We start from the raw sequence: 144179 nt of genomic DNA, 5'->3' as shown, positions 1-144179 counted from the left end.
CTGCCTTGATATTTTCTTTCCCTTTGTGGGGGTGGTGGTGGAGGGTGGTTTGCTGTATAGCCCAGGCTTGGTCTCAGAGTCTCAGTAATTAGCTTCTGATTTTCTTTTTCCATCTCAAAGCAAGCAACAGGAAGATAAGACTTCTGCTTTGCATGTGAAGAAATCACCCCTGTTCTCCGTAAGCAAGGGGGCAAATGCAGGAAGTTGGGCCCGGTAGCCTGCCCAATTTACAAGGCAGACTGCACCTCAGCTCTAGGGATCCCCACGGTTTGGCGTTGGGGAAAGCACCCAACTTCCCCATTTCTGTGGACAGCACTTGAATACACAGAGAGTGGCTGGGTCACTCAAGCCCGACTCCAGAGTCTGGAGCCAAATACCGAAGTAGGTCAATTCCTTCTGCCGCCTCAACAGGGGAAGGCATCTCACAGGCTGGGCTCTTCACCGCCCAGGTCCTCAGCTTATGCATCTGTAAAATGGAGACGATAATAGTAGGGGAGCTGTGCTAAAGAATAGTCCACATGAACCTTTGAGAAACAGCCTGGCTATTCTGTTGTGGCGGTTTGAATAAAAATGACCGCCCCCCCCCCCCCATAGGTTAGTTCTCAGGGATTGGCACTATCCGGAGTTACGTCTTTATTGGGCTAGGTGTGGTCTTGTTGGAGGAAGTGTGTCCCTGGGGGTGGGTTTTGAGGTTTCAAAGGCCCAAGCTGGACAGGCCCAGTGTCTCTCCTTCCTGCTGCTGTGGATCAGAATGTAGAACTCTCAGCTCCTCCGGCACCATGTCTGCCTGCGTGGCACCCTGCTCCCTGCCATGCTGACAGTGGACTGCACCTCTGAAACTGTAAGTCAACCCCAGTTAAGTGCTTCCCTTTATAGGAGTTGCTGTGGTCACGATGCCTCCTCACAGCAATAGAACACTGACTAAGACACCAGCAAATATCCATGTTGAGCCATTGTTCGTTGCCAGCATTAAAACGATGGTTGGAGTGAAAGGGTCATATGCTGGATAGTAGCGTGATTACTGACTTGAAGCTCAATAGTAGAGTCTACCTTTCAATGTTAAAAGCGGATGGGACCATAGGAGATAACGAATCAGCAGACAGCAGAGTTATGTCTCCTTTGCCCAGCATGACTGGAACCATACATGTTTTAAGTCTGGGGTAGTGTGGGAAATATTTGCATCGACAAATGAGCGCTCTGGGGAGGGCGCCTACATCTAAACAGAAATTGCATTTATTTTTCTCCACAGCTCTACCCTCAGCCCAAGGGTGACACATGCGGTGTCCTTCCTGTGCTGCGAGTTAGACTGTGTTCAGTCACACAGGCCTGGGTGGGATTTCCCATTTGTCACTGGTGTCATGTTAGGAAGTTTCAGATTTTGGATTCAGGGACTACAGATTCTCAACCTTTACAATAATAGACACAAGAAACTCAGCTTGCACCTGCCTCTGACTATAAGGGGTTGGTTGCAAGGGGCTTAATTATCATTAGAGGCTTTGCAAATGCCAGTTGTCCTCGTAATCAAGAAAGCCTAATTAGTTTGGAAAAGAGAAACTGGAACATGACCCCTCACAGTGCTCCTGGGTGCTCGCGGTCCCTACTGCCCTCTACTGCCCTCTACTGACCGCTGAGCTCTAGAGCAGCACACTAATAGCTAGTTTTTAAAGGCTGATAGAGACATTTTTTTACCTTCTAGTTTCTAGAGTAGACGTTATGGGTAACTGTTTTTAAATATCACATTTCTTGGGCTGAAGATCTCAGAGGTTAAGGGAGTTTGCTGCTATACCAGAGGACCCGTATCTGCAGCTCACAGCCACCTATAATACAAGCTCCCGAGCGTCTGGCGCCCTCTTCTGGCTTCCAAGGGACCTACACACACCTGGCATAAGCACAGATGCATAACCGATTTAGAAAATCATTTGTTAGATTAAGTTGTTTGCTGTCCCGTTGAGTGTTGCTTTTTCTGTAGCTCTGAAAGTAACTCTAGAAAGTTCTGGCTGAGAGTCTCCTTCAGCGGTCTTGTACTAACTGAAAATCTTTTCGGGTCAGCACAGGGGCCATTCTCAGGTCCTGGAAACACTTTGGAATATCTCCGTTTCTCTGGTTTGGGCAGTTCGCATCCCAGCCAGAGGCCTTTCGTTTTCTTTTTTCAGTTTAGAGGCTCTGCTGCCCTCTGGTGTCTCTGTGAGGCTCTGCAGGTTCTTCTCTTACTAGAGGTATCCAGGGAATGCCAAGATGACTGCACCACAAGTAAAATGGCAAATACCAGTCCTTTGAGAGCCCCTGCAAGTCAGAATGTGTTCTGATTTGAAGTTTGCGCTATACTGAGTGTTTTATCAAAAGAAACCTTAGCGGCCAGAGAGAGAGAGAGAGAGAGAGAGAGAGAGAGAGAGAAATTAACAAGTACCATCAGAATGTGTTCCCCTCCTTCTACTCCCCGAGAAGAAAGGACCAGACTCCTCTCATTTGCCCCAAGCTGAGTTGGCCTCCTTGGTGTGGAGTCTCTCTGGGCCGCCGCAGACTGCCCCACTCTCCTTTGCTCTCTGTAGCTTCCCACAGCTGACCGGTGCCAGGTGCGAGCTGCGGTCCACACCCTAAGGAGAGGTGAGCCCCGGCGACAGAAAAGGATTCTTAAGCTTTCCGTGCGGCTATGTGGAGCCTGAGCTCACCGTGAGCACTGTGTGACTGGTTTCTGGGCTTTCAAAAATTCCATGCACTTTTGCCCATGTCTTCTTTTTAAACCCGAGTCTCCGCAGAGAATGAGGAGCAGAGTTCTGGGAGTTCATCTGCACACTGTTACGGAGAAATTCAATGTAATTGCCATTCTTTTTTGAGTAAGCTTGTGGGCTTCCTTAAATCTGAGCTGACTTAGTCAACGGATGGACTGCTCACATCAGCAATCCAATCACCCATGCCTTACAAGGTTATTCACTACATAGCTCACTGCCAGGCATCTGCTTATGTGTGTAACCTAATCCAGACAACCCCTCACAGGGGAGCCCAGAGGCTACTGTAATCCAGACAACCCCTCACAGGGGAGCCCAGAGGCTACTGTAATCCAGACAACCCCTCACAGGGGAGCCCAGAGGCTACTGTAATCCAGACAACCCCTCACAGGGGTGCCCAGAGGTTGGCATCATGGGGGATTTTAGGTACTTTCCATTTAAATACAAACCATTGCAGGTAACTTCCAAGCATCATACTAGAAAGAACAGGAGCGTCTGCAGGCTTGTGAGAGAATACAGCTTAGCTAAAACAGAAATCTCTGAATGTACGAGAAATTTCCAAGTTGCTACTAGATGAAAGAGGGGAAGGGATGAAATCTGAGCAGAATAGTGAAGAGTTCAGGCAACCAGACAACTGTAACCTGTGTGTGGCAGTGGGAGGAAAAGGAGGGGGGAGCGGGGGGCATGACAGTGTGGCAACAATGACTCAGAATCTCCTCCATACTGAGGTTGGGCCACAGACAGCAGTCATGGACATAAGAGGGTCCCCGCGCAGGATCAATGTCAGAAATGGCATCTAGGGATGTTGTATTAAAGCTTCCCAAAAGTAATGATTACAAACGTAAGAAGATAATTAGGTTGGAGTCATATGACTGGAGAGCACAGGGACTATTGCTAATGCTGGGTCTTGGGTGACAGACGGTAAAATCCTTGGGCACAAGAAGGAAGAGTGGAGCTGAGACCCAAGACTCATGGGAAATGTCAGGTCCGTGATGTGTAACCACAGCATGGGGTGTGCCACACGTAGATCTGGGGACCCATCTGCCACAAACTGTAGCCAGAATGGTGTCCAGCAGGCAGTGCTGCTCTGAAGGGTGTGAGCCCTTCTGTATTTAGTGATGGTGGCGCTGCACAGCTGCAGGTCATGGCCACAGGCTCAGAGCCACACTGCTTCAAGCTAAGCTCTGTGTTCCCGGCCACCATACAATAAACAGTGGCCGACACACACACACACACACACACACAGGGAAGAGCCTGAGCCACGCTGTGCTGTGTCCTCCGTACAACCATGGAGGGTGTCTCCACAGAGGGAAAGCTCAGACCTACTTTAAGTTGTTTGCTGTCAGTCAACAGATCCCAGTGATGGGGTCCGTAACTAGTTTAAGGAAGAATGTAGATACTTGGTCTGTGCCATTGGGCAGAGGGGAGAGCAAGGACTCCTAGGCAGGTGACATTCTGGAAGTCGCTATGGCAACAGATACATGCAATTAAGTGATGATGAAAATCCACACAGATTCTGATGCCAATCATGAGCTCCACAGTGAGTCACAGACACTGGGGGACAATATCAAGTCATTGTGTGTTCCTTGCTGGTAACAGCTGTCTCACTCTGCTATGGATACTAATGTAAGAGATATTGTGTGGGACTATATGAAAATACTATGACGACGTCTTCTCAATGTTACTGCAAATTGCAAAATGTTTGAAAAATAACGTTTAGTAACAACAACAAAACATTGTAATGCTTTTACTCACTATCTGGATGCAAAGACCAGCCATATTGTTAGGGATAGTCCAGGGCATGAAAGCTCCCTGGAGAATCGTGTGCATGGATTCTGTATCATATGGAATGAAGAAGCTGGATTCTAAATCAGTACCCTATGACAGCAACGTCAATAGACACTCCACTCAGGGAAACGGGAAGACAGGAAGACAGTTGCTGTTCTTTCTTTGGTCCTCTTTGTATCTGAGCCTCCTCTTATGCTACCAAGAATAAGGATAGGTCCCCCCCTTAAATAATGCCATCCATGAAACTTCCTAACAGACATGCACAGAAGCATGTCTTCTGGGAAATTCTGAGTCTTGCCAATCAGCAATCAAGGTCATCCATTGTAAGCTCACCCTTTTCACGGGCACACAGGCGCATCTCATTCTCACGTTTAATTTCCAAATAAAGAGTATGAGGAGGGTCAGGTGGTGATGCACGCACTTTCAGTCCCAGCCGTCGGGAGGCAGAGGCAGGCAGATCTCTGTGAGTTCAAGGCCAGCCTGGTCTACAGAGTGAATTCCAGGACAATCAGAGCTACACAGTGAAACCCTGTTTTAAAAAACAAACAAGCAAAAAGCATATAGAAAGGTCATAATTCTGACTAACATGCTATAACTAACCTATATGCAACTAAAGAAAATGCCAACATCCAGCCATTTCGAGATTCATGTCTCACAAAAAGGGATGGAGCAAAATATGAAACCCACTGATGGTGAGGCTCACAGGCCATGGTCCCATGCCAAGCGGAAGACTGAGCTATAATTCTAGGACAACAGTGATTCTGAACCCATAAGCATATCTTACTAGTAAATATCAATAAGTTTTATTTGTTAATAAATGTTAGTAAATTTTATACATTAATACATAAAATTGCTTTTACTTTTAATAAAATTATTTATTGAATATTAAAAAATATTATTTGATACAATGTATTTTGTATCAATATCATGTCTATACATCCAACAACAATAATGAAATGTAATAGATTGGTAGGATGAAAAAAAGGAAAAATAAAAAATATCAATTTGAAGAAACAATATGAACAAGGGTAAGAACCACCACGGTGGCAAAGTATATATTATCACAAAGAGATACGACACAAACCCAACCAAATAAACAAGATATGACTATGTTGTGCAGCTTGGAAAGTGACCACGCGTACTGCACGCGTACCTGTTCGCCATTATGAAAGTGGAGACGTATCACCAGCTGAGCCTGGAGGCAGTGAAGGAAAAAACCACCCAAAACATTGAATGCAGGAGTTATGGGTTTGTGGAGGCAGCTAACACCCTGATGCTATGGTTGGGGCCTGAAGAGACTTGACTAGACTCTATGTGGAGTTGGCTGTTCCGGGGAAAATCCTATCCAGATAGGGTAGCCTGGGCTCTCAGAAGGCAGAGAAGTCACACTCCATGAGGGCGCCTCCGCTGCCCGGCATCTAGTGACATGTGCTGGATGTATGTCTTTTTAGACTCAATCACAGCGTTATACCTCTGATAAGATGTGTGTGTTAGCATATTCCCTATTATTCAGTCCTCTGTGTGAATCCTTTAGCAGACTCTCTTTCTTTTTGAAATATGTATCGATTGCCCAGCAGGAGCTAGGCACTCTCTTCCATTCCAGGGGTTCAACGGAGCAGATGCTCCCTGTCCTCTGAACTACTTCTACCTGGGAGGCTTCTACACGCTCGCCCTTCGTTGATACATTCTGTCGGGGTAATGGGCAGGGTGTGCCTCAGGTTCTCCTTCAGCATCAGTTTGCTGGAAATGCTATTTGATCTTGGCATCTCCACATCGTGAGCCTGGGTTCACCAGAAAACAATCGGCTGGGAAATTCAGTCCAGGTCCAAATTATTCAGCACATACCTTGCTTCTTCCTGCAGACTTCCTTCTCACCTTGCATTTTTGTCTCATTTCTCAGTGAGCCCACATGGCCGTGATACCATCGTCTATGGGTGGGGAATTGATCTTCACAAGCAGCGTGTGGGAGAGGAAGCCACCACTGCACTAAACACACAAAGCATAGACTCCGCAAAGACATAAATATTTCATTTGTAATAAGACGTAAAGAGCCTTTTTGGGCTACCACTTGGCAGGAGCCTGACATTGGCCAAGGACAAGGAAATGGGCTTCGGGCAGGAATCTGACCTTAGGCCATGGTAAGCTAAGGAAGGAATCTGACATTAGGGCATGACAGGGAAGTTAAGTTCAGGCAGGAATCTGAACTAGTTAGGTTATAATAGGGAAGTAGATTAAGGCAGAAATTTTAATCTTCGGGTGGGCAAGATTTTGGACTTGGACAATGAAGTGGGCTCAGGTATTTTGGTCATTCTGAGGAGCCCTTGGAAACAACTATCACAGGACTTTGCTTATTGCCTTTACTATTTGTGTTTATTATCTTGCTTGTTCCTCATGTACTACTCTTACCCTTGATACTTGCATGTAGTTACAGTGGTATAAAAGCAGATTGGAAAAAAATTAAACCTGCCTTCAGTCTCAGAAGACTGGGGTCATGCTGCAGCGTTGTCTAATTGTCTTTTTCTTTTCAATCCTCTCTCCTGTGCTGGAGAACCTGTTGACTGACTGAACAAGCACAAGTGTGCTTCTAGCAGGCTGAGGCTTTGCAGAAGAGCCTGGCTGGTATACACAGACTTGTAGTGAGAGTTTTGGTTTCTTTAAAAACCCAGTTATGTTCTATGAATATGTTTTTGTTTTAATCCCAGGTGTGGGATAAGAGTAGGTGATTATGGTTTGCCTCGTGCACTGGCAGGGCTGTGATTTTTGCCAACTGAAGATAGTTCATGCTTAGAATTCTGGGAATTCTTGAGAGGGTATAAATGAGAGAGCCCTGAGAGGGCCTGGGGTACTGCTTGCTAGTTCCTGTTGTTGAGGTTTGTCAAATGGTCATGATCAAAATTGATAGAAGAGGAAGTTGGGGATATCCTGACAAGGAAGACTGAACTTTCCCCGAGGAACCTAACGCCCCTAATCAGCAGGAAGTAGGGTAATGAGGTCTATGCCCCTTTTCTCTTCTAACCTTCTTTCTCTCCTACCTAGTGTTGGGGATTGGAAGGGATTAGGGTAGAATAAAGGTTGGAAGGGAGGTAGATATAAGAACCCAATAAATATATATATGCCAATATATATGCCAAATAAATAAATATATATATGCCAACACAGACCAAGTTGCTATATTCTCACCAATTGTTTACATTCAATTCTCAGTTGATCTTCTAGGACCTAGAATCTAGGTAAGCATCCAGATGGGACAAGCATGTAGGAATGCTTCCCCAAACTGCCTTGTCATCCATATTTCCAGTTGTTTCCCTCCTGGTAGCCTAACAATCCAGGCAAGCCATGTTCAAGTAGCATATAAACTGGGGTTTATTTGTCTATCCTTTGACTATTCCTCAAGGAAAAATGGACAGATGGTATCTTTCCTTCCACTCACTGTGACAAAATAACCTGATAAAAGTAACCTAGAGGAGAAAGGGTCATTTAGCTCCCAGTTCCAGGTTATAGTTCATCATCTCAGGAAGTCAAGGTGGGAAAGCCCTGACACAGTTAAGTCACAGCATCTCCAATGGTAAAGCACAGAGAGGATGAGCTCGTGACGCTGTGCTGAGCCCATCCTCTCCTCTCCCACAGAGCTGAGGATGCCCCTGCCAAGGGAATGGTGTCACCAACAGTGTTAACTCATACAGAGTTAATGTAATATAATTAACTAACTCACGATAATCACTCATAGACATGCTCACAGGTCAACTTGATCTAGACAATAACTCATTAAAACTCCCTTCCCTGGAATTCTGAATTCTGTGTCACTGACAATTATAATTATCCAGCACAGACTGTTGCTTTCCACTAAGGTTTTCATCTCTGTCTTTCAAAGCTGTGTGACGGCAGAGAAGAATTGCTATGATTATCCACTGCTGGAGCTGAGTATTATACGGAGCCATCAGTAAAACTTAGTTTTTGATTTCCTTACTAAGCTAATGGCAGATGAATATGTGTTGGAAGGAAAAAGAAGAGGCAAAATATTGAGTAAATTCCCTGGACATTTCCTCATACAAGCCTCAAGCATCATGGTCTGAGAGCAATCTCACATTAAACCATTTCCATTTATGGAGGGAACCCAGTTGTTGGCCATTGTGAGTCAGACAATACACAGACAGTGATGCATAATTCTGGTTACATGGTGTGCAAACGACAGAAAGCCTCACCTAAAACCCACTCACAAGCCAAAAAACTTAAGGCTTGTCAACAGAGAAGAATTAGCTGTAGAGAAAAATCATCTGGTTTACTATTCTGGGGAATCTCTGCTTCTGTGCAGTCATGAAGTCATATTACACACTAGAAAACTATGTGTGTAAACAATAAAAAGAATCCTGGAAAGACTTCAAGACATTCCTAAGAATGCTTATCATCTTATCAAACTAGGTTCATCACAAGTGAAATGTTTTTCTTTTCTGTATCTTTTTACTAGCTTTTTCTCATATATTAGGTTTTGAACATATTATTTGCCCTCCCCCAATTCATTCTTGATCTCCTCTCCCTGGCTTCATGTGGTTTCTCTCAAAAGAAAAAAACAAAACAAACAAATATATAGTTTGCTTTATGTTGGCCAACTACTCCTGTCTGTGGGTGATATACCTAGGAACACTCCATTGGAGAAAACTACACCAGTATATCCTGCAGGCCAGCCACCATTGCAGGTCTCAGGATTCATAGCCGGGTCATTTTGATGATTACCTTTCCCCCCAGTAAGGCACAGAGTACCTTGCAGTATCATGGACTCTACGAGTCAGTAGGGGTGAAGGTTCTGCTTGGACACCAGCTACGTTTCTCTGAGTTCAATAATATAAGCTGTGTCTCCAGCAACAGGGCCTTACTGACAGTTTGGGAGAACAACCAATAGCATTAGCAATAGCCTATAATGTTGGGACCTGTGTGTGAGATCCCTTTGGCCAATGACTCGACAAAATGTAACTCATTTCCGCTACTGGGGCTTTAATTGGTAGCATAAAGTGTCTAATTGGGGCATTGTCTCCCTCATTATTTGGTAACTCCATTTAAATTCCTTTCATATAAGTATATGTTTTAGGAAGTTCTATAGTAGTAGGTTTCCGTATGGCTTTTCAAAAAGCTTTTAGTGGTGGTTATCCCCCCATTCCCCTCTGACTTAATACTCCTATTCCAATTTCCCCTTATTTCTTTATAACATTATATTCTCTTCATCCTTCTTTGGACAATCCTCCTTCCTGGTCCCTTACTATCTACCTAACCTCTGTGGCTATTTATAATTGAAACACACATATCTACAGTTTAAAAGCTGACAACCATATAGAAAAAAACACATATAATGTTTGAGTCTTTCTAGGTCTATCATTTTCCTGTAAATTTCATAATTTTATTTTTTAGCAGTTGAATAATATTTGGTTGTGTAAACGTGCTACACTTCCATTACTGATTCATCAGTTGATGGACATCTGGTACCACGGAACCTAGTCCCCCGAGAGGGAGTATTTGGAGCAGTTCACTGAATTTTTAAAAACCACATCTTTGGGCTGAATATCTAAAATACTTGGCTAGCTTTCAGATGGCTCCAGGTTCGATCACCAGATGCCAAGAAAGAAAGAAAGAAAGAAAGAAAGAAAGAAAGAAAGAAAGAAAGAAAGAAGAGAAGAGAAGAGAAGAGAAGAGAAGAGAAGAGAAGAGAAGAGAAGAGAAGAGAAGAGAAGAGAAGAGAAGAGAAGAGAAGAGAGAAATAGCTTCCTTCTTTTATGTCACCGGAGGATCCATGGGACCAGTAGACTAATAAGTGAATGAGTCAGGAAACATGGTGAGAACAGAGTGGAGGTTTGTATTCCCTGGATCACCTTCCAGTAGCACACAGTCCATGCCTTGCTAGGGAGCCTGGCAGCACATTTCTAGCCAGGATCTAAATCAGATGCAGCCTTGTCAATGTGTGCAGTGCACACCAAGTATGGCGTGCAGAACATTCAGCAGCATAGCGATGCACCCCACCTCCCACTGTTAGGAGCCCCCCACCCCAAACACCAAGCTAGCAACCATAACATAACACAGAGGACCTGGCGCAGACTGCGCAGATCCACGCAGGCCCACACAGACCCACGCAGGCCCACGCAGACCCACGCAGACCCACGCAGGCCCACGCAGACCCACGCAGGCCCTGTGCTTGCCGCTTCAGCCTCTGTGAGCCCACATGCACCCTGCTTGATTAATTCAGTGGGCCATGTTCTCCTGGTTCCTCCATCCCCTCTGACTCCTGCAATCTCTCCTCCCCCTCTTCTGCAGGATTTTCCGATCTCCTAGAGAAGGAACCCAATGGAAATCTTAAAAATAGATTCTCTCTCCATATGATGCCTGGCTGCAGGTCTCTACAACCACTCCCATCTGCAGCCAGAGGAAACCTCTCTGATGACAACTGGACACAGCGCTGGTCTATGATTATAGCAGAATATTGTTAGAAGTAATTTCCTTTCATGTATTTTATTTTATTTTTGCCATTTGTGTTTAGTTCTACCCTAAGTCTCTGTGTTAGCCAGTGCCCAGTCCTTGGCCACAGAGGCAGTGTGGGCATAGATTCTGTCTCATGGTGTGTGCTTCAAGTTAAACCAAGCATTGGTTGGCCACTCCCACACAAGTTCTGTGAGTGGCACACACTTTTAACCCAGCACTCAGGAGGGAGAAGCAGGTAGTCTGTGTGAGTTCAAGATTAGCCTGGTCTATATAGTACATTCCAAGCCATCCGGAGACCTTATATAGAACTCTCTAGAGGACCTTCATAGGAATACCTCCCATTTGATTTTTTTAAAATTTGATCATGATGCTACTCCAGGAACAAACACCTGAGACACAGCTTCATACATACATGTGCACACACATATGTATATACACATATACAGCTAGATATATACTGTTAACATAGGCCAAAGGCCAATGGTTTTAGAAAACAGCATTGCCTTGTATAAAGAAAAAGTAACATGGGCCTGGTGGTGGTAGGTGGTACACATCCTTAATCCCAGCTCTCAGATCTGTGTGTTTGAGGCCAACCTAGTCTACAGAGTGAGGTCCAGGACAGCTAAGGTTGAAAAAAAAACAAACAAACAAAAAACAGAGAGAGAAAGAAAGAGAGAATGAAAGAAAGAAAGAAAGAAAGATAGAAAGAAAGAAAGATAGAAAGAAAGACAGAAAGAAAGACAGAAAGATAGAAAGATAGATAGATAGAAAGATAGAAAGAAGGAAAGAAAGAAAGAAGAAAGAAAGAAAGAAAGAAAGAAAGAAAGAAAGAAAGAAAGAAAGAAAGAAAGAAAACGATAGAAAGAAAGATAGAAAGATAGATAGAAAGATAGATAGGAAGAAAGATAGAAAGAAAGAAAGAGAGAAAGTGAGCAAGGGAGGGAGAGAGAGAGAGAGAGAGAGAGAGAGAGAGAAAACACTTGACACAGGTAGAAAGGAGGATATAGTGTTGGGGTCTGGAAATCATCACACAAACCACTCAGACACCAATCTCAGTCAAACAGGGCTGATTTATTGAATGCACTCCCTAAGACTGATTGATCAGGGATGCAGTCCAGACTTGGAAGCTGAATTGTAAAGTCCAGCTAGAATCCTATAGAGCTTTTTAAGCCTGAAATTCACAAACATCTGTGCCAAGTTATTTCGTCCATCAGGATTTAGGATATGGGATTGCCTTAGGAGCATGTCTCTGTTGTACACTTAGCCTGTTCTCATTGGTTGGGGTATTCAACTGCGGCAGGAGACTTGCCTGCCTAACATTCCTGTCTTAACTTGCCAACCAGGATGCATGTCTCTTTCTGTGGGGCAGGATGTCAGTTCCCATGGAGTTCTTGGAAGCATAAACTTTATTTGACCCCCACTCAAAATGGAAGTTTTAGTCCAAACGGCTTCTTATATTGGAGCAAGTGTCTCTCTTATGTTGGGGTCTACACCAGGGGTAAATTATAAAGGCAAGAAACCATAGCTGCTGGCTGTTGGTTCAGGTCCAAGCTTCCTGTGGCTAACTATCCAAAGCAGTTCTAACTGACCTTGATTGTGACTGGTTTCCAAGAACACCAAAGCACAGAACATAACAGAATATGCAATCAACTCAGGCATGAGAAAGTTTCCTAATGACAGCACATGAGAAATTTTCTTTATAACATTAGTAACAGCACAAAAGGTCTGGCTAGACAGGCAACAATTGCCTAGGCCTTAACATGCAGCAATAATGTTTTCAACCTAATACCTTTCCTGCTTTCTTCTTACAAAGAGTAGCATTGTACTACTTATTCAGATACCAAGAGACCGAAGCAATGTTCTTAGAAAACATGAACATAGCCAAGATAAGAGAAGGTATTTCTTGCTCTGGCCAGCAAGATAATGGTGACAAAATATGTGAACACACACACAGTGACAGGAGAAGACAGCCACCATTATTCCTCCTTTTAACTTTTCTCGGGGGTAGATAATTTGCTTTGTGTAAGGACACACCATCTAATGATCGGAAACATGCAAAGATGGATTCCCTCATGAACCTGGGCTGGAGGCCAACCTGGAATGTAGCACCACATTCCACTGAGCTGCTCCACACGCACAACAGAGCACGCTTGTGGCTTCAGACTCCACATGCCCATTCTGATGACGTGATAAAGAAGAAAGGGCTAACAGAACACCTAACAAAAAGGAGCTGAGATTAGCAGCTGATAGGGGCGTAACCATAGCAACCATTATAGACAACATTCTCTCCACTGTCTCCTGTCACTGCTAAAAACCAACAGCAACTCCATGGTGTCACAGAACTGGGCACTAAAGGGTCTAACCTATAACAGAAGGTGGGGAGCACTAAGCAATATCTAAAATCAAAGCAGGAATGGTGCAGCAACACCCTATGTGCCGAAGTTCTAAGCAACAGGTAGCGTTCATTTCCTCTGCTTCAGAACTGCAACCCTGTAATCTATCTGATGAAGTAATTCTTTAATTTAGCTTCTTTGGGTTTTTTTTGGGGTGGGGGTGGGGGGGTTGGGGGGGATGGGGGTTAGGGGGGGTGGGGGGGTGGGGGAGTGGGACGTTTTGTTTTGTTGGATGTTGTAGACTTCAGGAATAAATCACATTACTGGATGGAATTTTCTGGTGGAAATGAACAGATGTGTCTTCACCTCGGGGTACCAACACAGGCCAAGTAACAATTCCATCTGAGTATGGCTGGATGCACCAGAGTTTATTTATCTTATAGATGCATGCATAATGAATCACTAACAGGTGAATGGGCCCAAAAGATCAGTGTGACCACAAGTCTCACCTCAGCATGGATGGAGACTTCCCAATAGAGGCACCGCTGGAGTCCACCTTTTAGTCAACCTTCTATATGTGGTATATGTGTTGGTTTGAGCTTTATGGCTGTGAAGAGACACCATGACCAAGGCAATGCTTATAAAGGTAAACATTTAATTGAGGCTGGCTTACAGTTTCAGAGGTTCAGTCCATCATCACCATGACGGGTAGCATGGCAGCATCCAGGTAGACAGGCCTGGTGCTGGAGAAGTCGAGAGTTCTACGTTCTGATTTGAAGACAGCCAGGAGGAGGAGGAGGAGGCTCTCTCTTCCATACTGGGCAGAGCTTTGGCACTAAGAGCCCTCAATGTCCTCCTGTACAGTGATGTACTTCCCCCAACAAGGCCACACCTCCTGATAGTGGCACTTCCCATGGGCCAAGCATATTCAAACAGTATACTCTCACATTGCTCTGGCCATGAACAGCTGGAACAGAAATCAGGAGGCATAGGACACCATGGTTAGAATCACAAGTGAGGGCCTAATGGGTCTCCTCACCCCCTAGTATAAAGGAATGTCAACAGGTCCCATTCCGAAGGAGACTTGTAGGTGACCACAGCTGCTCAGATTAAGAATATAACCACTATTGAACTCAGAGGACAGTGGTCCACACACTCCTTGAGAGTATAATTATGAAGACATTACACTGTTTTTACTGGAGACTGAAGTAAAATCACATAATTTTCAATACAATCTTAAATGAAAAAAAAATCAGAACCCAAGAGTGTATATATACTCTGATTTCAACCATGGGGAACATAGCTATAATTAGCCTGGGCTGCAATTGGCAAACAGGTTGTTAAATAAGCACCCAGCTGAATGTGAGATGGAGGATGTTGTGGATTCACAGAGTTGCTCAGGAAGAAGGCAAAGAAAGAAAAGACCACGGTGATAGCTGTGACTGCTTGGCATGGCTCTCCACCAAGATCATCAGATGGATTTCAAAATGGCGGAGGCAGCCAAGAGCAGAGCTGAATGTGCCCAGAGCTTCAAAGGTGTAGGCTGTCTCCCTACTCCACACAGTAGGTACCCAGAGCAGTAGCCCAAACCAGACCGAAGCCAGCAATTTAAGGAGCAGTAAAGGGAGGAGAACACTGCAGCTTCCAGGTGCTGCTGGCTTGATAAATATTTCTTCCAGAGTGTTCGCTGCAGATATGTGACTTCTGTAAAAGCTGGGTTTGTGGTCAGTGCTAGAAAGCAGGAACGAGAGAGCAGCTACATCCCACTGAGGCTAACCACCTAGGAAGCCTGCAGAAGGGCACTCACAAATGCACGTTTACAAGCATGAAAGGACCCATGAGATGGCGTGACATGAAAAGGAGCTTGGTCCTGAGTCTGATGACTTGGATTCAAGCCCCAGAATCCGCATGCCCCACCCATAAATAAATATTTAGAATTTTTTAAACAGCATATGAAAATAAATACATAGGTATTGTTACGCACTGTAAATGTAGGGAGATTTTCTTTGCACTTTCTGTCACTGTCTGTGTCCTGTAGTGGACTTAACTGTTCTATCTTCATTCAGCAATCTTCTTTATTTTTTGAAACAAGGTCTCTAGCTAGTAACCCCGTCAATCCGTGTTCACTATGCAGCCAAGGGTGACTTTGAACTTCTGGTTTTCTTGCCTCCACCTCCCAAATATTCGATAATGACTTGTTACCGTGCAGATTATGAGCCATGCTTTTTCTTTTTTTTTTTCTTCTTTTTTTTTTTTCTGGATTTGGTGTTTTTGAGACAGGGTTTCTCTGTGTAGTCTTGGTGTCCTGGAACTCATTCTGTAGACCAGGATGGCCTCGAACTCAGAAATCCGCCTGCCTCTGCCTCCCAAGTGCTGTGATTAAAGGTGTGTGCCACCACTGCCCTGCTGCCACACTTTTCTGTGAAAGTCGTACTATCTGATTTCTCTGCCACCATGCTCACGCTGACACCCATCCTGTACCCACAGGATACAAGCACAAAGTAGCATGTTTTACAAAGGAATACATCCATGTCCTACCTTGAAGAAGCAGCCCACTCACTCAGGACAGGTCACCTCAGATGACTTCTGAATCAAGGTCCCCTCCCCCCATCTTCCTTCAACTTCAGACCCCTCGTGACTGACCTCCATCTGGCCGTGTTCATCTCTAACACGGGGCCTTAAAATGAAGGGATGCCTCTTCGTTTTTTTTATGTAACATATTGTACAGTAACCATTTTGAAAATCTAAGAATGGAATTGTAAATAACACTGTGTCGAGGAAACCCCTTCCTTGGGAATGGTAGCATGTACCCTCCTCCTTTGGGTCCCAGTAATTAACCACAGAACAATTCCTCCAGTGTTCACTGGGAACCAGGAGGGATTCAGGTCAAAGGGGGATGCTATAGACAGGGGCATAGGTGACCTTAACCAGCCACCCTAGAAGGTCTGCACCCAGGAGGGATGGTCACTTCCCAACAGCTGAGTAGATGGAGCCTCCTCCCCGCATCCGTCCCAATCTACATCCTCTAGCTCATCCTGAAAGACCCCAAGGCCATATGCAATTAGGGAAGAATTGCACACAGGTGGTTGAGGATATGTGTGCCGGACCCTCCCTTCTCCTGTGAAGAAAGGTAAACAGCCCACAGGCCCAACTGTATGAGCTTTCACCCCTGTAAAAGCTGGGCACAGGGTCTCACCTGTAATCCCAGCACTGGAGGGCAGAGGATCCCAGTCTAGACCGATGAATGACCTCCATGGGGGTGTCTTAGGGAAAGAGCCTCTCCCTCTGCAGAGGAAAAGGTTGAGGTCCAGGTATGCAGATATACACAGGGCTGTGAGGAACACTGAGAGACCCTGTCTCAGGAAATATGGTGGAGAATAACTGAAGACAATGCCTGAAACGGACCTACAGTCTCCATGTGCATGCACGTGTACATGCATGTGAATATGCACACACAAACATGTTCACATACCACATGCACATGTGCACACACAGTAGAAGGCTTACATAACTATATGAAACCATCTTAGGCTGCAAAGGAAAATAACAAGGGTCGTGCTATTCCAAAATTAAATAGTTGTTGGACAGACATCTCTGTAGAACCAGTGTGTGAGAATATGCACGTGAATGTTTGTGTGCATGTGTGTGTGTGTGTGTGTGTGTACAGTTGTGTTTCTAGCAGTCTTTTATAAATACTCTCAGCCATGCCTGCATGAGATCTGCTCCTTTATGTACTTATTAATTATTGATTAATTTATTATTTCCTCCTTTTTTGTTTGGGCTTGACAAGTCACTCCATTTTAATTCTGACAAGCTTTACAGTAAATCAAAAAACCTCCAGGCACCAGAAAACCACTGCTGCCTGTGCTGAATGGCCTGGGTTTCAGAATTCCCCGGGAGATCACAGACGTCAAGGAAAGCAACAGAAAGCAGCTGAGGGTGGCACAGCTCTGCACTTGTGAAGGCCACTGAGGGTGGCAGTTCATGAGAGCTGGCACTGGGCAGGGCTCCACTAACAACCCGAGAGCTGAGATGTCTTGAGGCACAGCCTCAGTGTAGGAGGATATCTGCCCCAACCACTAGAGAGAAAAGGAAGCAAAACCAGGTCAGATTGCAACAGCCAATACACTTCCTTCATGCTCTGCTCTCGGAACATGGCGACCAGCAGAAAGAAGCTTCACTGTGGAGAGGTGCCCTCGCGGGGGAGGCCTACCACAGTGCAGGCATGCCACAGAGGTAACTAACTCTTGTTCTCTTTCCCGTGGCACGAGTGAATGGGGCTCCTTACAGTGGTATTTGATGCATACTCCTAAGAGTGCTATGGTCCTCCTCCTGCCTCCCCAACTTTCTCCTAAGTTGTAGACAGTTCTTAGGTGATGTGGAAAACTTCTGAATCAGCAATGGTTGTCAGTTGGAGAGACCACTGTGCGGGTGGGTCCTGGGAGGAACTCCAAGTGGTCTGCACTCTGTGGAATGCAGTGTGCTGCCACTTCTGAGTTTAGACTCCAGAACAAAAGAGGAGGGTCAGAGGACACCAACTGTGCAGAATTGAAAAACGCCTGTCTGCAGGTTCTATTGGTCAGGGTTCCTGCAGCTCCGTTAGGCTATTTCTTAACTACTTAGGAAGGACGGGGAGTTCTGTATCTCCAGGCCATCCTGCGCCAGAGGTCAGTCAGCTGCTGGTGACTCACACTCCCTCACTTCCTGGACCTTTCAATGGTCTGACCTGGGTCTGAAACCCTTCCCTAAAATGACTTCTTCTGTTCTAGGGTAGGAGCTCAGGGGACGCATGGGTTTGCATGTCTTCAGAGAAGAATAGCTGCTGTGCGCCCCCAGCCTATCTGCAGAAGGACTCATCAGGGGCCATCATGGGCTCTGTGAATTCCAGAGGTCACAAGGCAGAGGCCCAGGTGGTAATGATGGGCCTCGACTCCGCTGGCAAGACTACAATCCTGTACAAACTGAAAGGGAACCAGCTGGTAGACACACTACCCACTGTTGGTTTTAATGTAGAGCCTCTTGAGGCTCCTGGACATGTGTCACTGACTCTCTGGGACATTGGGGGACAGAGCCAACTCAGGGCTACCTGGAAGGACTACCTGGAAGGCACCGACCTCCTTGTGTACGTGCTGGACAGCACAGATGAAGCCCGCTTGCCTGAGGCAGTGGCTGAGCTCAAGGAAGTCCTGGAAAACCCCAACATGGCCGGCGTCCCTTTCTTGGTACTGGCCAACAAACAGGAGGCTCCTGATGCTCTGCCGTTGCTTGAAATCAGAAACAGGCTGGGCCTGGAAAGGTTCCAAGACCGTTGCTGGGAGCTGCGGGCTTGCAGCGCTCTCACGGGGCAGGGGCTGCAGGAAGCCCTCCAGAGCCTGCTGCACTTGCTGAAGTCCTGCTGAAATGCGGTAACCTTTGCCTCCAGGCTGGAGCAGGACAGGGAGGGAGCAGGGTCAGCCGGACGCCCTGGGCAGGCAGAGCAGCTTATCCTTGCTTCTGTGAACAGCAGGAGCCAGCTAATCAGTGAGTAAGTGAAGCTCGGTTTGCCACATGAGAAACCACAATTGTCTCGGACAGGATATTTACTTCTCAGGACTTATTCTCAGTGGCAGTTTATGCTGAAAATCAATGGTCCGTCAAGTAACAACAGTCAGAGGGAATATAAAATCCTTAGAATTCCCCGTGTAACAGCTCAGTACCAAGTGTCAACTCGTAACAAAGTTGGTGACATAATAATTGATGTCCAAGTTCACAAATGAAAAGAGGTTTCAAAACTGCATCTGAGTGTCACTGGACCTATGGCTGTCATCAGGAGTGACTCTTCCTGTTCACCTCTAGCTGTGTTAACAGCAGTGAGGGGCAGGTTTGCTCCCACAGTACTGCTCCCATGGGGCCCTTGATCCTCCCAGAATTCCCCCTGCTCTCCAACTCTGACTAACTCTTCTCTGTCCTACATCCTCTGTTGTAAAAGGTAAAATAAAACTCCACTTATACTCTCCTTTTCTTCTTTTGTAGCACATATCTGTCCTTAAAGATTAGGAAGTCAGGGACTGGAACATGGCTTAGCAGGTAACGGCACTTGCTGCTGAGTCTAATGACCTGGGTTTGATCTCCAGAGGAAACTGATCCCTACAAATTGTCCCTTGTGCTGCTGCTGCTGCTGCTGCTGCTGCTGCTGCTGTGTGTGTGTGTGTGTGTGTGTGTGTTAGTGCAATAGCAAGTGTGTGTCTTCCACCCCCAAATGAATAAATATTTTAAAAAATGTTTTCAATCAGACCAAGCCTGGGATGTAGGCCAGGGCTTTGAATGCATGTACAAAGTTTTGGGTTTGATCTCTATCACTGAGTTGGGGGTGCAAGAAGTGTAAAGATCAGCAGTGCCTGCCTGTAATTCCAGCCTTTGGAAGTCAGAGATGTGAGGAGTTGCACAAGATAAAACAACCGCAATACTGAAGTAGATCAGGTGAGTTGGTTTTAATGTGTAGAGAGTGAGAACACTTAATTTGTAGCAAACCAAAGACAGAGACCTGGTGTGGTGGAGGAGGCGACTGAAGCTCTGAGATCAGACCAGCCTGGTCTAGATAGTGAGACCTGGAGAGAAAAAGAGAAAAAGTGAGACAGAGACAGAGAGAGGCGGAAGAAAGAAGGAAAGAGAGAAGAAGGAAGGAAGGAAGGAAGGAAGGAAGGAAGGAAGGAAGGAAGGAAGGAAGGAAGGAAAGAAGGAAAGAAGGAAAGAAAGAAGGAAAGAAGGAAAGAAGGAAAGAAGGAAAGAAGGAAAGAAGGAAAGAAGGAAAGAAGGAAAGAAGGAAAGAAGGAAAGAAGGAAAGAAGGAAAGAAGGAAAGAAGGAAAGAAGGAAAGAAAGAAAGAAAGAAAGAAAGAAAGAAAGAAAGAAAGAAAGAAAGGCTAAAGAGATGGCTCAATGGTTAAGACCTGGGTTCAATTCCCAGCACCCATATGACAGCTCTCAACTCTCTGTAACTCCAGTTCCAGGGGATCTGACACTATCATACAGACATACATGCAGGCAAAACACCAATGCATATTAAATAAACAAACAAACAATTTTTGTGAGGGACAGGAGAGGCGAGAAGAGGAGAGGGAGAGGAGAGGAGAGGAGAGGAGAGGAGAGGAGAGGAGAGGAGAGGAGAGGAGAGGAGAGGAGAGAAAAAGAAAGGATTGATGAAGGAAACAAAACCCAACCAGCAAACCACTGTCCCCTGGGGACCAGGACTCATGGGTGAGCTGTGACCTGATGATCCTGACAGCAACAGTTCCCTTTCACTACAACACAGGGAGGGACAGGAGGGACACGCAGGGTGCTGCTGTGATGTGTATCATAAAGACATATTTGGGCTCCATATTGTGAAAGGTGCTCTGCATGTGTGTGTTATCAAGAGCTTGGCGTCTACATGTTAGAAATGGTTTCTTGTTCTGAATAACCCCTCCCAGCCCAGATGCTCCCGGAGGAGTACAGCCAGATACTGGCAGAAAAGAACTAGACTTAGCATTAAGAAGTGTGGGCCCAGACATCCACAGAATGAAGGAATACCGAAGCTCAAAGAAAAACACGACCTCTTTAGGGGGCGGAGAGCATTCCTGGCTGCCTTGACTCTCACCCTCTAACATATTCACCAAAGAGTGCTCCGAAGCAACAGACTGTGGAGTTTAAGGCTCTCCCTGATGGCTGGGCAGGCAGTGGAGAGGACCCACAGCCTGGAGGACCAGGTTTGCTGTTCCACGCTCAACATTGGCAGGCGCCCACTCACCGGTAACTTCAGCTCCAAGCGGCCGACGCCCTCTCTGGTCTCTGCCAGGCACCAGGCACACATGTGATCCATACATACATGCAGACAGACACTCATATACATAAAACAAAAACAAATATGTCTTTAAACAAAAAGAAACTCTTTTAAATTATGCCCATATCTCAAGCTAACAAACCCTCCCATCTCCCAGCCTGGGCACATAGACATTTCTGTGGCCCATTCCAGTCATGAAATTGTAAACCCAAACAAACCCGGTCTCATAGAAGCACTTTCATTGTTCAAATAAAAGCAGGCTTTGTGGTTATAAATGGCTTCTTATTTATTAAGTGGACAAGGCGCGCACTGCTGCCCTTTGCAGGTTTTTACGTTTTTGTTTTTGTAGTTTTTTGCAGTTTTTACAGGTCCTTTCTTGGGATTTTACAACCTTTAGTGCCAGCTGCTGTGTTGCTGACTTAACTGAGGGCAGGTGTGAGTGACAGAAAGAAATTAAGTAGCAATGTTTGTGTTCTGTGAAAATTCTAGAAGGAAGCTACAACCCACCTTACATCAGTGCTGCCTAAATGCAGTTAAGTGTGCTGCTCTGGGCCTGAAGTCCATTCGAACTGACCCACAGCACCTCTGTTCCCACCGACTAGGTACCCCAGGCAGAGTGCCTGACCCACTTCACACGATCCTCTGTTATAGCCCAGGCTACCCTTCAGATTATGTTCTGTAAGCCTTAGTCTCCTGAAAATATGCACTACAATCTCTCTACCTCTGCTCCTCCTGTTGCCCTCCCCTCTTCCTCCTCCCTCTTCCTCCTCTTCCCCACCCCCTCTCCACAGGCTGAAATCCCTCTTTAATCATATAAACTCACCTAGCAAGTGTTACTCTGCCTCATCCTGAAATCCCCACCTGGGATTACAGGCCCAGACAACTGTGTTTGGAAAGTCATGTATACGTTAATGCCAATTATCCGTCCCGCGGGACCTAGTTATTCGGGGAGCCGAGGGGAGCCCAAGCCTGAAAGAGAAATGGGCGGGAAAAGAGAGTGAGAACAAGCAAAAGGGGTGTCTTGTCAAGGCCTCTTTAATGAAAGGCAAAATGCCTGGTTTTGAATGCACCTGAGAGGAAGTAGGGAGGGGCTGAGGGGAATGCTACAGGCACAGAAAGAGGAAAGGTCATGGGGCAGATGCTGTCTGTGGCATCCAGCAGCTTTTCTGGAATACTGGACAACCTAGACAACCCCAGGTGTTCGGCCAGGATAAAAACCAGTTGATCAGCCTTGTGTGAAGAAGGGGGTGGTTCAGCTGTAAGCCGCAAGGTCAGTGGACTCTCAAGGTGAGAGCTGTTGAGAGTCTGGTTTTCCACAGTTTGGTCTCCCACAGCCAATGAATCTTCAAGATGCTGTGGGAAGGAACTTTAGGTAGTCAAAGCTCTTAAGTTCAGAAGAGACAAAGTGTGGGTACAAGGTACCAGAGGGAGGGACCCTTGTGGGGAGATGATGAATCTGAGTTATCATCCATGGGGGATGGAGGTGTCACATCCCGGGCTTATGGATGGGCCGAGAACAAACTGAAGAAGTCACACAGACTGACTGGCTGGCTCCAAGCACCTCTTCAGGCTGGGATTTCATGGGGGTCTACTAGCCCCGCCTCTCTCCAGTTCACAGCTCTGCAGAGTCTCTCCATTAGTGACTGGCCTCCTGGGACCCAGCTTTTGAGAAAGATCAGGCTTGGGTAGGATAAGGCTTAGGAAAGATTCAGCACGAATGCAAAGATAAATGGGAGCGCGCTGGTGCCTGGGCAGCCAGAAGGAGCTATGCCCTTCAGTGAGGAAGCCATGCTTCCCTGACTACACCCTAGACATGCAGAGTAGCTCCTCTCAGGGGCAACACCTTTGCCAGCAACAGATTAGGGACATTTTAGCCCTAGGTAAGCAGAGGGTATTTTGCTTTGTTTTTAAGAGTCTCATGTAGCTCAGGCTGGCCTCAAACTTGATATGCAGCCAGCATTTGTCATTTTAGCATCGTTGCTTGGGGTGTCTTTAGGGAATGAATGACACATTGTCTCTGAAGGCAATTTCTGCTTTATCAGTTGAGTAGAAGTTTCTAGACTTTCAGTCGACCTGAAAGAGAGTCTGCCTTCTCAGACCCTCTTTATTTCCCTGTTCTTTCTGTCTTCCTCCTATGTCCCAGGCAGAAGAATGAGCACACCACTGACCCTTCCTATTAGGCAAGATGGGGTCAAACTCTCCGGGGCAGTCAGGTGATGCCGGCTGGAGGGAGTCTGAGGTTGGTTGTTCGGCCTCAGCTGCGTCACAAGGCTCTTACACAAGTGTGTGGCCTCAGCTTAGGCCCGGCTTCCTTTAAGCCAGGATGAGTCAGCAGCTCTGGGATGACCTCAGGGACACTCTCCTGCAGGTCCACCTCTGGACCCTTGCAATCGGCATATAGATAACACCAGAAACAAGGCCAGACCTGATTCCAGCTGTGGTGCCTCTGGGAAGTCAAGCACATCGTTATTAATGTGTAGCCCCTAATTTGGGGTGGGGGTAGGGTGTCTACAGGGAAGTCAAGGAGAGAAAATTATTGAGTTATTAACCTAAATAGAAACATGCATACTCACATTTGATTGTACTCTACCCCAAAACCTCATCAGACAGGCAATAAGGGAATTCAAAGAAGGAAAGCAAAAGAATGGAAAAGAAACAACATTTCATAAAAGCAAAAAATAAATAAAAAAGCAGAAGAGAGAATTGCAGTTTTGAGATGAGCAATGAAATCATAGCATGTGAAAACAGCTCACAGAACAAAAAGCCTCCATATGGACACTGTCCATCTGGGCAGCTCAGGGGACTCCCTCTCTGCCACATACAGGTGTAAGGAGAGGCTGCATTAACCCATCTGATGTGCCCCAATGCAGAAAGTTTCTAGCCTGGTTTTGGAGAAAACGCACAGAGACATTCAGCAACATGAGTGAGTCGCATACAGCATTTGAGTGTTAGAGACACATCTCCAGAGACCACACTCTCCAATGACACAGAGGTTAGGCTCCAGAATTTGGAGCCCTCAGGACATGCCACAGGAAGGGCCACAGTGTGGTCAAAACAGAACTGGTAGACAGTCTAGAGGGAGCACGACCCGCAGGCCATCCTCTCACTTCATCCTAGGCACAGCCACCCCCCCACCCCCCCCACCCCCCCACCCCCGTCACTGAGCAGAACGCACTGGTTTCTTCTCTGGTGGCCACGCTCAGAGGGAGCAGAGAGGAAGCCTCACAGAGAAACTGGAGAAGTGAGAGAAAGACCATGAACCGATCAGAGGCTGTTGGAACCTTCTCTGCTTAGCTCTCATGTCTGACAGAAAGTACCTGTGCCCCTCACAGGACCTAGATCCTGACCAGCTGAAGGTCAGCACTGGCATTTAAAGGCCCCCAAATGACAAGCCTTGTTCATGTCCACAGGATCTCCCATTCCCTCCTTCATTTTTAATAAAGAAAAATATGTAACTATCAAAATGACATCAAACTTCTTAATGACAATAACACAGAACTCCAAAGGAGTTCTTATAACAATAAGATAGGAGTTATTATATCAATAAGGAGTTATTATATCAATAAGAAGGCCTTCAGAAGTCTATGGACAATGTAAACAGTAAGCCTGTATTATAATCCATAAGATACAGACAGATTCCAAGTCTATGCTGGTATGTCAATAATTGAATGGGTAAGTTTGAAGAGAAAGGGGTGGCTCTACCTTACAAGAGGATGCCAATCATAAAGTGTAAAAGGGATGAGGGAAACAGAAAATCACCCTAGAATATTGTAGTAATAACTGTTGCAGGTAAGATTTATCCATGGAATACCTGAAATTATGTGGTGAAAGTTTTAAATAAATTGAGTATTTGTGTAATCTCAAAGTTTGCTCAGCAACACCTACTGTTGGCAGAAATAATTTAAGCCGGGTATAACAGTACACACCTACAGTCTCACCATCGGGGCAGAGGGGTCTGAAGTTGAGGAGTTCAGGACCATCCTTGGCTACATAGCAGGTTCAAAGCTAGCTTGGGCTATATGAGGCCTTGTCTAAAAAACAAACAAATAAAACAACAACAACCAAAAATGTGGTTATGGGAAATCCACCAAGCATGGCCATGTAGATGCAGTCTATACCCATAGCTGCTGGACAACGTGCAGGTAATCAGAACCTAAGTGTACTCCTGGGTTCAGAGTAAAGGGTTTTTTTGGGTTTTTTTTTTTGTTTTGTTTTGGTTTGGTTTGGTTTTTTGGATTTGGTTTTTTTGAGACAGGTTTCACTGTATAGCCCTGGCTGTCCTGGAACTCACTCTGTAGACCAGGCTGGCCTCAAACTCAGAAATCTGCCTGCCTCTGCCTCCCAGAGTGCTGGGATTACAGGCATGTGCCACCACCGCCCTGCAGAGTAAAGGGTTTATAAAGGCAAAAACCACACCCTGGTATCTCATTCTACAGCTGCAGGGGGCCATTTTGCTCAAGCCGGCAGTAATAGATTTCTCTATCAAGGAAATAACATCTACTTAAAACCTAAAGTTTCCTCAGCAAAAATAAAAAATGAAAAAACCTCCTCACTGTCTTGCCCTGTCACATGTTTATAGTGGGAAAATGCAGAAGCCACTTTAGCCATGGGATTAAGTGTGGGTCCCCGGAAAGCTGAACAGTCCACCCTATGCTGCCCAAAGTGCCTCCTCCCTCAGACCAAGGTTTCCGTTTTAATAGAGTTTGGAGTTGGAGTTACATTATTGATAAATAGGTAGAAAACTAAACAGAAAAGAGAGAGAGAAAAGTATAACCCCGGGGGGGGGGGGGGGTTGCACTAAAAAGAAATGTAACCCCAGTACCCTAAATAGCTCAGTTGTAAACAACATTTGCATAGTCCTAAGAATGTAAACACTAAGTACTCATTTAACCAGATGCCTATTTTGGGAGAAGAGAAAAACAGGAAGTGTCTGTTACAGGAGGGATGAGAGTTAACTCTTGTTCTTCCAAGTAACAAGTAAGGAGCCACCGTGCGGGGTGGGAGTTGGGGGGATCCTCAGCTGTAGGCTGGGCAGGGCCTCAGGTGTGCCTCTGTGGACTGACAGTGATGATGGCTGTAAATGTGAACATTTAAGGGACTCTTGATTCCCTGCAGCCATGGCAAACCAGTGGGGACGGAATAGCAGCCCAGCCGGTGTGGGGGTACAGGCTGAGCAGATGGGCCAGACTGGGCTGGCTGGGGAAGAGCCGGGGCTCAAGTTCCAGGTAGGCAGGAGTCAGTCCAACTCCATGCCACTGGGGTAGAGTGCAGCCACAAGCCAAAGCAGGTGACACCATCATGAGGTGGCCGTGCCCTGGTTCTGTGAAACCTGTAAAGGTGGAAATGATGCAGAGCTGAGCTGCCCACGAGACTCCGAGACTCCGTAGAGAACGGAACGCTGCACCAGAGGACTGACGACACTCTCCGGTTGAGGGCTGAGACATGGTGCCCGGCACTAGCAGAAAAGGAATCAGCATTCTGTTCTGGTTTGTTCCGGTGTTGAGCAAGGGCTCTGCCAGGCGCGGAGCTGCATCCCCAGATCTGTATTCTGATGCCTTCACCACCAATCACGAACACTTTCTCCAGCAACAGACAGATGTTGTGAGGTTTGAGACAAGGTGAGAAAAATCACAGCCAGCCAGCCAGCAGGGAGGCAGGAGCCAGGGACCTCACAGAACTGTGGTGCTCCCAGGTCCATACAAAACCAAGATTAAACCCACAGAGCCCTCCGCCAGCCTGGAAATGATGGGGGCAGCTGTAAAAGAGACTGGTGTGAAGTGCGGGGTGACTGCCTGTCTCCCACTTCCTCTCTTCAGGGCTTTTCCAGATTCTATGGGCTTCTGGTGGGGTTTCCTGGGACTGACACTTCTCCATCCAGCTGGGGAAATCCCACTTGCCGGACTCCTCAGAGAAGCTAAGAAAGGAGGCTGGCAAGGTGGTTCAGTGGGTAGTGCCTGTCCCAGAAGCATGAGAACCTGTGCATGGGTCCCCAGGATGCACAGAAGAGCAGCATGTTTAACTGAAACCGCGTGTGCTCCCAGTGGCCGAGCATCTCTCCAGCCCGACACACAGACTTCCCTGTTCACATTTTCTGCTCTCTAACGTGGCCCTCTCTGGAGCGCTGGCTCTCCATCAGTGGGTTCTAGCAACTCCTGTCCTAGCCCTGGGAAAGCAGCATGCTTTCATTCCGTGTTACTAAAATGCATTGTCCTACTGATTATCCCACAATTAAAACCTTATCTTCATCCCTTATATTTTCTCTCAACCTTAGCTTCCTACACTGGCCTAAGAACCCAAGATGCTTGTCCATTGGCTATTTTGGAGTGTATCCATTGGATAGAAATGTAGAATCCACCCAGGTATTGTATTTTGTGAAGAATACTGAGTGGGCAAGGTAGTCAGTGAGACCCTTCAGGGCCTTCAGCACATGATCACAGACTAGCTCTTCCTCCCTATGGTCTGAACAGGAAGAAGTAAACTCTTCCAGGATAAGGCCCAGTGTTTCATAAGCGCTACCTATACTATGAGGCATTTTGGCAACAGGTTGCTATCAGCCAGGATAAGTTGGCTGTCATCTGGAATTTCTTTGAGAGATGCCCTTGTCTTTAGCCCTGGGCTCATCCAATTTTTCTGGGAGGGAGGAAGGGAAGGAAGAGAGGGAGGAAGACTGTTAAAAAAGGTGTCTGTAACCTGCAGGGCTTTCTGGAGTCCCTCTCAATTACCACTGAGTCCTGGGTTTCAATTCTCAACTTGACAAATATGTCCGGCCCATCTGTGTTGGGCTCCTGGTTCTGCATAGCCATCTTTGAGTTCCTCAGTCTTGCTGGTGTCTGTCTGAACTTCAGGGCTACACGGCAGGAATGGGAGATGCCTGCCTAGGCCCAGTTCCTGCCTCTTGGTGCCCACAGAAGTGATGATGAAGGTGACTCCTCTGGGCCAGAGCATCATAAATTCTCTGAGAGAAGGGTCCCCCCATCTTGATCCCATCACCACCAGTTTCCATGAATGATGTCACCTGCGGTTGTTCTTCAGGTATAGTTATGTTGGGGGACCCAGGGCCAGGCAAGGGGGCTCCCACAGTTCAGGATTGTCTCTCCTGGATTTAGGTCCTCTCCTGGCGGGAACAAAGAGCCTCTGACTCCTCACCCCTTTATGGTTGATCTGAGATTTCCCCCTCTCATGAGGGCAGCAATAACGGAGTACACTCACGGCCTGTTCCATGAGCTGACTGACTGACAGCAATAACTGCTTGAGCTGTAGCAGCAAGGCCAGGGCAGCGAGGGTTTCTAACGTGCTCATCCTCACAGGAGCACATGCGAGGCACTGTACCAACGTTCCGGAGGAGGCTATGAGGCGGGGAAGCACGCCTCTTGCAGGGTCTCCTTGGCACAGCGGTTCCAACCCAGGCCTGCAGAGCACACAGTTAGGCTCTAGCTCTGTGGCAGTGAAGCCACAGCTCCTCCCTCCGTACCCAGGGCACCAGGCAGGCCTCTTAGCTTTCCTTGCCAAGTTCTTTGGTAGAATAAGCTAATCATCCTTAGGCTTCATGGGATTAATGAGGGCTGGACAATACAGCGAACAGAAGTGCTTTGAAGAGGGACAGATCTGGGCTGGGTACACAACAGTCAGGCTTTCCTGGGACGAATGCCAACACGGCATCCCAAATCCACCCCTTTCCCGCCTTCATTTACTAACTGCCTAAAAAAAAATGGAAAAGGCAAATGAACGGCTGAGTGTATGGCTTTCACAGTGGGCCCCCTACACCCAAACCCAAGAGTGTTAGGGGAAAGGCCCACTGTCTGGAGATGTTTGAACTCAGACCTTGAAAGAACCGATGTCCTCAGATCTCACTGTTCTACCCCTCCCCCAGCCTTGCCCTAAAAACTCCAGCTGCTAAAAATACCCTGGCCACCTGCTGCCCAGGGAGACAGTAAATCATGGGCCTTCTAGCACTAGAATCCCAGCCAGGCCTGGTTCAAGGTGGTCCCAGGCACAAACCCATGAGGCTATGTTCAGGTTTCCCCACCCAGGCTGCTACCAGCAGCTTTCCCTAGCGTCCAGGAGGCTAGAGGCAGAAGGGCAATGCCCAGAGCCAGCAAGGCCAACTTGAACCTTCTGGCATCAACGCGCCCCGTGGGTGTAGGGCAGTTTGGGAAAGAGCTGCTGGGGAAGCAGGCTCCGGGGAAAGGCAGCTGATAGGTCACAGAAGCAACTGCTTCACTGTATTAGAATAAGGTCTGCACAACCACCAATTGCGACTCTGCACTGTCTTGTTATCCAGAAGCCACCAGATGTCGCTGTTAACAAGGAACACATGTATCGGTGGTGCTATTCCCTGGATGGGAAGAGAATTGCTGGAGACAGGTCTTGCCTGACCTGGGCACTCAGCGGCACTTGGGAGAAATTTGCTAACTGCTTCCAGTTCTAATTAAATCTCTCTCTCTCTCTCTCTCTCTGTCTGTCTCTCTCTCTCTCTCTCTCTCTCTCTCTCTCTCTCTCTCTCTCTCTCTCTCTCACACACACACACACACACACCTCTAAACCAAAACACAGGCAAGAAATGTCAAAGGTCAATTCACTTTCATTCTTTTTTTTTTCTTTTTTTTTTTTTTTTTTTTTTTGGATTTGGGTTTTTCGAGACAGGGTTTCTCTGTATAGCCCTGGCTGTCCTGAAACTCACTCTGTAGACCAGGCTGGTCTCGAACTCAGACATCTGACTGCCTCTGCCTCCCAGAGTGCTGGAATTACAGGCGTGCACCACCACCACCTGGCTCACTTTCATTCTTAACACAGGACCACAAGCAATAAATGAAAGGCAAATTAAATTTTAATGGACTTTTCAGCAAAAGGCTCCATCAACAAAGACAAGTGCAGAATTATATTAGAAAATGTGGGGATCCCTGAGAGTGTTCTAGAAAGCCATGCTGTCACAGGTAACTGCTATCACACCAGTGGGTGGTGGCATTAATCCCAGCATTCTGAATGCAGAAACAGGCAGATACCTGAGTTCAAGGCCAATCTGGTCTATAGTGGGTTCCAGGATAGGTGGAACTATTTGGGAAGGATTAGGAATGTGGCCTTGTTGGAGGAGGTCTGCCTTTTAGGTTTCAAAAGTCTTGGTGTGTTCATTCTTCTCTCTGCCTCTTGTGGATTACTGTGCAAGCTCTCAGCTACTGCTCAGGGACCAACCTACCTGCCTGCCTGCCTGCCTCCCGCCATGATGATGGTGAACCATGAGCCTCCAATTAGATGCTTCCTTTTATAAGTTGCCTTGGCCATGGTGTTCTGTCATGGCAGGAGAAAAGTAACTAAGAAACACGGGTTAATTTTGTTGTTGTTGTTTTAGTGGGTAACTTGCCTTCAACTGAGTGATTTTTCAGACCTTTTATGTTCTTGGGAATGCATCTAATATTCTGTGTTGCTGTGTCTTGCCGTTGGAGTAGAAAGACCATGTTTTTGTTGCCATTCCTGTTTGGAGGCACAGTCCTGTTATGTAGCCCATTTGCCTCTGAACTGGAACTTTTTCTACCTCAGCCTTAATTACCACCTTGTTGGGAGGCACACTGTTTTGTTTACGTATGTGTTTCAGACACATCAGAAGAGGGCATCAGATCCCATTGCATGTGGTTGCTGGGAATTGAACTCAGGACCTCTAGAAGAGCAGTCAGTGCTGTTAACTGCTGAGCCATCTCTCCGGCCCCAGAGGCACACTTTTAAGTGGACTTTGGCCTAATTCATGGGTGCTCTTACCCTTGTGTCCCTCAAATTCCTTGTGGGTAAACAGGACTTTTAAAGATCCCTTTAAGCAACACAAATCTAGAATTCCATGTGTGCCCTTGAAAGCTCTTGTGTAGCTGGAAAGGTGGCTGGACAAACATTACCACTGATGCCATACAAGGCCATTTAAGCGACAGAGACACAGGCTCCAAGAAGTGGACAAGGTATGGCTTTAGGGAGAGAAGGGATTGAACCAGGACGGAACTGTAGCAGTCTGACCACACTGCAGCCTCTCTTCCAGACTTGGAAAGAGGCCATCTAAATACTTTCAACTAACAGTCTCTTTCCTCCAATCACATAAGCATCTCAGGAAACTGGCTTCACAAGCCAAGGATGATTGCTACCAACTGTTGGGCTGAGTCCTGCCTCACTGCTGAGATGCCCAGAGCAGATGGCATGGCACTTAGGGGAGGCAAACAAGTCTGCAGTCAGGGGTCCATGTATCCCTGGGTGGGAAACAGCAGAGTCTGGGACGATTCCTGTGGTTGGTTCCTGGTCTCCTGTGTACACAGGCACCACTGCTGAACCACTGGGAGTCTGGAATGGGGTCCTCTGGTCCATGCTTCCCCTCAGGACCTCCATGAATCAAGCAGGAAGGGGAAGGCGGGGCTTTGTTTGAATGTGGTTTGGATCCAGTGAGTGCCCAGAGTATGGAGGGGCTGGGAGAGAAAAGAAGGCCTTCTTTGGGAGATTTAGGCAGTGCTCTTTATGCTAAAGGCCTCCACCCATGGTGATCCTTGATGAAAAACACAGTCCTCGCTTGTTCAAACTGCTTCATTTGATGGAGAATGTGAAGCATACCCCTTACTCAGGTGAACCAGAGGTTAAATACCTTCTGTGGGAAGGAATGCCCAGGAAGGGAAGCTCATTGGCTGAACACTAGGGGCCTATCTAGACACCTCATTAGCATGGAGAACTCCAAGTTTTTATGCTACAAGATTGATGGCCATCATCCTCTCAGTGGGATTCACGGTTCTGTGTTCCAAAGCAGGTAGAGTTTGGCAGGCTCTGCCCCCACTCCTGCCATTCTCAATTCTGAGTTTCACAGGGTTTGGGCTCACTCAACCTTAACAGTTCTTCTGACTGGTAGCAAGGTCCACTTGCCCCACAACTAACCAGCTTCTGCTATGAGCACGAGTTCCTCAAAAGTGAAGGCCTCTTTATAGTACCCACAGTTATATTGTGTGGAGCATGGAGAGCTGTGGCTTGCAAAATGGAAACTAATGACAAAGGAGAGAGAATTGTCAAGTCCCCAAAGTCAATACACATGAAGGAAAATGTTTAGGAAGCTGAAAGCAAGTGTGTCATTCGGGCCCTCTCTGACCAGCTGAGCCTCCCCACAGCCCCTCCACTTCTTCCTTTCATTGAGACAGGGTCTTACCATGTTATCCAACTCGGCTCAAACTACTGGGCTCAAGCAATCCTGCTGTCTCAGCCTCAAGAGTGACTGAAACCCCAGACATGGGTCACCAACACCCAGATTGTTTTCTTCTTACTCTTCCAGTTTCCTCTCAGCATCACACTTTTATCTATTTTCATTTGGGGTTAGGGCTGGATCCAGGGTTTCAGGCACGCTAGGGCAGCGCCTTACCACTGCAGTCAAGCCCTTCAAATAAGGCCAATTTTGAAGGAAATTCATCAGCGAAACATAATATATCAGACCAGCTCGACTATTAACTTCTAAGGATTACCCAATGGATGCATATGGTTGTGTCCTACAGGGGAAGCAGAAGATTCTGGGAAATGGATTGAGTCTGGGGTCTGTAGGGATGTCCAGGTGAAATGCAGAGTCTCCACAGAAGAGTGAGCGAGAGAGGCTAGTGCCCTCTTCTCCCTGTGCCTGGCAGGCTCTGCCTAGTACTTCAGGGCATTTAACGTTAGGGAAGTGCGGCAGTTAACATGCTTATTAGAGGATTTGCCCAATTATTTTCTTTATTTGTTATTTCTCATTAGAGACAAATTTGAGCTTTTATTTAAAAAAAAAAAAACAAAGCAGACACATGTATTTTAATGATAATTTTGTTGATGGTTTTAAAACTATTTTCTACACTGTAGCACAGGCTGATCTGAAACTTCTGGAGATACTCCTGTATGCTTCCAGGCATGTGCCACTATGCCACAGTTATAAGTATAAGTTATAAGAAAAAACATGGGGTTATTTTTCAAGCCTTGTATTAGTCAGGGCTTTCTAGAGGAAACAAATCAACTGGGCAAATCAATCAGTAAATCTGTTCATCGATCATTTACATGAATTAAATAATTTAGTAAATCAGCTAGTGTTATGATCGTGATACTCAGTCCCTGAGGCTGGGTGCCTTGGCAGATCCAACCTGGTCCAGAAAACCTACAGGATTCCCAGAGAGCCACTGGTGCTTAGTCAGTGACAGAAGCTGGGAACAGCTAGTTCTGATATCAGTGAGGAATCAGCAACAGCAGCAGGGTCAATGAGCCAGCACACTCTGAAGGCCAAGCCAGAGAGGCCAGTGGCCTTCCCTGTTCCAGGAAGCGATGCCCATATTTAGAGATGGGCCGTCCCATATCAATAAGGCAACCAGGATGGTTCCCTACTCAGGTGACTCTAACCTGTGACATTCAACCAATTATCAGAAACCTTTTGTTTGCATTTGGGTCTCTCAGCAAGGTTTTATAATGTTTACATCTCAACATGCAGACTGCCTTTACAGTCCAGGTATTAATAATTACCACTGAGGATTAGTGGAGCCAAGACAGATACAAGGACACCGTACTACCCAGACTCTTCTCAGACAAACATGAAGACATCTGCTCAACGCTTTCTGGAAGCAAAGAGTTTACAAGAGAAGTTTAGAGTCGTGTCGGTAATAGCAGGTGGGGCTGGACAAGCCAGGCCACTGCTTCCTCCTTCCAGTCTTGGGAATCCCAGGCTGGCCCCAAACTGTCTATGCAGCTGAGACTGACTTTCTGATCTTCCCGCTTCAACCACCGGAGAGCTGAGACTGCAGGTGTGCAATAGTGAGGATTGAATCCAGGACTTTGTATGTGCTAGGGGAAACACCACGGGCAAAAGCAAGTGGGGAGGAAAGAGTGTCTTTGGCTTACACTTCCACATCATAGTTCATCACCAAAGGAAGTCAGGCCAGCAACTCACGCAAGCCAGGAGTCCGGAGGCAGCTGACACAGAAGCCACGGAGGGGAGCTGCTCCATGTGGTTTGCTCAGCCTGCTTTCTTATACAGCCCTGACCTCCAGCCCCAGGGTGGCACCACCCACAACGTTCTGGGCCCTCCTCCATCACTTACTAATCGAGAAAATACGCTACAAGCTTGCCTATAGCCCCTCCCCCATCTTATGGAGGTATTTTTCTCAATTGAGGTTTCTTGCTCTCGAATGACTTAGGCTTGTGTCAAGTTAACATAAAACTAGCCCCATACTAGGTGACCACTTGATCAATTTAGCTACATCTCCAGCCCAGGATTTCTTTGTTGTTAAATACACACACACACACACACACACACTCACTTGTTTGTCCTCCTCCCTGCTGCTCCTCTTCCCCTCCCCCCTCCAGGGGCCCTCCTGCCTTCATGTCACATGTATTCTAATTACCAACCTCCAACCTTGTTACAACCTTAAGATTGCTTCTGCTGATCTCATGGTTCCTAGTTTCTTTGGCGTCCATACAACAGATACGCTAGGAAGAAGTCAGGGCAATTGATTCCTAAGGTTCCAAGCAAAATTTAGACTTAAAATATTTATTTTATGTGTATGCATGTTTAAAGGCTGCACGCATGTCTGTAACATGTGTGTGTCAGAAGAGGGCACTGGGTTTCCCTGAGAATGTGGTTGCAGACATTTGTGAGCTACTGTGTAGTAATGGGAATCAAACCCCGGTCGTCTGCAAGAGTAGGTGTTCTTAATCACTGAGTCAACTCTCCAGCCTTAGATTTTATTTTTATTTTTGTATATACACAAACATGTTCACAAGTACACATGCAAGTACACAGATGTGTGCAAGCCAAAGGTTGCTGTTTAGTGTCTTCTTCAATTGCTCTCCACCATGTTTTGTTTTCTTTTTTGACATAGGGTGTGATGGTTTGTATATGCCTGGCGCAGGGAGTGGCACTATTTGGACTGTAGCCTTGTTGGAGTAGGTGTGTCACTGTGGGTGTGGGCTTAAGATCCTCACCGTAGCAACCTGGAAGTCAGTCTTCCATTAGCAGCCTTCAGATGAAGATGTAGAACTCTCAGCTCCTTCTGAACTATGCCTGCCTGGATGCTGCCATGCTCCAGCCTTGATAATGGACTGAACCTCTGAACCTGTAAGCCAGCTCCAATTAAATGTTGTCCTTATAAGAGTTGCCTTGGTCATGGTGTCTGTTCACAGCAGTGAAACCCTAAGACATCTCGCTAAACCCCGGTGCTCACCAATTCCACTAGTCTGGCTACCCAGCAAATCCCCGTTTCTGTTATTCCACCCCTAGGCCTACAAAGCACACTGCCATGTCTGGATTTTACACACTTGCTGGGGATCAGGACTTGAGCCCCCATGCTTGCACAGCAGACACTTCCAATTGAGCCACCTCCGTGGCCCAATTTAGATTCTTGAGATGACGAGACCATGGTAGAGGAGCATTTTTAAGGGCTTGACCCACATTGATGCTAAGAAGCCAGCAGAGTATGTACTGAACTTCCAAAGAAGCTGCATGTCCCCACCCCCCACACCTGCTAGCTCTCTGCTGTCCTGTCAGAGATCTGGTAGGTCAAGACACCAAGTCACTTTTGTGAAAACTAGAGTCCCCCACACCTGGCAGAGGGATGTGTCTGTCCTCGGATATCAGTGGAAGCCTGAGCCCCCATTTCCCTTCCATTCAACTTTCAGCAATCGCCCATCAAGGGAGAAGAGCCCACTACTCCAGGCACTGCAGCCTGTCCTGTGTGCTGCAGACCAGCCCAGGGTTATATACCATGAGACCCTAAGTTAAAAGACAAATTAGAAGATCAAATCAGCTTTTCTAATTTTACTAGGACACATGTACTGAGAAGTGCAGAATTCCTAAGTGTACATCCCACAGGACTGTCACACTGTAATGAGCACTCATGTTTCTGCATCACAGATGCTCCTAGCGGCTCTCCCCAAAGGCAGCTCCACTGGATTCCAGACACCATCCATCAGTTCAATCTGAGTACCCTTACTGTAACAGCCCCACGGTGGTTCATCCTGGACTTTCAGATTAGGATGTGCACTGTGCAGCCCATGGGTTTTTTTTGTTTTGTTTTGGGTCCCCCCCCCCCAAGACAGGGTTTCTCTGTGTAGCCCTGGCTGTCTTGGAACTCACTCTGTAGACCAGGCTAGCCTTGAACTCAAAAATCTGCCTGCCTCTGCCTCCCAAGTGCTGGGATTTTTTTTTTAAAGATTTATTTTATTTTATTTTTATGAGTACATTGTAGCTGTCTTCAGACACCAGAAAAGGGTATCAGATCCTACTATAGATGGTTGTGAGCCACCATGTGATTGCTGGGAATTGAACTCAGAACCTTTGGAAGAGCAGTTAGTGGTCTTAACCGCTGAGCCATCTCTCCAGCCCCCAAGTGCTGGGATTAAAGGCATGCGGCACCACCACCCGGCTCGTACAGCCCATGTAACCGCACACATATACAACAGTCAAGAAACAGTTCTGCCCCTAAGCATTCCGGTCAGGGATACTCAACTTACATGTTTGTGAAATTTACAAATTTTTAAGGGATTGTACCACATTGATGCTAAGAAGCCACAAAATTTACAGACACAAAATCATACAGCCTGCATTCTCGAGGCATGGTCAGTTCTCCTTTTGTGATGTTATTAGTAGCAGGTTCAGTTTGTTTTAATTCAGCATTAGTGTGAACATTTGTTTCCTAACATTTGTGGTGAAAAATAATTGCTATTTCTAGTGTGACTATCAGACACTCTGAGACATCTGTATCTGGAGGTGAACTCTCTCTGTTATAGGGGATGACTTCCAAACCACGGGGTGGACCCTGGCAAAGGGAGGCGTGGCCTAACCAACAGACCACCACTAGAGCCACTCCCACCTCAGTCTCTCTTCTGGCTGCCCCCTCCCCAGCTGCTCCCCAAACTAGGGAAGCTCATGGGGCACAAAGCCACATTTGAGGAGTCAGTGACATGGCTCAGAGGGTAAAGGTTCCTGGCACCAGGCCTGATGACCTCTTCACAAGGACCACAGCATGTGCCCACAGAACACTGAACAAAAAAACCATCAGAGAGAGACAGACAGGGGTAGGGTGTGGGTAGGGGGGAATGGCCTTGCTGCTTTAACAGTCCAAATCATCTGTTACGTGAAAACCTTCTGTCACTGACATAAACACCCAAGGTAGCTACTTAGGAGGAAAGGTTTAGTGTGGCTCACAGTTTATGTGGTGTCAGATTACAGGGGCTTGGTCCTGTTGCTGTGGACAGACCCATTGTGTGACAGACACAGTGCCAGAGTTCACTCAGCCAGACATGGCTCTTGTGATCCCAGCACTTTTGAGGAGTATTTCTCACACTTGAGGCCAGCCTGGGTAAGACTGTCTCAAAAATTAAAGAAAAAAAAAAAAGCTATTTACTTCATGTCAGCTGGAAAGTCGAAGAACGGAGGGGCAGGACTAGACATCCCTTCAAGAGCAAATCCCAGTGTGTCCACTTCCACACAAGCCGCCCCTGAGGCCACCTCCACCCCCACCCCCACCTCCAGCAACATTGGCTGATAGGCAACACGTTCAAGATCCAATTTGGACTGCAGCTTGGGCACACAACTGCGATCCCAGTGAAATAGAAAATACAGCCTAACTCCAGCCTTCTAAGGAGCATCAAACACTTCACATGCCCGCTCTTGTGCTCTTTGTTAGAAACTAGGTAAAAGGTCACAGTCCAGAGCCCGCCCTTTAAGAGATAGGCAGAAAGGCCTTGAATAGGTGATCCTGGCCCCACAAGGTAACTGGAAATGAGCTAAGCTTGTCTTGCTTCTGTAAACTGCTTATGCCATTACCCCTATCCAGGAGTTCATGCAGCTATAGACATCCAAGAAAATAGGAAACTAATTGGTCCACTGAGCACGGGCTCCAATAATTTAAACTGATTGGCCTAAAAACTATGGACTGGTACAAATCGATTGGCTCACACTTCTTGGGCTCTCCTTGCTAAGAAATGATTGGTTTGTGATTTGAGGGCATTGTTGTAAATTTATAAAAGCTGTCACAATTTGGCACTCAGGGTCCACAGCCCTCTAACCCTGCACGGTGTATGGCTGTGGAACCCAGAATTCTGGAATAAAGAAACCCTCATGTTATTGCATCGAGACTGTTTCTCGCGGGTGATTTGGGTGTGGGGTGCTGGGGCACCCTCGGTTTTTGGGGGGTCTTACACCAGCACTTGGGCACACACCTGCAATCCCAGCACTTGGGCACTGTCTTAGTCAGGGTTTCTATTCCTGCACAAACATCATGACCAAGAAGCAAGTTGGGGAGGAAAGGGCTTATTCAGCTTACAGTTCTACATTGCTGTTCATCACAAAAGGAAGTCAGGACTGAAACTCAAGCAGATCAGGAAGCAGGAGCTGATGCAGAAACCATGGAGGGATGTTCCTTACTGGCTTGCTTCCCCTGGCTTGCTCAGCCTGCTCTCTTATAGAACCCAAGAATACCAGCCCAGGGATGGTACCACCCACAAGGGCCCCCCCACCCTTGATCACTAATTGAGAAAATGCCCCACAGATGAATCTCATGGAGGCACTTCCCCAACTGAAGCTCCTTTCTCTGTGATAACTCCAGCCTGTGTCAAGTTGACACACAAAACTACCCAGTACAATTGACCCCTTGTCAACTTGATACACAAACACATCACTATTAAGCCTCAATCCTTACTTTCTTATTCATTCAAGATCTAAATCACTTTAAAAGTCCCACAGTCTTTACATATTAAACGTTCAATTACCTTAAAATGTCCAATATCTTTAAAATTCAAAGTCTTTTAAAAATTTAAAGTCTCTTAACTGTGGGCTCCATTAAAATACTTTCTTCCTTCAAGAGGGAAATATATCAGGGCACAGTCACAACCAAAGCAAAACTCAAACTCCAATGGTTCAATGTCTGGGATCCAACTCACGATCTTCTGGGCTCCTCCAAGGGCTTGGGTCACTTCTCCAGCCCTGCCCTTTGTAGCACACAGCTTGTCTCCTAGGCTCCAGCTGCCTGTACTCCACTGCTGCTGCTGTTCTTGGTGGTCATCGCATAGTACTGGCATCTCCAAAACACTGCTATCATCCACTATAATTAGGCTTCACCAATAACCTCTCATAGGCTCTCTTCATGGTGACAAGTCTCTGCTCCTATGCATGACCTCTTCAAGTCCTGGGCCATCAATTGCAACTGAGACCGCACCTTCAACAATGGCTTTCCATGGCCTCTCACTGTGCCAAGAGCCTCAGCTGTTCTTCATGACCCCTTCATGCCTTCAAAACCAGTACCATCTGGGTGACTCTTACACAGTACCAAGTCCAGCCACAGCACAAAATACAACTGTGGCTATCTCTGGAACACACTCTCTGTGCTCTCAGAAAACACTTCCCAGAAGATTTCACCTCAGTGATGCTGGTCTCTTCTTAATCACTGATAATTTCTTAGCTCCAGCTAACCAGCATCAATAGTCCCAGTAACACAAAGGGTTGCTTTAGTGGTTCTGGTGTCTTGTTACTTACAGCTGATTCTTCAGCCCCAGCTAACCAAAACCACAGAATCTTCACACTCAAAACATGGCCACTGTAATAGTCTTTAATCTTCCCTCTGAAATTTCACAAGCCAGGCCTCCATCTTCTGCACTGTTCTTAACATTGTCTTCCAATCTCCTACAGAACTTTCCACTGAGCTCTTAATATTCTAATGGATTTTCTAGCTCAAAGTTCCAAAGTCCTTCCACAGTCCTCCCCAAAACATGGTCAGGTTGTCATAGGAATACCCCACTATGCTGGTACCAATTTGTCTTAGTCAGGGTTTCTATTCCTGCACAAACATCATGACCAAAAAGCAAGTTGGGGAGGAAAGGGTTTACTCAGCTTACATTCTGCATTGCTGTTCATCACAAAAGGAAGTCAGGACTGGAACTCAAGCAGATCAGGAAGCAGGAGCTGATGCAGAGGCCATGGAGGGATGTTTCTTATTGGCTTGCTTCCCCTGGCTTGCTCAGCCTGCTCTCTTATAGAACCCAAGACTACCAGCCCAGGGATGGTACCACCCACAAGGGGCCCTCACCACTTGATCACTAATTGAGAAAATTCCCCACAGCTGGATCTCATGGAGGCACTTCCCCAACTGAAGCTCCTTTCTCTGTGATAATTCCAGCCTGTGTCAAGTTGACATACAAAACTAGCCAGTACAGGCACACACCTGAGATCCCGGCACTTGGGCACACACCTGAGATCCTGGCACTTGGAAGGCAGAGGCAGGAGGACTGTGGGTAGCAAGCATGGAGTGCTGCCAGGGTGCAGGAGACACTGGCTCTCATACTGTTAATAAGATGACTAAGAAGAAAAAGAGATGAAGGGGAGGAGAGAGCCAAACTGGACCAACAGCCAAACTGGCAAGAGAGCGGGCGGGCGGGGCACAGAGTGAGCAGCCCGGCTCCAGGGCCCACTACCACGGATCAGGCGTGGATCCGGGTGAGGGTGCTCTCCTGAGCAGGAGGGTGGGTTACGTAGTATTGTGAGTACCCTCTGCCACCTGTGAGACCCACAACAGTCACTTCCCAGAGCCAAGATGGTCCTGCCCCATCTTGATACAGGGCAGACAAGCTCCACTCCTCAACCACCCAGACTCTGAGGGCACAAATTGCCCTGCATGAAACCCTCTGGAATTTATTTTATAGTTGTACTATATAGATTTGCCACATTTTTGGGTTTTGTGTGTTGCCATAGTTCCACGCTCTGCCCCCAACACTTTGATTCTCTCCTTTGTTTCTTTCTTCCTTCCTTCCTTCTCTTCTGAATGGACATTGCGATGTCACCCAGATGGGCCTCAAACCCGAGCAGCCCCAGCATCCCAGGTACACGTGGACGCCACTGCACCAGACACCCCTATTGTTCTCTGTTGGGCATGCCGCAGTGGCCCAGTCAAGTCTTTAAACATATTTTACAGACAGAGGCGAAAGAAAAAAATGTCTCCTGGGAATAATGGACCTCTCTGTATATTTAGAAGCTGAAACTCTCACTTGACAATTTCCTCAACTCTTCTATTACCTTATAGCTGAGACATGATATAACCAAGCAAATATAGATATGTAAGAATCCATCTTATAGCAAAAAATTCTGCTTTGCTTTGCTTCAACCACTTATGTTATTATGGTAGAAAAGGCATCCCAGAAACTCTAGTCACAGGTTCTTTTCTGCTTTTCAGTCATTTCCTTTCAGGGCAGGTGGATTCCAAACAATAGCCCAGACTAAGGATATTTACATCTGAAAAATCTTATGAGGTCCCTGCCATACAGATGAGTCTTGGGCAAGGTAGAAAGAATTTACATTTGAGTTGGTTCCCTAGCTACCTTTCCCCAGAAGTTAATCTAGTTCTGCCGTTAACTCTTGATTTTGCTTGCAGACCAGCTATCTCAGGCCCACCAGAATAGCAAAGGAAGTTTATGAAGAACTGGCCTTTTGTGTTGCAGGCCTCACACAGGGAGTCCTTGAGAAAAACAACCTTTCTTAGCTTATCCAGGTGTGATTCAGGATACAGTTTATACTTAATACTCAAGAAAACTCAATTGAGTCTGAGTCAGAGAGAGAGAGTAGAGAGACAGTAGATACTTTTTACTCAGAGCGGCAATAGATTCTCTCTACTTAGAGAGAGACTCAGAGGAGAAATGAGTTCGTTAATTCATCAAGCTAAGGGCTAGAGGCTGGAGCAGATCCAGCTAATTGCCCAGGACCTAGGGCGGCCCCGGGGAAGAGGCTAGGGACTACAAGGAACTGATCACCAGGGGCCTCAGAGGAGCTATGATGGCCCCAGGCATGGCACAAAGAAGAATACAACCGACAGACTAGACAGAAGTACTCTTAAAAGACAGCACGAGCCAGGCAGCTTCCCAAGCTCTACAATGTCGCCATTTTCGCCAAGAGGCTAGGCCCAAGAATCATCCTTCTTTAGCTTCCGGGCGGGCCTGACATCGAGACCAAGATGAAGAAGCAGTTTAGCCGCATGAGCCCTGGACTTTGGGTAAACACTCTGTATTGCCCGAGAAAGCCCAGATAGCCTTTTACAGATGTATATGATGCTTAATTCGAGATGTTAACTTGACTGGACTTTGGGAGATACCGGAAAATACATTCAGATTTCAAACCACCTCTGTAGTCATGTCAGTTTGTCATTTTCTGCCGGACCTGTGTCTTCCTGGACCGAAGAATCCTGGTTATCCCACAGCAGACCCACGGTCTGTAACATGGGCACACAAATTTGAAACAATATGAGTATAAAACAGAATCAATCCCTTTTACTTCTAGGTTTACATCAGTAACTCCAAGAGACCACTGAGAAGAATAAAAGCTAAAGCAAAAAGGTTGTTTGTTTGTTTTTTGGAGTAAAAATTTATATGACTCTTTATAGTATCCTGTGATACTCTTATTAACATGGTATAATGATTATGCTAGCCATGACTGAGTGTCTAATTAAATATGATCTTGTGGCAAGTGAAAACTTACTCATCACCTAGTAGTGTTAAGTGAACAGCTCAGGGCCTTGTGAACACTAGGCAAGCACAACACTACTGAACCACACCCCAAGTTCTCTCTTCAGATTATCATTTAATCAGAGAACCAAAACAAACAGATCAGATTGCCACCTTCTAACCCATCTGTAATGGCTGCTTCAAAGCACTGTGAAAGGGAAGCACAGGTTGGAATGTTTGGTCCGTTCTGACTCAGAATGGATTGCTCTGAGAATTCACTTAAGCTTCTTCACTGAATTGGCCTCTTGGTAATCTCTCTTCTTCAGTTCTACCCATGACTGCCACAGCAGCAGGCCTGGGATCAGAACCCACAGGCCGTTAAAAAACACCAAATAGACCCAGAGGTAGAGCCAGTTGCTGGTGTTGAGGCTGGGGCTCCCGACAAGCCACTCGGGGAAGAAGGTCATCCAGCAGCCATAGAGTTCACACACGCACAAGACAATCTGTACGAAATGCCTGTGGGGAGAAGACACGGAATGAAACGGGCACAGCTTGGCACTCTGAAGCACGGCAGGCATCTTTTCTTCAGACCAGCCCCGCCAGTCTCTACAACAGAAGTTTGTGGGTTCTGGCGTGCGCTTCTTTGATGGGCCATGTCAGCCTAGACAGTGAAGACACTATCTTTCCTTGGCGAAGCAACACTTCCCTATCCCTGCACTGTTCTCAGGAGGACCTAATGAGGTCCCCTCCGACCTTCAAAGAGACCTGGCTATGAGTCTTGTCACCAGTCAGTTTCATCTGCCGCAAAAGGTGACAACAATCCTTCCTCAAAAGGTACCATGGAGAGCATATGAAAGACACCGGTAAAGGGTCTTCATTTCCTGTGCCTGACTCAGTCAGCCAATGTTGGAGACGGCACACATGTACATTTGTAACGTGTCTGCAATTGTAGTCATGGGGCCAAAATGATATCAAAGGAACCAAGAAAAGGTAATTGTTACTGCTAATCACCTTAAAAGTGGTAGAGAAAGGGTCTTAAAAGCCGGGAGCACTCTTTCCTATTCGAGATTTATAATAAAGTTTTATCTTGTCTCAAGTCTTACGAAAAGCTTTGTCTTGTGGACAAATGTGGTTACAACCTCATCCAAATGTCACTTGGGCAGCTGATGTCCCCCTTCTGGCTAGACGGGAGCACACTTACCTGTAATATTTCTCCTTCACTATGGCGTAAATGAGGACCAATGCCAGGAACCCATCCAGGACAACAGTCAGGATTTCCAAGGACACAACGGTCGGATCAGAATACAGCCATCTTGTGTCAGCCTTGCCATATTCTTTCCCTGAAGATAGAATACCCACATGTAAGTCTCTCAGCGGGCAAACATTTCTTGTTAAGGTTTTAGGCTGTGTGCAGAGTAACGGGCTACATTGTGACAGTTTCAGACAAGCACAGGAGTGTGCTCTGTCCATGCTCACTGCCCCATCGCCCTCTCCGGTCCCCCTTTCTGCTGCTCTCTGTCCTCCTCTAAGCAGTGACTTTCTGCTTTCCTGCAATATATAGCTTTTCATCTAGATTTACAGACATGTGGTATTTGCCCATTTATTGATTGGGTGGCTTGATTCTGACGCTTACTTTTTTGAGTTCTTTATAGATTCTAGTTATTAATCTGTACTGGAGGTATGGTTGGTAAGGATTATCTTTCCTTCTGTGCTTTCCTCATTCTGTTATAGTAGAAATAGTTTTAAGCTTAACTAACACAATCCCATTTGCCAATTCTCACTATTATTTCCTGTGTTATTAGGTGTCTGTTCAGAAAACCCTTGCCGTGCCTTTATCTTGAGGTGTTTTCCCTACAATTCTCTCTAGCAGCTTAGCACTTCAGGACTTAAATAAGGTTCTTGATCCATTTGGAGTTAGTTTTTATTCAAGGCACTCAGTATCCTGGAACTGAGTTATAGGTGACTGGATTACCCAGTGTGATTGCTGGGAACAGAACTCAGGTCCTCTGTAAGAGGGGTAAGTGCTAACCATGAGCCGTCCCTCCAGCCCCTAATTATTTTGTTAATTTTCATGGAATGCTTCATGAATTTGCATGTGACCTTGAACAGTGGCCAGGCTACTCTTGGCATGGTTCCTGTTTTAGTGCATGTGCTGCCAAAGTGAACACCCGATTAATGTTTAAACGGTAGAAGTCATACAAGCTGATCTCAGACTCAAATGCTGAGAGTGGAAGAGTGGCTCTCTCTCCCTCTCTCCCTTCAAGCACGCCCGCACGTTACAGTGAGAAGGTGTAACTGGTTAGAAATGAGCTCTGATGTCTGACTGGTCAGAGCAGTCGGAAGCTTTCATCTCACAGTGGCCAGAGACAGGATGCCTTGGCAGTAGTGACTAAGGTCTCTCAAGAAAGGCTGTCTCGAGGGCAAGGCCTCATTGGTGAGGAGTCTCTATGTAAGGCCACGCACACCATTAGATTCTGACGAGCCATCTGCCATGTTCAGAAACAGCTGTAGAAACTGGAATGCAAGGCAGTATTGCAAAGGAAAAAAAAATCCCTTAACATAAAAGTATAATCAAAAGGTAAAATAAATCAATCAAGGTATTCAAAATCTAGGAAAATCATCTACATACAATGTCAATGCTTTAGGAGGGAAGAGATTAGTAAACACATAGACATTCAAAACAGAAACCCCAAACCGCCATCTCTATTCATTCTTTCTAATGATAATTTATGTGTCTGGATGTTTGGCCTGCATGTATGTGTGTGTACCCTGTGCATGCCTGGTGCCTGGTGGCAGCCAGAAGATGGTGAGGATCCCATGGGACTGGATTATAGATGGTGGTGAGCCACTATGTAGGTGCTAAGAATTGACCCAGATCCTCTGGAGGGGCAGCCCTTAATCACTGAGGCATCGGTCCAGCCCCTAATCTAACAAGTATGTTTTGAACATATGGGGGCTGTCTCTGCTGGGCCTTGAGAATGCAGCCACTAGGCCATAAGGTCTGTCTGAAAGCGTCTCACACTAGGAAGGACAAAAGTGGTGCTTAGATTAAAAAGTGAGACCCAGGAAGATGCCCTGATGATTCTTCCCCCTCCTCACCCCGCTGTCAGGAAGGTGCCTGGCTCTGGACCTGCCATTGTGACATCCACACTAGCTCAGGGACAAGGCCATAGCACTAAGCAGGGACCCATGAGGGCTGCAGCTGGGAAGACAGTCGACCCCAGGGCCATACCAGTGGGCGTGGTAAGAACAGGGTGGGGTGAGGCTGATTCCCTCAGAGAATGTGATGGACTCATCTGACAACTCCAGGGCCCACTCCACAGGGACATGCACAGTGTCTGGTCTCCAAAATCAAGAGGGCCGAAAGCTAGTAACTCTTCTCTATGGAAATAGTGGGGTGCCCTCCAGTTTTACTGCATGTCAAGGCATATAATTTTTAAATTTACTTATTAGTTTTTTTTTAAAGATTTATTTGTTTATTTCATGTACGTTAGAATACTGTTGCTGTCTTCAGACACACCAGAAGAAGGCATCACATCTCATTACAGATAGTTGTGAGCCATCGTGTGGTTGCTGCTGGGAACTGAACTCAGGACTCTGCAAGAGCAGTCAGTGCTCTTAACCTCTGAGCCATCTCTCCAGCCCTTCCGTATTGTTTTTACTGCCACTGTTATGGTTTGATCTGGGGACCAAACCTAATGCTTTCTGCTTGCTAAGTAAGCACTCATGGGGTGAGCTACATGCCCTTTGTGGTTTTTGAGATAGTATTATTATGTAGCCCAGACTGACCTCCAACTAGCAAGCCTTACCCTCCCAAGTACTGTGATGAGAGGTGTATACCACCAGGCTTGCTGACAGAATCCTAAATCCTGAATTCAGCCTTACATCACAGTGTAAAGAATGGGTGCTCCAAAGCAGAACAGATGCAAAAGTCCCAGGCCAGGAAATAGAACATCTGGAAACAGAGGTGAGTGGGAAAAGCTGAAGAGTGCGTGGGGAAGGCAGATGGACGGCCTGAGGCCTCGTTGTCCAGACCTGGTCCGTGTACCTCTGGTACAACCTTTGCAGCTGAACTCTACCTGCTGCCCAGCTTGCTACACCTGAACAGCCAAGATTTAAAAAGCATGCTAACACGATCAGTTCCATTTATTTTGTGACTCACAACTGCAGGGGGCAGAGGTTCAGAGGGAAAGGAGGCAAGGCCATGGCAAGAGGAGGCTTCCTGAGCGCCACCACTGCTGCCTGCATGGTCTGCCACCCAGGGGGAGGAGGGTGCCCCACAGCCTGAAGCCAAGGCCAGGGAGAGGCCAGCCTCTGGAGGAGCAGTGCTCTTCAGGATTTGCTTTCATAATAAAGGGCAGTTCACCTGCAGGTGGTGACAAAGGAAGGCCCTGTCAATCATCTTCTTTTCATGGACTTGGGCCACACCTGGGCTGTTCCCTTCCATTGATGCCCAAAGCAGGATAATCAATGGTGGGAGCTGCAGCTTGACTTCTGACAAAGGGCACCATAGAACACACACACACACACACACACACACACACACACACACACACACACACACGAGGGTAGTGGCTCAGGCCAGGTCCTCAATACTTTCCAGCCAACCTGAAGTAAGTTTAATACAGACATTCCCCCACAAGCTTTGGAGCTACGGTAGCAAGATTCTGGCCAAAGGGGCTCAGATCCCTGCCTGCCCACAGCCCAGGGCTGGAGGACCAAAGATGAAATATTTTGTTTTTAGAAGTAATGACTGAACTGAGACAGTTTGATTCTTTAGACATTTTCTAGCGCTGGTAGTGAATAAGTGTGTCCACACAGACCTTTGGTGTAAGCATGTGATTTCAGGGCATGATGACAATACAATGGGTCTGGGTGACATGGCAAAGGAACGCAGTACATGCTTACAACATGAGCCATCAGAGCACAGTACATGCATAACAACATGAGCACGGTCCTAGCTCCATACTCAGTACTAAAAGATAATAAAATAAAATCATAAATTAGGACTGGCGAGATGGCTCAGCTGGTAAGGGCACCTGTCACCAAGCCTGGCAACCCGTGTCTGATTCCAGGGCACCACTCGTAGGAAGGGGAGAACCAACTCCCAAAACCTGTCCTCTGTCCTTCACAGGCATGCACACACGCACATGCACGCACGCACGCACGCACGCACATATAGAATAAATGAATAAAAACTAAAGTCATAAAAGAAATAAAATAAGAACAGTAAACACTCACCCACATATACTTCCATATACCACACACCTAGACGCTCGATGAATAAATCAAGATAAAATAAAAGCAGAGTAAAATAATAAAATAAGGAAAAAGAAAGGCACACAGCACACAATGCAGAATTGCAGATGCCAAACCTGAAGGTACGTAATAGAGATGCTGGCGTTGGTGTCTGGTCACTGACTTAACCACATCAGTACAGAACACACTGGGAAGTCAATATTAGTTGAATAAATGCTGGCCGATTTACATCGAGTGTTAAGAAAATGGGGAAACTACTTGATAGCTCTACAGGACAGGAGGAATTTGGAGAACATACAATCAAACATACAATCAAAAGTGATTTGTGGGCTGGAGAAACGGCTTAGCAGTTGGGAGTGTTCGTGCTTTTTTTCAGACCTGAGTTCATCTACCAGCATCCTCACTGGGCAGCTCACAACTACCTGTAAGGCCAACTCCAGCAGTGCTGACGACCTCGGCGGACCTCCAGGATACTGCCCATATGTGCAAACCCACATTGAATAAGAACACTTTTTAAAAGTAAATTTATATAAACAACATATAGGGGAAGCACCCAGTTTAAACACTGCAGGTCTTCTGATGCTCTTTCTTTGTTTTACAGAGTTGCACAGAGGCTCCCGAAGTACTTGTCAGGCAAGTACTTCGCCACTGAGCCACACCCAGCTGTATACTCGCAGTTCCATATATAGCCTTGCTGAGATGTAATTCACATGGTGCACAATCCCAATTTTAGAACATTCACAGATTTGAATAGATACAATCTACTCGAGAACATTTCAAAAGAGAAAGCCACACCCACCAGCAGTCATCTGGCCTTCCCACTCATCCCTGCTCTCACCCCCAGCCCCAAGCAATCGCTAATTTGTTATCTGTCTCTAAAGATTCACCTCTTCTGGCCGGGACATGTAAATGGAATCACACAATAAGCGATGTAGACATTCAGTTAATTGACAGCCATTCTTGCCATTAATCTCCTCAGACATTTCAAATGCAAATGTTTTTAATTACTTACATAAAGATGCAATCAAGCCTTGGGAATCTGCAACATTTCCTACTATAGACAAGTACACAAAGGCGCCTTCCTAGAGGGAAGAAAAGGGAGACAGGCTTTGTTTAGCCTCACCACCACAGGGTGGCACAGCAGACACACGGCAGCAATACGCGGCAACAGCCCTCCTCCCCTCTGTAAGCTGCCCACATTTTGGCCAGTGGCCTGGAGGACCACATCATCTCTGGACGCTACCCAGACTGGGAAATGAACGTGGCCAAACCTTATCATAAATGTAATGGCATTTTTAATGACTGGCATTATAAAATCAGAGGTATGTTCTTATGTAGGAAAAACAAGTCAAATTTTTATACAAAGAGAGTGCTTGACTATCATACAGAGAAAAATCAGTGCTAGGTTATTCTAAAAAATCTTAAATCTTGGAGAAGAATCTCATAGTAGTTTATTCTATTAACCTTAAAAACAAAACAGCAAATGTCTGTGGCCAGCATATGTCTATGGCAGAGTTGAGGCCCTTCCTATGCTGCGTGTCTGTAAGGATCTTTGCACTCCCTCATCCTGGAAGTGTTTCTTTGTTCAAGTTTCCAGAAACCAAACAGCTGGAACGCACGGGTATATCTGATGTGACATTGGTTCCCTTGACTAATTTTTACTGCAGCTCAATAGTTCTTCCTCATAAGACATTTAAGCTCTCTGCATCCCCTCTACCCTCTTTGGTACCCTGCTCCATCACTTCTGGAGGTACCTACTTCTTCACACTGTTCGCTCTGTGGTAACATTATTCATGTATACCACATCCCAGTTCTCCCATCAGTAAATCTGGGCTTACTGTATTTCATACAACAAGGAATCTCTTGTGCAGAAACCTCACTTATTTTTTTTTCCTATATAAGAACACATCTCTGATTTTTTAATGCCAGTTGTTGAAAAACATTTATTAGACATAGGTATAGCATTCTTTCATTAATTAATTAACGTGTGACTTCAGTAATGGACTGAAAGGTCTCCCACCCGTTCATCTGTGCAGTGTAGGCTCCTTCTATGAGCACAAGAGCCCCCCACTCCTGCCTCCATACTCTCGTTCCAGCTTCCAGTGGCCAACTTCTGCCCATGGTGCCTGCTAACACGGACGACAACGTAGACAGATTACATCCTCAGCCTGGTTCTGTGAGCATACTTGCCTTCTCTCTTTTCCGTCAGTGGATTCTAAAACCGGAAAAGCCATTCCTACTGTGTTTGTAGCGGTAGTGTTCACTGAAGTAGACCACAGATGGTTTTTCTTTACTAATCCAGTGTCTTACCTGTGTGTCACTGAGTGCTAAAGTTATAGGTGGAAGGTCCTTCCCTACTCAAGATGCCTCAAGATCATGTGGCGTTAGATGGCTTTGTCCGTGGGCCAGGACTCGCTAGTGAGAGCTTCTGTTCATCCCACAGTGATTGTCTTTCTCTGACCTTCACGCTATCTCTGCGTGCCTTTCAGCTTTTTCCTCTCTAATGTCTGTTGACATGGGCTTGGAAGGAAGCTGGTTTATGCTTTTGTTTCCTCGACATTCTTTCTGGGTCACCTAATTAGTAAGTCCAAGTTAATCCAAAATGCATTTTCTTCACAGGAGATTTAGACCAGGCATGGGGGCAAATACTTGTACACAAATTCAATGCCACTGTGGGCTATACTCTGAATTACAGGCCAGACACCACCACTTCTCTCTCTCTCTCTCTCTCTCTCACACACACACACACACACACACACACACACACACACACACACACTCACACACACACACATAAAACTGAGAGGCCTATGATTAGTGGGCTAGCTGAGTGAGGTAGTGAATGTATTAAGGCAGTGGTTCTCCACCTGTGGGCATGACTCTTCTGGGGGTCAGATAAGCCACTAAGCTACCCTGGGATACGGGAAATCTTACCTTGAATAACTGAAGATTATCGGACTGCATCAATACCTACACCCAAGTTGTGATAACACGCTGTCATCTCTCGAAGTTGCCACCAAGGCCAAGGGAAATACCCGAGGTGGCTGCTTCTACCAACAGTTCCTCCACTTGCGAGGTAGCATCTGTTGCTTTTATTGCTGCTGCTGTTTCAGAATAGTCATTTTGCGGGTGTGAAGTGGTATCTTGTGGATTTTGACTCGTAATGCCTTAATGACTGGGAATGCTGAGCCTCTCTGCATGTGCCCGTTGACCATCTGGATAGCTCCTTCACCGAGATGTCTATCCTTCGCCCATCTTTGAATCATTTCAACTTTTTGTTAAGAATGTAAAAGTTAGGGCTAAAATTCAGGGATGCTCTGCTTCCTGTTCTTTGTGTTTTAGGTGAATGTGGCTCTAAGATGTGCCACCCGTGACCGGACCATTGCTTTTGCTTGCACCTTTGCTGCCTTTTTCACCCGAGCATTTGATCAGTTACGAGTGGGAGCCATCTCTCAAATCAGTATCAACCTTATTGGTTGCCACTGTGGAGTATCTACTAGTATGTATGATGAACATTGTCATGTTGATGGCTTTGTTTAGTCATTGCATTTTCTTACTATTCACTAAAGGGATTTATTTTTTAAAAGTTGTATTGTGTTTTAGGTGTTTCGGGCACTCTGGATACCAATCCAGATGAGGCACATTAGTATAAAGTACTCATTCAGGCATTGAGAAATACTTGTGTGCAGTCTTTTCTGAAACTTGCTATATACCAAATATGAATAAAGATAATGTACACATCCAAAAAAAAAAAAAAAAGTTAGGGCTAGGCAGTGGTGGCACATGCCTTTAATCCCAGCTCTTGGGAGGCAGAGGCAGGTGGATTTCTGAGTTCAAGGCCAGCCTGGTCTAAAGAGTGAGTTCCAGGACAGCCAGGGCTATACAGAGAAACCCAGTCTTAAAAAACCAAATTAATTAATTAATTTAAAAAAATTTTAAAAAAAGAATATAAAAGTTTAAAAATACACATATCACTGCTTGGAACTTAGCTTTCTGTTCCTGTAACGAAATGAGCTGGGGCCTGTATAGAGAGGGTTACTCAGCTCGCAATCAGCTCTGGAGGTCCGAGACAACCCTTGGCTCTGGTACAGCCTTCTGCTACAGCTCAGCCCAGCGGCTGACTTTCTGGTGGGAGTGTGCATGAAGTGGGGAGATCACATGGTGAGAGAGGAAGCCATTGTGAGGCAGGAGCCAGGGCGCTCTTTTAAAGCAGGACTACTTTACACCCGACAGCATTAGAGCCTTTCTAAACAGTGTCGTGTCACCGAATGTCTTGAAACCGAATAGTAAGGCTGGTTCCCAACCCATTAGCCAGCTTTTCATTACCACAGCGGCACATCAGAGAAGGGCTAATTTCAGAGAATAAGAAGTGATTCAGCTCAGCAGTTCAGTGGTTGAGAGGCTAGATGGCTTGGTGGCTGAAGAACGGTGGAAGGCATGTGGAGCAAGAATTGCGTCTCAAACCTGGCCTGGTCTTTTTACAACAAGGTTCTTGTGTGAGCTGTCAAGGGGTCCCATGAGGGATGATACCACATCCCACAATGTCCCCAGAGTTTCCCATTCAATGTCACCTCTTCCAGAAGGGATCTCTGGAAGGTTCTGTGACATGAGCCTGGCCTGCTCTGACCATGAAAGAACTTGGGAGAAACACAAATGACTAGACCCAGGCCCACTGCAGCGGCTATTCTAAAGCATACATACCCTGCCCGACCACAAACTCAGCAAGACACAGGAGGCAGAATCTGATCACAGAATGAGACCAGCAACTCTGGTTCTAAAGATTCCTGGAGGATCCTGCACCAAGAGTTCTCTAACTACTCAGGAACAACAACAAAAACCATCTAGTGTTATATTCTAGTGGCCAACACTGTCTGCTAAAGGAAACCCACAGGGTTCCTGACATGAATTTACTTTGTGTTAATGACCTGTTCAGGTTTTTGTTTTTTTTTTTTTTTTTAGTTTTAAGTTATTTGAAGCTCTGAGGCATGAAGTTTGCACGGTCATTTTCATGACCAACAAAGACAGTTACTAGCTTCAGAAGTCTTTCACCATAACATATAGTCCATATCCACCATAACAGATTAATATCTAGAGTATATGAAGAATTAAAAAAAATAACCAAAAGATTAACCACAGCTTTAATACCAAATGAACAAGTCAATGACTCAATTAGGAAGTGGACATATGATAAGAACATTTCTCAGAGAAAGAACAAAAGGCCATGGCATGTGAAGAAATCTCCAGAACATTTAGCAACCAGGAATAAGTAGGTTCAAACTACATTGCGATTCTATATTCTATCAGTCGGGATAGCTAGTGGTGGTGGTTTGACTGAGGGAGTAGCACGATTAGGAGTCTGACCTTGTTAGAGTTGGTATGACCTTGTTGGAATAAGTGTGTCACCTGGGAGTGGGCTTTGAGACCCTTCTCCTAGCTGCCTGAAATACCGTTTCCTCCTGGCTGCCTTCTGCACAAGATGTAGAACTCTCAGCTCCTCCAGCGCCATGCCTGACTGGACACTGCCATGTTTCCTGCCCTGATGATAAAGGACTGAACATCAGAACCAGTAAGCCAGTCACAATTAAATGTTGACCTTACAAGAGTTGTCTTTGTCATGGTGTCTGTTTACAGCAGTAAAACCCTAACTAAGACACTAGCATGCTAAAAATAAGACCTGGAGAGATGCTTAGTAGTTAAGGGCACTGACTGCTCTTCCAGAAGTCCTGAGTTCAATTCCCAGCAACCACATGGTGGCTCACGACCATCTGTAATGGGATCTGATACCCTCTTCTGGTGTGTCTGAAGACTGCTATAGTATTCTCATACATATAAAATAAATAAATATTAAAAGAAAAGAAATTAAAAATAATAATAATAAAAGGTTCTTGATATCAAGATATTTGGCCTGAAAAATGGGATATTTTTTGGGTTAAAAACCAGGAGGGCACTAATTCCATGTAACTGAGCAGCTAGTGAAGTCTCTTTTAAAATGACCGTGTCCATGGCAGAGGAAGTTAATAAAGTCCCAGCTCGCTTTTCTCTTCAGGTATTCCAGACTTGGAGGTTTTAACAATGTATTTTATAGATTTCTAGAAAATTTTGACTGGCAAAGCAACTGTGTTCTGGGATTAAATAACAAACAGGAAATGATATGTGGACACATTTCAACTCTTAAAGAGACATTTAGCAGGAAAAGAAAATGGCTTTACAGAATTTTTTAAAAAAAAACATACAAATGAGGCTAATCTGTATGTAAATATATTTTGGAGTTTTAGCTTTAACATTATTTGAATGAAGACTCAGAAAACAATATAGCACTGAGAACTTAGAGGAGATTGAGGTGGAGTGAGAGTGGACCCTCATGTGGCCATATGTGATGTGACCATACATGATGTGACCATACGTGACATGCATTAGATTTCACGATCCCACCAACGGGTCTCGGCCCACACTGGGTTTTCCCGTCATGGCTACAGCCTGCACCATTACTTGAGGAGGACCAGCTGCTGCAGCCCCTCCCCTAGGCTTTACTGACTTAACGTAAGTCCCACTACAAGCTGCCCCTTCTGCCAGTCTCTACTGACATGACCACTCTGCTTTGGTGTAGTCTCTCCCAGCCCCAGCAGATAGATGTCACCTGACATTAACCAGTGGATGGTGATGGCTCCTATAGGGCCTCAGAGCCAGCCACACTAGTTCCTCTGTACCCATGACACTCAGCTTAGTGTTGGATTTAGGCCGTGAGAACATCTGTCCTGTTGAGACAATCTTTATTTCTGCTGAGACAGCTGTTCTTCGGTTAAGGACTGAGGGGAAGCCTGGAGCTCACTGTGCCAGCACGTGGAGCTTACGGCCATCTGACACAGGAACAGAATGCAAAGGGCAGAGGGGAGTTGATGGGGGATGCAGACAGAAGGGACTGTGTATAATCTTTGAGGCTGGGGAAGTGCCAGGTACCATATGTCCTTGCAGCAAGAACCCTGGAGCTGGGAATCATCTGAAAGCTTATACGAGTACAGAATCCCAGCCCAGTGACTTATGTGCATGGTCAACTTTGAAAAACACTACTTGAAATCACTGGACTTTAATTCTTATTGGAGCAGGGTTTTGATTTGTAGCTGGAGCTAGCCTCCATCTCAAAAATCCTCCTGTCTCAGTCACGCACTGAGATTTTAAGTGTGAGCCCCTTCCCTCCTGAGTTTACAGACACCCTCTGAGGAGAATAGCTAGCGCCTGGTTTTATGGATGTGCTAGTTAGCTTCAGCTGTCTCCAGGACAAAGCCAGTAGCAAAGGAGTTTCAGCTGAGGAGGTGCCCAGATCAGATTGGCCTGTAGCCATGACTGGAAGGGATTGCCAGGACAGATGATCTGGACAAGCCCAGGAAAGTGGAGAGATGTGTAAGAAAGCTAGCCCACAATGTGCCAGTGCCAGCGCGTGGGCTGGCAAAGCAGCCTTTCACACAGTTGCTACCTGGAGTTCCTGCCTGACTTCCCTCAGGGATGGCCTCTGGCCTGGGGGGGTGGAAAGTGAAATCAGCCCTTTCCTCTTTTTCTGCTTTTGGTTAGCATACACAGCAACAGAGAGCAAGCTAGGCCAATGGATAAGGAAACTGAGAACAGGAGTTTCCATGCCCCCCCCCCCCCCCCCCCCGTCCTGCCTGTGGCTTCCTAGTGTGCAGAGGGTAGTGCAGAGATTCAAATGTACATTTGTTGTACCCACACCTCATATTCTTCCTTTTACCCCCACACCCCAGAGCCTGCCTCCTCAAATAGTGGAAGAATGGTTAGTAACTAACCCTGGGCTTGTTTCATCCATCCATCCATCCATCCATCCATTCATCCATCCATCCATCCATCAAGACAGGGTTTCTCTGTGTAGCCCTGGCTGTCCTGTAACTCACTCTGTAGACCAGGCTGACCTTGAACTCTCAGAGACCCACCTGCCTCTGCCTCCAGAGTGCTGGGTCTAAAGGTGAGTGCCATCACACCCAGCCAACCCCATGTTTAAAGAGAACTTGCAGCAGGTAGGATGGGGGGTGGGGGTAGCAAGAAGAATGGCAGCTAGCAATGTGAGTTTGAAACTAACCCAGCCTAACTACACAGCTGGTCTACAGAGCCAGACACCATGTCTAAAGCAAAACCACTGGGATTCCATTGCGCTTGCTTTGTGGCTTAATTTACTGGTTGATTGACTTTTGGTGTGAGGCTGTGTTTCCTAGGAATGTCTGAAGCTACACCTATAAAGTCTCACCACATGACTGCCTAAATATGAGCTGAATAAATACGACAAGGGCATGCTGACGTGGATAAGGGAAAGCCCACAGACCTCAACCCTACACAAAACACACGCAACTAAGGAATGCTGAGAGGGAGAGAAATCATCTTCCCCAGGGAAGAGCACAGCCATTGACTGTCTAACACCAAATGGTCAACACTAAAACCATACACACAAGTAAATGTATTTAGTTGTGTGTGTGTGTGTGCATGTATACAGATATGCATGTAACAACTGTTAACACAAAAAGAGATCATGAATTTGAAAGGTAGTAAGGAAGGATACAAGGAATGGCTTCCTGGGAGGAAAGAGAAGGTGGAGATGATGTAATCATAACCTCAAACACAAAAGAAATGATAAACAACTGGTTATTATTATTGTATCTTTTATGTGCATGGTGGTTCGCCTGCATCTGTGTCTGCATACCATGTGCTTCCTATACAGAATGGCCAAAAGAGGGCATCAAGTCCTTTGAAACTGGAGTTAAAAATGGTCGCTAGCTGCCATGTGGGTGCTTGAATCAAACCTGGGTCTTTTGCAAGAGCAACAAGTGCTCTAAACTGCGGCGCCACTTTCTAGCCTGTTTGTTTTTGCAGAGTCAGGTTTTCCTTTTTTTTTTTTTTTTTTTTTTGGTTTTTTGGATTTGGTTTTTTCGAGACAGGGTTTCTCTGTTTAGCCCTGGCTGTCCTGGAACTCACTCTGTAGACCAGGCTGACCTCAAACTCAGATATCCACCTGCCTCTGACTCCCAGAGTGCTGGGATTACAGGCGTGCACTACCACCACCCAGCTCAGAGTCAGGGTTTCACGAAGCCTAGAGTGGCCTCGAACTTGCTATGGAGCTGAGGATGGCCTTGAGCCCCTGACTCTCCCGCTTCTGCCTCCCAAGTTCTGAGACCACAGGCGTCACCACGCCCAGCAGAATAAGCAGCATTTCTGAAGAATTCAAATTCCTTTTATATATATAAAAAAGGCTGGATTTGGGGTATATGCATTTAGTTCTAGCACTTGGTGGCAGAGGCAGGCAGATCCCAGATCAAGGCCAGCCTGATCTACATAGCAAGTTCTAGGACAGCCAGGACTACATAGTGAAGGCCTGTCTGAACTTTAAAAAGAGAAAAAGATTTTATGTCAATGGCAGCAAAAAACATTTAAGTGAATTTAAAATGTTTAGTCAAAGGGGGAAGAAAATCCAGGTCAGGGGTCGGAGAGAGCCCTCTGTGCAGGCAGCCTCTGCTGTGTGGGTTTAAGTTTCACGGCAGCCAGAGTGAAAACAGAAACATTCATGTCGTTTTTGCTGTCAGGAGAAAGTGTAAGTTCTTTTGGAGGGAGAAAGTGAGATTGTCTTACTCCTAGTCAGCCAAAGGGCTGCCAAGCCAGCAGAATCACGAGTGCTCACCTCAGGGCTGGCCATTTAGCCAACAGCTTTACTACAGCCAAAGCCTCCCAGCCATGAGTCATCTACTAGACCTTGTATCAACCTGGAACAAAGGTGGCAGTGTCAGGAAACTGCAGGGAAGATGGGAGCCAGAGAGACTCAGGAAAAGGCAGCCGAGGAGGCCATGATTGATCAGTGGGGAGAGAGTCAGAGATTAACGTTCTAGCAGCATAAGGTGAGAGGCAGCTGGTGTTGGTAACCGGAAGAGGGTTGACACCTAGCACACAGACAAACCTTAGGGAGCATGCGAGCTGCAAAGGAAACCCAGGCTCCCTGAGACAACTGTCCTCTATTCTGAAGAGCAAGCTTAAACAGAGCACTGCGGGAACATGGACGCTAGGAACAAAACCCAGGGAGGCTGATCTCCAGATTCCAGTCCGTCCCCAGGGTACCAAGGTACACATAGAAGGACCGCATTCTGACACTCAGCCAGCAGACAGCTATTGTTCTCCGTGCTTGCTGTGACGCACACTTCCTTGTCCCTTCCTTCCCTTCCTGCTCACACTTCCCCACTTCCCAGACTCAGCCCCTTCCTGCCTGCACCTGCGTCCCTCTTGCTCTCCCATGCTCCTCCCCTCCTCCTACCACAACTCCGCTGCTCTTGTCTCCACCAGCCTGCTTTTCCTTCTGCTGCTTCTCACACTCACCCCATGACGGTTTGTACATGCTTGGCCCAGGGAGTGGCACGATTAGAAGGTGTGGCCTTGTTGGAGTAGGTGTGTCACTGTGGGTTATAAGACTCTCACCCTAGCTGCCTGGAAGCTGGTCTTCTGGCACGGCCTTCAGATGAAGATGCAGAACTCTCAGCTCTTCCCTCACCATGCCTACCTGGAAGCTGCCATGCTCCTGCCTTGATGATAATGGACTGAACCTCTGAACCTTTAAGCCAGCTCTAATTAAATGTTCACCGTATCAGTTGCCTTGGGCATGGTGTCTGTTCACTGCAATATAAACCCTAAGATGCCCCTTAATCCCACACTTACCCCTCAATCCTACACTCACCTCTCAAGCCCACACTCACCCCTCAAGCCCACACTCAACACTTATACAGCCCGTGTCAAGCCTGCAATTAAGACCTGTCCACCACCACACATTAATCTTCCCAAATCAACTGACACAATCAGGACAATTTCATCCGTTCCTGCCCAGGCGCTCACTTCCCATATGATCCCAGGCTTTGTGGCAGTGAACATTCATACTAACATTCTCTCCCTATCTTTGGCTGGCCTAGAGCTCACTATGTAGGCCACTCTGGCCTTGAACTTGTGGCAATCATCCTGCGTCTGACTCCCCAGTGCTGGGGGATCCCAGGCATCTACTACCACATCTGGTTTTTATGGGGTGCTGGGAGTGAACTCAGGACTTCAAGCATGATAGTCAGTCTACCAAGTCTCTAGTTCACGGGGATTTCACCGCAAAGGTGCAAACAAAGCACAGAAAATCAGTGGCCACAGTGGGGAACGCCCAGCACGGCCTGTCTGCAGATTCTTCCAGGCTTCTCTTCCTGAGATGGAGGCCAGACCAGTATAATGGTCAGAAAGGAAGCGAGGCAGGGCAAGGACAGGGTGTGTGCTTACTCTGCTTCTGTGGCTCACCTGGGAGAAGAGACTCTCTACTCTCTAATGCCTGCCTTGAAGAGCGAAAGGAGCCTGTGCAGAGGCTCAGAGCCTTGGCTTCTGGGGCCTCGGGACCCCACCATTACAATCTCTCTTTACCATCTGTGCTGGTTTGAATTTGTTTGGCCCAGGGAGTGGCACTATTAGGAGGTGTGGCCTTGTTGAGTGGGTGGGGTCTTGTTGGAGTAAGTGTGTCACTGTGGGGGCAGGCTTTGAGACCCTCCTCCTAGCCCGTCTGCTCCTGGCTTCCTCTGGATGAAGATGTAGAACTCCTAGCTCCTGCCTGGACACTACTGAGCTTCCTGCCTTGATGATAATGGACTGAGCCTCAGAACGTGTAAGCCAGCCCCATTTAAATGTTGACCTTTATAATAGAGTTCTTGGTTATGGTGTCTGTTCACAGCAAAAAACCCTAAGACACCATCTCTACCGTTATTGCTCTGAAGTTGTTCCTAAGCTGCTTTGGGAACAAGGCAAAAGCCCAAATGCTTTAACCTGATTGCTCCAGTCATTAGGAAACAGTAAGAGCTATGGGGTTCCAAGCCTGAAGGAATAGCCAAAACCCAAAACAGGGGATGCTGTAACACCAGCCACACTACGCTCTTATTCAAATCCTTCCCACTACATAAGAGCCGTGCCTATTCCCTGTCATCCCAGCTCCACTCTCAGCCAGACCACTTCATGTCTGACCTCTTCTCCACACCTAGACATGAACCTCCTGCCTTGGCTCCTGACCATATCGAAAAGGCTGTGCTCGACTGCAGGAAACCTGCATGTATCCTGCTCTTAGTGACAGGAGAAAGGTGTTCCAAAGCACCTTGTTTTCTTCACACGCAGCTGTGCACTGTGGGATGCCTGCACCTTCCATTCTAGTCACATTGGCCTGACTCAGTGCTGGAGACCAAGGTGACCAACGTCTATTAGACTTTCACAACCGTGACACTTATCTTAGGGAACTTAAGATTTCTTTTGAGTTTCCATGAGTGTGGCTAAGAGATCACAGCAAGGTGACCAAGAAGCAGAGCCTGTGCCTGTGAATGGCCCCCACTCCAGTCCCTAGCCTTCAGGATGGGATCACCTTATCCAAGGCGGGCCTTTCCATGTTAACCCTTCTAGAGACGCCTTCACAGATACACATGGAAGTGAGCTCTACACATCTCCAGGAAATTCTGAATCCAGTCAGGTTGATGTCCACGATTACTTGGCACACTCTAGTTGGACACTTGAGGTGAACTGCCCTTGAGAATGTATGGTTTAAACCTCTGTCTCAGTGGCTAGCTCTTAGTATGGTGTCAGGAAGCAAACTTGGGAAATTTAGAGAGGTAATGAAGGCAGCTCAAGTGTTGAGTGTGAGGGCATTCAGTGCTCAGGGCTTTTCTTCACAGTATCAACACATCCCATATTTTTGGATCCCCTTGCAGCAAACTGCTAGCCAAAACTAATCCAGACAAGGATATTCCTTACAGACCTCACTGCAATTCGAGGGTCCTCCCCACTGATCTGAGGTGGGTGTCCAAAGAATCTGCCCAAAGCATTGTTAGTAACAGCAAAAATTGTCCATTAATGTGGGCCAATTAGATTTTGAACACTATGTGGGCTATAAGACTCTCACCCTAGCTGCCTGGAAGCCAGTCTTCTGGCATGGTCTTCATATGAAGATTAAGGAATTAGTCAAAGTAGCTTGTGGTGCTTGTGAGTGGTCACTTCCATCTGTGGAGAAAGGTACACCTTAGGTGGGAAGAGCCGTCACAGAAGAGCCCTTCACAGCAGGCAACCTCAGGCTCTAAAGGAGGCTTCCTCCAGATCTGGAAGGGGCTCGAGGAATGGGGAAGACTAATTCCACTCATCAGACCAGGCCTCAAGGTACCATGAATGGAGGGAGGCCTGTGTCAGGTAACCTGTATCTTTGCTTGAGAAGGCAACTTAAACTAGGTGGTAGACAAATATATTTTTTGAGAATCTTTATACTTTTATATTTCTGGAATGTTTTAGCTATATACTTTCTGTTAAGTGGGACCTGAGTTTTGTTTGTTTATTTTTGACACAGGGTCTCATGTAGGTCATGTTGGTTTTGAATTTACTATGTAACCAAAGAGAGCTTTGGAATTCTCATCTTTCTGCACCCGCCTCCCGAGTATTGGGTTAACAAACACACACACTGTACCTGTTTTACTGCCTTTGTTCTTTGGGGGATTATGTGTACTCAAGTGGTTGCTTAAAAATCAGTTCTTTAAATAAAGGCTTTGAGGGAAATAACACATTAACTATTAGGAAATAAGGAATCTCATCTTTGTGCAAACACATGGAATTGCGCTCATTTAACTGGCAATGCTCAGAACTAAATGATAGCCAAACACTGTGTTTTCTTTGTAAGATTATGCAGACTAACGTAACTGAATATGTCTATTCAGATGTAGAGTAGGTCAAATTTTGTCCAAAAAAAAAAAAAAAACAGTATTTAAGATTATATTTTTTAAACCTGGGAGGGAATAAGACCTCAGAACTACTTAGGTGCAGCTGCACTGGCTATCTCTAAAGTGGGGTGAGGGGCCATCCAGATGGCTCAGTGAATAAAGACCTTTCTGACAAATTCAATGACCTGAGTTTGATCCCCAAAACCCAACCATGGGAAGGACAGAACTGACTCTGACTGTCAACTGCTCCCCATATGCAATGGTATGACAGCTGTGTACCTCCCCAACCCCCCCCCCCCCCCCCCCCCGCCAACAAGTAAAAAAAAAAAAAAAAAAAAAAAAAAAAAAAAAAAGAAAATTACCTTATTTTAGGTGAATCTGATGGCCAGGTTATGTTTAATCTTGACTATTAACTTTCAACTAGATGGGGGAATCTATTATCACCATGGAAACGCATCCCTGTCAGGGATTATCTATACTAGGTTAACTGGGGTGAAAAGATCCTATGTCCATGTGAGTGGTGCCATTCCTGGGGCATGGCTAGATACTGAAGAAAGTACCCACTGCTTTCTACTTCCTGAATGTGGACCCTCTCTCTGCGAGCAGCTGCCTCCTGCTCTTGTTGTGTCTTCCGGCCATGATGGAGTAAAGCTCCTAACAGCCAGTCAAAATAAATCCTTCCTTCCTTCCTTAAATTTCTTTTGTCAGGATTTTATTACAGCAATAATACAAGTAACTAAACGGATACTTGGTAAACCTGACCATGAGGTTCTTGGGCCTTTGGGACTGAGTTGTAAGAATGTGAATGGTTTGAAACTTTGGCCTAGAAAAGCTCTACAGTGTTCTAAGAAAAGTTTACCAGAACAGTCTAATAATGAAGACAGTAGAAACCTGGGTCATGGGATTCCAGAGGGGAAGAAGACCTCTACTGCAAACTGGGCTGGAGGCCAATCAGGTGGCAGCCTGGCACTGAATCTGGCTGCATTCTGCCTGTATCTTGAGTATATTCAACCAGAAATGCATAGACTAAAAATTGAACAAGTCCCTCAACAGATGTGGCATATTTATACAATGGAGTACTACTCAGCTATTAAAAATAATGAATTCATGAAATTCTTAGGCAAATGGATAGAACTAGAAAATATCATCCTTAGTGAGGTAACCCAATCACAAAAGAACACACATGGTATGTACTTCCTGATAAGTGGATATTATCCCAGAAGCTTGGAATACCCAAGATATAATTCACAGACCACATGAAGCTCAAGAAAGAAGACCAAAGTGTGGATACTTTGGTCCATCCTAGATAGGGTACAAAATACTATGGGAGGAAATACAGAGACAAAGTGTGGAGCAGAGACTGAAGGAAAGACCATCCAGAAACTTCCCCACCTGGGAATCCATTCCATATACAGTTACCAAACCCAGACACTATTGTGGACGCCAACAAGTGCTTGCTGACAGGAGCCTGATATAGCTGTTTCCAGGGAGGCCCTGCCAGTGCCTGACAAATACAGAGGGGGATGCTCTCTGCCAACCTTTGAACTGAGCACAGGGTCCCCAATGAAGGAGCTAGAAAAAGGACCCAAAGAGCTGAAGGTGTTTACAGCCCCATAGGAGGAACAACAATGTGAACCAACCAGTACTTCCAGAGCTCCCAGGGACTTAACCACCAACCAAAGAGTATACATGGAGGGACCCATGGCTCCAGCTGCATGTGTAGCAGAGGATGGCCTGGTCCTACATCAATGGGAGGAGAGGCCCTTGGGCCCATGAAGGCCCATCGCCCCAGGGTAGGGGAGTGCCAGGTCAGGGAAGCAGAGTGGGTGGGTTAGTGAGCAGGGGGAGGAGGAATGGGATAGGGGGTTTTTTGAGGGGAAAAGAAGAAAGGGGATAGCATTTGAAATGTAAATAAATAAAATAGCTAATTAAAAAATGTAAAAAAAAGAGAAGATTGAACAACAGATTATTGGATAATGAATAGGCACTTGAATAAATCAAGGGAAGTTTAAAACAAAGATCTCACAATTAAATGAAAATTCCTATGAGGGAAAGTTATAGCTCTCAGTGTCTACATTTAAAAAAATAAAAAAGCCAGAAACCTCCAATAAATAACTTAATGATGCACCTCAAGAATTTAAAAGGCAGGAATAACCCAAAATTCAAAACAGTAGATTGGAAGACATAACTAAAAGCAAGACAGGTATTAATAAAATAAGAATAACAAAAAAGAATCGATAAAACCTAAGTTGATTCTTACAAAAGACTAATTGCCAAACCCTTTGCTAAACTAACCAAAGGCAGAAGACCTCAATTAATAAATTAGGGATGCAAAGGAAGATTAACAGATATCAAAGAAACTCAGAAAATTGTATGGACATATTTTTTTTTAAAGATTTATTTATTATATGTAAGTACACTATAGCTGTCTTCAGACACCAGAAGAGGGCATCAGATCTCTTTATGGATGGTTGTGAGCCACCATGTGGGTGATGGGATTTGAACTCATGACCTATGGAAGAGCAGTCAGTGCTCTTACCCACTGAGCCATCTCTCCAGCCCCTGGACATACTTTAAAAACCTATATTCTACAGAATTAGGAAACCTACAAGAAATGGATTTCTTCTGACCTACAAAAGTTAAGCCAATTTTAAAGGGAGGAGGAGAAATTCCTCTAGCAATTCTCAGTTTGATTCTCAATTCTTCTGATAGACCAGGCAGCACCTGGGGAGTAGGGAGCTCGGTTTGATCTGGGGGATCCATCAAGGCCAAAGGCTGCACCATTCGGCCGCCCCCCCCCCCCCCCCCCCGAGACATCAGGGCCGCGGGCTCCCATAACCTCCTCACTCGGGCGGAGCCCCAAGGCAGGCACACTTACCAGCACGAAGTGCACCAGTGAGTCGTAGCAGAGCCAGGCGAGCACCCAACGCTCCACCGCGCTCCGCCCGCGGCCCAGACGCAGGCCCAGCGCGCACCCCACGGCCAGCAGCGCCGAGCACAACAGCAACGAGGAGCCCGCCGCCGGGCCGAGCGCCCAATGCTCCCCCATGGCTCCACAGCACACCCCCAAGAGCAGAGAGCTAGCGAACAGAGAGAAGCTCTCGTGGGCGGAGCTTCTCGTGGGCGGGCCTCCGAGGGGCTCGGCCTTCCGGCCCATTGCCCCGCCTGTGTAGCCCTTTTCTGTCCGGATGATTCCTGGACCCAGGTTCATGCTTTACATATTTAGCTGCCTCCAAAAGATACAGGAAGTCTGACATCTAACGAGGTTCAAAAGGCTGAGCCACAAAGTGAAGTTCAAACAGTGGGGATTTTTGTCCGGAGATGGTAAATCTTGAGTCAAGGTTCTAAAGATGCTTATCAAGTCTTGCCAAGGAGGCCCAAGAAAAGTCTTCATCTGCGCCTTTCAACCTTTGTCTCCTGTTTGAGCAGTCTAGCAACGTAGCTCAGGCTAAAATGTTAATCAGTATGCAGCCCAGGCTGGTCGAATTCAAGGTTCTTATCTTCCTGTCTCGACCTCCTAAGGGTAGCAACCCCAGGCAAGCATCACCACGGCACCACTCCTCCAGGTTTTTAAATGCCATGCAGATGACAGACCCTATTCCTGATACTCAAATGCTGATTTCTCTGGGGACAAGCCTCAGGTGCACAGCTCTTGCCTAGCAACCACTAGATTCCTACTCAGGAAGGTGGGGTAGATTCTGGGAAAGGGGAGGGCAGTTGTTTAATGGAGTTAATCCTAACTTTGCAATAGAGGACATTTCTGCAGGTAGGCTCTATGGCAGTGTGAGCAAACTGAGCACTGCTGAATTATGTACCTTTAAAAACGGCCAGCTAGGAGGGTGAACTCTGTTATGTGTACTTTACCAAAACTGAAGATGGCTGGCATAAATTCAAAAAACTTGTTCTATTTTATTTGTGGCAGATAACATCTGCAGAAATTAGTTCTTCACTCTTTATTACGACTCCCTTACACTAGAATATAAACTCCGTAAGAGCAGAGACTGTGACTGGAGTGTCTGGCATGGGATCCTTGGCATCTATTACAGGATCTGGCAAATACCAGCTGTCCAACCCAAGAACTACTAAGAGAGCAGTCAGTCCTGCCAGTCCAGTAACAGAAAACCAACTACTCTTTGATATGGCCAGTGTATTTCTCAACTACATTTTCTCTATCAAATCTCATAATTCCTTCTGGTGATGGCTAGTTGTGTAATTGACAGGATGTAGGTGAACTGGGAAACTAGTCTCTGATCATGCCCATGAAGGGTTCTCTAAGTTTAGGTACTGCTCAGTATTGGGGCTGTGACCTGTTTAAGTGGACAGGAACCAGGAGCAGCAAGGCCTTTACAACCAGGAACACAGCACTGCATTGGCACCCAGGCTGAGAGGGAGGGAGGGTGCATCTAGAACAGTTCAGATTCAAAGCTACCACATGGATGTAAATGTATGCTCTGTAACACACACTCAGGTTTTCACTTACATAAAGCTAGTAAAATAGCTATCCCATAGACGCTCCATATTTACCTCACAGCTTTACGTACATGGTCTTGGGAGAGTGGCAGATGGTAACTTTTGTGGAGAGTCAGGGGCACTGCGGAACAAACTCCCTGCAGGGACTTCGTGATACCATTTCTTAGCAGTGCAACTGTTTTATTTGCTTAATGCTTCTCAGATTTGTACTCAGGACCTGTAACGTCTATTTAAGCTCTCTTCTATTCTCCTGTATTGCTTGAAAAACTTGTAGAGGGAAACAATTTCTTGTGTGCCTTAGGAAGCAATGAAAAAAGTCAGCTTTCAAACTACACTGACGTTTGGAACCAACACTAACTCAATTGCTGGACAGCACTGAGAAAAGCCTACTGTTCACCCAGCAGATAGCTAGGGACTGCTTCTGCTAAGCCTTCACTACAGGAGTGGATTTGCATCAATGGTGTACAAGGATAGAAATTTAGGGCATCAGAAGACGTTTAGCAGTGTCTATATAGGCATGTGTCCAGCTGTCTGGCCTGGAAGAGGATGGGCTGCTATTACAGCCTGGTGACTAGAACTCACAGACAAAGCGAACTGTCTCACTGCCCTCACTTCACTAATCCAACACCAAGAAATGGGCCAAAATAAGTTATCTACTGAACAAACCAATCATGGAGACAGATTGTATCCCATATCCACTTTCCCAAACAGCCATCATCATGAAGGGTCTCTACATTTCTGAGAGTCATTCTGTCCCATGCTTTTGATTACATGAAGTTTACTTCTAAGCTTGAAGGTAGGGTCCATGAGCACTTTCTGGGTCTTAGAATCAGTTCAACAAATGGAAATTTATACTCCCCCACTAATAGTTAAAAGTTTTCCAGAGGGTTGAAAACCTAGAGTCAAAAGGTGTTTAAAAAAATATCATGTAAAGACCAATGCCACCCAAACGCCAGATGCTCTTGGTTTACCTGCAGCGATGAATGCTCTAAAAAGGATGCGTAGCTGGAGGAAATGACGGCAAGACCGTATGATCACACTGATTTACTTACACATGGACTTTTTTGTTGTTCTTTGTTTTTTCAAGACTGGCTTTCTCTGTGTAGACCAGGCTGGCCTTGAAACCATGGAAACTTACCTGCCTCTGCCTCCAAAATGTTGGGATGAAAAGCATGCGCCACTGCACTGACTTCTTTTAAAAGTAATCTGAAGTGGCAATATACAGAAGAATATTTCTATACTCAAAAGTCTGGCTGTTCTTTTGTTATTCTAGTTAATACAAGATTTCATTCAAAGCTTCATTTCTACTTTGAAAGTAAAGGCTTTCAGGTTTACATCAGCTACTACTTTCTGTTATAATTACAGGGTTTAAAGTCTGAATGGCGGGTTCATTTCATAATCACACCATCTTTTCAAATAACTGGGGGGGGGGGGTTCTTCTAAATTACAGCGTTTCAATACACACACAGATTGGCAGAGAATGGTGTGAGGAACTATGAGCTGAGGATTGCCAGTCTCCACCAGAAGCCAGGAAGGAATCCTTTCCAGGCTGAGTGAGGAAGAGAGTCTGGTGCAGCCAGCACTCTGACGTGACTTCTCGCTGCCAGAACTACACCATAGTTTTTGTGGTTTGAAGCTCCTAGAGTTCACTGGTTCTGTGTTATGGCAGCTTAGGAAATTACATGTTGGTACTTCTGATTTGTTAAAACTACTCTCTACAATAGCTACTGGTTGGTTAGTGTTATGGTAGAAAGGAAAATCAAAATACAATGACATCACTCATGATTTACCACCACTGTGGCTAGCATTTGAAGATAATCAAAATTTAAATTTAACCACACAGAAAACAAAGCTAAACAATTATTTCCAGAAATAAGTCTTTCAATGTTTTATCATATTTGATAGCAGCTTTTTTATTGGTTACAAAACCTAAGCCCATATACAAAATTAGGAACACGTTTAGATGCCTCTTTTGAAAGAACATTTTAGTCTTTTTTTAAACTGAGTTTAAAAAAAATAAAAACAATGCAATTTTAAAACACTGTTTTGAAAACTTAAAAGTGCAGCAATACACTCAGTTTCCTTTATTTACGAAATGGTGTGATTCCGATTCAAAACTGGTAAGGTCACAGCAAACCAAACCAAGCAGATGCACAGAGTCTGCACTACTTGATGCTAATGTTACTTAACGGTTAGTTTGCACTTAAGACGAAGAGAGGAAACAGGAATCATCACAGTAGAGGCCCAATTTTAAGCTCAATGTGTGCAAATTTTAAAAGGTAACTGTCAGTTAAGTCGGGAGAGTCCAGAAGAAAGTAACTGGAAGGGGGACAATTCACACTATCAAGAAGGTTTTGACTTTAAGGGTTTCACCAGAGTGTGTGACCTTAATTCATTCTGACTTTGTTACTCCTACTTTTAGTGAACACTACACAGTTTCAAAATTTAGACAAGTGTGTGAACAGGATGCAGTTACCATATGAAGCTTTAACTCAAAATTTGGGTAAAGAAAAAAGGCACAATGAACTTCAACTCAATTTTATGTGCACAAGAGTTGAAAAATCTGAGCCACCTTAAAGAGAAATTGATTCTAAAATTTATAAAACCTATAAATAATCAGAGGCCAAACCACTATATTAAAACAGATTCTCTAGCAAGTAAAAATCTTGCAGTTTAAACATACGCTTGTATCCATTTTAGATACAAGACAAAACTCACTCTTTAAAGTGGCTCCACCTTGGCAGATACATATATTTGTAATGAAGCACACCTGCTATGTGTTGTTTATCAGTGAAAACACCCCAGCTGGTTCACAAAGCTCTGACGGCATCTGTCTCCTCTTCATCACAGTAAATACACCCCCCATCTGAAAACTACCTTAGATTCTATCCCTTCACATCAATGCATTGGGAAATTATACCCAGTGAGCAAGAGCAACAAATCCATTTCTGTGACAGCACAAGTTATTTAGTTTAAAAAATTTAAATCCATATTCATTCATTAATAACTGGGTCAGACCATTTTCAAACGCAATGACTTTACATAGTAATGCCAGATTTTGCAGAGCTAAAGATCACTGCAAGTCAGGCTGAGTTAAATAACTGCAGACCATCCCTCTACACAGATCCTTAGTTGATCTTTTAATATGTGCAGATGCTTTGAGTGGGATCTGACTGAGCTCCCCAACACTCAAGAATGGAGTCTGTAACACTTCTAAATAGTTGCTGGTTTGTTGCCACCACATTATCAAAAGTACTGGTTACTAAGTAAAAAATATTTTAAGACTAAATTACAGTAAACATGAAAGCTCCACAGTTTAAACCCAATATAAATCAACCATATCCAATTATCAAATTAAAACAAAAAATAAAATTAACCCCTGGAAGCTGAAAGCAAGACTTTGTCTTAAAACATCACCAATGAGTATTTAGACCTTTTCCATTCTTGTTTTGACTTATTTATTTATGTATTTTTGTAGTCAAGGACTCTTGCTTTCAACTTAACAGAAGTTCAAGTCTGTAACAGGTTGCAGCTCAGGTAGAGACCATGCACAGCATTTGATTATTCAAAACAGCAGGAACACACAGGCTGAAGTGAGTGGTCAAATAGGATTTGCTGTTCTCAAAAATTAGGTACAATGGCGAAAGCATTACCATTGATATCTAAAGCTCTTCCTCCAACCCTGGCTTCTGAGGCAGATAATAAACGCATCAATTAATAGTAGGTGAAGTACAGTTTTAAAAAACTTATCTTTTTAATCAACAACCAAGTTTCTTGTTTTTAAGTTACTTTTGTGTCAGTTTCACCAATGAAAATCATTTGGCTTGTACTTTAATTCTTCCACATAAGAATATGAAAATATGTTTGTGGAGGACAATGATGGAGGCTCAGATCACACTGCACCTCTGTAGTCTTCCAACACGAATATACATCATACCAAAGTGTCTTGATCCACAGCGCACCTTTTCCCAAAGGCGTAATCAGTGGGCAGCTGATACACCACCACTATGGAATATTCTAACTGGAGACTGCAGTTGTCAGCATGTGGCACCAGGGAACATGGAAAGTATAGGGGAATGGAGATGGTTAAGGAGAATTCTAAAACAGTTTAGGAAATCATGCATATGCATTTACAGTCCATGTGAGAGTGACTTTTGGCAACTGCAAAGTGACTGAGACATGGCTTGCTTTAGAAGCATCAAAATGAAGAGGCAAGAGTGCTGGGAGCCTTCTGCTGCTTGCTGTCTTATCGCTTGGTGGCCATCTGGTGGTGTTTCATATTGAATGAAAGATGCTGCACTTAATTGACCTTAGAAATTAAATTCTTTTGTTTGAAGGTTGGCTGTTGGGTCAAAATTGTAAGTACCTCCTTGTGTTGCTTCAGGAATGAGGCTAGGATCTTCATCAATCTATGAGAATAAAGGAGAAACTCTGAATGAATATTTTAACTACCTAAAACTACCCAGGAAAATCAGTAACAATTTTATTGGAAAATTAAATATAGACAATTGAATATGCATTTTTTAAAAAAAGTACCTGTCGTAAGTAAGTTCCTGTATCTGCAAAAGTACTTAACTTATCTGAGTATTTCTAGAATTATGTCTTCCCAGTTAATAGATTAAAAATGTAACAAAATTGTCTTATAACCTGATAATGAAGTTTTGGATAAAGTATTTTTAAAAAATCATTGATGGAGCCGGGCATGGTGGCGCACACCTGTAATCCCAGCACTCTGGGAGGCAGAGGCAGGCGGATTTCTGAGTTCGAGGCCAGCCTGGTCTACAGAGTGAGTTCCAGGACAGCCAGGGCTACACAGAGAAACCCTGTCTCCAAAAAACCAAATCCAAAAAACCAAAAACCAAAAACAAAAACAAAAAATCATTGATGGAGTATCTAACAGAAAACAGTACAAACTTAATACACATTAATAAGAAAATTCTTGGTAAATGGCCACTATCTATGAAAGTCTCAATCTGCATGCAGACATCTCTATTTTAATATTTACTTACATCATCACCAGAGAAATATTGATCTATGATTTCAAATGCTAATTTATATATGTCTTCATTTTCATGTTGCTGCAAAACTTCAATTTTCTCCAAACCTGACAAGAGAATATAAAAAAATTAGGTGATACGTACAATCTGATTAAAGGTGACAGTTTAAAAGCAGATAAAAACTTAACCAGCAGCCCATTAAAGAGCCCATTTCTCTTTTAAAATGTTTTTATAACAATAAAACTAGAAAAACAACCACCAAAACCTTCCATCTGACAGAGATCTGATGGGTTTGGTTTAAACTAATCCAAAAAATAAAACCAAAAGACCACTAATCACTGATTTCTGTTCTGGTTTATGAGACAAGGCCTGGGCAGTCAAGTCTGGACTTGAACTTGCAATCCTCTTGTCTATTAAGTGCTGCATACAGGTGTGCACACATGGGTTCAATTCAGAATATCTTCTGTATTTCCAATGCAGCATGTATTTCATGTTTGAGATGTACGAGTTTGTACATGTAAAACCTTAGTATTCACCTAGAGATTTCTTTCTTTCAAACATATTGGAATAGTTCATTTTTAAAACATAACATACAAATGAGAAAACTGAGAAAATAGGTATTAACAATAATAAATGCAGAGTGCTTAATAAGATTATATGTTGTAATTATTACTCCAGTAGAAAAAGATATAGTTTTAAACACTAAAGAGAGAAAATTCTCTAAGTTATTCAAACTTTCTAAGTTATGAACTTGACTTTGAAGCTAATTTTTAATACCTTAAAGATTATCTTAAGACAAGTATGAACATGAATTAATAGTAAGATGACCTCCAGGTTAGTTTTGCATCTACTGACACTAGTTATATGAATTTGGACAAAACTCTCACATACCTTTTTGCTTTTACTAATCTGTGATGGCTATTGCATTTATTTTCTCTAAACTATGAGTGGTGTAAACTATTCATATAATTAACAAAAATACAAACAGATAATTAAAATACAGTAAAAGAAACATTTTCATGCCTGTACATCTTCAGAATATACTTTAGTACATACTGAATAGATAAATGACAATATTTAATGACTTCTGTCCTATTATCTTCAATATGCTTTTGTAGCAATCCTAAAAGCTTCTCCAACTTACAGAATTCAAACGAGATGCACACAACTGGATAACCTCCCAAAGTAGAGTCCACCAAGTTCCATGGTAATATGTGCAACAAGAATAAATGTGTTCGCTTTGTCCAGAGTTTGAGAAATGCTGGATTCGACAAGAGCTTTTACTATTCTAGTGGTCCACATCAGGCTATTACACGCTCCTGTACGCTGTGACATCAAGGGGAACTGTGATTTGGTTGTGGTTTAGTTTTCAGTATAGAGTGGCTGGGAGGGCTTTAAGAACCATTAAAAAGTGGGGCCTATTGAAACTGGGGATCTGGTCTTTAGAAGACTTAGTAAAACCTTTGTAGAACCCTCCTTAGTTTCATCTCACAATAGGAAGTTACTGCAAAATACTGCATCTGTCCCTGACTTACTCTGTGGTTTCTCTCCCATGTGTGCTTACACACACACACACACACACACACACACACACACACACACATTGTCACTTTCCAAAACTCTGAGCTAAAAAAAACTATTTTTTATTTTATTTCCCCATAAGCACTCAGCCTCAGAGTCTTGATTTTTGACAATGGAAAACAAATCACTAAAGCGTATTTCCTAAAATCCATCTATTTCCAGGAAAGGTAATTCCACAACCCAAGTATAAACTACTGCTTTTATTTTTGTTTTTTAAAAATCCTTTAGCAAAATAACTCTGACCACTTAGTAACCATGTGCCTTTAGTTGTTCTCAAGACAAACTGAGCTCAGAGGACTAGTGCTTTAGCACTCCAGGGCAACTCCTTACCTCCGCACTCTTCTATGATCTCAGCTATTGTGCTTGCTTCATCACCAGCCATTATCAGGATGTTTTTTAGACCATCTAGAACCACCTGCACCACTTGAGAATCTTTTACTGACAGTAAGTTACAGAATGGTGGTATTACATTCTGCTGTACAAGGTATTCAACCTAGACAATACAAGAGAAGAAATATTTTTGATATATGTAATTCTCTTTTCCCTCTAACAACTGTAGTACTGAGACAAAAACATCCAGTAACTTAGAAGAAAGAAGTGCCCTTGCTGAAGTTAGCAAAGTGACAAGTTAAATTTTCTCAAACTCACTTGATCTTTTCTGCCACTTATCGTTAAGTTGCTAATTGCCCAAGCAGCTTCCTTTTGTGTTCCGAAATCCCCCTAAAATGTAAAAACAATTTCACAAGTAAGTTCTTTATCAAAAATGTCTGGGTGGTAATAAATTAAGATAAATAATGAATCCATAATATGGCTGACCTTAGCGAGCTGATGAATAATCATAGGGATTAACCCAGCATCTATTACAGCTTGAACTTGCTGCTGATTGCCTGCTGTTATATTGGAAAGGAACCACACCGCTTCCTGTAGTGAACAAAATATGGACCACTTTTATTGAAAAAGCTATGTGCACACCCATGCCATGGTGCGTATGTACAGGTCAGAAAACTTCTAACTTTTGAGATTTGGTTCTCTCCTTTCATCATGTGTTTCTAGAGATCCAACTCAGTTGTCAGGTTTACTAGGCAAGCATTCTACCTGCTATTTAGCCAATTCGGACTTCCCAATTAAGGAAAGAAGAGGGAAGCTTCCATTCATGACACATGTATGTCCACTAAACCCAGTGTTTACTTAATATCTGTAAGCCTACTTTAAGCTAGGCATTAGTCTAAGTAGTGGTGATACAGCAGTAAATAAAACAGCCCCAAACCTTTCTTCACAGAGTTGTATTAGCTCATTTTGAAAGGCATGCCCAAAGAATTTGCAATTTCTATATATTTGCCAAAATTACTGCTACAAGATATTCAGTTTATTTTAAAGGATTAGGTTAGGGGAGAAGGCTCAGTGGATAAGGTACCTTCTACAAGAGCATGAAGACCTATGTTCAGGTACTTAGCACCTATGTGAGACACATTATGACCTTTAGCTATAGCCACACAGCTTGAGAGAAAATGAAACCCTAATATATTGTAAAGTACAGCCATAAGAGAAAATAGTTTAAAGGGCCATCAAAAAACTACCACACAATTACCGTGATTCAGCAACTTCTAGCTATATCAGAAAGGAAACTAAATCAAGGACTTTAAACAGTTGCTGATGTCAGTGTTTTCTGCAACTTTATTCATAATAGCCAAGAGGTAAAAACAATCCCAGTGTCATTCAACAGGTAAATGAAAAACATGTGGTATACACACCCAACAGAATGACTTATTCAGCCATGCAAGCAAACCAAGTCAGGGCTTGGAGGGTGGCTGAGGTGGTAAAGTGTCTGCCATCCGAGCACAAGCACCCGATTAGATCTCTAGCATCCGTCTAACACCCCGGCTCAGTGACACAGATCTGTAACGCAAGCACTGGTGAGGCAGACAAAAGGAGCTGTAGTGCTCAGGTCCAGGGAGAGGCATTAGTTCAAAACGCAAGGCGAGAGTTGGAAATGGCTCCACGGTAAAGAACAGAGTCCAGCTCCTAGGAACCCTGGACCCCAGCTGAAGGGTGGGCGCTGTCTCTGACCTCTACTGCTACCTGCATTTCTATGTCCATGCCCACTCACCCATACACAGATTAAAAACAATAAAAGTAAGTTTTAAAAATACAATGTAGGGAGCAACCGAGGAAGATAACTGATGCTGACCTTGGTCTTTCCTCACATACATAAACACACACACAGCTGTAACATTCAAATGAATGAATGACCTTTAAAAATATGCTATGTAAAATAAGCCATAAAACCACTTAAGATCTACTGTCCAATTTGTATATATATTCAAAACTTTAAAGGAATACATTTTTAAGACCTTTGAAAGAAGGCATGACACCCTAAGGTCTGTTCTAATGTTGTACAAGATTAAATTATGTTTTTTTTTTAATACCAGCTATTTCTGTGGGAGATTTTATATATATATATTTTGTATACTGGTTAATAATTTAATAATTACCGATACTGCTCAACCTATTTAAACACAGAGTCCAAATATTCAATATTCATTATTCCATTATAAGAGTGGAACTAAAGGAAGCAGAAGCTAAAACAGTGATAAAAGATTTCTCCCGTGGAGTGTCATGACTCTGAATCAGAAGAAACACAACAGCAACAAGGAAACCATCAAAGACAGGAGGAGAAACAGTGCGTCCCTTTACCTTATTTATTTTCTCTTTTGGATGTGACAAGAGGTTTGGGAAGTGGGACAGGACGTCGCAGTTGAGAACCACCTGGGTCTGCTCATCAGTGCCAGTCACTATGTTCCCAACTGCTCTGAGTGCTGCAGTCTGAAGGGTGAATAAAACGTTTTAAACATGTTCATAATGAAACTGTTGTTTCTGTATTTTTCATTAGCTCTAACATTTATTCTATCCCTACAACAAAGCCATAAGCAAAACAAGCAATCACTTTTAAACAATAATTTCTTGTGGAAAATTATGGGACTCCACAGAAAACTTACTAGAAAAGCTTTTTAAATAGCGAAAACTAAAAATCATGAAGTCCCATCTTTAAAACAGTTCTTATTCATCACTAAACAGGTCCCACAGACTGTAATATTGTCCTGAATCAGCATGCCTTTGTGTCTACCATGTCATATATAGTCCTGCATTTAATATATTTAATGCCATTCTGGTCAGCATTTATTCTCATTAGGAAAACATTTGGTAAAAAAGGATGATGAGCAGAACGCACAATAACCCTCACAGAGCAGAGTCAAAAGGTATACAGTCAGACCATCCCCGAGTCAGAGTTAAGAGAGGCAGACTGAAGCCCTCAATGGAAAGAGCAGGGACGTGTAACAGGGCACGGTGAAGGAGGGCCTAAGCACTGACAGCAAGGATGGAGAACGGCCCAAGGAGGCAGCAGAAGGGGATGAGGGAGAACACAGGCATCAGATACGTACCACACTGTCTCCTAACGGGATACTAGAAAGCAATTTGTGGAGATCAGCAGTTTTATTTCTGTCTGGTTGAAATGACAATGGAAAACATACAGATCTATATACTCTGAGACACACGTAACTGAAATGCTGATGAATTAAGAAAACAAATCTGGGTTCAAGAGATGAGCTAGGGCACCCTTGAGTGCATGCTATTGGACTTAACTGAATAGATTGTAGAAGGCTGGTCATATAAATAATTTAATATGAAAAAAATTACAATACTTACTTGAACTTTGACTTCCTGGTGGCTGAGAAGGGGCACAAGGAAGGGTACAACCCCTGAATCAATAACCATCTGTATCTGCTCATTTCCTCCATCTGTCAAGTAGGACAATGCCCAAACAGTGTCTACAAGAATCTACAGAAAGGAAAAACAGGAAAAAGATATTCAAGGAGTTGTAACAGAAAAAGGTTTTGTTTTAACTTGGTGGTGAGGCATCATGTACTGATAGATATAAACCCGATCTTTCTCTCAGTGTCTACCTGAGATCACCACCCTTCATGAACATGAGACAGAAGTCTAGGATGCTTCTTTTCCAGTTTGACTTTATGTACCAGATAGATAAAAATAAAAATAATATTAGTCAATGATTTGTGTTCAACATTATTTGAAACATTTGCCATTAACAAGAGAAATACTTATTTGTGTTTTAAATAAAACTGATATAGGAAAAAATAAAATTAAATTAAAATAAAATAAAAATAAAAGGCTGGCAAGACAGTTTCACAAGCAAAGAGTTGGCAAACTAGCCTGGAAAGCTGAGTTCGACCCCTGAAGCCACACAGGTGGAAAGAGAAAACCGACTAGACAAAGTCATCCTTGGACCTCCACACAGGTGCAGAGCTCAGATGTAGACATAACACATAGACATAATAATAATGATGATTAAATACATTATTATACAATAATAAATAATAAACTGTTAAACAAGCAGTAAATTCTCCCTGGGTCCAAAAATTAGTTACTAAAATAACTATGATCTACTTCATATACAGTATGAGGCAAAACATTGTACTGCTTCAAGTCTAGAAGAACCTAGTAATAACCGCACATCCATTTTACTGGTTTGTAAGTATGTTCAGTGAAAGGATCTGCACATAGTGGAGTGCTTCCTCCCAGACCCCGGATTACCATTCTCAAACATCTATTTTCACAGAGAGATCTTTTATTAAGTGGGGAAGAAAAGTAAAGCAACTGGTTTCTAATTCGGGCAGCAAACATCCTTTCAGGTGTGACGGGTGCCTCTGTTAGAATGGGACAGGACACGGCTTGCTTTTATTGGGCATGCTAATTAGGGTGGCTTTTGAATTATGGACTTCAATACTGTGACAGTTGGACCTTGGTAATCAGCAGTAATAATGAGTCTAGCTCAAGAAAGTGTCCAAATAAAAGAACAGACGTTGGTGGCTACCTTTGGAGGTGTGATCCATGGTTTGCAAGGGAACAAGAAGAAGGGGAAGGCCTGCTGGCACTGTCTGCCATGCTTAGGCCTGCTGGAGCCCCTTCCTTCATGAGCAGTATAATGTTTCTGATTACTAAAAGTAAGTATGTTAAGAAATGACTTGGCACTTGACCTTGACATAGACCCTCAAATGAAAAGCAAGAAGCATCATCACGTGGTGCGGACTGTGGTAGCACACATCTACAACTGCCAATACTGAGGGGATGGAACCTGGAGAGCACAAGTAAAAGCCATCCTCAGCTACAGAGCAAGAGTGAGCAACCTAGGCTGCACAAGACTCCAAAACCCAAGTTAAGCCTCACCCTCATTCTTCTCCAGTTTTCAACTATGAGAACAAATCCAAACAGGGTAAGTGCTTATAGGATCTAAAAAACAGATTCTGAACACAAAACTGGTATGTGATCTTCCTTGTTGTCTTCTGAGGCAGAAGCACCACTCAACCTATTTGAAATCTGGAGACCTTTCTATTAAGAATCCAAATTAAAGGTATTTTGTGGCCCGAAAGTAAAAGCAGCTACTGAATTTACATATCTTCTAGGAAAGCATGTAAGTCAGAGACGTAAGACACACGTCATCTTCATCTTTAGCATTACTAAGAATTATGCTTACAATTTCAGATTATCTGTAAGAAGAAAATACTTAAATACTAGTTTGAATCTGGATTACACCAAGCATGGGATGAGGTGGAGAGTAAAGAGCAGAAAAGGAGGGAAGGGAAACAATTATGAACATGTCTGAGGCAGAAGCTGGGGGGGGGGGTGCTTTTCAGAGGAAAAAAATCAAAACAAATTCAAGAGCTGCATCAAAGGAAAGACTGGAAATATAATCTAAGTGTGGTGGTTTGACTAAGAATGGCCCATAGGTGCATATATTTAAACGCTTAGTCATCAGAAGTGGCACTACTTTCAAAGGATTAGAAGGAATGGCTTTGTTGGTGTAGGTGTAGCCTTGTTAAAGGAAATGTATCACTGAGGGTGGCCCCTTCTCTCTTCTTGCTCTGAGCATCTGGATGTAGAACTCTCAGTTATTTCTCTAACACCATGTCTGCTTGCATGCAGTGATGTTCCCTGCAAGGATGACAATGGAGTAAGTCGCTGAAACTGTAACCAGGCCCGAATCAAATGTTTCCATTGTATGAACTGCTGTGGTCATGGTGTCTCTACTCAGCAATACAACACCAACTAAGACACTAAGTAACAACAATAACAAAAAGACTGAAAGGAGCAGAGCCAAGGGACTTGCAGCCTTACAACAAAGCTGACATCTGTCTCAAGAGTTCCAGGAAAAAGAGTAGAAACAACTGTGCCCTACTGTGATAAGTTTTCTTAAAAAAAGAAAAAAGAGACCCTGAAAGGAACCACAGTTTAGCAAAGAATGCCTTCAGTGGCACTCAACATTTACAATTTCCCCAAGCACAGCTCTGTGAGAAGTGTGTGCATGTCTGTGTAAGTTATTATTTGTATTGTGGAAAACTTTTTCTAATCTTGGAGAGTCTGGCTGTGAATTAGATGCATAACAACTATGGTTAGAAACATTTTCTTGGTCTTTAGAAGATTACATAAGTTATAACAGTGGATTTTAACATGTAGGTATTATCATTAACTACAGGGACTGTTTCCAGACACAGAATTAGAACCGTAAGTTAGAATGGATATTTAGCCATGATCATAATATCGGGGAAGATCTGCAGTCCTGAATCTGCAAATACATGGTGAGAAATTAGAATGAACTGGACACAGGCAATCAACAAACACATGGACTCTGCCTAGCTGTGCTGAGGAAATATTTTGACATTAAGCTTTAAAATAACCAGTAGAGTCTGAGCTTCCTAGATGCTGAACTTGTACAGGGAAAAGATCTCCCCTGGAGCAGAACACAGGTGAGTGTGGGTTGGGCCAGACTCAGGAGAAGCCACTCTGCCTTCCTATGGCCTCAACATAGAACCTACCTAGATCATTTGTCCAGGTTCCCTAAACCCTCCCAAGGTGTCTGCGCTCAACTCTTAAGAGCTTGGTTTTGGCAACCCTGTAATTGAAGTTGCATAGTGCCTGTTCTTTGCCTTGGTCCTAGGCTGTGAGCAGAAAGCAGCCTCTGTTTTGAGAAGGCAGAAGTCAAGTACACATTTATTTGTACAATGCCTTGCTCAGGACTACATTTTACAAAATGCCTTGTTTCCTTTACTATTATTTTGGAAAGAAAAGTTTTATGAAAATTGTTTTAGTGTAAATTTAGAATACTTTCATTAATTACATACGGCATTATTTTGGAAAATTCTTGAGTTTTAACTCAAATGTTTGCCAATACCTTCCAAAGTAAGGTAATATTCAGAGACAATTGTTGAGATCAGCTTACTTGTAGGTATTTCTAGGATATTCACATTTTAAGATTCCTTATTAACAAACAGCTTTGTCCTATTTCTAACTAAAAACCATAACATCATTCTTTATATATTTTCATTATATTAACAAGCTTAGCTGCAAACAAATAAAATACTTTATTTACTACAAAAAAAACATAGTAGAGTTAGTGGAAAATGCAAAGATATTTCAAAAGGTGTATTTAGAGTTAAAATTTAAAATCCTTTGTTTGTATTAGGGGTTGAACACAGGGCAAGCACTTTATCACTGTGCAAAAATTTCCCTAGCAGAGTCCTCAATTAGCTTTCTAAATGAAAACAAGCCCTACAATTTATGTGAGCTATATCTAAAATAAGTAATAGAAAACTAAAAATAAAAGTAAAGGCATACCTATACCAAAGAAAGAAGAAAATAGAAAGTAAGTTACAAATCTGTTAAGAACAGTAGAATTTAGCTAAAACTTGATGCAAAAGACACTTTATTACATTAAATTAGTGAAAATGTAAGTTACAAACATTTGTTCACCAAACAACCCTTAATTGCCATTATAAAATATATAATATACAAGAAAAACAGTAGAAGTAACAGTACGAGAGGGAGGATTGTTCCATTCCTATCTTTCAGACATGGTGTTATGTAGCTGTAAATTCCTGACCCTCTTCCCTTTACCTCCCAGTGTTGCTATTACAAGTGTTAGCTACCAATGCTCAGCAATTAGGAAAGAGAACAAAATAACAAAAAGAAACAGCAGTCTGTTACAAATATCAATTCTCATGTGTTACACATATAAATGTATCTGTCACTTATCTATCCCAGAACCTTCTCTAAGCCTCACTCATTACCAGGCAAAACCCCATAGTTTTTAAACATAGGAGCCAAGATTGCAGATAAAATCCACACCAAGCTCTTGAGTTACCTACTCTCTAAAACCTCCATGTAGTCAAGATTTCAATACACTTCCTAGTGTTCCTCAAATGATGTTCAACCAGCAAGAAAACTATTCAAAACAACTCCATGACTTCAGACAGAAATACTGTCTCCTAGACTTTTTATAACTAAAAAGTGTTGACATTAACATGTGTGAATAAAAAATATGTTCCACATATTGTAAACAAGACAGACATCATTCTGTTTCCGACACTTTCCTTCTACTTGCAATGTAACAGTTGTTGTGTTTTGTTTTGAAACAAGCTCTCAACTCAAGCTGGCCTTGAATCCTGTTCCTTCTCACCTGACTCCCAAATGCTAGGATTACAGGTGCACACCACCACTCATGGCTCTTATAATGCTCACTTCAAATGCTACTTACTTCCTTGGTGATATTTGGCACGTTTGGTTAGACTTGTTTGGTGTGGTGTTTGAGACAGGCTTTTTTCTGGGTAGCCCTGGATGGGTGATTTTTTGTTAGTTTTAATTTGTCAAATAAAATTCTATGTGCTTCCATAGTGAGCACTTTGGTTATTTCTCTATTATATGCTCAAACCATATTGTGTGTTTGCAAAATCATGGCATAGGCCATGGATTTGGCTTCAATTCTGTCATGGCAATTATTCACTGTATGGCCATAGTGGCTTATAAAAACTTATCATTTTTCACATATTAATATAGAAACACGGCAGAAACATGGTCTTGAAAAAAAATCTAAAAAACCAAAACACTATAACAGTTCCCTCAAACTTGGGACAAGTTCTAAGACCCCACAAAAATGCCTAAGACTGTGTGTGTGTCTGTGTGTGTGTGTGTGTGTGTGTGTGGCATTTTTAGGGGGGTGTTCAAGACAAAGTTTCTCTGTGTAGCCCTAGCTGTCCTAGAACTCCCTCTGTAGACTAAGTTGGCCTCAAACTCAGAGATCCACCTGCCGCCTCCTGTGTGCTGAGATTAAAGGCGTGTGCCACCCCAACATGGCTATAGTGTTTTGTAATACATAGATATCTGTGATAGTTCAATTTATAAATTAGGCAGATCAAAACATTAATAATTGATAAAATAGAACAATTATAGCCATATACTATAAAATTATTTAAAACATTAGTAATTTATTGATATTTTTCATTTAAAATTTTAAGACTGTAGTTGACTACAGGTGACTGACACTTGTTGGGGTTGGTCTTGTGCGCTGTGTTTTCATATACTGAGTTCTGTGTCCCAAGATCAGACTGTAATCTGGACAGGACATAGGCATTGTATTGACCAAAGTGCATGTAAAGAATGCTCCCTGATGGGCCTAGAGAGATGGCTCAGGGGATAAGAGCACTGACTGCTCTTTCTAGAAGTCCTGAGTTCAATTCCCAGCAATGGCTCACAACCATCTATAATAGGATCCGATGCCCTGTTCTGGTGTGTCTGAACACCGTGATAGTGTACTCACACATTAAAAAAAAAAGAAAAAAAAAAAAGAAAAAATAGGAATGGCTGGGCGGTGGTGGTGTACACCTTTAATCCCAGCACTTGGGAGGCAGAGGCAGGCAGATTTCTGAGTTTGAGGCCAGCCTGGTCTACAAAGTGAGTTCCAGGACAGCCAGGGCTATACAGAGAAGTCCTGTCTCAAAAAAACCAAATTAAAAAAAAAAAAAAAGTTCCCCAATAACTTCTTATTTGTTAATAATATGCTTGAGCCTGTGACTGGACAGGAAAGAGAGGAAGGTGAGACTTGAGACTGAATAGGGGGACTCAAGTAGGGACCACAATGAGAAGGAACAAAAGGAGAAGGAGGTGGCCATTAGCTGGAGTGAACCCCGAGAATATGACCAAGAGAAGTTTGTTCTGAGGACAGACAACTATAGCAGATGCTGCCCAGCAGACACTATTTGGTAAGTAATGGAGCATTGGGTGGTTTAACACTGTGGAAGGGTTGGCATAGCTCAGAGCCTGCCAAGCAGAGTGTCAACAGCTTTATTAATAAATTATACTGCTTCTGTATCATGTTCTTGGGAGCAGAATGGACAAAAGAATGGGAAGAAAAACCCCTCAAAAAATTACTTCAATAGAAATTTTGGAAAGTGAAATCACATAGTGTCCTTAATCACTCTCAGGATCAAGAAATCTGCATCTCTACTGACAAAAAGATTAAAAACAGAAATTACATCAATCTGATTTAAACTTACTCTCATTCTCCAACTCCACCTCTATGTATACAAGTGTGCATGTGCGCGTACACACACACACACACACACACACACACACACACACTCAAAGAGAAAATATACTCTAGCACTCATTTATAAAACCCTTGTAGTCCCCATCAAGAGTCAACTCCCACAATGACACCACGTTACTCACATTTATGTCCGTGTGGTAGATGAGCACACACAGAGCTGGCAAAATCTGAGGAAAGAAGATAAAAAGTAAAACTAGAGTTGACGGACACATCCTTGTAAAAACAAACTATAACACAGAAAGCAGTAATTACTTAAAACAAAATGTGAACGTTTTAAATTTTTTATTAATTTTAAAATATTAAAACATTTTTAATATTTCTAAGAAGAATAGAAATTAATAAACTCAGTCTGAAAAACCAAAAAGCATATTTATTTCAAATGTCTAATTAAAAGAGCTAAATAAATCCGACAGGGACTAATATTAAGAGAAATTCAATTACTTCCAGAAACATCCTTTATGAGGTAATGTCAGGGAGCGGAATGGAGACGTCAGCCACAAGCACACACTGTGGATAGTTCAGAGAAATTACTATTCACAGTTACCATCATCTAAATCTGCACTCAATAAGCTGCTTGAGTGAAATAACTTTAGTCAAGAAAATTACAACCACTACAAGGGAACGAACAGGCTTGTTGACCCAAGGTCCTAAAAGACCTTTCATAAATTTACAGCAAATGAAAACTGCCTCCCTCCTAGGGACTCATACTACTATCACTGTGGTAACGAAAGGTGCAAACCCTGGATAAAGACACAGATTTACTCACTCCACAGTCAAGTAAATTAAGGTTTTACAGGATTTTAAAGAATTTAACATACACCACATTTCTAAGAACATCAGTTTTGCCAGAGATCAATGAGCTGAATGCAGTCACTCAAATTATTTGCTTATTTCTTATAAGCAAATAATATGAGTATAAGAAATCCACAAAGCAGTAATGAAAACTGGCTTCTTCCCTTTTATAAATTTTTCTCTTCCCAAAATGTCATTAAAAAATAAGCGTTAGAATGGACAGACAACCTTTTACTACTGAACAGCACTCAACTTTATGGTGTGTTATATTTAAAAACAGAAGAACCTTCATACTTTCAACAAAAACAGAATGTTCATTATATTCCCTGTGCAAGAATACCTAGAGCATAAACAGGGAAACCAACCATCTCGCCTTACAATTCTGCATTTACCTCCTGAACTGTCTCCATAGGCGGTGGGGGGTCTTTATTCCTGCAGAGATTGACAATGACCCATGTGACGTTCCGAAGGAAGGTGATGGGAATGGAGGGGTTGATGAAGGACAGAAGAGGTTTGACAACTCCCAGTGATATGACATAATCTCTACATTGAGGACCATCACCTACAGAAATGAAAATTGTATTTAAAAAAAAAATCACAGTCAGGATGAGAAAGTCTGAAATGTGTGCAATGGCTCATGTTGGGACACTGATGCCCTATGTTTCCTCACCAGGCAGACATCAAGCGTTGCTTCCCATGGTTTTGATTTGGGGAACAGAAATTTAACCACTACTGACACAAATGATATATCCTTTTGTGCCTTTTACATTTAAGTGCCATTTAGAAGTTTATGAATACAGTCAACTCACATGAAATTCAGAGGAAACATAGTGTGTAATGGCTATGCCAATGTGGGAAAAAAGTTAATTTAAGATTGTCAACTAAAGCCTTTCAAACCTGAATTCAACTTACCTATAATGTTTCCTAAAGCCCACACCGCTTGTTCACAAACATTCTGATGTGGGGAATGGAGGAGTCGCAGAAAAAGTGGTACTGCATCTGTATGTAAGAAAAACTGGGTTATCTAATGTATCCACAGATTTCAACCCAAGTAAGTTAATAAAATAGTCAAGAGTCAGATACACATTACAATTTGCCCAATTACAGTTCACTGCACAAATTTGGCATGGATATGTAAAAATAAGTAGTATCAGTACTTTTAACTTGGTGATATTTGAGCAATAGAGCATCAAACAGAATCTAAAGGAGGCTACTATGTCATTAACTTAAAAAAAAAAAAAAAAAGAGTGCAAAATCTTCCCTGTAATTGATTTTTAAAAAGTTCCTATCCCAAACATGTATTCTTAAAGCATAATACTTACTTTGAATGTAATTCCAATGCCTAAGACAAGATTAACCAGGACCAATTAATCAGATTTACCAAACAATTTAAAGCAATCGTATTTATTATTTGTTCTATCGTTACTTTTTTATATATATGGGTGTTTTGCCTACATGTATATGTCTGGGCACTACAAGTGCCTGGAGGCCAGAAGAGGGTGTCTAGTTTCCTAAAACTATAGTTAGAGATGGCCGTGAGCTCATGTGTATACTGGGAATGGAACCTGCTTCTCTGGAAAAGCAGCCAATGTTCTCAACTGTGGAGCCATCTCTCTAGTCCCTAACTTTGTTACTCTGTTACCTTATACTCACCTTCAGCATAAGTTAACTTTTTCTTAAACTTCTACTCTGTACTAGCTCTAGATTATTTAGCTTTACCAGTACACTAGATACTTAACTTGATCTTTTTATTACAAATAATTTCATACTTTAACAGAATGTATCACTGTAAGTCATGACAGTCAATGTTACAATCCAGCTTTCCATGTTCATCATTCCACAAAGAGCTCTCCTATCGCTAGCAATCAACATCCATTTACTCTTCTGTTACTTGGATCCCCAAATCCAGGCAATCATTAAAAAGCCTGCCTTTTCTATGCGTGGACTTGTCTAGTCTGGACATTTCAGAGAAATGAAATCACACTGCATGTGATTTTTTTTTTTTTTTTTTAGTATCTGGCTTCCTTCACTTTTGTAACTTTCAAGTTCATCTATTTCATGGCTATCATTGCTTTATTCTTCTAGATTGTTAAATAATATTCAGTTCCATACATTTTTATTGACCCACTAATAGTGAACTAGAGAAACTATGACCGGATGCTCTGTGAACCTCGTACACACACTTTCTCTCCCACTTCAACTAGGAGTAGAACTGTGGACACTTGGCTAACTCGAGCATAACTTTAAAAAACTAATATTCAAGGCATTTTTTATTTCCATTGCTGATAAATTCAGTTTAAAATGTCAATGATAAAAATAAAGTGCTATATAGTTAACTTTACCTCCTAATTCTATTAAAAACTTGTTCACTACTACAGCACCTTGTAAAAGTTTTTAAGAGCCGTAGTAACTTCAGTCACAAAATTATAGTCACTCACTTGAAATAAGCAAGGTGTAGGGTACACGCCTTTAATCCCAGCACTCAGAAGGCAGAGACAAGGTGATCTCTGAATTTAAGGCCAGCCTGGTTTATATAACAAGTTTCGGATCAGCCAATGCTACACAGTAAGGACTTGTCTTACAATTAAAAAAAAATTAACCACTGTATGTGAGCCAGGTGTACAGCACACCTGTGAGTCCAGCACTCAGGATGCTGAAGCAGGAGTAGCCCAAGTTTAAGGTAAGGCTGAAACTACACAGGAAGCTCAAAAACCAGATCTGGTTACACAGCAAGTCCGTACCCACGAAGCCCTGCTCCAAAACAACTACATGCTGTAACATGGAAGACCTAGCCTACTCAGCATACTTAGAAGGTACTAAAACCAAGACATTTCAAGTCCTGTTACTAGGATACTATCTCTACAGCAAGAAAAATAAAAAGTCTATTCTCTATTTTGTTCCAAAATTACAATTATTTTGTAACAGTTTAATAATACCGAAAAGATAAAAAAAATAATTAAAATAACAAAAATTTATACCCACTTCAAAATATTCTAAGGTAAAATTCAGTTATTGGTATAAAAACTATTGTAAGCATATTTAAGAAAAAGATTTGACTTACTAGACTGTACAACAGCTTGAGTCTGTGCAGAAGTTCCTGATGCTATATTAGTTAGTGCCCAAGCAGCTTCAAACTGTAATGAAGGACTGTTAAGAAAACAAAACAAAACAAAACAAAACTCTTTGTAAGACATGTAAGCACCACTGTAACTTGTGAGCCTCAACCACCTTACCTGGTCCTTGAATTTCAGTTTGCTCTATCCACCAGCTGCACATATCTACCTCAGCATCTGACTGCTTCTCCAAGCCAGGCACTGCGAACTGCCTTCTTTATGCCCACTGAGAAGGGCAGCAATAAGACAAACATCTCTTGACTCGTCCTTGCTCATAGTCATATGATGAACAAATCATGACTTTATGTCCTGAATTTTCCTTGCACTTATAGAGTAACCCACTACCACTGTATAGCCAAAGCCCTTACAATCTCACTTTAATCGCAGCTACAGACTCCGGACTAGTCTTAAAACTGGGACCCACCAGAGTCCACTACACCATATGGGGTATATTACAAACTGTTTCATTACAAGCCTGCATAATTCCTCAGATAAAGCATTATAATTTGAGTCAGTCATGGAAGATCTAACAAAAAGAGTAAAAAGTGAGCTTGCTTTCCTAAACTGGATTTTAAGAGGCAGGCCCTGACAAGCTACACTAAAAGGGCTATCGTAGGTGGAATGATGTACATATGATTAAGACAGGTAAGAAAGCTAAGGATCACAAACTAAAACTGTGTACATAAATGCTAGAGGGCAGAAGCACAGGCCATCTCACAAGGCACGCTACGGAACTGAGAACTCATTCGACTGAGAAGGGAAGTAAAGCCAGGGCTGCTAACACTCCTTAATCCCAGCATTTGGCAGGTAGATCTTTATGAGTTAGAGGGTAGCCTAGTCTATATAGTGAATTCTAGGCCAGCCAGGGATACACAGTAAGAACCCTGTCTCCAGAAAAAAAGAGAGGGTGGGGTACCACAAGAGAGAAAGATAGAAAAAAGGAAAAATGGAAAAAATAAAAGGGTAAACTTTTTGATATGAAGGAAGTGAGGGATGGCCTGAGCTACAGAGCAGATTCAAAGTGGCCCACCCAGTTTAACGACTGAGACCACATCTCAAAAGCAAAAGCAAAAGCAAAAGCAATGGCAGTCCAGTGTCGGAATACCTGCCTGTCCTGTGAGGATCCAGGAGTGGGATGAGAAGGTAGGGATTGGAGTCAGTCAATGGCATGCGAAATGGAAAAAAGGGTTGTTAAAGACTCGTAGGGGGGGGCTGGAGAGATGACTCAGAGGTTAAGAGCACTGACTGCTCTTCCGAAGGTCCTGAGTTGAAATCCCAGCAACCACATGGCTCACAACCATCCGTAATGAGATCTGACAACCTCTTCTGGAGTGTCTGAAGACAGCTACAGTGTACTTACATATAATAAATAAATAAAATTAAGAAAAAAAAGACTGGTATAGGAAAAATCTATTAAAAAGTAACATAGATAGATGGAAGAATAAAATGGCTTACTGAAGGAGACAGACAGATAGCCAGCAAAAATCTAAAATGAGCTGAAAACTAGGAATAATAATAATAAAAAATCTGTCTAAATAAACACGGAAGAAGTAAGGAAAACAAATGAGCAGATATAGCAGCAGTGTGAAACAGAAAACGAAATAGACAAGAGCTGACACCATCAATCCCGGCAGAAGGCAGGGAATGGAAGGCAGGCTGGGAGCTAGGGACATTAAAAGGATGGTGAGGGAGGTAGTGACAGATGCTATGTACTACTACAAGCTGAAAGTCGGAAGTATAAATAAGCCGTTAAGGAGTGTTTACAAAATACTAGAAATGGGGGCCATGAACAGGAAAATGTGAAGATACAAAAACTTAAGTTGTGGGGCCAAGGTAAGTCTTCCAAAACTCATGTGAAAAAAGAACAAGTAAGATATAAAATCAGAATGAAGCAAATAAACAATACAGAATATTTTGTACAAACCATGTACATTTCCTCACAACCACCTAATTTTTGCAGATGTCTGAGGCTCAAAAATCAGTTGTGTTCTGGTCAATACCAAGTCTAGATTTAGACCAGGGTCTATATGGCTATAAGTCTAACATAATCCTTTACACTGCTAACATAGCTTTCCAAGAGGAATCACAAAGCTGTTATCTAAAGCACTGGCAATTTTCTATTCATACCACATCTTGGGTGATGGTTCTAAAATTATTGTTAAGTTGTTTATATTTTGTCCTATTTTTTGTTTCACAGACAAATTCACACAAACAAATCTATCTCAAAGACTGTAAAGAACAGACAGGAGTGGGAGGAACAGAACTGGAAACCAAAACCAAAAAGGAGTCTTAGTGGTAGATGAAAGAAGAAATTTAATCTTTTAAATAGCTAGAACAAGATTTATCTTTACTCAAATAAACTCTGATAAGAAAACAATATAGCAGATTTTAAGATATTAAGTACATTTTAATGAAAATATTTCTTGATCCCAAAGAGACTTAAGATTTTCCAGCAAAGTTAGTAATACCTCCTAAGATCACTTAAGACTATATACTTAGCTTACTATCTTACCATGGACTCAACCTGTTTAAATTTAACTTACTTTTAAGAAAACAATATAACCTTACCATGTCTTTGATTTTCCATGCAATCAACTTCTTCCATACCCTTTCCATTCATTCATTCATTCTCCCCCCCACCCCCAGTATCCACCATAAATGTTAAAGTGACTTCTTCCTTTGCAGACCTGTTAAAGATTTCTGTAGACAATTCCTCACCCCCTTCCCAATGCCTGTGTTCTGTGCTATTCAATCAATATAAAGCAAAGCCCTTTGTTAGGGACAGACACAGAACATGGACAGACCCAGACATTCAGACACATATAGACCAGACAGGCAGCAGGGACAACCAGACACACACACCAGGCAGCCTACATATAAGCCAGACCACAATGTATGGATGGAAGACAGAGATAGAATAATGGAAAGACCAAGATTGGGCTCACTCTTGGTCCAACTAATCTAAAGGAAGTACCTCTGCTTTCATCCCAGAAAGCACATTTCCTGAGGTTGTCTTGAATGCACTAACAGGCACAGATAAGGTCTAGAGGCAGAGGGAGGACTGCAGCTACCAGAGAAGCATACGTGTTCTTAAATACATAGTCCTCAATGGCAAACCCTTATGGACGACTATTTTTATTTAATCTACTAAAAATTCCTTGGGCATTCAGCAAAATATTTCATTACAGTATATATGTTCTAGATGTAAAGATAGTATTAATTTAAAAAAGTTTTAGATTTCAAACCAAGTTAATTTAAACTAAGAGAGTTTAATGGGCATCCCTGTGAGATGTCTATACATAAACGGAAAGGGGACAGTCCCCTTCTCTTCTAGGTAAGCAGAGCGCCCTCACATGATATGGGATAAATAACCACGGCTAGAGTGCTATTGAAGACTGGCCAAAGGGTCAATGATCACCTGGACTATTCCCAGGGTAAGGACAAACCACATGGTTCTGGAAACCATTCATGCTGACTAGTCATGAGGCTACTCTATATATAGACTCATAGGCAAATGGTGATTCAAATACTATTTGTGATGTTTAAATACCATGACGGGGACGAAAACTGCACTGAAATATAAGGATATATAGCTCAGTGCAGTGAACCTACTTTGAATGCGCAAGGGATGAGTTTGATCTATAACACCTCAAAAATAAAACAAATCCAAGCTTAGTAAATGCAAAACACCATCAAACCCTTTGGAAAAATATTAATTTTAAATTTTAAGTTAACTGAAGAAAGCGAGTGAGGCAAATTCAAACTTACTTATCATCCCTTTCTAGACATTTTACTAGAATTGGTAAAATCCCAGATTTTATTAGGTCATCAATTGGTGGATTTCTGTCACTGGATAATAGTTTCCTACAAAAAAAGAAAAAAGAAAAGAAAAAAAAATTAAACGCTCTTGCTCCCACACTATGAACATAAGCATACCACACTACCCCACGTCTACACAGTAAGTAAGCTATGGCATCCAAGCGAGGGACAGATCATCTCTTACCTTGCTGCCTGCACAGCACTCAACTGGACTACGGGATTATCACTTGTGGCATTCTGCAACAGCAAGTGTATATGTATTTCAGACATTTAAAATAAAAAGAAACTATTCCAAAACATTTCAGAATGACAGTATTAAATTAATGACATACCTGTAATATAGCTTCTAGTGTTACATTTTGCTTAAAAAAGAAAGAAAGATAGTTCAGCAGAGAATATTAACAAAACGATTTACTAGTCTATCTGGTAATAATTTAACATGCCTTATTACTATTATTATTAATTTTTTTCTTAAATTTAAAATAACACTCCCCTGGTTGTAACAAAAATATTTAGAGGCACATCATAAGCACACAGGTAACTAACTTACTGCTTTAAAATCAGCATCAACATCTGAGTCTTCTAAGCTTTCTTCTTGGGGAACGTTTCTCTTCTTCAGTAAGTGTTCATCTCTTTTGTTCTGAAAGACAATCAATGAAAGCTTAAGGACTCATGGAGGCTGCTGTTAAAATGAAGCTGTCTTTGATGCCAGTATTATCAGTGGCCTGGTTTAACTCCACCGCCTGTGTCATCTACCCCCCAGCGCACTAAGCACCACCTGTTCTGATCACCACTGTGAGGGTTTACCGGGGGTACAGTACTATGCATCAAGCAGTTTCTACCTACCTACTGCTGAGAGCTGCCTGAAGTTATTAAGAATACAGTAAGAACAGCTTAAGGTTACATTGCAATGCCTCACTGCACGTTGCTATAAGATAAATGTCACTTAAATTAGCACTACTTCATACTAAAGGTTTATTTATCTTCTACTACCACTATCACCAGCATCATCAGTACTATGGGGCATGAACCACAGAGCACATATGGAAGAGGTCAGAGGAAATCATTGGGAATCTGGCTCTCTCCTCCAGTTCTGAGATCCAGGTAGTCAGACTTGTGCCTCCGGTAGCTACCAGTATGCTTACTGCCTGACCATCTTGCCAGCCCAGATTAAACTCTTGGTATATGAATTTCACCAACAAGAATTCTTCCCATCTTCCATTCTATGGAACCCAAATTGTTCAGAATGTTAATTATGCTATCTCAAGTATTATTTAAAAGCAAGTTACTTTTCAAATTAAAATTTGAATATACAGCCGGGCGTGGTGGCGCACGCCTGTAATCCCAGCACTTGGGAGGCAGAGGCAGGGCGGATTTCTGAGTTCGAGGCCAGCCTGGTCTACAGAGTGAGTTCCAGGACAGCCACGACTACACAGAGAAACCCTGTCTCGAAAAAGAAAAAAGAAAAAAAAAAAAAAAAGAATATACTTCTGTGGTACAAATATTGTGAATATATTTGACTACAGCAGTTATTAAAGAGGCCTCAATATTCATGGCAAAATTAGGATCAAAACACGAGGAAAACTGCACACACATTTTGCAACTTTTGTGTATAAGCCAGCACATTTAAACACAATGATATCTATATAGTCATTAGTACATTCTCACTTTTATAGCATCATTCTTTCTTAGTAACTACACAAATAACCAACATTAGTTAGACCCTAAACTACCATCAATATCAATAAAAAACCATCAATATTTCATAGATGGCAAAGCCACTGATATTTATATACCCAAGTGGCCTCACACAGAATACACACTAACATACAGTGAAAAGAAAATGGTAGATGGCGCTGTTTGACTTTTGTTATGAGATAGTTACCAGGGACTGAACCTAGGGCTAGGCAAATACCCTACCACTAAGCCATACATGTAGCCTTCAGATGGCATTCTTGGCCAACTGACAAAATATACAACCAGTAGTAAAAGACAAATTAGCTCTGTGAGCTCCCTAGTCTGCTATAGGGAAAAACAATATCCCTTTGGCACTGCTTGTGAAAAGAAAAAAAAAAAAAAATCAAACAAACCCTAATCTACCATTGGGAAGATTAAAAAAAAAAGTCTGTCTGTATGCTTCAAAGATACAGTCATTATCAATGAGAAAGACTGGAGAAGAGTTACATTAAAAAAAAAAAAAAAAAAAAAAAAAAACTGCTGGCCCTATCTTGGATAGGTTCTTTTTGACTTACACTTTGAAAATTCCAAGTTGACTCTATTGAAATGTGAGTTGATACACTAAAGGCAATAAAAAACCTCACTATTGACTACAGCTAGTATTAAGAAAAATGTACGTGTGTAACATATAAATAGGAAACAAAGCAAATATGGAAAATGCTAACAATCTAAAGAAACTATGTGCCACAAGGGTATACAGTGGTTTTATATTATTCTTTCAACTTTAACTTTCAAACTACAAATTTGAAATTGTTTCCAAAAAGCTAAAAACTTACTCCATTTAAAAGTTTAAACAAACCAACGTTTACTACGACTATAACCCCAGCTAGTTTTTTGTCAACTTGATACAAACTACAGGAGTTCTCAGTTAAAAAAATACCTCTATGAGATTTGTCTAGAGACAAAACTAAGAGGCATTGTCTTGATTAATGGTTAATTTCAGAAGGGTCATTGCTAGAAATGCTACCCACCAGCTGATGGTCTCAGGTGCTCTAAGAATGCAGGGTAACAAGCCACAAAGTACACACCAGTAAGTAAGCAACACTCCTCTATGGCCTCTACTTCAGTTCCTAATGACTTCCCTAGATAATTGACTATACAAGGTAGAAGATGAAACAAACTCTCTTTCCTCCAAGCTGCTTCAGTCATGTTTAGAAGCCACAAGATATACCTCTTCCCTAAACTATTCTAACCTTGATTCCCTCTATTTTCATGCTGGTTTAGTCCAGCTTCTTAGCACCTGAAAAGTTATGCTTCCAAAGCCTTTCAGGAATTTTATCCATTACCCCTACTCTTCCAGGTATAGATATACATTCCCCACTCTTAGGAAAGTACTTGGACATTATATACAACCATGTGATGTACAGGTAAGTGTACCCTTGTCTAGTTTGGAAGAACAGTTCTGATATTTTATTTAGAGGGACAGTGTCTCACTAGGTAGAATAGTAGACCCTGACAGGCCTGGAACTTGCTATGCCTACCAGACTGGCCTCAGACTCAAAGAGATGTGGCTGCCTTTGCCTTCAGAGTGCCAGGATAAAAGCACGAGCCACCACACAGGAAAGAAAGAGCCTCTCTATACATAAATTGTTAGGTTTCCTTTCAATCATGAGAGAATATTCAGTTTCACCAAATTATGTTCCTCTTTTATCAACTCCCCACTTCCCTCTGTGAATAGGGTAAAATAATCCATTTTTCAATGTTAAACTACCCTTTTTATTCAAGGACAATCATTCCTAAATTTTTCTAAATTATGTATTATTGGACTCAGTTTATTAAGATTTTGTTTAGGCAGGCAGTGGTGGCGCATGCCTTTAATCCCAGCGCTTGGGAAGCAGAGGCAGGCAGATTTCTGAGTTCCAGGCTAGCCCGATCTACAGAGTTTGTTCCAGGACAACCAGGGCTACACAGAGAAATCCTGTCTCAAAAAACAAACAAAACCAAAAACAAACAGAAAAAGACTTTGTTTAGAATTTTCTTCCTCTCTTTCCCCAAGTAGAACTGGATGACAAGCATTTGATGCTCTGCTGATATTTTTCTTGTTTCATAAGGAACTGGAAGTACATCTTCTTTTCTTACATCTGAAATCATTTAACAAATTTGGAATTACCTGCTTCTTTGAATGCCTGCTGGTACTCACCTATAATACTACTTTTGTCTTACCAAAAAACAAAACAAAACATGAAAGAAATTACAGTAGTTTTTAGCTACTGGTTAATCTGGTTGTAGAACTCAGAAGGGGTAATCCACACCTACACTGCCCATCTCACTGAATGTGGGTGGGTGGGTGGTTAAACCCGACAAGGTCTCCCTCCCGGATCCACACTTGCAGTTGTACAGTCTGTGATGAGCAGAGGTAGACCTGTGCAACTCCCTTGGCAGAGGTACATTTGACTAGAGAGCTTGAAAGTACTTAGATGGGGGAGACTGTCCTCTCCTGGTGCTCTTTCTGAAATTAACATGTAAACACTGAACAACAGAGGACTAGGCTATGTGGAGAACAAGCAAGGTCTCAGCTAACATCCAGACACCTGTAACTCCAGATATAGTGAACCCTTTCATAAACAACCACTCTCAGGTCAGACAATGAATAAAATGACTACTGTTTTGAAGTATTCAGTTTCACTTTATATCCTCATTTTCTTAAGTCTGTGCTATATTTAAACTAATAGAATTTAGAATTAGAGAATTAAAATTTTAGAATTCCTAATATGTTAATTCAACTTACCATAACTATTTAAAATATAGCACCAACAACAACATTCTATAAGTTCTCATTGACATGAGATCTTGTTGATGCTCTAATTATTTAGGAGTTTTAAAAACTTTCACAATTATCAAGCTTTACTTTCTTATTCACTGTTTTTTTTTTCTGTGTTTTTGTTGTTGATGATGTTTTTCAGACAGTCTCACTATGTAACCCTAGCTGGCCTAGAATTCACTGAGTAGAACAGACTAGGCTTAAATTTGTAGGGATCTTCCTGCTCCGTAAAAGTAGGATTTATTGGAATATATTGTCAAATCTAGCTTATTCATTAACTGCTAAGTTAATTGGGTTGACATTAAAGAAAATGGCCTTACATAACACTCAAATTAATTCTGTAGGCTTCTCTCTGTACACCCAACTCCCCCAGCCCTGAACAAGCATCTCTGCAAGGAATCTTGTAATCCTTTCATGGCATCAGTAGCCAAGAGGTAGTAACTGGACACTCCAGAGGCTGAAGCAGTCAGATCTCTAAATTCTAGGATGCCCAGGGATATATATACAGAGACTGTCTCAAAACAGGGGAGGCGAGGGGAGGCAAGGGGAAGGGAGGAGAGGAAAGGAGGGGAAGGGGGGGAGGAGGGAGAGGGGAGAAAGGGAGGAGGAAGGAGGGGAAGAGGGGAGGGGCGAGGGGAGGGGAAGGAAAGGGAAGAGAAAGATAGGGAAAAGAGAAGGGGAAAAGAGAAGGGGGAAAGAAAGGAATCAGCATCTAAAAATAATAATATAAAATTTTTACAAAATCAGAATACAACACGGGAAGAGAGATTTCTTTTGTATTAGGAAAATTCTCTGCATGATTTTGTTGAGTTATATAATGCCTCAGATTTCCTGGATGTATTTAGATTTAACATTTTCTTCAACTGAAGTATCTAGTTCTTCTATCTTCAAAGCCTGAGATCCTCTCTTCCATTTCTTATACTCTGTTGGCGGGACTTACTGCTGAGGTTTTTTTGTTAGACTTCCTAAACTTTATTTATGGTTTCTCTTTCTTTTCTTTTCTTCTTTCTTTTCTTCTTTGTTTGTTTGTTTGTTTCTTTCTTTCTTTCTTATTTATTTATTTGTTTGTTTATTTATTTATTTATTTATTTGAGTACACTGTGGCTGTCTTTAGACACACCAGAAGAGGGTATCAGATATCATTACAGATGGTCGTGAGCCACCATGTGATTGCTGGGAATTGAACTCAGGACCTCTGGAAGAGCAATCTGTGCTCTTAACCACTGAGCCATCTCTCCAGCCCATGGTTTCTATTTCTACTTGCATATTATCATTAATTTATTCTACTTTTTGTATTTTCAGACTTCACTGAAGAATTTACTAATATTATACCTTTAAAGTCCTTGAACACGTCTTTAAATGCTATTCTGAAGACCTTGTTTTGTGCTTCAGTTATGATTGCAATTCTTGGGGCCTACTATAAGAGAGTTACTAGGTTCTGATGGAGGCATATTGTCTTGACTATTAATGTTTGAGTTTCTGCACTGGTGTCTAGGCATCTGAGTTCTGGATGCTTGTGATTCTAGGTATTTATCTGGTCTTATCTTTATTGGGTGGGTATCCCATTACTAGTTCTCTCTCTAGATCTCAGGATCATGTGGTGGCTATGGGTTGTCTGGTAAGGAATATTGAAGTCATCGGGGTCCTGAGTAGAATGTGCTGTCAGGTATCAGCGGTTGAAGTGAAGAAATGAGGATGGGACAGAAGGGAGAAAGGTAGAAAGGGCCCACAGGAGGAAGAAAGAAAGAAAGACCCCCAGGTGTGGAGTCAGAAAGATAACTAGCCCTTGAAGTCCATCTACTACCGGGCTGGGTAGTAGATGAGACTGAAAGGTTTTCAATGGAGGATAGGAAGGAGACTGAAAATCACCTGATTGATCTTCAGATGAGCACAGTAGAGAGTGCCTCCACTCTTGGTGGCTGACACAGGGGATGGGTGAGGCAGGAAGGTTTGAGTTTGTTGCTAAGTTCTACAGACTCCCCAAGGGATAGAGGCAGAGGAGAAGTACAGGACTCTATAAGTGGTCTGCTAAAGGACTAGGGATGAGACTGGGGAGTTGGAAAGGGAGGATAGGAGGAAGAATAAAGACTGCCTAGAGCCGGGCGGTCATGGAGCACGCCTGTAATCCCAGCACTTGGGAGGCAGAGGCAGGCGGATTTCTGAGTTCGAGGCCAGCCTGGTCTACAGTGTGAGTTCCAGGACAGCCAGGGCTATACAGAGAAACCCTGTCTCGAAAAAACCAAATCAAAAAAACAAAAAAAACCCCAAAAGACTGCCTACCTGATTCCTAGGCCAGTATGGTCACCTGAATCTCAGATAGAGAATGGTTCTGGTATTGGGGATTGACACAAGGGATGGGGTAAGGAAGGGCTGGGTATGAATATATGAGTACCACCCAGGGAATGGAAGCAGAAAGCTTAGTTCAACATTTTTGAGTCTTTGTTGATCAAGGGTATTAACCTGGAGTTTTCTTTTCTTGTTATGCCTGGTTTGGGTATTAGAGTGATACTGGCTTGTGAGGAGTTTAGGAGTTTCTATTTCTGTTTCTGTCTTAGTGAAGAGTTTTACTGCTGTGAACAGACACCATGACCAAGGCAATTCTTATGAGGTCAACATTTAATTGGGGCTGGCTTACACGTTCAGAGGTTCAGTCCATTATCATCAAGGCTGGAACATGGTGGCATCCAGGCAGGCATGGTGTACAGGAGGAGCTGAGAGTTCTAAATCTTCATCTGAAGACTGCTAGCAGAATACTAGCTCCCAGGAGTAAGTATGAGGGTCTTAAAGGCCACATGCACAGTGGCACCCCTACTCCAACAAGGCCACACCTAATAGCACCACTTCCTGAGCCAAACATATTCAAATCATCATAGTTTCTTTCTTTTGAATAGTTTATGGATTGGCTAGAGACTTTTTCCAAGTGTGGTAAAATTCTACTGTGACTCCATTTGGCCCTGGACTGTTTGGTTTTGTTGTCTTTTATTTTTTTAAAACTGGAAAGCTTTTATTATTATTTCAATCTCATTAGTTATGGGTCTGTTTAGGCTGCTAACTCTTGATGCTGAATCGAGAGATTTAATCATGTCTTTTAGGTTTTCCAGCTTAATGAAATACAGGCTTGTAAAGTATTCCCCCATAATATATTCTCTCTCTCTCTCTCTCTCTCTCTCTCTCTCTCTCTCTCTCTCTCTCTCGGTGTCTGTTATATTGTTTCCTTGTTCCTTTCTCATTCTGTTAATATGTGATCCTCTATTACCTTTGGTTAATTAAGACAAGGGTCTGTTGATCTTGCTATCTTTTCAAAGAATCAGCTCTTTAGATTTGTTGATTCTTTTTGTTTTGTTTGTTTCTAGTACGTGTATTAATTTCTGCTCTGAATTTTAGAATGGTTTAGATTTGGTTTGCTCTTGACTTTATAGAACTGCTTTCAATGTGTCCAATACTTATCATGCGTTTATATTCTCATTTAGTTCCAAGAAATTCTTATTTCTTTTCTCATTACTTCTTTGACCCATTCATTATTCAATAATAAGTTGTTTAATCTCCATAAGTTTGTGTATTTACTTCAATTTTTATCTCACTGTGGTAAGGTAGAATGAAGGAAGCAATCTTTTTGAATTTAAAAACAAAACAAAACAAAACAAAACAAAAAAGCCTGTTTCATGTTCCAGTCAGTAGTTTATTCTAGAAAACTAGAGGACCACATCGAGAGAGGGGAAGGGGAAGAGGGAAGGGAAGACCCCAGGAGGGCAAGAGAGAAGCTAAGAGAGTGAGACAAGAGGAAAGAGAAAGAAAAGGACCAAGTAGCTCTTTTTATATTGGGCCAGACCATATAATTGTGGAGAGACATACCTGGCTGTTGTCAGGTAACTGTGGGGTGGAGCTTAGACAGAATCCTAACAGTACCTGTCTGATAACAATGAAGTATTGGCTACTATTTACTATGTACTCTAAGTTTCTACACTGAGCAAAGCAATTCCTTGGGTATTTTATTTATTTTTTTGGTTTTGGTTTTTATTTTAATTTTTATTTTTTTGCCAAGACTATGTTAGCTATCCTAGAGTACATTTTATAATAAGCTTTTCTATGCCTATAAAAATTCCTGCTAAGATTTAATAGATAACATATTAAACCAATAGATCAATACCTTTACTATATTGGGATTACCCGTGTATGAATACAGTATATTTGTTTATATAACTCTTCCTTCTATTCAGCATTTCATAGCTTATAGTATATAGATCTTATAATATTATTATGTATTTATGTGTATATGTGTCAATACATGTGTGGAGTTCAGAGGAAAGTTCAGAGGAGTTGGTTCTTTCCACCTTGTGCATCCTGGAAAAAAAAAAAAAATCAAACCCGGGTCATCAGGCTTGCCAATGAAAGCCTTACCCACTAAGCCATCTTGCTATCTTCTACATTTTAAGTATCTTCTTTTCTTTAGAGTAACTACAAATGGTATTGTTTTTAATTGTGCTCTTGTATATTATTAATATGCTATGACTTTTATTTTTATGAACTGAACTTAATGCTTATAAAATTCATTTATATTCTAAATGTCTAGATCTTTTATTTATTTTTATTTATTTTTTTTAAATAGGATGTCATATATTCCAGGGCTGGCCCTTAAACCCGCTGTATAACTAAGGATGGCTTTGAATTCCTGATCCTCCTGTCTACAAGTGCTAGGATTACTGGTTTATGTGGTGCTGGGACAGAAGACAGGATTTCTTCGTGTATGTTAGCAAGCATTCTACCTACCAACTGATCTACATTCTCAGTCCTAAATGCTTTAAAATGAATATTTTTAAGATTCTTCCATACAGACAATTTTGTCATAAACAAAGCCATGTTTTCCTTCCTATTCTTCTAGCACTGCCTATAACTTCCAACAATATAATTAACAACAGTGAGGATGAATCCTCCTGACTTGCCACCAAATCTTAGGGAAAGCTTTCAGTCTTTCACCATTAAATACAAAGTGTGTGGTTGTTCTTCACCAAAATGTGGTAATGCCTTATTCCTAATGTGCTCAGTATTTAATCAGGAATGAGCACTAGACTTTTGTAAAATGCTTTGCCCCAACTAAATGATATAATCTTGTGATTTTTCTTACATACCTAACAAGGAGAAAGCTCAGGGAAAGGCTGTAATGGTGGTTTGAATAAGAATGCCCTCTATAGGCTCATAAATTTGAACACTTAGGGGCAACTGTTTGAAAGGATTAGGAGGTAAGGCCTTGGAGGAAGGGTGTCAGGAGGTAAGGCCCACTGGTTCTCTCTTCTTTTTGCTGCCTCCAGATCGGATGTAGAACTTTTAACTTCTCCAGCAACATGTCTGCCTATATATGTATGCTTCCAGACCCATGCTTCCCACCATGATGATAATGGACTGAACCTGAAAGCCGGCCCCAAGGAAATGCTTTCCTTTGTAAGAGTTGTCATGGTCATGGTGTCTGTTCACAAAATAGAACACTGACTGAAACAGTTGTTTTATTCTGTTTGGAAGGTTTTTTTGAGACAGGTGTTCCACAAACTCAGGCTAGCCTTGAACTTATGGCAATTCTGTCTCAACCTTCTAAGTACTGGGATCACAGGTTTGCGCTATCATACTCAGTTCAACCTGTAATAGTTTGTGTAGAGAGTATGTGTGCATGGGGTTAGTGCGCAGGTCAAAGGTCAAGCTGAAGGAGTTAGTTTTCTCCTTATGAAAATCAAACTCAGGTTGTCAAACTCTGTGGCAAGTGCCCTTACTTGCTGAGGTACCTCACTGCCCCAAAACATGGAATATTTCTTAAAAGAAATATTTTAAGAAGTCAAAAAACTAACTGAAATACTGAATCTGATCAGCCAAATGAGGCATGTTACTAAAAGTAAGACTTTAACTTTTCTCAGCCTACCTGACCAATCAACCACTACTGACAGATTTTAAGTTCAATATAATATGTCAAAGTGGAGATTACTTATCACCAGTAAGAAGTTTTAAGCTGATTCTCATAAACTATTATTCACTCAACATTTATATCCATACATATTACAGCATAATGGTTAATAGCTTTGTCATTTTTCAGTTAGTGACTTTAGATGATCCTGATCTCAATCTTCCTGCCTCTCCCTCCCAAAAGGGAGGTCACAGGAATTGGGTGCCCCAACCCCAGCCAGAAGAGTCTTTTAATTAGTTTTTTTAATGCAAATAAATAAATAAAAACAAATAAAAACAAGCTGGGTGGTGGTGGCACACGCCTTTGATCCCAGCACTTGGGAGGCAGAAGCAGGCGGATTTCTGGGTTTGAGGCCAGCCTGGTCTACAGAGTGAGTTCCAGGACAGCCAGGGCTACACAGAGAAACCCTGTCTCAAAAAAACCCAAAAAGAAACAAACAAACAAAACAACAACAACAACAAAAATGCATAGTCCCCTTACCTTCCGGAGTTCAACTGTCACTTCATTTCTGTGTCTTCGCATTGTCTACAAAAAAAAAATAAGATACTTTAGTACCAAAATTTTAATACTGCTAATATGTAAATTGGTCTCTTCCTTTTGGAAACAAAATAATCTTTTTTGAACAATTTTTGAGGTTTTTTTTATTTTATATGTTATGTTTGCTTGCAAGCACACACCACTGCATCTACCTGACCCATTCCTTTTTAAACAATAAACAGTGATTACCTAAAAAGCTGACAGTGTTTTATCAAATGTCTATTGGTTGATACATGTAAACTGTGATGTAGCTTGGTTACTAGTAATCCATTCTTCTATCCAAATTGCACCCAGGTTTTTGTTTTTGTTCTGATGGTGGTGGGTATGTGTCTGTGTAGTTACATCCTCTCTTTAGTTATTGTATGTAGGAAATCTAAATTGCCTCTGTATCTTGTTTCCTGGCAAATACCATCCAAAGCAGAACAATCACCTGTAATAACCTCAAGACCTAAGCAACAAGGTAAAGAAAGGTGCCATTCAATTCTCAAAGAATTTAGAGAATCAACAATGTCCACATCCTACCCATAAGCTACCTCATTCTTCCAGTAAATTATACTTTTGCTCAGTCAGATGAGGCTTATAACCAATGAATTCTATCTCTTTACTCATATTTTAAAGTAATATGCAATTTGCTTTCTGATTACATCCTGGTCATGCACAAGCAGCTGCCTCATGTTTCTGCTATCATGCCTTCCCTACCATGACGGATTCAATCCCCTCAGTCTGTGAATCAAAATAAATTCTGCTTACTTAGGCTACTTCTTTGTGATCAGTTACTCTAACAACCCATGTGATGTAGACAGAATGTTGGAACTGGTCTGCAGGAGGAATTTAACAGAATTTAGAAATAGGTGCTACAGCACTCAGCTATTCTGTTAGGAGCCTAGGAAATGAGAAATTAGATTGCCAGCAGAAATATCGACAACAAACACTGTGTTCATAAAGTACCCAAAGATTCTATAGGAACTAGGCCAAATGGCTATTCATGTTACATTCTGGTGCAAGAAAAAAAGACTGCATTCTGCCTATGTTCTAGAAACTTTAGAGATAAACTGAAATAAAAAGTAAAGAACTAATTTGTTTGGAGAAGGAAATTTCAAGACACCTTAACTTCAAGACTATTGCATTAATGGTGTTCATTGCCTTTAACCTGGCTTACAGCAAGAATTCTGAGCAGATATAATGGGAGAAGTGTGTAATTTGGTAAGGAAAGAAATGTTAAACTTAAAAGTGACAGACAGATATGACAAAGATGCTATAAATGTTAAGGAGATTAGGGCAATAAAGAAGAAACTGCATATTGTACTGAAACAGTAAAAATTGTTTTTGTGGGGCTTAAGAGTTGGCTCATGTAAGAGTTTGGTTCCTAGCACACATACTGGACAGCTCACAACTATCTGTAACTCTATCTCCAAGAAATACATCATTCTCTTCTGGTTTTTGACGATACCTTCACACCCATGGTGCCTTAATGGCAAGATCCCATTCACCAAAGGCTCCATGTGGTAAAACTGAAAATCTGTTTGAAGTCTTTCATTTGAAAGCAGAGCGCCTAAACAAGAATGCCTCTGTTACAAGTTCTCTATTCAAAACTGGCTGCCTAAAGAAATTACACTGCCTGAGCTAAGCCATGAGGACATGTGTCCACTACAGTCTTGGTCTAAGGGGGCCTTGGCTATTCCTCAGACAAGCAGTACTTGGTGGCAAAATCCATATGGTTCCAATTTTGCAGGCATGTAAAATACAAGGTCATGCAGACTTATGCTAGCATTTCAGAAGAGGTCAGGCAACATGCAGCAGAGTAAGATTCACTGCAAGAAGAATATGTGAGGCCACTATATTAAGCTAAGGTAAACCCTACATTGCAAGGAGGACTCCTGCATGCTGGGAATGTCAGGGATACAGGATGTCTACTAAAGGAAGCTGTAAGGCCTGGAGAGAGGCCATGTGTGCTACAGGAGCAAAGCTGGAGAAAGGGGCCACCAAAAGCCCAGGGAGGCCCACATAAAGTCTCAAGCGCCAGACATGGAGCTGAAGGGAGTGGGATTCACCCTTGGGATTCAGTCTTTTGGTCTTTCCATGCTGTTTCCATTCTTCCCTTTTTGAGTAAGAATATTTATTCTGTGTCACTGTAGATTGAAAGTTAATTTCTTTTTAATTTTACAGGGACTCACAGTTAAGAGACTACCTTGACTTTCAGAAAATTCATTCAACTGGACTTCTTTCTGAACAAAGCTGGAACTCCAAGACTATAGATGGAGGTTTCCAAAATGGGGTAAATGCATCTGACCATGTATGTATCTGTGAGGAGCCAAGCAGCAGGATGCTATCTATGATTTGAGTATGAAATGTCCCCTATGATCTCATATAACTACTAAATTCAGCTTGCCACTATTTACTTTCTGCACAAGTCAGAAACTGGAAGGACGAACTTTAAAGATGATTCAGTTTTATACTACTAAGGACCCCCTTCGGATTTAAAGACAAAGATAAGTGTTAAATACTTGATTTTTTTTTTTTTTTAAACTAGAGCTGTTGGACTCTAGCAGGGAAGGGGGAAGTAAAACCAGAAGGAAGTAACAAAGAAGAGAAACTGTTACGGGCAGGAGAAATGGCCCAGTTATTAAAAGCACTTGCTGCTCTTACAAAAGACTCAAGATGTTATTCCCAGCATCCATACTGGGGATCAAAACTGTCTGTAACTCCAGTCCCAAGGATCCAATGCCCTTTTCTAGCATCTGCTGGTGCTGTATGCCACAGACAGAAATACAGACAAAACATTCATACATAAAATAAAAACCAATTTCAGAAAAAAAGAAAATAAAAACTGATAAAACTGAAAAAAAAAAAAGCAGAACAATGAAACAAAGCTCTCTTTCTGAAAGCAAAATCAGCAAAACTGACAAAACACTGAAAGAAAAAGAACTAAACACCGAAAGTACAGGCAAAAGAGGATATAAACTACTTATACTGCAAATCAAAAGACAGAGAGACTACTGTCTATAACACACATACATTTGTTAATTTAGACAAACTGGGTTAACTTCTAAAAAACAAACTATATCTTACCCAACAGAGAAAGTAAAATTAAAATTGTAATTTAAATTTGTTTCCTGTCAAAGTTCAGAAGATTTAAATGGAGAAGTTTTCTAAAGTTGGGGGCAAGGGGTGGCAGAACTATAACATCAGTTATGCATATCTTTCTAAAAAATAAGACAAGAGTATTATTGCAAGCCAATATCCTCTGTGCATATAGATGTGAAAACTCTTAGCAAAAAAATTACCAAATAATATCTAATATATAGTAGCTCTTCCATACCAGGAGTTTTCCTTCCCAGTCTTTAGTTACCTACTGTCAACTAAAGTCTAAAATATTAAATGGGGGGAGGGTGCTAGGGTTATGGATCAGCAGGTAAGAGTGTTAGTTGCAGAAGTATGAGAACTTAAAATTAAAACCCCAGATCTTTCTGCACACACACACACACAAACAGATATTAAAATTTAATAAGTTAGAAGGAATACCAATTAGGAGTTCAGTATAATTACACATGCCTATGATCCGGGCACTCTGGTGGCTGCATTAGGAGGATCCTAATTTCAAGTGTAATATGTGCTTTATACTGAGATTCTGTGGAAAGGAGGTGGGGAGGAAGGAAGAAAGGAGAAGGAAGAGAAGGAAGATGAGAAAGAATAAACAAAAAGAAGAGATGAGGGAAAAGGAGGGAGCAAAAGCTAGTAAATACAATACAAACAAAGGAAAAAAGGAAAAATCCCATCAGGTTTAAAAAATTACTTAATGTCCTGTTTACTCAAGATCCCAAGAGATAAAGGTGATGAGCAGAAGCAGGATTTAAAGAGACAACAGCTAAGAATTACCTACAACTGAAAGGAAAAAAGAAAGCCACATTTATGAAATCAACAGAGCCAGGTGTGATAATGGGGCCTATCTTTAAAGGAGGCAGAGGTAGGAGGCTCTCTGAGATGAAAGCCAGCCTGATCTACAAAGGGAGTTCTAGGACAGCCAAGGCTATGCAGAGAGAAACCCTGTATCAAGCAAAACAAACAAAAGAATGAGAGGAAAGATGTTGGTAGTCTAAGCTCCACCCCACACTTACCTGGCAATAGCCAGGCATGCCCCACCCCATAGACCTGGCCCACTATAAAAGGGGCTACTTGCCTCTCCCCTCCCCACTCATCCTACTCTCACCCCTCTGCCCCTTGGGCTCTCCTCCCCTCCCCCCTCTCTCCACGTGGTCATGGCCTGCCTCCACAACTCTCTACTCTTTCTCTGCCTAACTCCCAACCTCTACCCTGAATAAACTCTATTCTATACCATGCCTGTGTGCCTGTGGTCCCTCAGGAGGAAGAGGTGCTTGGACATGGGCCCGCCTGGGCACCCCTTCCCCCACACCGCCGCGCCACGCCCTTAACCCTCATTTTCTCTTTTTAAGCCTCCTTCATTGATGCATTGGCCTTTCAAAAGATGTCAACAAAACCCAAGTGTAAAGTCGAAAACAAGCACACATCAGAGATACAGTGCATGGGGGGGGGGGGGGGGGAAGGACCCTTGAAGGAGTTGGAGTGAAACAAACTATATCCAAAAGCTTTTTTTTTTTTTGCCTGTAAGTGAGCTTTATAAATTTTATTATATATTTATTGGTCTTGTTTACTAACAATTTTACTTTAATCCCAGCACTTGGGAGGCAGAGGCAGGCGGATTTCTGAGTTCAAGGCCAACCTGGTCTACAGAGTGAGTTCCAAGACAGCCAGGGCTACACAGAGAAACCCTGTCTCAGAAACAAACAAACAAACAAACAAAAAACAAAAAACACTGGTGAGGAAAAAAAGGAAAAAGATTCTGTAGAAAACATACTGTTAGCATAAACTCTCATGTGGTTCTGGTGAACCCAGCCTAAGAATCTACACTGAAATTAAATCAACCACTTCAGAAAAGTACTAGACTACACAGGAGTCACATACCTGTTTGCTAACTAAAAACCAAACTGATACTACAACCATAAGAGTATGGAATAAGGGCTGGAGAGATGCTCAGCGGTTAAGAGCACCGACTGTTCTTCCGAATATCCTGAGTTCAAACCCCAGCAACCACTTGGTGGCACACAACCATCTGTAACAAGATCTGACTCCCTCTTCTGGAGTGTCTTGAAGACAGCTACGGTGTACTTACATATAATAAATAAATCCTTTAAAAAAAAAAAAGAGTATGGAATAAAAGTTTTACCTCAATAAACAACATAAACAGTCACATTAAACTTGTTCCTTAATCTATCAACTGTTTCCCAAATGTTATAACTCGAGTGTTTAAATTTTACTTGAGGAAAGGAAAGTGAAAGACAAAATAATTTCCAGATTCAATTAGGCTTTGCGGACTGTATAGGACGTAAACTTGTCCTCTCCAGTAACTGCATGGTATTATTTGGTGCTAGTGCCCTTTAAGGACTGTCACCAAACAGGCATTCATGTTTCACTGTATTCATTACAAAGCTGCTGTTGCTGCTTTTCTTCTTCTTCTTCTTCTTCTTCTTCTTCTTCTTCTTCTTCTTCTTCTTCTTCTTCTTCTTCTTCTTCTTCTTCTTCTTCTTCTTCTTCTTCTTCTTCTTCTTCTTCTTCTTCTCCTTCTTCTCCTCCTCCTCCTCCTCCTCCTCCTCCTCCTCCTCCTCCACCTCTTTTTTTCTCCTCTTCCTGTTTTAAAGACTTATTTATTATTATATCTAAGTACACTGTGGCTGTCTACAGACGCACCAGAAGAGGACATCAGATCTCTTACCGATGGTTGTGGGACACCATGTGGTTGCTGGCATTTGAACTTAGGACCTTTGGAAGAGCAGTCAATGAGTGCTTACTGTTGAGCCACCTCTCCAGCCCCACAAAGCTACTTCCGAAACGTGATGAAAGCCATACACAGGGCAATGAGACATTAACCTCCTAAAGAACATTTGATCTTCACACTCAGAATTGTAAAACGACAGAATCCCAGGGTCATCACAACTAAGTAAACTGAAGGATCCAGACAATGATTATCACTGACTTCTAACACCACAGACAGAATCTGACATCATAAACCTCATAAAAGAATTATATTCCACACCCCTATATTGGGAGGTTTGCATATCATATAAACCTAACAAGGGACTTGTAACTAGAAGAGACAGTAGATCTTTACAGTTACCACTTAATAATAAAAAGACAAGCGGCGGCAGACAACATTAAAGCATGGCGGATATGCTAAACAGTCATTTCTCCAAAGAAGGGAGACAATGACCAGTATACATATCAGAGAAATGCACATTTACTTGCGACACACAGCGCACAGGATGGCTAAATTTTTAAAAGGAATTCTAGTGCTACAGCTCAGTGGGAGAGCACATGCAAAAAGGCAGGTGGTATTAGGAAAAAAAGCAGGTATGTATTTGAAGGACTTGGAGAAACTGAAACTCATCAAAACAACGTTCTTATTATATATTCATTAACTATGTAGCAACAAAAAGGAATAAAATACATACTAGTAACATCCAAGAACTTTAAGCCACATACCACACAATCCCATCTCTATAAATATCCAGAATTAGCAATCTATAGGCAGAAAGATTAATATTTCTTAGATATAGGGGAGTGGGAAATGTGAAGAAGAGGGACAGAAAATGGCAGGTGAGGCTAAAGGACGATAAGATTTCTTCTGTGATGGTGAAAACATTTTAACCTTGGCTTGATAGTTTCACAACTCTTAGACTCTATAAAAGCTGCTGAGTAGCACAGTGAGTGCAGCGCACAGTGAGTGAACTGAACACTGTGTGATTAAAGCTTCATAAGCAACTGCATGGCTGACAGTGCAGAAGTACTGCATGCCCAAGTGTGTGTCCAGGAAGATGTGGAGCAACTGAGGAGTGTCAGTGCAACCACTTACCAGAAACAATCTGGTAAAAGTTGGTGACATTAAAAATCCCCCTAGAAGACATTCCATTCTACTCAAATTCTTGCATGTATGTGCCACAAGACAAACACAATTTGAAGGCATCCCTGATATGTAATACCAAACATAAAAAACACAATTTAAAGACCTGTAACACCATTATTTTTCAACACTGAAAATTAATGAAGCTTTTTTCCACATCAGTTTTGTGAAAAGCAAAATTGGTCACTAAAATATACAATTTCTGTATACAAACATGTATGATAAATCTAGAAAAGAAAAGTAATGATTTAAACAAATTTATGATGGGTACTTATTTCTGGGAGGGAAGCTATAGGACCAGAGAGGAAAATATAGCTAGCTTTCAGCTTACTGGTTCTAGTCTGAAATTAGGTATTAGAGTCACAGAAATAATTTTATTATTGCTTCAAGAATTATTGTCTATGCTATTTTTTGAGTATGAAATATCACATGGTTTTTAAATGTTTAAAGGGAAAATTGCACTACTAATACACCACCATGCATCTTGTGTTAAACACTGTGCTCTATGCTGGGTTAGAAAAGCTCAGCAGTAGAAAGAGCATTTACCTATTGCCCTGGGTTCAATCAATACCCAGTACCCAAAGGTTCACAAAATAAACTCATAAAGAATTGTGATCCACTGATGCTTTTGCCCAGTAACACCACTAGCAAGCTACAGCCAATAAAATACAAAGTTATAGTAAGAGATAACCATTATAATTCAATTCAGAGTGTAGTCCTAAACAAATGAATAATAACAAAACCTCACTGATAATATGTATTAACATTTCTTCAGTGTCATCTTCCCAAGCTACACTTGGATTGAGTTAGTAATTCTCAAACTTTAGCCTATCCCAGAATCCTGTGGCTTATTAAAACAGATGACTGGCTCCAATCCAGAGTGTTTCCCAAGCACCAAGTCTAGGTCAGTATTAAAACTTTACATTTTTAAAACGATCTCAGTACCAAAAACAAATCAAACCAAGTAGGCAAGTACATAAAATATATTCAATACTGAAAGTATAAAGTTTAAAGGTCCACAGTTTCCACTGCAAATGTCAATTATAACTATTCATTGAGTTATATATGTTCATTGAGTTATATAGACTTTTGTCTGGCTGATTTCCATTCAAATATTATTTGAAAGGTTTTGGGTTTTTTTTTTTTAATCATTAAGTTCATGAAATTAAAAAATAAAAAATGTAAAAACAAAATAAAAACCATCTGATGCTGATATTGCTAATTATGGAACCACACATTTACTGACTGCTCTAGGTCAATACACAAAATATATAACACAGTCATCACCAAACTACAGAGCATCAAAGTCTGCTAAGGAAAACCAAATGAATTATTCAGCAGACAAAGTGCACATGTCAAACAGATTAGTAGATTGCCCCAGGACAACACATCTGAGTTGGCCTGGGTCTGTATCACTGATCCCCCCACATGCACAAACATTGCTATTTGGGGAAAGCTAGTTTCTCTGTGTTGTGTCTCCCTCTCCATCTCCCCTTCTCTCTTCCTCTCCCATCTGTTTTTTTTTTTTTTTTTCTCCTTAGAAAAGTACCTCCTAAGGTTCCTAAGAACTACCTTCAGGTTACAGCAAAGGCTTCTAACAGGAGCAGTGCCTGTGGTATGCGGAAAGCTCCCAATATATATTAACTATAGTCATCACTGTAGTGGCCACAACTCACACTCCCAACACTTCACATGTGATGGTCAATGTCTCACCTGTCTCCATATACTTCCACACTAGTTGCCAATGTCTTCTTGTGGTCATTGTCATTTCTGACACAGTTTCCCTTGTAGCCACTAAAGGCTGTCAAGTGGCTCAGCTTAGTTTTCCTTTCAGATCAAAATCCTGATTATATTACTGGTATCTTCAACAACTATTATAACAGCCTGTTCAAGAGGCTGGCCAGACAGAGACTTCCACTCTTAACTTTTTATGTTTTCATTTCCCTATGATTCTGTGGCAGACTGGGCATGATTGTGGTATGCTTTTAACCCAGAACCGGGGAGGCAGAGGCAGATTTCTGTGAGTTCAAGACCAGCCAGGCTTACACAGAAAAATCTTGTCTCAACTCACCCTGACCTGGAAAAAAGAACCAGCTACAGCAAAGCATGGTGACTTATACCTAGAACCTGGCACTTGGGAAGCTGAGGCAGGATGATCACAAATTCAAAGCCAGACTAAACTACAGAGTGAGACAACCACCTGTAATCCCAGGCAGAGCCAAGGCAGGAGGACTGCTGTGAGAGAGATACTGTTTAAACACATACACACACACACACGCGCGCGCGCTCACTCATATACCTACAGATGTATCATTTTAATGATTTGCATATTTTGTATTTCATTCACAAACCTGAAATATGTGCAACATTTGACATGAAATGGGCAATTTTCTACTAAACACTGCTAAACACTGTTTACTTTGGAAAGCCACTGTTCTTAGAAGCATCCCTTATTGTCTTGAGTTCCTCCAGCTGTCAGGTCCATCCTGTCTGCTTCTTTTACAGTTTCCACACTCAATCAATACCTCTGCTTCTCTACTTTTTTGTTGCTATGGCAAAAAGTTAGCCTGGATTGTTTCTATTCTCACTCCAAAGGCTGGGCTGCTATATACCTCAATATATATAATTTTATCTTTTATATATATATATATATATATATATATATATATATATATATATATATATATATATATATATATATATATTCAATTTTCATTAAGTATTGCAAATTCTAGGTCTTTAGCTTCATTTAAATGGCTAAAGCTCACTTGGGAAATCTTTGCAGACTTTGATTTTATACAAAAGCCACTTTTCTCAAGTTCCCAGTTCTTTTTTTTTTTTAATATATATTTTTATTTTCTATATTCTTTGTTTACAATCTAAAAGCTTTCCTCTTTCCCAGTTCCCCCCTCCCCATATGTCCCATAAGTCCTCTTCTCTCCATCCATTCTCCTCCCTTTTCTTTGTCCTGGTACTCCCCTACAATGCTGGATCAAGCCTTTCCAGAATTAGGGCCCTCTTCTTCCTTCTTCATGGGAATCATTTGATATGCTAATTATATCTTCAGTATTCAGAGCTTCAGGGCTAATTAATATCCACTTATCAATGATTGCATTCCATATGTATTCTTTTGTGATTACATTACCTCGCTTAGGATATTTTCCAGTTCCATCCATTTGCCTAAAAAATTCATGAATTCATTGCTTTTAATTGCTGAATAGTACTCCACTGTATATATATAACACATTTTCTGGTTCTTTCCAGCTTCTGGCTATTATAAATAAGGCTGCTATGAACATAGTGGAGCATGTGTCCTTATTGCATGCTGGGGAATCCTCTGGGTATATGCCCAGGAGAGGTATAGGATCTTCCGGAAGTGTCATGTCCAGTTTTCTCAGACTGATTTCCATAGTGGTTGTACCATCTTACAATCCCACCAGCAGGGGAGGAGTGTTCCTCTTTCTCCATATCCTCGCCAACACCTGCTCTCTCCTGAGTTTTTAACCTTAGCCATCCTGACTGGTGTGAGGTGAAATCTCAGGGTTGTTTTGATTTGCATTTCCCTAATGGCTAATGATGTTGAGCATTTCTTAAGGTGCTTCTCGGCCATCGGAATTTCTTCAGGTGAAAATTCTTTGTTTAGCTCTGTACCCCATTTTTAATAGGGTTACTTGGTTCCCTGGGGTCTAACTTCTTGAGTTCTTTGCATATAATGGATACTAGCCCTCTATCAGATGTAGGATTGGTGAGGATCTTTTCCCAATTTGTTAGTTGCCGGTTTGTCCTTTTGATGGTGTCCTTTGCCTTACAGAAACTTTGTAATTTTATGAGATCCCATTCGTCAATTCTTGATCTTAGAGCATAAGCTATTGGTGTTCTGTTCAGGAACTTTCCCCCTGTGCCCATGTCCTCAAGGGTCTTCCCCAGTTTCTTTTCTATTAGTTTCAGTGTGACTGGGTTTATGTGGAGGTCCTTGATCCACTTGGAGACGAGCTTAGTACAAGGAGATAAGAATGGATCAATTCGCATTCTCCTGCATGCTGACCTCCAGTTGAACTAGCACCATTTGTTGAAAAGGCTATCTTTTTTCCACTGGATGTTTTCAACTCCTTTGTCAAAGATCAAGTGACCATAGGTGTGTGGATTCATTTCTGGGTCTTCAATTCTATTCCATTGGTCCACTTGCCTGTCACTGTGCCAATACCATGCAGTTTTTAACACTATTGCTCTGTAGTATTGTTTGAGGTCTGGGATACTACCCCCAGAAGTTCTTTTACTGTGGAGAATAGTTTTAGCTATCCTGGGTTTTTTGTTATTCCAGATAAATTTGAGAATTGCTTTTTCTAACTCTGTGAAGAACTGAGTTGGGATTTTGATAGGGATTGCATTGAATCTATATATTGCTTTTGGCAAGATGGCCATTTTAACTATATTAATCCTGCCAATCCACGAGCATGGAAGATTTTTCCATTTTCTGAGGTCTTCTTCAATTTCCTTCTTCAGTGACCTGAAGTTCTTGTCGTATAGATCTTTCACTTGTTTGGTTAGAGTCACACCAAGATACTTCATATTGTTTGTGGCTATTGTGAAGGGTGTCATTTCCCTAACTTCTTTCTCAGCCTGCTTATCCTTTGAGTATAAGAAGGCAACTGATTTGCTTGAGTTGATTTTATAACCTGCCACTTTGCTGAAGTTGTTTATCAGCTGTAGGAGTTCTCTGGTGGAGTTTTTTGGGTCACTTAAGTATACTATCATGTCATCTGCAAATAGTGATAATTTTACTTCTTCCTAACACCAATACTCTTCAAACTGTTCCACAAAACAGAAACAGAAGGAACACTACCCAACTCGTTCTATGAAGCCACAATTACACTGATACCAAAACCACACAAAGAGCCAACAAAGAAAGAGAACTTCAGGCCAATTTCCCTTATGAATATCGATGCAAAAATACTAAATAAAATTCTTGCCAACCGAATCCAAGAACACATCAAAACGATCATCCACCACAATCAAGTAGGCTTTATCCCGGGAATGCAAGGATGGTTCAATATAAGGAAATCCATCAATGCAATCCACTACATAAACAAACTCAAAGAAAAAAAACATATGATCATTTCATTAGATGCTGAAAAAGCATTTGACAAAATTCAGCATCCTTTCATGCTAAAAGTCTTGGAAAGAACAGGATTCAAGGCCCATACCTAAACATAGTTAAAGCAATATACAGCAAACCGGTAGCCAACATCAAACTAAATGGAGAGAAACTTGAAGCAATCCCACTAAAATCAGGGACTAGACAAGGCTGCTCTCTCTCTCCATATCTTTTCAATATAGTACTTGAAGTTCTAGCTAGAGCATATTTTTATTATTAGACAACATAAGGAGGTCAAAGGGATACAAATTGGAAAGGAAGAAGTAAAAGTTCCCAGTTTATAGTTTCCTCCTCTTTCACAGCACAAGATTAGGTCCCCTAAGAACCTTTCAGATTTATATTTAATTCTGTGTATGTGTGGTATGTTTAGGAGGTATGCTCATGATGAGTGCAGGTGCCTGGAGAGGTTAAAGGCATCTGAGCTTCCTAGAACTAAAGTTACAGCCAGTTGTGAGCCAACCAATATGGGTGCTGGGTGCTGGGTGCTAGGTGCTAAACTAAGGACTTCTGCAAGAGCAGCAGGTGCTCTTAACCATGGGGCCATCTCTTCAGCCTCAAAGCTTCCTTTTCAGAAAACAGAAATTCCCATATAGTAGCAGCTACCTCAATTTCCTATTGATAAGGCAGCGCAAATCTCCTTTCTAAACATCCTGTTTCCTTTCCTCCTACCAAAACACTGAGCAAGGGATCATTACCTATACGCAAATCTAAAATGCCTTCTCTTGTCCCCCACGTATCAATTACACTTCTCCCCCTGTCATCATTAGCCCCCGTCAAAAGTACACCCAAGTTTCTTTCATTAAAAACATAATTCACTGGGCAGTGGTGGCTCATGCCTTTAATCTCAGCACTTGGGAGGCAGAGGCAGGTGGATTTCTGAGTTCGAGGCCAGCCTGGTCTACAGAATGAGTTTCAGGACAGCCGGGGCTACACAGAGAAACCCTGTCTCAAACAAACAAACAAACAAACAAACAAACAAACAAAAAACCAAACAACAACAACAACAAAAACATAATTCCTCTTCAATTTTATGATCACTGTTTTTCTTAGTCAAATTCTTTACAAAACCATGTCTATACTGCCTTCATTTCATCCTATACAAAATTCCACGGATACTATTCTTGCCAAGATCAGCAACCCTTCAAGTGAGGACTACAATCCTTGCTTGGGCTCCACGTCTGTAGAATTCTGTTAAATCACTCACTCATTAGTTTTCATCTTGTAACTTTCGTAACACCACACACCTGACTTTCTTCCCTTTTGGTTTTCCTTCTCCATTCATCCTGGTATCTCTTCCCTAAGTTCTATCTAAAGGTTATAGGCCCTAAACATCCATTCCAGGTTATCACATATACTTTTAAAACTATCTACATCCCAATAACCATGGGCAATCTGGATGTTTCCTAATGAATTCTGAATTGTGCAATTTATACACACTTTCCAGGTAGTTTAGAAACACATTCATTAGGAAACATCTACCTAATTTTTTAATAAATGGAAATATTTTTTCTACAAAGTTTAATCAATGTCAAAATACGAAAACACTTTAATTCTTTTGAAATATATAATTCATATACCATATAATTCACCCATTAAAGGACCTAAATTTAGTGCTTGTTAGTACCTTACTAAGTTGAATTACTACCTCAATCGTGATTTTAGAATATTTCCATCACACATAAAGAAACTGTGTCCATTAACAGTCAGTCCCCATTGTTATAGAACCACCAATCTACTTTGAGTATTTACAGATTTGTAAATATGGATAGATGGTTTCAGATCTCCTTAAATCTAGACTTGAATCATCCCTTCAAGTGCAGCTTCCTTTAAATAAACAGCTATATTTATATGAACAGTCTAAAAATTTTAGGCTCACCTGAGCTAATTAAAAGTACCTCTCATATCACCCCCCAGAAATGGCTACAAATCCCATGATATTTCAAACTGAACTCACACCCATCACTTTTACAGAGTAGCTAGTTATCAATGTTTATTATCCGTGTTTTGTTCTCCATAGTCTGCAACTTAGATTTCTAATTTGAGACTCCCTTTTTTCTGCTCACTAAGCTTTAAATCTTAAATTTATTTTTAAATATTTTGGTTTTATTAAGTTTTAGCAAACCTGCCTGGTCTATTTTAGTTTCAGTGTCTGCATGTTACTTAGGTTTATTGTGTTTCATAATTCTGAATTATGAGCTTGGGAAAGTCTGTGTTCTCTGCTTGTGCTAATGAGACTATGCAAAATTTGAGACATTTAGCTTCTAGTAGTGATCAGAGCAAAAGGCAAATTATATAGAACTTAAATACCAAAATACACAATATTCTGAATATATAATCATGCAATATACAACAATGCACCACATATCTGGTGCTCACTCTATAACATAATGGAAACAAAAACTTCCTATTATCTACTGCTAAGGTAGCTACTGTGATATTGATGTCACAATGTGTGCTGGCTAGTTTTTATGTCAACCTGATACAAGCTAGTAAAATAAATTCATATACCAGTAATGTACTTGTCACCAGTAAGTATTAATATACTTACATAATTGTATATACTTGGCAGGGTGCTAGGTTTATTTACACTAGCTAGCATCACCACAACTGAGTATGTATTACATTGTGTTTTAGTTAGGGTTACTGTTGCAGATAAAACACATCTGAGAGGAGAAGATCTCAAGTGAGAAAATGTCTGAAGATCAGGCTATAGGCAAGCCTACGTGGTATATTGTAATTAGTGATTGATGTGAAGGGCCTAGACCATTGTGGCTGGTGCCACCGCTGTGCTAGTAGTCCTGGATTCTGTAAGAAAGGAGACTAAAACCATGAGGAGCAAGCTGGTAAGCAGCACCCCTCCATGGCCTCTGCATCAGATACCTGCCCTGACTGAGTTCCTGTCCTGCTTTCGATAATGAACTGTTATATGAGAAGTGTGAATGAAATAAATCCTTTCCTCCCCAAAACTGCTTTGGGTTGCCATGTTTTATCACTGCAACTGTAACCCTAACTAAGACACAAGGAAATACATACTCACTTAATTGTGATGTAGCTAGTATAAATAAACCTAACACCCTACTAGTTGGATAAAGCATAATATATTCAATTATGTAAAGTACATTGTACTCACTGATGACTAACAAACATTACTGGATTATGAATTTATTTTACTATACTTTTTTTTTTAGCCTATTTCTTATACTGTTCACCTGAAGAACTGTCCTGATTGCCTTGACTGCTATGACAAGTCCCATCTTTATTACTCTCATCATGGACAGGGCCTTCTGGTAACAGCAGATAAAAAGTATCTATCAGAAGGAAGATCGTCTGCTTTCCCTTTGCCTGGCCTTCCCTCTTGTGCTGAGCAGATCTGCCCTGTTGCTGCTGCTGCAGGGCTGGCCCTTCCCTTCCCTGCCTTCATATCTGTATTTCTAAGCTTTCATCATGGACTAGGGATTAGTATTAGTGGCTCTTCAAGAACCTTCCTAGCTTCAGAAACCAGATTGGAACCACAGAGGCATCCAGCCCTGTGGACTGAGCAACTCAGCCTTTCAGCCTTCTCTGTTGTCACTATTTTAAAGCTGACATAAGTAAAATTTCTTGGTTCTGTTCCTGTAGAAAATCCTGACTGAAACAACTATAGTAGGTGTGCCATTCATACCAGCAACAGTCTCGTAAACTTCATGTCTATTACCTCGACACTATCAAGGAAGCCATTCTGTGTTACTGGTTACACTGTCTAGTTCACAGAATGGCAATTATTACCTAGCAATGTACTTCTCAGAACATGTTCCAGCAGTTAAGCAACCCAACTGAATAATCAGTAATCATACTAAACTTAACAGCTGAGCCATCCCTCCAGCCCCGTAATCATACTAAACTTAATTATCTTAAATTGTCTTCATTATTAAAATTTTATTGTAAAGAACTTGCAAATGAACAAACACAAATGGAGAGCAGCCACACCCACTGTCTTTCCCTGTCAGTGAACTTCCACAGTCAGAAGTTAGCTCTGAAATCACAGAGCTTCACTATCAAATATATATTGTACTGGTTGGCTTTATATCAACCTGACACAGGTTAGAGTCACTGGAGAAGAGGGAACTTCCCTCAACTGAGAAATGCCTCCTAAGAGCAGGCTGTGGGTAACCCTGAAGAACATTTTCTTGGGAGAAAGGACCCAGCCCACCATGGGTAGTGCCACCCCTGAGATGTTTAAGAAATCAGGTTGAGCAAGCCAGTACACAGCACCCTCCATGGTCTCTCCACATTAGCTTCTGCTTCCAGCTTCCAGCCCCCATTTCCTTCAATGAAGTACTAAGTCTTTATTCCCCAGTGCATGCACACATGCACAAGAACATGTGGGAGTGCGCACGCGCGCGCGCACACACACATACGCACACACACATAGGGAAGGGGGAGCTAAAATGAAAAAAAACCAAATAGCTGTCCATCTTCTTGCATGTCTTTTAAGTCCTTCACCTACATTTAGTGCTTCCTAAAAACCAAAAAATATCTTTTTAAAAAACTGGTGTTACCGTGTCATCTCTGGAAGATAAGCATTTCTACTTTAACTCAAAAAGTACTGTCTAGAGGGGCTGGAGAGATGGCTCAGTGGTTAAGAGCACAGACTGCTCTTCCAGAGGTCCTCAGTTCAAATCCCAGCCACCACATTGTGGCTCACAACTATCTGTAATAATAGGATCTGATGCCCTCTTCTGGTGAGTCTAAAGACAGTTACAGTGCACTTATATATAACAATAAAAAAATCTTTAAAAAAAAAAAAGTCAAAGAGAAAACAAAGAAAAATGCTGATTTTGGTTGTAGACAGTACTCAGTTGCTAGTGGTTTGACATGCATGCATGAGGCCCTGGGTTCAAGCCCCAGTTCTGATTTTACTTGTTTTTGAAGTCTAACAACCTTAGTTATATGAAAAACAATACAGTCCAAACAGACATTCTGTCTTACTTTTTTATGTTCTATTGTGTGTTTGTCTTCTTGTAGGGTAATCAAATATCTAAAGTAGTCGCTAAATTCCTATACTGGCTGTTCATGTTAGGTTTCATTAGAAACTGCCTTCTGCAACTTAATCTCTCTGGAATACCCTATCACTAGCTAGAAGCCCTGGCATGCATCATGTGTGCACACGTGCTTACACAGGACCACTGCCTGTACAGCACTACAGATTGACAGGATCTGATGGATCTTATACATGTGTGAACTTGCTCCCTTCTCAGAGCCCTCTTTTCCAGAATTTCCACTGTTCTGTTTCTAGAATTCTAGTTTTATAATTCACAACAGTAACACTGTGTACTCTGTCCTAATCAACAGGATTATAAGGAACCCATAGACAAAACCCCACCAACTTATAATTTCACCAAATAGTCATTTGTTTTTTAAGAATAGGAACTACTTAAGTTAAATTTTTTTAATCCTCCAGTGCTTTAAAAAAAACATTTTAAATAAATATATTTTATTGAGGTCTTATTATGAGAGATGATTAACTTTACGGAACTATATAATCACTTGGCAGTCAGAACTTTATACACTACTTAGACTTCTATAAACTAAAATACCTTTATTATCTGTTATCTTAATTAGGATTACTATTGCTGAAACACCATGACCAAAAAGTCAAGTTGGGGAGGAAAGGGATTGTTTTACAATCTGCATTGTAGTCCATCACTGAAAGAAGTCAAGGTAGAAACCAGTCAGGAAATCTAGAGGCAAGAGCTGATGTAGAGGCCATGGAGGGCTGCTACTTACTGGCTTCTTCTCATAGTTTGTTCAGCCTGGTTTCCTATATAGAACCCAGGACAATAGCTGTAGTGGCTATTCCTGGTTGTCAATTCGACTATATCTGGAATGAGCTACAATCCAGAACTGGAAGGCTCGCTCACCTGTGATCCTAATCTGACCTGGATTATAAATTTCTGACCTGGATCTTGGCATGAAGATCTTGAGGCATAGTAGCTACGAATTCCAAAAGATTAAAAATGAGATCTCAGAATTCAAGGTCATCTGGGATTAAAGGTGTGGTAACACTCGCCTTTATTCTGGGCCACAGCCTCTGCTAGAGACCTACAAAAGGACACTGGAAGAAGGAAGACTCACTTTTCTATGCCTGTTTACCTTGTGGGACTGAGCAACTGCTAGATTCTTGGACTTCTATCCCCAGCTGCCTCTGACCATTGTTGGGGAGTCTGGACTACAGACTGTAAGTCATCAACAAATTCCCTAACTATAAAGAGACTGGCCATACGTTCTGTGACTCTAGAGAACCCCGACTACTACAATAGTCCAGGGATGGTCCTACCCACAATAAGCTAGGCCTTCCCATCAATCACCAAATAGGAAAATGCCATATAGGCTTGCCTGATCTTATGGAGGCATTTTCTCCTTTGATGCTCTCTGATGACTGTAACTTGAATCAAGTTGACATAAAACTAGCCAGTACATCTGTGTTGCCCAGTCTGGTCTTGAACCCCCAATTTCTTGCTTCCATCTGAGTGTAGAGATGCCAACTATGCATAAGTAGGCCTAACTAGTTTTTTCCTTTTAATAACGGCTTTTATTCAAACTAACTCATAACATGAAATTCAACCTTTCAAAGTACAATAAAATATAATAAGCTCAGTACTTTTAGCACTTGTTACTTATTGTGTGTGCATGTATGTATGAGGGGACAGATACATCATAACATATATGTTAAGGTCAAAGGACAACTCTGTGGAATAGTTTCTCTCCATCCACCTGAACATGGGTTTCAGGATGCCACATATGGATGGAAAATGTCTGTATTCATTGAGCCAATTCACTGACCTCTGTATGTTTTATGAGACAAGGTCTCTCACTGAAACTATCCTTTACAACTAACTAGGTTGATTAGCCAGTGAGCTTTGGATCTACCTGTCTCCACAACTTCATAACCCTGGCTTTTTACTTGAGTTCTGGAGACCCAAACTCAGGTGTTCACGCTTGCACAGCCATGTATCCAGCTCTAGCCTGCTGTCTGTGGAATTCCTCTATGCACTCTACATGCACTGTTCCACTGTACACGTTCACTACTCACTAGTTACTCATTCTTCAGGTAGAAGACACATTTGAAATTGTGATATTGCCACTATTTATGTACATCTACATATGCTTTTCCATCTTTTAGACATACACAGGAATAAAGTCCTGAATCAACATCAACGCCTAACACCTTGAAGAAGTACTAAATACTTTTCCAAAGTGGGTAACAATCCTGCCAACAAGTGAATGAAGGTTCCAATTTGTGCATTTTCCTAAGGCTTATTATTCAACTATAGGCATCCTAGTGTACAACAGTACATCTATTGTTTTGATTTGCTAACTGGTAATAATGTTCATTAACTTTTATTGTACTTACTGGCCACTTACATACCTTCTTTGAGGAATGCCTTATTCAAATCTGTTACTTTTTAAATGACTAATATTATGTTGTTGTCTAGACACAAAGATGCCTCAGCAGATAAAAGCACTTGCCCACAAGTCTGACAACCTTAGTTCAATCCCTAGATCCCATAAGGTAGCCAGAGAAAGGACTTTCAAAAGTTAACCTCTGATCTCCATACATACATGGGAATATGCACACATACACCCGAAAAAACATATTTCATATATTTGCACACACACACACACACACACACGCGCGCGTGCGTGCGTGCATGCGTGCGTGTGTGTGTGTGTGTGTGTGTGTGTGTGTGTATAATACCATAACAATTTATGTTTCAGAATACAAGGGAAAAGTGTATGAAATAGGTAGGGCTATAAATAATATAGTTACAAACAATAATTATTTTTAAATGTACATAGAAGCTCAAATTGTTATTCTCTTTAAACTTCTTTGAAATTTTCCAAAAATGAAATTAACTGCAGCTTTTCTACAACTATGAACAACACTGCCAGCTAACTAGGTGAGTCAGTGACAACCATATTTCTAAGGCCTAAGTTTCACCTTTGTGACAAAAGAAAAAAAGAACTTGGTATCATTAAACTACCAGCGTCCCTGATAGTTCCTTTTAAAAAAAAATTCAAATAAAGATGAAGTCTAGACCTTGAATTTAGTTCACCAATTCTAACTACATAAGTGAAAAAAAAATAACTGCCATAACTAACAATATAGCAAAACAACACAATACAAATGCTCCTCAAACTATAACAGTAATCTGGGCAAGTCCGCCATGTAGTACAAAGTATTAAGTGCAAATAGCCCAGGGCAGCCACATACCATCAACTCAAGAAGACTAACTTCCAAATCATGGGAAAATAGAAAAGCTGTAAGTTAGAAAACTGAAATATCCTAAGTCAAATAACATCTATATTTACTTCAGCTAAATCTCTCATTCCTGGAAAGGTCCTATGCTACAATCTCCAAAACATCTTTTCTTTTCTTTTTTTTTCTAACATTTATTTATTTATTTTATGTGAGTACACTGTTGCTGTCTTCAGACACACCAGAAGAAGGCATCAGATTCCATTACAGATGGTTGTGAACCACCATGTAGTTGCTGGGAATTGAACTCAGGTCCTGGAAGAGCAGTCAGTGCTCTTAACCACTGAGCCCACCTCTCCAGCCCAAACATCTTTTCTTTAAGCACTTTAGAGCGTTCTTACAGGTAGCCCAGATTCTTAAATTGTGGGTTGGGTAGCTGAATTTCTCTCACACTTTGCACTGCCCTACATGAAATATTACTTAACTTTAAAATTAATTTGGCTCAGATTTTAGACATATAGTTTATGTTATAAACTATAGTTTTATACATGTCTTCTAAAGAAACATAATTGGGGGGGGGGGGACACTGAAGAAAGATAGCTCAGTGGTTATGAACACTTGTTGCTCTTTCCAAGGGTGCATCACCCACATGGCAACTGACAACCATCTGGTACTCCAGTCCCAGGAATCCAATGCCTTCTCACCTCCACACACACCAGGCATACACACGGTATACAAACATACATACAGGCAAAACACTCATACACATAAAAACATTTTGAATTAAATATTAAATCCAAGTCGGGTGGTGGTGGTTCACAACTTTAGTCCTAGCACTGGAGAGGCAGAGGCAAGCAGATTTCTGAGTTCAAGGCCAGCTTGGTCTACAGGACAGCCAGGATTACAAAGAGAAACCTTGTCTTAAAAAAAAAAATAAAATCCAAGCCGGGCATGGTGGTGCACGCCTGTAATCTCAGCACTTGGGAGGCAGAGGCAGGCGGATTTCTGAGTTCGAGGCCAGCCTGGTCTACAGAGTGAGTTCCAGGACAGCCAGGGCTACACAGAGAAACTCTGTCTCAAAAAAATAAATAAATAAATAAATAAATAAATAAATAAATAAATCTAAAAGAAAAAAAATCTAAAAGAAAAACAAAAATTGCTGTTTGAGGCCAATGAACAGCTCTCCAGGTTAAGGCATTTACTGCTAAGTTTGACCAGAGTCCAATCCCAGGACACATGACAGATGGGCAGGACTGACTTCTGTAAGCATTGAGGACCTATCTCATTAATATGCAAAACTGCTTTGTCTTTAACATATGCTATTTATTCCATGTATGCCAAAGAACTGATTTAAAATACATTTCTTTATGACTATCAGCAAATATTTTATTTCTATACCTATTTTATATATACCCAGGATGGAAAAAGTTTACAAACCCTACTCCAGAAATACCTTTGTCAAAGAACTAAGACAGAAGCCGTCAGATTCAGTAGCCTGTTAGCCCCTGTTGGAGGGCCACGTTCATTTGTCCAGGTCCTTTCCACATGAAGCCCCTTTAGAATCTGACCCTTAAGGACCAGACACAATTCCTCCTAGCTCTTCTGTTCCTTTTCTATCCAGGTCCTTGCCTCTTTCTCTGTTTATTTCTTCAATTTAGCCTGCAGTAAATTCTACCACTGTAAACAAATGAGAAGAAAAACACTATTCTCTTTACTGTAGCTGTTCCTTTCCATTACCATGAAGTATGTAAATCAAAGTTAAACTAAACTAGATCCCCTCCCTGGCATCATATAGCATCGAGCTACTACCACTCCCCCAGTTGTCCTTTCTCACTGGCCCTTAGTGCCAGACAAATGGCTTACACTTGCAATGCTCATCAGACGTCTCCTCCAATGCAGTAGCCTTCCAACTACTCCCTTCCAGGGAACTCCCCCAATGTTCTGCATCTCCGAACTACAGCTATGTTTCTACAGCTACATTTCCCCTAATCTTTAAAATACTCTATCCTGGGAGCTCTTTCCTGGCCCCTTCTCCTTCACCATCACTCTCAACATTATCGTCTTTTCAAAAAACTTGCCTTTATTTACTTACCATAGTGGTCCTGATAATTAAACTCAGGTCGTCAGGCTTTGCAACAAGGCCCTTTTTCTGCTAAGCCAGTGGCTCCTGACCTTCCTAATGTTGCAACCCTTTAATACAGTTCCTTGTGTTGTGGTGACCCATAGCCATAAAATTATTGCATTGCTGCTTCCTAACTATAATTTTGCAACTGCTGTAAATCATGATATAAATATCTGACATGCAGGATATCAGATATGCAACTCCCAAAGGGGTGGAAACTCACAGGTTGAGAACCTATGTACCATGGCATCTCCCTGGCCCATAACATTATCATCTGTATCGTTCTCTCATTGCTTTAACTCAAGTTTCACTACTTATCACAGAGCCTGTAAGCCAAATCTGGTAATCACCTGACTTCATAAGCACAGCTTTATCTGAACATAGCAACATCCATTTACTTACCAACTTTCTATTTTTTTTCAATTTTTATTTATTATTTTATTTATTTATTTTTGTGGTTTTTTTGAGACAGGGTTTCTCTGTTTAGCCCTGGCTGGTCTTGAACTCATAATCCACCTGCCTCTGCCTCTACCTCCCAAGTGCTGGGATTAAAGGAGTGTGCCACCACCGCTCAGCACTTACCAATTTTCTACTGTTCCTTTTGTGCTTACAGCAAGCTGAGTAGCCACAGCAGATGAAATATAGCTCTCCGAAAATGTAAATTATTTGGGCTTCAAAGATTATGGCTTTTTACAGAAAAAGCCTGTCAAACTGTTCTACAATGTAAAATACATCAAATAAATAGTCTTAATAACTTTTCCTGCTTTTAAGTCCCAATGCTGATGCTATTTCATGCCAACTATGAGATTTTTTTTTTGTTTGTTTATTTTTGTTTTTCTCGAGACAGGGTTTCCTGGAACTCTATAGACCAGGCTGGCCTTGAACTCAGAAATCCACGTGCCTCTGCCTCCCAAGTACTAGGATTAAAGGCATGCGCCACCATTGCCTGGCCACCTATGGGATTTCTAACTATATTACTCCCAACCTGTTGTTTTGCTCTCTGCAACTTGTCTTCTATTACAACTAAAGAACAGAGCTATATGCACAAATCACTCTACTTACCACCCAGGAAAAGAGGGTTTCCAGTCTAGCCCCTACCTATCCTACTCAACTTTGCTTTCCCTAAGGGCCCACTGTACTGAGACCACATTTCCATTAAAGTATCCTTGCTTTCCATGGTCCCTGTACTAATCTCATTCTTCAAGCAAGAACTCTGAGGCAGAGTAGGAGGATTACTAAATGGATGGGCTAGAAAGCTAGAAAGCTGGTCTAAATGCTGATCTTGTCCCTTCCCAGTTTCATGTTTTTAAGCAATTTACCTAACTCATTTTCCTCATCCATATAACAGAACACTTGTGACAATTAGAAGTATTCTTACACAGAGTGTTTTGCTCACTGTTAAGTGTTCCACAATTACTGGTAATCATTATCTTTGATGTTTTATTCCTCAAACCCAGTTCAGAATTCAAATTAGATTCCAGAACTCATTGTCTTTATACTTCAGTTGAAATGACTTGTTAACATTTGCCTAAAACCTCCTAAACACTCAACTCAGTCCTATGCCCTAGGAAGTCCTTCAATTCCAAGACAGTTAATCACCTAAAAATTATGTTACAAACATCAGAAACAGACTTCAGTTAACTTAAAAAAGTTTAAAAAGGAAGGAATGGAGGCAAGAGAATATACTGGGAAGATACAGAACAATCCACAGAACTAAGATACTCTGAAGACTCAAGTCTATTGAAACACAGTTTCCAGAGTAGAAGGCAGGGAGGAATGGACAGCTTCCCTAACAAGACCTCCAAGGCAGGTCCCACTCAAAATACCTAGGGCCAGCCAGGAAGCTAAGTGGGTAAAAGCACTTGCCACCAAATCTGGCAACCTAAGATCAACCCCAGGAACCTATGATGAAAAGTGAGAACAGACTCCTGCAAATTGTCTTCCCTGTGCCTCACTGCTGCCCAGAGGTGTGCACTAGATCAGGAGAACACGATGCATTTGCACTGCAGAATTTACACACATGATGCATAAACAAATGGACAAAAACACACACTACCCCCATATAAATAAAGCTTTTCAATTTTTAAAAAAAGACATAAATACCAGGAAGAGAACTTGATTGATCTAATTTATGTTAGCCAGAAAAAAGGTCAGGCACTTTAAGTAAAAAAGAAACAAAAGCATTCAGATTGAAAACTCCCACCAAGAAAGCTGGTTATGGTGGTAAACACGTGCAATCCCAGCATGTGGGTGGGGCCTACAAGAGGACCACAAACTCAAGCTCAGCCAAAGCTACCTAAGACCCCCTTCTCAGAAGGCAAAACAAAACAAAAAAACCTACCAAGAGATAGCCAATGACAGGAAAGTAGCTTCCAAAAGCCAAATCAAAGCACTGTTTCCAAAGATACAATAAATGTAATGCCACTGTTTCAACTCTCTGCAAATGCTAGGCCTTGGAGTCTGTCCTTCCAGAGCTGTTTCAAGTACAACGTTCCTATAACCTACTCCATTTCCTTAGATGTGGTCAAGCACTGCCTTTGTCTATACTCTAGCAGCAAATTGTATACAGGTATTAGAGAACTTAGCACACAACACTGAATTACTAAACCTAGGGAAGAATCTCCCCCTAAAACCCTATATATCTGTATGTGGTGTCTTTTTAAAATTCATTCTAATCTTATATATAAGAGTGTTATGCTTGCATGTATATCTGAGCACCTCATGCATTCAGCACCTGCAGAGAACAGAAGAGGGCAGATTCCCCAGAACTGGAGTTAACAAATTTAAGATCGTAAGCCACCACATGGGTGCAGGGAATCACACCTAGCTCCTCTGAGCCAGCGTTCCTTACCACTGGCCATCTCTCCAGTCTCTCATATTTATAAATTTTATGACAAAACTCTGCTGGACACAGGAAAACATTAATTGTTAAGTCTGTTTTCTAATCACTCTGGTCTGTGAATCAAATAAAAAAGGAAGAGAAGGCTACTACAGGAAAACATACTGATGGATGATCACAAAGAATAGCAGATTCAGGCCCACAAAAGGGATGATCAAAAACTCCACAAATATAAGAATAAAACACCAAGTTTAGCCGGGCTATACAGAAACCCTGTCTCGAAAAAGACCAAAAAAAAAAAAAAAAGATAAAACAAAATTGTATCGTAAGAGGGCAGAGAACAGTGTAAGACATTTTAGAACATGAAAAGAAAAACTGGTAGATAAGAAGTCTATAACCAGAAAGCCTGGCAGTTCAGTCACTCCTTTTCTTCCCTTTCTCTACTCCAACATAGTTTTGCAAAGGCCAGTCACTATTACAGCCTGTTACAGTACACTAAAACCTGTTCAGCATCAGTTTCTCTTACCAAATCTCCCTAGGGCAGGGGGAAAAATATTTTCATTTTCTTAAATCATTCTTTCAGAATAATTAATTCTATATCATAATTGATATAAGGGTAAGGGCAAATCCATAGAAAAGACAGTTACACCTGCCTTACTACTACTGTTCCCTTCCTTCATGATAGAAGACCTGGAAGGAATGCTACAGTCAAACTTTGTACTAGTAAAATAAAGTCAATGTAGGAATGTTGCAAGTTACACAAGACAATACCATTGACTCTTAAACCAAGCTTTCTAGAAATATACTTTGTAATTCCTTTACTTGATAGCAAAAGTTCATGTTACTTTTTTCTCCTTCAAGTGTTCCCATATGTCATAACTTACTAAAATAACTAAAATTCATTTCAGCAAATATAGTAACTTTCATATCTGTGACCCTGTGATCAAATAATATCATTATCAGCACATATTCTAAAATACATAGCATCAATTAAAATTTTTGATTAAAAAAAAATGCTGAACTGTGAATGCTCGTAAACACCTGTAATCCTACACTCAGGAAAGGGAAGGGAGGCTAGAAATTCAAGGCCAGACTTAGCTACATAGGGAGTTTGAAGGCCAATGTAATTTATGTAAGTCTTGTCACAAGCAAACTTATTTGACCAACTGCCTGTATGTTTAACTTCCAGTTTACAGAAAAACCTGAGGAAGGTGCAGAATATAAGGACCATATTAAACTACACCATGAGGAAAGACAATCCTGTGCCAGGAACTTCTATTAGTCTCAGCCATATGAAACTGCTGATTCTTGGTTGTTCTAAACCACAAAAATGGTAATTTCCCATGGTGCAATGCAATGAAAAAACACTGACCTGATTTTTTTTTCACAACAAATGAATGGTATTTTAAATGGTGGGAAATACAAGGGTGCGCACACCTGTAATACTAGCACTACCAGGAGGCAGGAGCATCACTGAAAGTTCTAGGCCAGGCTGGGCTGTACAGCAAAGTTTTGTCTCAAAAACAAACAACACAACCAACAACAACAACAACAAAAACAACAACAACAGTAAGGCTGAGGATGTAGCTTAGCTGGTAGAGCACTTGCCCAAAACGCTGGAAGCCCTGAGTTTGGTCCCCAGTACTGGACAGTGGTATGCAGGAGTATCAAGAGTTCAAAGTCGTTCTTGACTATACAACAAGTTCAAAGCTAACCTGGGTAGATACATGAGGACCCTATCTAAAACAAAAACAAAAAAGGCCAAAATAAATAAATGAAATGGTGGGCAGACAACAGTCAAAATGTAGGAACTAACCCAAGTATTCACTGGTAGAATTAAGAGCAGTAGTTCTCAACCTTCCTAATGCTGCACCCCTTGAATACAGTTCGTGTTGTTAGTGACTCCAACCATAAAACTATTTGTTGCTACTTCACAACTATAAATTTTTTTTTTAATTTGGTTTTTTCGAGACAGGGTTTCTCTGTATAGCCCTGGCTGTCCTGGAGCTCACTCTGTAGACCAGGCTGGCCTCCAACTAAGAAATCCACCTGCCTCTGCCTCCCAAGTACGGGGATTAAAGGAGTGAGCCACCACCGCTCGGCTCACAACTATAATTTTGCTACTGTACATCATAATGTAAATATCTGTATTTTCTGATGGTCTTGGGTCTTTTAGCGTGGGTGTCATTGAATACAGGTTGAAAACCACTGGAATAGACAAAATGCAGTATATACATACGATGGAATAATATTAAAAGGAAAACCTGATACATGCTACAATAAGGACGAACCTTGGAAACATTGTGCAAAGTGAATATAAGCCAGTATCCACAGGCTTGTGTGGTGAATCTTAATCTACTAAGCACTTGCCTTAATCTCCTAACACTTTACCTGTCATAAAGCTTAGATTCAATTTTCAAGGTAAAAGGGAGTGACAGTATAATAGTCTCAGTTCAAAACTGTACTGTGCCTTTTCCTTTCTTGGTCATCTAAAGGCAAGAAGGTCACTAGCAGCTCCAGAGTCACCCACCACGGCCTGATCGGAAAATACAGGCTCATCATGTGCCAGCAGTGGCTGGTTCCATCAGCACACAAAGGGCAAACTTTGTTCATTTATACTAAGTGATCTTTCTTGAAGGGATTATTCAAGACTAGTAAGAGATCATGCTAGTCTTTGTGCATGAATATATATGTGTATACACTTTTGCATTTTACATGGCTATTGAGACTGCTCAGTTGTTAAGAGGAAGTTAAGAGCACTCGCTGCTCTTCCAGAACAAGCTGTTATTCCAAGCACCCACATGGCAGGATACAACAGTCTGTATCTCCAGTTTCAGGGGATAGAACACTCTCTTCTGGTCACCTCGGGCACCAGGCATGCACTTGATACACAGACATATACATGCAAGAAAAGTCACATGCATATAATTAATTAAATGTGTGTGTGTGTACACATACAACATACTTTGGGAAAATGACAGTGCCAGTATGGGTGTATTCAAAGACTGTTTTAGTGCTTGCCTTGTTTCAACCTTATAGTGCAGTAGACATTGAAGATTAGAGTCAGTGCCTCAAAAACCTTACAGTATACAGTTGGGAGAACAGATAAAACGCAATTCAATACATTACTACTATTACAGTAACAAAGATTCCCTCAGGAGCAAAGAAAGTACTTTGATCTACAGTATTTAAGAGGTAGGAATTAGCCAGTCAACAGGAGGCAGAAAAGGATATTTCAGTCAGCAAGATAGCCCTGAGAATAGAAACAGCCCTGGGAAAGAGGGGAGGGCAGGACTCCAGATTATGTATAAGCATATAAGACGTTCAGTGTTGTAGAGCTTAACTGGGTGAGGAAAGGGGGGGAGGGTAGTGAGGAGAAAAAAGCATCAGGCTTACGGAAAGATCCCAGTAAACTAAAAGAAGGGCACCAGTGAGAGAAATGTTTATACTGCAGGGTGACAGGCAATAAGGCCTCAAGTACAAGGGGGCAAAGTCAGAATAAATAGGCGAGGCTAAAATCCAGACACCAGAGATTAAAGCTACACTGACTGGCATCTGACTGAAGGTGAAGGTGAGGAAGGAATCCAAGAAGACTCTCAGGTTTCAAATTTAGTCAACAGCTAGGGCAATGAGAACACAAAAGGCGGCCTGGCTTAACCGCTCACTGAGCTGTTAAGGTGTGCACTTATGCTCAGGGCTATCTTGCTGACTGAAATATCCTTTTCAGCCTCGCATCGACTGGCTAATTCCTACCTCACTGAGCACAAGAAGCTGCTGAGGTGTCCGTGTGAGCCTTCAGCAGGTGACTAAAACACCTCATTCCTGCTCTTGCCATCCCCTCCACACCTCAGGGAAGTGATGGTTAAAGTCAAAAGAACTACTGGTGTGAACAAGAGGAGGTGTTCACAGAGGAAGACTGACGGGCCCCATGCCTATGCTCAGTGAAGAGGCAGTGGCACTGGCAAAGGCCAAACAAAGCCAAGAGTGGATGGGCCAGGAAAAGGGACACACACTCCCAACCTCCTCCCTGTCACCAGACTCAAGAAAATTAGTGCCTGACAGAGATTACTGAAAAATGGCACATCCTGCAACTTTAGTAATGGAAACGTATCAAGAAGGCTGGGGCAATAAGCATCTTCGAGACATTGAATGTGGTCAAATGGAGCCAAAAAGGAGAATGGTGATTCCCAAAAATACTTTGTGTTCAATTGCTATTATTTAGAAAGGCTAAATATCAACATGCTAATAAAAATAAACACGAACTAGTATGAATTCTATACTAATCTTTCTTCTACGTTCTCCCATTCAAGTATGAGTTTGTTCACCTTACAAAAGTACATTACATCAAAACAAACTGGGTTTGGCCCAGAAGAAATTATTATCTGATAAGAGTCTGGAAAGCTGGTTCCCTGGTTAAGAGCCACTGTTTTTTGCAAAGGATGAGAGTTCAGATTCCAGCACCCAAGCAAGATAGTTCACAACTACCTATAACTCTTAACACCAGGATATCCAATGCCCTCTTATGGATTCTGAGGGCATCTGCACTAATGTGCACAGACACACATATGCATGTGCGCGTGCGCACACACACACACACACACACAATCTTTTTAAAATTTTTAAATCTTTTTTAAGGCTTGTATTTTAGAAAGATCTTACAATATTTTCTTTCATCCCTAAATACATAGTTTTTTAAAAGTATATTTATTATCTAGTTCCTTTTCTCAAAAAAGTATATATGAAACTTTACCAACCAATTATTAAATGACCAGTGACACTGCAAGGTCTCTACCCTACTAAACATCTTGATAGAGGCTGTACTTTAAAATCATATACATGGCCGGGCGGTGGTGGCACATGCCTTTAATCCCAGCACTTGGGAGGCAGAGGCAGGCGGATTTCTGAGTCTGAGGCCAGTCTGGTCTACAGAGTGAGTTCCAGGACAGCCAGGGCTACACATAGAAACCCTGTCTCGAAAAAAACAAACAAACAAACAAACAAATCATATACTTGTAGATTGTGAAACAGCATAACACTATCCCAAACAAGTGAGAACAAATCCACTTGGAAAAGCACTAGAGCACAGCAAGTGATGGTGCAGACAGCAGGCAGTTGGCAGGCAGAGACCTTATGGGGTCTTCTGAAGGTCTGTTTCATTGGAAAGACTGTGGGAGAAGCATAATCTTATTGATTATAGAGGCATATAAAGGAGTCTGAGTGAAAAGTTTACAAGAGTGAGCCCAACTCAAAGGACCCAGTGAGAGAATTGTATGTAGGAAATCATGGAGAACCATTTATCATACAATAGAATGGCCAGAGAGAGACAAAGAATCGTGAAAATGCTTTGCAAATGAAATGTGTTTTATCCTTGATACTAAACATAAAGGATAAATGTTCCAGGGTTGTTAAACCAAGAATTCAAGTGTTTTTGTTTTGTTTTGTTTTAAAAAACAAACTCTCTGCTAAAAAGAACAAAACCTTTCAAAAGTGAAAAACAGGCAAATAAATTCAATAATAAATTGTATAAAATGTATTATTAATGTTTTAAAGCACCAAAATAGGAATTTTATGATATAGTCATCATTTCTTCATTGCTTTCCTGGCTTACTAACCTTCTTCACTCATGCCTAGCCATGGTACCCCTCAATGGAAGAGAGCAGAATGAGCAAGAGACCTCTCTGGTTTAGAGTCACAGAGTTCTGACATAAGCCCAGGCTCAGCCCCTTACCATGTTGTGACTCAGAGGTATTATAGAGTTGTAGGCCTCAGGTTTCCTCCTGAAAATGGGAATTGTAATAGTGCCTATTTTCATAGGATGACTGTGGCCAAATAAATAAATAATCCATATAAAGTACTTAACATCAGAAACACTCATTAAGGATTAAGGTTCCTTATTTGCTGTTCTATTGCTCGGAGGAGACATCATGACCAAAGCAATTTATAGAAGGAAGCTTTTAATTGGGGACTTGCTTAGTTTCAGGGCTAGACCATGATCATGGCCCAGAGTGCAGAGGCAGAGAGGCAGGCCAGCCACTCTAATAGTAGCTGAGAGCTAACATCAAATTCACAAAGTGCAGGAAGAAAAAGAAAATGTAACTAGGCCTAGTGCAGGCTTTTAAACCTCAAAGCCCACCCCCAGTGACATAAACTTCCTCCAGCAAGGCCTCACCTCCAAATCCTTTAACAATTCCACGAACTGGGGAGCAACCACTCAAAAGTCCACACCTATGGGGCCATCCTCATTCAAACCTCCAGTTTCTTAATTTGTAATTATTAATTACTGACAAACATGCCATATCCAGGCCATCCAAACAGCTCAGTGGGTAAAGGCATTTGCTACCAAGCCTGGCCACCTAAGTTTGACCGCTACCCAAGAAAGGAGACAACCAACTCCTGCAAACTGTCCTCTGACTTCCTTAAGTATATTGTGGCACACATGCACACACGCACAAAATAGATGAATAAACAAAAAGTTAGCTAGAGTAGTAGTGGTGCACACCTTTTATCCCAGCAGATCTCTATGAGAGAGGCTAGCCTGGTCTGCATACGAAGCGACTTCCAGTACAGCCAAGGCCACACAGAAATACCCTGTCCCCCTAAAAAAACCAAACAAAAAGTCATATTCTTGAGGTTTATGCACACCCACGTGCATAAGCAAGACAAGGTTACCTTGGGTTCCAGCTTCCTCAATGTCTGTTTTAGAATCATTCACTAAGCAGAATAGTTCTGTTTTACACACCCTTCTATACCTAAAAAGGAAAACAAACAAACAAACAAACAAACTTTCTTTTGTAAAAAGCTTCAGTATCAATGCCTTACATGAAAATGTTTAGAATTTCGATACAAACTCAGACACATTTCTTCACTTGTCTTTCTAGGTTGGCTATAAAAACCTGATTCCCTTACCCAAGTTTCTATCCCGATCAATGATGATTTAGCTCCTCCACTCCTGCGTGTGCATGCAGGCTCACTTTATTATCTGTGAACTTTACACAAAAAAAGATGAGGAAAGGAAGATTAAGCAAAAGAGATGAGGAGGGTCATCAAGTCCTGATTTCAAGTTATAAGTGTTATGTCCAGTCTTAATTCTTGGAAAATTCCTTCTTACAGACAACGCTTCTTGCAACACTATTCCACCAGGCCAGCTCTCTATACTGCTGTCTTTACCCTTTTCCATGGCTGACTCAAGACACCATCTCAGCCTTTGCTCTGAACACATTTCTTAGATCTCCCTACTAAGCTTTGCCACAGCATATATATTCTCAGACCAACAGAGGCCTCTACAAGTCTCAGGTTCACCCCCTCATGTAATCATGCCTCTTTTGCATCTGTGATTGTATTCACTAATTTCTTACTTACCTATCTCAAGTTTGATACATACTTCCTACAAAATCCACTGCTTCATTCTGTACTCAAGCCCTGGTGTGAAGTCACTCTTAACGGCATGTCTCTAGGATGGTCTCTCTCTGCGACCCTCACTCCATTTACTCACTGCCTTATCTTCCTTGTACAGTTACTTAGCAAATGAATGCTCATGTGACCAGCACATTACAAAAATATGGTGATTCTGTATCAAAGTATTTTTTTCTCTAGTAAAGGACAGTGCCACATCTAACCCATAAGGATTAAATGAGGTATCAAACTCTTGGTATAGCATACCAAAATACAGTTCTTTGTGTCTGCCACAAAGAACTACCATTTGAATGCCTATTTCATGTCCTAGTTATACTGACTTGGAAATGAAATGCTGTCAACAAAATCAGACAGATGGTATGACAACTCTACTGTCTTTTTCATGTATCCACAAGTCACTTGTTACCTTCTACTATGCAGCAAATATCTGCTGTGGATCTATTACATGTAGAAGTCCTTACAAGGTATCATTAAACAAATAGGACACAATACTCAAATGAATCATAACAAAAACTTACACCAACATTCAGGAAAGGAAAGAACATACAAGCAATACCAGTATCCACATAAACTATTCAAGTTTTGCTTACAGTTACAAAAGACAGCCTCAAGAAAAATTACTGGTGGGACAGGGTGTGGTGGCCGATGCCTGTAATCTCAGCACTTGGTAGACTGAGGAAGGATTTATTCTCTGTGCTTAGCCAACCTGCCCTACACTAAGGCCCTGTCTCAAAAAGAAAACAAAAAGCAAGATAGAAAAGGCTATATACACATACACACACACACACACAAATTAATGGTAGAAAATGATCAAAACTAAGTCTTATTAAAAAAAAAAAAAACAGACTGATGACTGTTCCATTTGCTAGGTTTCACTTTTGTTTGGAAGTAATTCTCAAAAAGAAACTTAAATGTGATCAGGACAGAGATAGAAGACCTACAGTCTCACTCAAATGGGAATTCCACAGATATTCCCCCAGGTTTTTTCCAATTCATACTTAATTTTGTAGATCTGAAAAATGGCCCAGCTTCATCTGCTTCGTAACCAAACCAAACCCTGTATTTACTAACTTTTACCAAAATCTAGTGGACTATACAAATCATATTACCCACTATTAGAATACATAAGTAGGGATGGGCTTAAAACTATTTCCCCCATCAAATCCAGAGGTTGGGTCCCTGTGAAGTTTGTGCTATTACACTTCATTGGTTTTAGTAGGAGCAGAGAGACCTCTAGCGCTACCTCAATAAGCAGAGTTTGCAAATAGTAGCTGCTAATGTCACCTTAATGAGACAATGGCAACATGCTGAGTAGCAGCAAACTGAGTGACCACAATGAATGTTTACAGTTTTGCAACCACTTGGAAAATCTACTAGCTTGGTGGCATGTGGTATAGACAAGGACGAAGAAATCTATGTATCCAATTTATTTCTGCAAAACAAGTCTAAGAAATTATTTTCCTATTATTCACACTTACACTCCAAGTAAAGCTTTAAAAAAAAAAAAATCCCAAGATCAGAGGTCTGCACAACCTCCTTCCCAAAGCTTCAACACAATAGATGGTAAACTATTGTCCACCTTTAGCTCGCTCCAAATGCCAGCAGTCACAGGGGTATGAGCTGCAACAGCTCGGAAGACTGGTCCAAAGAACAGCACTGGAATATAAGAAAATGGTCTTGGCGCATCCTACCCTCCCCCATCCACCACCCTCAAACAAGTCAGTTACCCGGCTGGTCCCCACCCCCCTCTGAGGGCTGCCACCGCCCGCCTGGGCCCGGCTCACACAAGGTAAGCGCGGGGACCGAGGCTCCATGTGCGGCAGCGCGGGAGGCTGCACTGGCTGCGGACACGAGCGGCGGCCGGGCCCCGGCGGTGCGGTCGGCACGCGGGGAGGCAGCATCCCGGTCCGTCCTCCCGCGCGGCCCGTGGACCCCACCTCGGCTCCACATCCCTTCCCCTCCGACGCCAGGCCGCGCCCGCGCACCGGGGCCGAGCGCTCAGCGGTCCCAGGTGCCGCGCTAGCCCCTCAGAGGGCGGCTGCTGCCCGGGCCGCGGCGCCCCGAGGCGGCGGCCAACTCCGACTGACCGCCAGCCGGCGAGAGCCAGCGGCCGCGGGCCCCCGCCCCTCCCCTCCAAGCCGCCCGGCCCGGCCAGCCCCGGAGCACACTCGCCTCCACATCGCGGCCCTTGTTCTTGAAGCTCTTGATGCGGTGGTTCTCCAAGCCGGGGTTCTCGGCCATGGCTGCGCGCGGCTCCGGAGGCGGCTGCTCTTGCGGCGGCGGCGGCGAGTCGAGCGGGAGGGGACGGAGGGGGAGGAGCGCGCGCTCCGTGACGCCTGGAGCGCGAGGTGGCCGCGGCGCGGGGGCGGCGCTGAGGAGAGGCGCGCGCCGGAGAAGGCCAGGGCGCTGGCCTGCCGGCTGTCGCGGTGACCCTCCCCTCACCCCTTCGTAGGGCCTCCCCACAGCCGCTAGTCATGTGCTAGAAATGGAGCCCAACCTAGCCGCTTTTACCGCCACCCCTGCAGCGAGGCGGAGGGTGGAAACTACAGTTCCCAGCATGCTAGGCGCGGGTCTGAGCCACGCCGTGAGAGGACGAGAAGCATGCCGGGAGGGCTGTGCGCGCGCTTTCGCCTCGGCGCTCTCAGAGCGCGGGCTCGAAGCCCCACCTCTGGGCGGGATCGTAGGCGGGGCAACTCTGGAGATGGCACCTTGCGGCCTATCGGAAGAGAGAGGCGGAGCTCTGGGGGCGCACCTTGCTCCCTACAGCTTGGAAAATTAGAAAAAGAACGGCCACGCGTGCTTTGCGCTTTTGGCTTCTTTAGGGTCTCCTCAAATAGCAGCCACCCTCAAACCTTGTTCTCTTGCTCTGCTTCGGTTTTATAAATAGCACACTTGTTTCCACTCCACAAATACATGTGTGAATGTGATGTGTGTTTATGCTTGCTTCCTGCACAGCTATTAAACTCAATGAGAAGAGAGACATTGTTGGTCTCACAAATCTGTCATATCAGAACAGTACCTAGTAAATTCTCATTTAAAAAAAAATGTGTTCTAGTATCCCCTGATTTCTCCAAGCATCCTTGTGCAACCTTCACTTGGACAGCCCTACCTTTCTATAACCCCATGCCTTAGTCCACCTTAACACAATGTAGCCTTCAGGCAGTTAGTTAATCAGGCCCTAGGACTGCAAACTCCAGACTGCCAACCCCTTTAGCTTCCAGTTGGATCAATAACAGTATTTGTTGGGTTTTGTTCGTTGGTTTTTTGTTTGGTTTTTGTTTTTTCAGCAGGTGGACTTTATTTGATTATATATTACATTTCAGAATTGCCTTAATTAGGGTTTTTATTGCTGTAAAGAAACACCAGGATCATGGCATGATCTCTTATAAAGGAAAACATTCCATTGGAGCTGGCTTACAGTTCAGAGGTTCAGTTTATCGTCGCGGCAGGAAGCATGGAGGCATGCAGACAGACACGGTGCTAGGGAAGGAGCTGAGAGTCCTACATCTCGATCGATCCACAGGCAGCAGGAGACAGTGTCCCACGAGGGACCTAGCTTGAGCATAGGAGACCCAATGTCTACCCCATAGTGACATATCTCCTCCAACAAGGCTATGCCTCCTAATGGTGCCACTCCCTATGGGCTAAGCAATCAAGCACATGAGGCTAAGGGGCATTCTATTCAAACACCACGAGAATCTCTGCAAATATAAGCTTATGTTCAGTGTTAGGCTACATACAATCAAAATGAGTCAGGTCAGAGTTTGGTGGAAATATACTATGAAGAATTCAGTTAAGACAATTTTCAGAAGAAAAGAAACCTGAAAGTCAAGAGTTATAAACTGAAAGGCTTGTGATGGCCAAGTTATCACCCATATTTGTTTTGTGAGTGGCTGGTTGTGGCCAATTGATAAATACAGGAAAGGATTTAGACCATCTTTGCCCTACTGGAGAATGGTCTACGGATGCCAGAAGTGTTTTCTCAGGGAAAACATAAAGCTGCATTCTATTCTCTCTATTTTGTTTGTTTGTTTGTTTGTTTGTTTGTTTTTGAGACAGGGTTTCTCTGTGTAGCCCTGGCTGTCCTAGAACTCACTCTGTAGATCAGGCTGGCCTCAAGCTCAGAAATCTGCCTGCCTCTGCCTCCCAGAGTGCTGGGATTACAGGCATGTACCACCACTGCCCGGCCTTCTCTCTATTGTATTTTTTGTTGTTGTTTTAACTATTTTAATTGTACTCCTTACCCACTTCCACCCCCTTTTCCTTTCTTTTTCTTTCTGTTTTTAAAATAAATTCATTCATATTTTTCATTGGACTTCAAGCCCTCAGTGATCCTGGTGTGACCTTTTATTTGAAGGAGACAAACAACAACAACAACAAAAACCTCACCTGTCACTTGGCTTAAGGATAATGGCTCCATCTTCAGTGGTAGAACTTTTTGTTTGCCACTCTTAATTGCTTTGCTTGACTAACAGAAAAATGTGCACTGTTGCTCCATTTCGATTACACTTTGGCAGGTATTCCTTTGTGGGATCGCCTGATCCTCTCTGCCACTTCTCTTTGCGTAGCATCACACAAGTAGGACCGTTCAGTGAGTGCTTCCTAAGTGCAAGACATCGTACTAATCCTAGAGTTCCCGAGGTAAACAGAACAGTGTGGAGGCTACCTCCATCCCACTTCCTTCCCAGAAGAGACAAGTGATAAAGACAAGTAGTGAGTCCAAAAGTGTGGCAGGCATTGAGAAAGCAGCTCGGGGCTTATGCAAGATGACCTTTCTAACATGCCAACTGCGCAGGCTCCTAACATCTGTGAATCTCCAAGCAAGATAGCAAATGAAAGTCATGTTGAAGTACTTAAAAGCTATGGAACAAGCTAACAAACTTGATTGAAAATGTAACTCCAGAAACTGACAAATGTACCTTCTTGTAATGGGCTTAAATGTAAGTTTCCTGCCTTCTTAAAATTCTGTTTCAGCATGCCACTATGTCAGGCCCGGATGCTGGCCCGGGCAGCAACCCGAGAACAATGTTTCCTGTGGGCATTTTATCAACTAGCCTGGACTTAGAACACCTAGAAAATGGGTAAGGCACACCTCTGAGTGTGTCGGTGAGGATCTGTCCAGAGAAGGGAATCCCAGGAGGGAAAGGGTCAGAAAGAAGAACAGCAGCCCAGCCCTGTTTCCCATTTTCTCTGCTGCTTGTGTGCCCTCCTCCTCCTCCTCCTTCTTCTTCAAGATTATTTTTATTTATTATGTGTAAGTACTCTGTAGCTGTCTTCAGACACCAGAAGAGGGCATCAGATATCATTACGGATGTTTGTGAGCCACCATGTGGGTACTGGGATTTGAACTCAGGACCTTCAGAAGAGCAGTCAGTGTTCTTACCCGCTGAGCCATCTCTCTAGGCCCCAGTGTGCTCTGTTTCTGTTTTATTTTGTTAAGGACATATTGTATGGCTATTTGTGCACTGATTGGATTAAATGGATTTTTTTTAAGGAGAAGAAGAAAAGGAGGAGGAGAGAGAGAGACAGACAGAGAGAGAGAGAGAGAGAGAGAGGGAGGGAGAGAGAAAGGAGGGTGAGGTGTTGGAGTCCTAGCAGAGAGGAATAGGGAAGACATGGCAGTTACTACAATAAAGATACAATAAAGATTGTTTGTGTGAACTTGTTAAAGAAGAAATAAATAAAAGCTGTTCTTTTTTAAAACTTTTGAGATTCAAATTAGACCTGAACATTATCTTCAGATCCCCCACCCCCACCCCCATCCCCACCCCCACCCCCGTACTCCACAAACTCTGCTGGATGGACACATAGACACACACAAACACACACACACATACTAAATTAAATTTAAAATGTTATACAAATTGGGCATAGTGGTACATGTCTGAATTCTAGCTTTCTGGTTGTGGAGGCAGGAGGATAATGAGTTTGGAGTCAGGCTAAGCTGTAGTACAAGACTTCTTTTTTTAAAAAAATAATGAGTTAATTAAAATTGAATGATAATATCTACATATTTTTATTTCTTCCTTCTATCAGAGAAAAATGAATTGTCTCCAAGAAACTAGATTCCAAGCTTACACTCATTAATTGACCCTGAAGAGTCTTGATTCCCAAATCATTCCTGACATTTAATTCTGGAACATGTTTGGCAAATGTCTGTACTCACACAAGAGGAAATCTGTCAGCTGTCTAGATTTGATTTTCAGAGCACTGAGGCAAAACTCATGCCACCGTCCCCCAGTTTAGCTCAGAAATAAAACCCGTGTAGTTCTCCTTCAGCGTACGCATTCCCTCAGATCAGCATCACAAGCTGACAGGGAAGGGTGAGAGCATCGTGGATCAAGTGTGCAGTGAGCAGCCCCGGGAGGAAGCGCACACTCTAGTTAGGAATGCACCACAGCGGCCAGCACCACAAGAAGGGCAGGTCTTTAGTCAGCCCTTGTGACTGCCTCCACCCTCACACAAACAGGGCAAGTGCTGAGTGACCTAAAGCTCAGGCTGTGACGCTCACAGAACTACTAAACTCACTCTTCGGTGGTCTGCCATGCCCTGAGAGAGTACTCTGCTTCTTTCTGTATGTTTTCATATTCAGGACAACCACAGGATTTTCTCCACAAACCAAGGACACAAAACTGTTGTGGAAGAAAGGAAAGATCAAGAGAGCAGCAAACGGACATAGACCATCCATATTGCTAGCTTGTCATAACCTAGAGTCGCCTGAGATGAAAATACCCTGACTGAAGAAATGTTTCCCTAGAGCTGAGATTAAAATTGTGCCACCATGACGAGCTTCAAGGATTTTCTTATGCCAACAAAGACAATGTCTTAGAGTTACTATTGCTGTGATAAAACACCATAACCAAAGCAAGCTGGTGAGGAAAAGGTTTATTCAGCTGTGCTTCCGTTGCCATCAATCATTGAAGGAAGCTGGGGCAGGAACTCAGTGTAGGAACCCAGAGGCAGGAGCTGATGCAGAGGCCATGGAGGATGCTGCTTACTGGCTTGCTTTCCACGGCTTGCTCAGCTTGCTTTCTTACAGAACCCAGCACCACCAGCCCAGGGATGATCCTACCCATGGGCTGGGGCTGGGCCCTCCCCCATCAATCTCTAATTAAGAAAATGCCTTACAGCTGGATCTTGTGGAAAGAGACATTTTCTCAGTTGAGGTTCCCTCCTTTCAGATAATTCTAGCTTGTGTCAAGTTGACACAAAAAAACAAAAAAAACAAAAAAACTAACCAGTACACCATCTCTAGCCTGTTGGTTCTTACCTTTTGAGTTGTCCCTCATGGTCACAAGAAGATTCCCATAGGTACAAGACTTATGTCCACATATACCTGCTCCTAAGTTAGGAAGAAGAACATATCTCCTTATCTCCTTCCCAACATTAGAAAGAAAAACCTTTCCCAGAAACATTGCAAATGTTATACATATAAATTCATCAACTGGGGTTGGGTTAGGGACTCATACAATAATAATAATAACAATAACAACAACAGCATTTCTAGATGGAGAACTAGGTTTCAGCCACAAGGATGAAAACTGGGGACAGACTAGCTACTAGAAAGGGAATAATTAGATGCTTTTACACGCTGTGACCAAAATGGGTGCTAGAAGAATGATTGTGATCACAGTTTCAGAGGGTTTGAGTTTATCTTGGCAGGGAAGGCATGGTGAGGCAGCCCAGTTGATAGCAGAGAGAGCCAGTAGCAGAAACTTTCATATATCTGTACTTCAGGAAGCAGCAAGCAAGACAGTATCCAGAGGCTAAGTATAACTTTCAAAGGCCTTTCCCCTGCAGCAAATAGGGCCCACCTCTAGAGTTCTCATAACTTCCTAAAAATAGTGCCTCTAGTTTGATGCTCACATTCAAAACATAAATATGAACCACCAGTCTCTACCACACTTCAGTGCTCTGCAAAGGTAAAATGTCCATATGTCAACCAGACATGCTCTTTGAGGCAGGTCAATAGCAACCAACAGTATTATTCAGGAAGGCTTCACAGAGCCCATGCCTCCCTGCAGCTCCTGTGGGATTAAGGCAGAGGACACCAGCGCTTCCTAACAGGAGTCCCAGAAATGCCTTCACTGCCATTTCTACACACACAGTCTGTGTACTGGTGACTCTACACAACCTAGAATCTCCTGGGAAGAGAGCCTTCAAGAGGAATGGTTTAGATCAGGTTGTGTGGAGAGCTTTTGGGGGTGCCGCTGGCAGGAGTCTGACATTGGCCAAGGGGCAAGGAAATGCGCTGCTCGGCAGGAATCTGACTTTATGGCTTGGTAAAGAAGTCAGGGCAGGAATCTGACTTTAGGGTGGGACAAAGAAGCAGGCTTCAGTCATGATTATGATTTTAGGCTCCAACAAGGAAGTAGGCTCAGACATCCAGATCATCCTTAGAAACAGCGATCACTGGAGTGATCACAGGACTTTGTGTTTATTGTCTTGCTTGTCCCTTGACTATTGTCTTGCTTGATTCCTCATTGTACTACTTGCCCTTAATACCTGCATGTAATTAAAATAGTATAAAAGTGGATTGGAGCTGGGCATTGATGGCACATGCCTTTAATCTCAGCACTCTGGGAGGCAGAGGCAGGCGGATTTCTGAGTCTGAGGCCAGCCTGGTCTATAGAGTGAGTTCCAGAACAGCCTGGGCTATACAGAGAAACCCTGTCTCAAAAAAAAAAAAAAATGGATTGGGAAAAATAAACCTGTCTTTAGTCTCAGAGGCCATGCTGCAGTTTTGTCTAATTGTCTCTTTCTTTTCAATCCTAGATCCTGAGCTGAAGATCCTGTTGACTGAGCTGGCTTGGTCAAGGTTGGCCTGTGGGCATGAATATGGGAAGATTGTCTTGACTAATAATTGATGTCAAAAGGCCCAACCCATTGTGGGAAGTACCATTCTAAGATCCTGAACAATATAAAAATGTAAAAGACAGCTAAAAGCAAGCAGGCAAAGATGCATTTATAAAAGCATTGCCGTGGACTTGGATATGATGTGACTGGGGATGTAAGCTTCTGCCCTAATGCCTCCAAGATGAGGTACTGTAACCTGGAATAATGATCTACGTAAGCCCTTTGGGGTGGTTTGAGTGAGGTTGGCCCCCATAGGCTCATGTATTTGCATACTTTCTTTCCAGTTGGTAAGATGTCTGGGAAGGATTAGGAGGCACACCTTTGTTAGAGAAGAATGTGTCACTAGGGATACATTTGTTCAAAGACCTGCCCCCCCTCTCTCTCTTGCAAGTGAACCAACCAGCATGCGAGCCACCATGTTCCCCACAATGATCATGTGTTCTACTCTGTGATGATCATGAACTCAGTCTCTTACACTGCAAGCAAGCTCCCTGTTAAATGCTTTCTAAGAGTCTCTATGGTCATGTTGTCACCAATAGAACAGTGACTAACCCAACCTTCCTCCATTATGGTGCTTCTTGTCAAGATTTTTTATCATAGCAACAGAGGTGAAATAGAGCCCATCAGGCTGATAGTTATCCTAATACGGAATTAAGACCCATGTGGCAGAGGTACTTGAAATGGCTTTCCCAGTGTTAAAGTACTGAGGTGGCCTGGCTATGGTGGTGCTTGGCTTTAATTACAGCACTCAGGAAACAAAGGTAGATGTGTTGCTATGTGTTGAGGCCAGCCTGATGTACATCAAAGGTTCCAGGCCAGCAGAGGCTA

At 42.6% G+C, this 144179-nt stretch overlaps 3 protein-coding genes across 5 annotated transcripts; 1 reads left to right on the top strand and 2 right to left on the bottom strand.

The window, feature by feature from the left end:
- Positions 1-17311: 17311 nt before the first annotated feature.
- Arl11 (ADP ribosylation factor like GTPase 11) lies at positions 17312-19304 on the top strand. Its single transcript, XM_052191259.1, has 2 exons — positions 17312-17545; positions 18079-19304. Exon 2 carries the CDS (start codon positions 18109-18111, stop codon positions 18706-18708), a length of 600 nt encoding a protein of 199 aa, XP_052047219.1. The 5' UTR covers positions 17312-17545; positions 18079-18108; the 3' UTR covers positions 18709-19304.
- A 23355-nt stretch (positions 19305-42659) lies between these two features.
- Ebpl (EBP like) lies at positions 42660-64657 on the bottom strand. The gene is made up of 4 exons (XM_052191258.1): positions 64423-64657; positions 48815-48884; positions 43745-43883; positions 42660-43059 (listed from the first exon to the last, which is right to left on the bottom strand). Exons 1-4 carry the CDS (start codon positions 64591-64593, stop codon positions 42819-42821), a joined length of 621 nt encoding a protein of 206 aa, XP_052047218.1. The 5' UTR covers positions 64594-64657; the 3' UTR covers positions 42660-42818.
- A 3230-nt stretch (positions 64658-67887) lies between these two features.
- Kpna3 (karyopherin subunit alpha 3) lies at positions 67888-136987 on the bottom strand. 3 transcript variants are annotated; one of them, XM_052191256.1, is made up of 18 exons: positions 133752-133827; positions 133582-133678; positions 101698-101742; positions 91323-91412; positions 91105-91134; positions 90957-91009; positions 90722-90817; positions 86902-86987; positions 84753-84839; positions 84233-84402; positions 83171-83215; positions 76298-76429; positions 75287-75415; positions 73409-73513; positions 73241-73312; positions 72923-73085; positions 71024-71118; positions 67888-70423 (listed from the first exon to the last, which is right to left on the bottom strand). In XM_052191256.1, exons 3-18 carry the CDS (start codon positions 101737-101739, stop codon positions 70325-70327), a joined length of 1494 nt encoding a protein of 497 aa, XP_052047216.1. In that variant the 5' UTR covers positions 101740-101742; positions 133582-133678; positions 133752-133827; the 3' UTR covers positions 67888-70324. The 3 variants fall into 3 exon arrangements, with proteins under 3 accessions (XP_052047216.1, XP_052047214.1, XP_052047217.1); XM_052191254.1 differs by lacking the exons at positions 133582-133678; positions 133752-133827 and adding an exon at positions 136668-136987; XM_052191257.1 differs by lacking the exons at positions 133582-133678; positions 133752-133827 and adding an exon at positions 136075-136162.
- Between the last annotated feature and the right edge of the window lie 7192 nt (positions 136988-144179).

Source organism: Apodemus sylvaticus, chromosome 8, assembly GCF_947179515.1.
Source record: "Apodemus sylvaticus chromosome 8, mApoSyl1.1, whole genome shotgun sequence".
NCBI lineage: Eukaryota > Metazoa > Chordata > Mammalia > Rodentia > Muridae > Apodemus > Apodemus sylvaticus.
Note: the sequence above shows the minus strand (reverse complement) of the source record. Positions and strands in the feature narration are given on the sequence as shown.

Bases quoted from the DNA above. Each gene is read 5' to 3' on its own strand.
- Arl11 (XM_052191259.1), top strand. From the start codon at position 18,109: ATGTCTTCAGAGAAGAATAGCTGCTGTGCGCCCCCAGCCTATCTGCAG.
- Ebpl (XM_052191258.1), bottom strand. From the start codon at position 64,593: ATGGGGGAGCATTGGGCGCTCGGCCCGGCGGCGGGCTCCTCGTTGCTG. The intron at 43,884-48,814 runs GTAAGTAATTAA...TTCTATCTTCAG, and splicing joins AGGCTTGATTGCATCTTTAT to GGAAAGAATATGGCAAGGCT. The intron at 43,060-43,744 runs GTAAGTGTGCTC...TTCTCCCCACAG, and splicing joins GTGAAGGAGAAATATTACAG to GCATTTCGTACAGATTGTCT.
- Kpna3 (XM_052191254.1), bottom strand. From the start codon at position 136,736: ATGGCCGAGAACCCCGGCTTGGAGAACCACCGCATCAAGAGCTTCAAG. The intron at 73,086-73,240 runs GTGAGTTTGAGA...TGTATTGTCTAG, and splicing joins TAAGTGGCAGAAAAGATCAA to GTTGAATACCTTGTACAGCA. The intron at 71,119-72,922 runs GTAAGGAGTTGC...TTCTCTTGTCAG, and splicing joins GATCATAGAAGAGTGCGGAG to GTTTGGAGAAAATTGAAGTT.